This window comes from Tachypleus tridentatus, chromosome 1 (assembly GCF_004210375.1).
Source record: "Tachypleus tridentatus isolate NWPU-2018 chromosome 1, ASM421037v1, whole genome shotgun sequence".
NCBI lineage: Eukaryota > Metazoa > Arthropoda > Merostomata > Xiphosura > Limulidae > Tachypleus > Tachypleus tridentatus.
In genome coordinates, this window is record NC_134825.1 from 122,962,368 (window position 1) to 123,106,546 (window position 144,179).

Below are 144,179 nucleotides of genomic sequence, written 5' to 3' on the forward strand. Positions count from 1 at the left end.
GCCTGTGTCGACTAAGTTTTTGTTTCTTATACAACAAAATATATCCACTTAAAACAGTTAAAACACATTCACAAATACATATGACGACATCGCTTTTAGTTCTGGCAATAATTTCTTTCATCTGTTTACGTGAAACTTAAGTAATTCTCGAATCAGCTGTCGACATTATTCGACTCTTAAGTGTTAAGATGATTAAATGAGTTACGTTTGCATGTACAAGTAAATATAAATTATAAGAAACTGTTTACCTGTACAATACAGTATATTCATCTATATTAAACATGCTACCTGACTTTTTCACGTTACAATGATAAATTTTACGCTGAAAGTTGATTATGATTCACTCAATTTTAATTAAACTTAGGGATTTTCAAAAATTAGAAAAGTGTATAATAATTGTATTTCAACAACACTATATTTACTATATCCATTGCTTTAAAATTTTAAGGGACTAAACATACGATGAAGTGTTTAAAAATGTGATAGGCGTGACCTCTTAACACAAGTATAATTGTAAGTAATTTCGTAAGTTCCTGTCTTTTAATTGGTCTCAAAATCGAAAAACATATATTTCTAAGAAAGATATTTAAAATTCTAGACTAAAAAAACAAAAATGGTTTTCTAATATAACATTAAATGTACAGGTTTCATGGACCCTTAACTTCTCTGCATTAATGACTCTATGGGAGAGTGTTTTTTTTCTATGACTTTAAACAAGAAATACGTAGACAAAACTTGTCATAAGATGAAGGAGTTTGTGCTTTAGCCTTGAATGTATCGCTATAAAACAGCCGTTGAAGTCTGGCGATATACAAAATATTTTGCAATCTGTATACACTGTTCAATAACCTTGTGTACAATTATTAGAATAACATCCATTACAATAACTAAAACAATCTTGCTTATTTAAATTTATGAACCACTTGTCACAATTTGAACAATATTGACTTGATCCAGAATCAAAGTTACTACTGCGTTTTCGGAGGAAAACGTTCTCCAATGAAACAATATGAATTTGGGCCTCTGGATGACACTCTAGTTTGAACATATCTTTAATACTGTAGAGACTTAAACCTGCTCCTTTTTTTACAAATCTTTGGCCAAAAGCGTCAACAAGTATTGTCATTGATTTCTAAAATACCTATATTTAGGGTTTTTCGGAGTGAATCCAAGACAACTATAATAAACGTGACACCGAAACGATTATTTAACATTGCTATGGTGTGAACGTCTTTTAGAATCTCGTGAAGGATGATTATAGCTACTTATTCTTGTCATAAGACATTATGTTAGGCCTAATATATTTTCAAATATTGTGACAAATATAATTATTACCAATCATGCTTCGCCAGCTCGTAAAAGTCACACACACCATAACAATAATATTTAACAAAAGGCCTATACAAATAGTATTCTGATTATTGCTGTGTTTGTTGTAGAAGAGCTGGCCTGGAGGGCTGTGAATCACGTTAAAAGCGTCGTTGGCTGAGATTAGTTTGTTTGTTTAGAATTAAACGGGTTATCTGTGCTCTTCCCATCACAGGTATCGAAACCTGATTTTTAGCGGTGTGAGTTCGCAAACATACCGCTGTGCCATTGGGAGGCCGTCGGCAATGGATATGACGAATATAATGTCGTTGAAATATTTATTTGTTTTTCAATTTCGCGCAAAACTACACGAGGGCTACCTGCGCTAGATCTAAAGATTCAAATATAGTGACCTTTAATTTACAATTGTTAAATAGAAATTGGACAACCAGTTATTGTTTGTTTGTTTTTTAATTTCGCACAAAGCTACACGTGGGCTATTTGCGCTAGCCGTCCCTAATTTAGCAGTGTAAGACTAGAGTGAAGGCAAATAGTCATCACCACCCACCGCCAAATCTTGAGCTACTTTTTTACCATAGAATAGTGGGATTGACTTAACAATATAACGCCCCCACAGCTGAAAGTGCGAGTATATTTGGTGTGAGATATTCGAACCCGCGACCCTCAGAATACGTGTCGAGCGCCCTAACCATCTGGCCATGTTCGGCCCACCAGTTAGTATCATCAGCCACTTATCTAGTCACTCTTTACTGAATAGCAAGAGAGACCGTCATTTTTATAATGTAACCAGAGCTGTAAGTTTGAAGTGTGTTTATTTTGCATACTACACGCACGAACCTTAAACCTTCTGATCACAATCCACCATGCAGCAACTATATTATATATTTACAACGCAAAAATCAGGGGTTCGATTCCCCTATGTGGGCACAGCAGTTAGCCCGATGTGGCTTTGCTATAAGAAAACACACACACCTACACTATATTATATCCTACACATCACGTAAATATTTGTAATAGGTTTGAAGAAATGCATTCACACAAAAATATTGACAAGTAAGAAATAGGCCCGGCATAGCCAGGTGGTTAAGGTTCTCGACTCGTAATTTGAGGGTGCGAATCCCCGTCACACTAAACATGCTCGCCATTTCAACCGTGGGGGCATTATATTGTTACGGTTAATTCCGCTATTTGTTGGTATAAGAGTAGCCTAAGATTTGGAGGGCGGGTGATGACTAACTGCCTTCATTCTAGTCTTACATTGCTAAATTAGAGACGGCTAATGTGTAACTTTGCGCGAAATAAAAAAAAAAAACAGACAAGAAAAAATAACAATAAAATTAAAGTAAGAAGAAATGGAATGATGAAAAATGTAATTAAGTATACAATAGTATATACATACATTTATTTGAATAAAAATTACTTAAGGTTATTTTCAAAAAGCACTTTTGTCTTATGGATAATGAACTTAATATTTTTCTCAACATTAAAATCTTTTGCATTATGCAAGGATGACAACTATTTAATTTCTTCATATAGTAAATAATTTCTATCGTTAGTTTCTGATACGAAAACATTTACTAATATGTTTAACATATTTTTTAATCATCCATTAGATTTATTTGTTATTTCAAGAACCATTATTTATTATCAGTACATCCGCATGAGGCCCGGCATGGCCAAATGGTTAAGGTGCTTGACTCGTAATCCGAGGGTCGTGGGCTAGAATCCCCGCCACACCAAATATACTCGATCTTTAAGCTGTAGGGGCGTTATATTGTGACGGTCAATTCCACTATTCGTTGGTAAAAAAGTAACCCGAAATTTGGCTGTGGGTGGTAATCACTAATTGCCGTTCCTCTTGTGTTACGTTGCTACATGTGGGATGGCTAGAGCAGATAGTCCTCGCGTAGCTTTGCGCGAACTGCAGAAAAACAATCTACATGAAGTTTAAACAAAAATGAATGTGTGAAAAAAAGATTAATTGTTTTTAGAATTGTTCAAAAATAACTTTTCTCATACATTAAGTATTTACTAATAAATACTTCATAACAATGAATCGTCTCATTATTTATACATAACTGCTCTATCTCTCAAGTAATTCCAAAACGAACCTTTGGACAGTATGAGCGAAAGTGTATGGTATCACAGTCACTCTCTCAATGTCGAAGAAAATTAATTTAACATGTTAAAAGTGACCATCTTTAGATAAGTTAAATCACAAGTAACAACATAATCAAGTGTATATGCAATATTCTAAATTTCATAATAGAAAGAACACACCGAGTCACACTAAACATGTTCGCCGTTTCAGCCGTGGGGCGTTATAATGTGAAAGCCAATCCCACTATTCATTGGTAAAAAGTAGCCCAAGAGTTGGCAGTGGGTGGTGATGGCTAGCTGCCTTTCCTCTAGTCTTACACTGCTAAATTATGGACGGCTAGCGCAGATAACCCTCATGTAGCTTTGCGTGAAATTAAAAACAAACCCACACAGTCATCTGATTACTACCATAGGACGAATCTCAAAAACACTATATGGAAAAAGAACAAGTAATGACTTTTGATAGTTTACTTAAAAATACAAAAAAGACAAATTCTGCATATTGAAAAGTGATGCAGATTACGATAAAATAAAATATATTACAAAATAGAAAATAAATAAGAAGAAAAATTTTGTTTGAAACTGTCTGTTCCTCTGAGCTGCACACACACACTATGTAATGTGCAAGCTTTTTTCTGGCATAGGTTTAACTAAAAACAAAATTAACTTTTGTAAAATAGTTCACAAGAAGCATGAGATAAACAAACTAACACTTCCACGACAACTACATCTTGTTCGTAGAACCAGAAAAGATCGACATGGTGGTGTTTGAGAACCAGGAATGAAAAAAGCAATCTTTATCACCTCAACAACAAAAGATTTGAGTTCCTAGCCCGCGGGAAAAAGCGAGTAGTGATTTATTACAGGTTTTTGAATAATGGAAGAAAAACTGGGTTGTAAAATGCAAAGAAAAATACACTTTATTGACAAATTAGACACGACTACAATAAAATAAACACGCACTGCGACAGATAAAAATACGCTAGAAAAATTAATGATCGAAAAACTGGGTTAAAAGTGAACTTATTAAGATACATAGAAGTTGAAAGTAAAATAACTTTATTCTAAACTTAGTTGCAAAATGAAAATAATGAAGCATGTGTGTAACAGGAAACAAAGGGTTAAAAGAAAACTCAGAACTTTACAGGAACTTTGAAAGTACCAGAAATAAAACCTCGTTAGAGCCATCGAACTGTTTCATCTCTCTACATAAAGGTGGTGTTAGCCAATATAATAAATAATACTCTTTACCGAATCCTGTTATAGGGCTAATTATACACTTAAACTAGACCAGATTTATGTGTCTCTGAAATAAAATTCAGTAGAATCTAAAAAGCAGGTGTCCAATGTATAAAATAAAATAACCTATACGACAGTATAACAAAAGTTATAAAAGTTGTTCATAAACTGTTGTATGCAAATGTTTTGTTTGTTTGTTAGTTTGTTTTCACAATCCTCATTATCATTTCTTTAAGGATTTCTATTTAAAGATGTATGAAAGTAGGAGTTTAGGCCGATGTTAATTCTTTCTTAGATGCTTTAAGTTCAATATCAGAATTCGTAGGCTAGGGTGAATTTTGGTAATCTAAAAGTACAGTTAGAATGTCGTTGTTTGCAGTACAAATTAATCAATGTAGTTCTGTAGAATTCGTAAACAGGTAGGTTTGTTTAGATCAAAGAAACGATTTCAGACTATTTTGAATTGCGGTTGTTTTTCTTCATATTCTGCATGATTAATAAAAGAAATATATGCCTGGAAAAAGTGTATTTTTATCACTGTAAAATGTTTAATGTTTCACCAGTTTAGGCATTTTCCAGTTCTACAGTTAGCATATTGTAGCTGTCTACCAGAGCTCTCATCTTTTTTAGCATGAACGGTTATCTATCCAATACAACTCAAGTAAACACAGCCTCTGTTAACTCTTTTACTACCATGTATGTCTCTCTCAAGTGAGTTTGGAATTTTGTATCACTATGAGAAAAATATATCTTTCATACTTCTTAACATTGCCCGTTTCAAAACAAGTTGAATAATGAAATATTAAAATATGAGAACTTTTATTGTTTATCTAATAATAATCCTGCATCAACTAATTGTTGTTTATAAGCGTAGTAAGCAGCGAGTTAAAAAGCAATCCAAATAAATCAATTAAAAATCTTATCCTTGGTTAGTGAGGACGCTGATATTTTGAAACAACACACAATTCATGAAGATGAATTGAATTTAATGTGTCGTCGAGACATCACAAACATGTAAATGATAAACCAACAGATACCTAGCTAAACAGTTAGTGTTCAATATAGCTAATAAACATAATAACACAAATATTTTTTAAATATTTATTAGAAGTGAAATAAATAAAAGAAGTTGTGAAATTACACATTTACTTACAACTGTTAGGCTTATTAATCATTGATGCGCATTACAAGTTTTTTTCACATTTATTCTGTCTCAGTTCTACAATTATTCAAGTTTCATTTTGGTTAGTTTTACTGGTTGTTAAATCCTCATTGCTCAATAAAGGATTACTCCTTTAACTAAATATCAGGTTTTCATCAATCTAAAACACATTTTAAATAAATAGAAAGCGAACAATATAAATGTTTTTGCAATTGCTCATCATGAAAGAAAGAAAAATTTACGATTAAATTGCAACAATATCAAAATAATAGAACATGTGCCACATACAATAACAAGAAAGATAAAGGAAGTCTTCTGCGTTAGCCTTATGGATAACATTCAGTCAATGTAGCATAAATGTAAATAAAACCTTGATATCCCTCTAATAGTTGATTCAAGTTTCTAGTTGGTAAAACTCCAGTCGAAGGGACAGTGCATAAAAATTTCCACTAAAATAACCAAGTATTGAGTCCAAGTTATTAGCAAAAGAGAAATAGTCTTCCGTAAAGACAATAGCAGATTAAGGGACCCAAACGCAAGATGAATACTAATTTGTATGTAGTTAAAATATGATAAAAATAAAAAATAGTCTGTGGACTTACAGCACTATAATCCAGGTTTTTATACTCGTGATGGACGGAGCACGTATAACCTATTGTGTAGCTTTGTGCTTTGCAAGCAAACAAATAAATACGTAAAAATACATGCAAATGATAAACAAAGTAAGCAACTAAAAGGTGATCCCTATAACATCTGCTGCGAAAAAGCTTTTTTTTTTTTTTTTCATAGTTATAGAAGTAGATCAGTATTTTGTTATCACCTTACATTTGGTGTCACATCAAGCTATACTGAAGGATTATGTACTAGATAGTACTTTTACTGTAACTTATTATATAAATAATTGACGTTTACCCTTACCTTAACTATTTATGATTTTGGAACATTTTTTTAATTACCCAAGGAAGTGATTTTAATAATTTTAGTTCATATCCGATACTTTTAGGTTTAATAACCTATTTTCGTAAAAAAATCAATTTCTGAACGTTTCGAATTGTGGCGAAATTGACGCATGGTAACTTCATAGTATTTTTTATGTTATAGAAATATCATATTTAGATGTTATTTCTCAAAATCATTATCTGATTTTATATGTATATATATATACACACACACACACACACACACACACACGTACAGTACACGATTTATGCTGTAAAAATAACATATTGTTCCAACTCTCCTTGTATATGTTCGTGCTTTAATGTTTGTTATGTCATTTGCTATTGATTCCTTAGAATTGTTTGTTGTATAATGCGTTTATATAACGATCGTAAACCCCAAATTTGGTTAGAGGCGTTGTAATGGAATAACACCTAAGTAAAAGCTTTCAAGTATATCTTTAAAATCATATTTATGAATAATGATTTCCTGCAAGTAAACCAGATATACTTACGAAAAGAAAGTGATGTTTTGAAAATAATTTAAGAAATTCAGTTATTTTAAAATTACTTTTGTCATGTATATGGATAAACAGTCTCGTACAAATAGCCACCACTGTTATCCCGTTTGTAAAAACTGTTTTTTGCGAAATCAAATAACTAAGGTTTGTATTGTAGAAAACAATCTTAAAGTTAAATTACTTTATCCTGTATTTTCTCGTTTGTTTTATTGCTTTGTATATATTTCACTATTCATGTCCCAGGTTACTAATTCTACCCGCTTTGACTGCTTATTCTTTAATTGTTGTAGCATTTATTTTCGCACAACTCAAAGATCAATTGTTTAAACATTGTAGTAACATTCACTCTTTACGATCTAAAGTTTTATACGTTTTGTGAGTCCAAGTTATTTTTGTTAGATGTTCTACTTAAGGTATTTGATTCGATAATGTAAAACAAAACAAAATAGGTTTTAAAGACCACTAAGTTAACATTTCGATTTTTGTATTGTCAATAGTTGATGAGAAAATATTTGCTTGTATGTATATAGAGTTAATCAGTTTTACAAGTCATCAAGTCACTACTTGCCACAGTTTTTATTTCATCTTCTGGAATTCACTCCATAACTATCCAATAACACTATGTAACAAATTGTTTTACTTTTTCTTTTTCCTGGGCAGAAAGTGTTATTTCCCCAATTGCTTATGCCTAAAGTAAACGGAAAAGACCTACTTTTCTCTTTAAACTTTGCTTTTGTGACCTGGGAGCGTATAACGAAAACATGATGGGAGACTATATTTGGGGGCTGATACGTGAAACTGATCTACATTACAGTCGAAAATCTCGAGTAACTACTCACTTCTAAACAATTTTGTATAACTTTAGTACAAATACATGTACATCTTGATTCATATGTTTTATTCAGACCTTATGTAAATGAAAAAGTGCAAATTTGTCCGTTTTTACATAGAAAACATGTTAGTTTCTAAATTTCATTATCCAGGTCCCAAAAGCAAAGTTTGAGGGGAATAATGGCCATTTTATTTACTTTTACAACATAAGCAATTAAGAAATAACACATACTATCCAGGAATAAAATTAGTGTTACATAGTGTTATTATTGTTACTTCTCTTACTCCATACTTATCCAACAAGGTTATTGTTGCTTCATTTTTCAAAACACATTCTTACTTTAATCTCTCTGAGAGGATGTTAAATGTGAGGATATTGCTTTTGATTAGATTACAAATAGCAGTGAATTGTACATAATCGCTTATTTCCTATTCCAATACGTAGCTCATTCTCAGATTACTGAAAAATATATTTTATATTTTACTTTCAATGTTTTCGTGTATGTTGTTTCTTTTTTTTTTCATGGAATGGTTCGTATTCTACTTCATTAACTTCTATGACGTTTAGTCTTATATAAAAAAAAAATCCACTTGTGCAAAAAGTTTGATTCGTCAAACTTTTTCAGAAAGAATGTGTGCTGCTTTTAGGTCCTACATTCAGTTACAGTTGGTAGCAAGTTAACACTTGCTGTATTTTCGCAATAAAATACTAGGGTATGTAACATAACGCATACATGTAGCTGTTAAGCGTTTACACGAGATGTTATTTTAACACAAGTACTTGCCATTCTTTACACTTTGTGGAAGTTATTCTTCTTCATTTATATAGGTATGGGAAAACTGTATGATTCGTTTTACTTTTTTTTACGATTCGACACACCCAATAACTCCAAAACACTTGTAGATTAGTAAATGTTTAAAGTTGTTTAAAACGTTGCTTTAAATTAAACAAACAATAAAACTATTTCGTAAAATTACACTTTGAACTTTTACACATCACACCCTTAACTGGATATCACAACACAAGTGCACACATATGCTGGTTTAATGACTTGAATTGATGAAAAGCTTAACTTTACATAAAGCCACTACACTTTTAAGTTATAAAAGCACAATTTACAACACCACTCTGTAAAAAGACATAACATGATAATCACTAAATAATGTTTTGATATGATGCATAGTATAATAGATACCTATAGGACTGCTCGGATTTAAATTATTGGCTAAAACCGACCACGCACAAGATGCAACTCTTACTGAAATGTTTACGTACTTTTATGTTACTCACCATAGAAATACAATTTATTAAGATACAATAAATAATACAGAGTTCGATGTGTATTTGCAGTGAAAGCGACAATTACAAAATCAATTACGTTTTGAGCCTTTACTGGACCATCTTAGCATAAAAGTTGTGCATGTGCCAACGTACATAGTTCTGTCTGTTACACAACCGTAAATTTTATCATTATTCGCAATTTATAAATAAAATAACGTTATGTAAAAATTATACCCTTTGTATTGATGTTTGTTTACGAAGCTACTAAGACTATGTATTATGATATTGTTTCTCAATTTGAACTGCCAACCGGAGGGAAGACAATATCATAGGACGCTAATTCTTGATCTACTCTTTTGCCAACGAAAAGAGTGCGGATGATCGTCACCGTATAATGCCCCTAAGATTGAAAGGACGAGCATATTGAGTTTCGATCCTCCGACCAGGAAGTTAGTTGCTCATCGAGCGCACTAACCACAAGCCGTTTATATTCTCCATTCATGTTTTATATATACGATCATTGTAGATGCTGCAAGAGAACAACTTAATTTCACTTATTAAACTAAGGAAGAAATAACACGTTTCCTTTAGAGAATATAGAAAAATAACTAAATTACAACAATGAAAATCTTTAGAAATATGGCAATACGTCTGTCATCACAAATCAAAAGCAAGGTCAAACGTCGTAATACTTAGATACTGAAGAGCTGTTGATAACTGGATTCACTTGTAACGACACTGCTCTTGCTAGAATAACATAGATCTTCTCGTAATATCACTAGTCATACTAGGTCAAGTCATCTGGACATTCGTAGGGCAAATGAATTAGTAAAAACTAATATTTATCTGACCTTACAAAGAAACAAACCACAGACTTTTAGCAACGGTTTTAGTTACTCTCTGGTAGGATCCATTCATATTAATTAACGAACTAAAAGTCTTAACAGTAACATTCTGAAATTTACAAGATGACTTCCAAAGAAAGCTGCGCGTCAAATCGGAGAACTAGGCCTTACTTGTTCAAATTCGTTAAAGAAAGGTAGCCTCCAACGTACCGAAAATTAGTGTAACTTCACAAAACCAATTACCCGACCTATCACATCGGCCAATGCGAAGATAAACCAAAACGATCTGGAAATGAGGCTAACATTCTAACCAACATAATACAACACCCTTGGAAACATACACGAAAAGATAATGAAAGGATGTTCCGAGTTGAATTAAGACAAAGAAAAGTAAACAATTATCAGTACCACACTGACACAGCTCAAAAGCCAAGTGATTCAGATTCTTTATCGGGAAAACAAGCTGAAACAGCAAAACAAACAGTGAATCATTTACTCCGTATCATCATATAATTATACTGTATCATGTAGTGGCAAAATAATCAATTTGACTTAAACCCCCTAGAAAACGTAAATATCTTGGGTGGAACGGAAACGAATCAAGCTATAAACACAACAAAACTTTACGAGAAAGAGCTCAAAAGATTATTTACCCAACGTTAAGATAAAATAGTCAATACTGAAAATCCTTATGTACATTGTTTGTCCATTCCAACAATCTCACTTATAATTATCAAAAAATAAAAATAAAAGAGAAGTCTTTATAATATTATGAAGGATGGAAATACTAAAAATACCTTATTCATCCAATGAGGAATCTTGCTAAACTAGGAAGGCAGAATGGTGGATAGACTCCTCCACTTCTTTATTCAATACTTCAGACAAAACAGTTGTACACAAATGACTAGATGCTACCATTTACTATCATGTACTGACAAAATCATCAACTTGACCTAAGTCCCATTGAAAACTTGCACACATCTTGGGTGGAAAAGAAATGAATTAAGATATAAACACAACTATTATTGAAATTTCTGAAAACATGATGAAATACTTCAGCAGTTTATGACGTATTATTTCAGTGTAATATCCTATTTTCAGCTGTATTTACTATAATATTTTTCTTATGTCTTTCATTGTTGCAACTATGATAACTAAAAGCCACCCCTTATACCTATATATCTACATGCAGGGGCGTAGCTTTTTTTACACCCGATGGGGGGGGGGGGTGATTTTTCCAACCACTTATGTGGGATGTTCAATTTGCAAATTGGTAATCTTTGATTACATGAACCTGAAAGCTGTAAACATGCAGTCACAGAGTAATCTTGTTGTCACGATACTTGCATGTATACTTAGGCCTACTGACTGATACTTAGGAACAATCGCTTAATTTGTTTTTGTTTTCTGAAATTCGCACAAAGCTACTCGAGGGCTATCTGTGCTAGCCGTGCCTAATTTAGCAGTGTAAGACTAGAGGGAAGGCAGCTAGCCATCACCACCCACCGCCAATTCTTGGGCTACTCTTTTACCAACGAATAGTGGGATTGACCGTCACATTATAACGCCCCCACGGCTGAGAGGGCGAGCATGTTTGGCGCGACGCGGGCGCGAACTCGCGACCCTCGGATTACGAGTCGCACGCCTTAACACGCTTGGCCACGCCGGGCCACAATCGCTTAGATCGAAAAGCTTAGAAGCACGCCTATATTAAAGATGTACATTTTGGCTACTGAAAAAGCCTACATCTAGGCCTAATTATGTAATTCGATTGGTAAGAACAAACATATTTTGTAGGCCTGTGATGCAATAAAACAATTCAACAGACCAAACTGTAGGGGGGATGTATCCTACCCATCCCTCCAGGATCTACGCCCCTGTCTACATGAACAGTCTTCCTTCATGTGTACAACATTTTGTCTTGCATTACAAATAATTTCCAACGTGTTTCATAACTTGCATTTGTGTATTTTTGAAAAGTTTGTTGAAATGCTTTAACTTAAAAGTTTAACTTTTCCCTGATGGCTAATTTCAGTTGTATAAAGGACATAAATCAAAAGCACAATTTACAGAAAAGGGACATAGTTCTCTTACATTTAAACAACTATAGCACATAGCAGTTATTCTCCATTCCATCCACTTTTGAAAACAGTTGTATTACCACAAACAAAACCTTTCTATCCACGTAGTTGCTGATAGTTTATTTAAACTCATCCAATTTCATTGTCAGGAAATACTTCCAAATATTTCTGGTTTCAGCAAACTGTTACATCATAATCTAAGAACATCTGGCAAAATGTTAAGCCCCTAGCCTCCTATTACACAAGTCACTATATTCTTTTTTGAACAGCCCTCATGTGTTTGAATCCTTTATCACAATAGAATATCGATGTTTGTAAGTTATCATTTAATATTTTGGTCTATAATATCTTAATTAATATCTGTTTTCCAAACATTTTCTGAATGCTAAGTTTTTCATAGTGTAAGACTTCAACAATCTGTAAGTGTATTTTATACAACTAAGACAGTCCAAATAAAGTTAATACTGGAATTTGAGAACTTTCTCTTTCCTTATGGAACTAGCTATTAACCCTTAAATGGCAGCCATCATCAATTGATGGTGCTACCTACAGCATTCCTCTTGTTTAAGGGTTAAAAAATATTTAACACTTATCACTATATTCTAGATATAACCAAATATAATTAACATTAAATTTGTTTTTAGTTGCAGTAAATAAAACAGTTTTATTCATGAGCAGTTACTGATACTTACCATATATAGATCTATATACATATATAAAAACAAATGAAGTGGCTAGGCCTAACAGTGGGTTAACATTACTTACACAGATGACTATCAAATTTTAATATATTCTAAAACAAACTTTTGGTTGTCACAGGAGAAGTATTTCAGTAACTGCTAAAGGGATTATCTATGCACCAGAATCTTTAAATAAAGATAGAGATAATAAGAAAAGTAAAAAAAAGTGATGTAATTTCTAACTACAGTAAATGATAACATGTTCCACAAAACTATTTTCAAAAATACTGAGCTATAATATTTAAACTGGAAAAGACTGTTTAATGTAGGCAAACATCATGAACATTTGTGTGTTTGTGTTAAATATTAACCCTATTATGTTTTTCAGATAGAGTAACACAATTCAAAACTTTTACTCATACAGATCAAACTCAAATGTTAATATCTATAGTAGAAACTTTATGTGACTACTATATAATGCTCAATTTGTTTTTCTGAAAGATGTTTTCATGAACTAACTTATGAACAAAATATTTTCTTAGCATTAAAAAAGGTTTCTAATAAAACATACCACACATTAATTTTCTGAAACTAATTTGAATCTAGTTAATTCAAGTATAAACCTATTTAAGCTGTAAATATAACTTGGATCTAACATTGGTCAACAAGACAACAATATGATAATAAAGTGCTTATAATAAGGTATAGTAACTAAATCTATATGTCCTTGTGCAGTATCTACAAACTCAACATATAAAATAATGTGAAACAGTTTTTGTTTCCTTTACATCACAAACTTTTATATGCATTTATTATAAAATGTCCATCCCCATCTGAATAAATGGTATTATTAGAAGGATACTGTTAACAGTAAAGGATGTTATAATTTAGCAACATACTACAATTAAGCATGAAAGTTCATTAAATTATGTAAATTGTATCATAAAAACTACAATGAGGTCAAAGTAACACAAAAAGTTTACAACCTTTCACACATCCGTGATTGAAGCCACAATTATCAGAAATAATTATTTTCATTACACAATAACATACGCAGTTGTTACAGTAGCTTTACAAATAATTATCAGAAATAATTATTTTCATTACACAATAACATACGCAGTTGTTACAGTAGCTTTACAAATACCTGGTGTCACCCAAAGTACACTGAAAGACTTACTAACTTAAAGTACTAATGAAGAATCAAAAACATTTTCTTTTAATTACAGTTGGTATAGACTCCTTTGGTATGTGAGCTTGCAAGTTATTTATGGTTTAAGTCTTATTCATACACAGTAGCATTTTATTATGTCCACAAAATGACAAAACCACAGGAGACTTAATAAAGTGGAACAAACAATCAAAAATCTATAAACACAATTCTTAAGTGGAGATGTTACTTTCACAAGAAAAAAGAGGCAGTTTGAAAGGGTAAAAAGAGTAATAAGCTCAACACTTTTGGCAACGCAGACAAAAGTTTCTGTACAAGATATCTGGAATCTCATCAACAGTCTGTGCTCAACTCACTGACTGTGTGACAATGTGGTGTACTAGAAGTATTACAAGAGCTTCTATAGGCCTCAGGTTGAAGTTTACATACAACTCGTTCACCATCTAGCACTGCCATCACCATGGCATTGTCACTAGGATACTTATTTATCTGCTGAAATAATTCCCCTGATCTTTGGTGAAGATTAGGTAAACTGTGAAGATGTCCGTCAAGATATTCATGGTTAGAAACCTCAGGATGAATTAATCCACTCAGACATGTATTTTTAACTTTCATTCCTGTTACAGTTTTAGGTTTCTCAGAAAATGCCAGATTTTGTGTGTTCTGTAGACATGGAATAGGTTGTTGACTTTGTTTATTAGGCAGAGGTGCATTACAAGGCACACTATTCAACACTTGATTTAAAGAGACAAAAGTATTTTTTTCAGGAAATGCATGAGAAAGTAGTGGGTGCTGATCACATGCAAGGCTAGATGATGACTGGTGGCTACAGTCAGAGTTGTTCCTGGTATGTCCATCAGAGGCTACAGTACAGGAACGATAAGGCTGTGGGTGCCACTTTGTTGGCACACATCCCTTGTGATTCTCCTCATCTATTGCTTCATAGATGTGATCAGGAAAAGGACCTAATTTGCCATTTGTTTCAGATAGATGTTCATTTGATTCCAGACTGACTGGCTGACAAGCTGTATTGTATGCAGTCAATTTCTCACTGCAATAATCAGTCACACATTCAGAATCAATAACTGAGCAGTCAGCCACTGATAAATTTCCTATAATACCATTGTTGTTGTCCAAGTGAAAATTTGTTTCAGTTATGGGTTTAAACTTTTTAGATGAGCTGCGAGTAGATGCATTACTGCTACGGGAAGATCGTCTCTCATGTTCAGATTTTCTGCCTGAAACTGTGGATGCAAGTCCTACATAGAAGATAAGAAACTGTGTAAATGTATCATCCAAATAACAAATTTTGTGCTTTTCATATAATGTTGTTGGAATCTAATGATCAATTAATAAATTTAACTTCTATCAAAATCTATAATGCTTTTCATAGAGACCAAGATGAATTAATAATTTTGTAATTTTAAGACACTGCCCAAGCGATCAGATATTTGTCATTTGGTCACAGCTATCAGATGAAAAACATAAAAATGTATTTAATCTTTATTAACAGTTTGAAGCATACAGTTTGATAAATTTAAGATAATTCTGTACAATATTTATTTTGCTGTTTAAAATTGATTTCTTTGCCTCTAAAATCTATACGCAGGGAAACCTATTGAAAATATACCTATACTAAATTCAAGTAAAACCATTTAATATCACTAAAAATAATATATATTGGTCATTTATTTCCAATCTTAATGTTAATTTGAAATAACACTAAACAAATCTACCTTGACTAGAAAACCTAAGTGAAGAGCTATTTGTTGAAGATCGGTGAACTGGATCTCCATTCCATCCTTGTGATAAGGACTGAAAAATCAAATATTTTTGCATTTTTAATTTCAACACAAACAAATAAGAGGTAGTTGTAGAAACACGATAGCACTTTTGCCAATAAAGTCTTAAATTATATATTTCTCATAAAATGTAAATTTTATTCCATGTCCCTCATCTTTTAAGTAGAGCAAAGAATTTCATGGACAAATAATATGAAAAAAAAATCAAATGAAAGTACTACATATCTATATTTATGATAAAAGATGCAATTAAACTAGAAATGAACACTTAAATGTAACAGATACAAAACATAAGCTGTGTTATCATTGACTTTTTAAAGATAATGAATGGTAGAGACTAAGAAATAGGGTCATAAACCATAAAATCAATCTCAAAGCATCAATGAAAAGAAGAAACCATCATTAATTCTAAAGGAGAGGTTCAAAAACAAACATATACATTTTATACTGTAATGACAGCATATTCTTTCACATACATTAGAAAAAAAAACATTTCTGGCCAAGTTAAAATGAAGTTACGGGTATATAACAAACTAATTTGAACTGTGAATTACATGAACTGCTGTGATAAAAATGTACTATTATTTCAAAGATTTCTCAAACAACTATTTACAGATTTTTTTTTCCTGATTTGCATACCAACACATTTTAAATAGAGGTGTTCTAATTCATTTTCCAAAGATTAGTGATATACTGAAAATAATCAATATGAATACTTTTGTTACATTGAGCATATTCAACATTTATCTTTGTAACCTTGTTTCCTAATCAGAGTTAGCATTATGATGGTTATGAAAACATGGAGATCAAAACTGTGAAGTTACATGCAGAAAAAACTTGTGTTTCTGTGCAAACACACTCTCAAAATATTAGTAAGTGTAACACTTTCCAAGGTTTCAAAGCATACAAATTTTATTAAAATATAAAAACCTCGGGTTGAATCAACCCAAGGTTTATATATTGACTGACTGGAAATTGAAGCTAAAAAGGTTATTTAAATTTTCAATGTTAAAAATTCATTATCTATTATTTTTTTTATTCAGCCAAGGATACAGGAATGTGGTGTTCGATATCTGAGAGAAGTCCATCCTATGACAACATCCAAATGTCAATAATATCACTGTCACAACAGAAAGTGATGGTATGCCCAGAATAGAGATGGAAAGAGCCTATGTGTAACCTTGGTGACCCATGCCACAGAGAGAAAAATCAAAGGAGGAAGATGTACACTCCCATATCTGTGTGAGAGCTTATGTTGATTGGATCACTCAATATCCAAAACTAGCCTACATGGTACCAATATCTGCATAAGGATAGGATAAGGGTACTCAATCGAAGAGATGAACTGCATTGAGAATCTCACTTTGTGTTTATGCCATTAAATCCAGAAGGTGGTACACCTTCTACACTAGCAGAACACTACCACCCTACTCTGAACTGAATGGTTATAGCTATCTATGTGGAAACCATCCAGAAGGATATATCCATGGTCAACCACCCCAGCAACTTGGGAGTGGTAAATGGTAAAAACTCCCATACCCTACTGGAAGGAAGGGTGGAAAAGAGCACTGCAGAGTTTGGAATGACTCCTACACCTGAAACAGTGCAATGGGTGATCATAAAACCTTATTTTCAAAAGCAGGCCATGTAAATTTATTCAATAAAAACATGGTAGGGATGTAAAGCTATCCCCTCCTACTTAAACCAATCTATCCATGGGTGGTGTAGGCCAGAATGAACCTATTTATGAAGCATATATGAAGAGGTTATTAATTCCTTCAAATGATCTTGTGAAATACCAGTCTCAAACTTGACCATGCAGAGCTATGGAAAGAAAATGCAAATCAACACGGCATACAGTGCAGACTTCTGTAGAAAGAATACTTGATTACTGCTGTCCACAGTGTATGATCCAAGGGCCTCTAAAAGAAAATGAATAATTAATAAAGACTTATCTAGTGCTATACCTATATCAAAGTCTGAATTATAGCCACAGGTAGAAAATGCAGAAACTACAATATGATGGAGATAATGGGAGAAGAATGTCTATGAGGTGATCTATATGCCTGAGTGTAGAATCTCCTCCAAAGGCCAACCAAGACAAGAAGCAAGGGAAAAGGTGAGGTGGCAGATTTGATGGGATGTAACAAAGAACAATGTACATTAGAAGGGGACAAAGAGGAATAAGCCAACTGGATTAAGTGAGAAACTCAAATGGTAAAGGTAAAGGGAAAGATATTCTGAGAAAAAGAGGGTTGCCAGGGGATAAATATATGAGAATGAAATCTCCTGAAAGAAGTCATATAGGAAATATAACAATGCAGGGCACTCAGACATAGAAGTCTATCCAGATCAGGATGAAGGTGTAGATGAGAGAGAGAAGGAAGAGAAATGGGTTAAAAAAAAGGAGCTGTCCACATGGATGACCAAGGTCTTGGGAAGAAAAGAATGATCCAGATAAAGGATAAGATATGTGGGATGGTACAGTGTGCAAGTGATGTCTTTAGCAAATATATCTGACAGATACTGCCCATGGGCCAGGAGGAGAAAGAAATATGTCTTAAGGAACAGGTAAAAACCAAGAACATAAGGCCATAGGCTCAAATAAAGACAAGGTAAAGGAATAGAGTACAACATTAATTTCCCAATATGGAAGTAGCAAATGCCTAGACACCCAATGTATCAAGAGAGAATGGATCAAAAGGGTAAGGAGAGAGGGGAAAAACCTTAAAGTAATGAAAAAAATGAAAAGTGTTGGATAGGGTTGCCTATTATGTAGATATCAAGGAGGCCAAAGACCCCGATCTCGAAAAGTTATTAAAAATTCCAATGCCAGCAACCATTGGTCATATTTCATTTTTGCTGATACACAGCAGAGGATAAAGGACAAATAGAACAAGCTAAACCACACAAGAGCCAGGCACGAAGACTGAGGAAGTGAAGTGCAGAATTGGCAACTGTGACTGATGAAGGAAGACAAGGAAAGAGAACAATAACTGGAATAAATGAGAAAACCATGTTTGAGTTAGCCTTTAAAGATGTTTTTGAATTTTACACAAAGCTACACAAGGGCTATCTGCACTAGCCATCCCTAATTTAGCAGTGTAAGACTAGAGGGTTTGGTTTATTTTGAAGTTTTGAGCAAAACTACACAAGGACTATCTGTGCTAGCTGTCCCTAGTATAGCAGTATAAGACTAGAGGGTTTGGTTTGTTTTGAAGTTTTGAGCAAAATTACACAAGGACTATCTGTGCTAGCTGTCCCTAGTTTAGCAGTGTAAGACTAGAGGGAAGCATGTTTGGTGTGATGGGGATTCAAACCTGCAACTCTTATATAATGAGTTAAGTTCCCTAACCTCCTGTCCGTGCTGCAGTGGCCATTAAGGAGCAATTAGAAGGACTTTCACAGAATGGTGTGGATAAGGTACATTACCCAATGAAGTAATTGGATAGGATGATAAACATAAGGAAACTCGTTCAACCAATCCTGACAGAAGGAATTTACAGCCAAAGCTCAAAGATGGAAAACAGGGAACCAAAACAAAGGTAACTGGTGACTAAAGGAGATGACAAATGCATCTATATGAGAGGTACCCCACCAATCACAAAGTAACAGAAAAATAAGGGGATGAAGGAATCATCCCATTAGATAAATACAGTTAGATGATACATAACAAGATTGAAAGCAACCAGTATATGACGTGCCATCAAACAAATGTGATGATCATGGGTCCATATGAGAAGATTAAAAGTGAGAAAACACAGAGATCTGTGCAGCCATTCAGTGATTGATCCACACATCCAAACTGTGAAAGGATGCATCCATGAAGAGATGCAATGCTGGCCATGGAGGAGGAAGTGAGAAACCTGTAATAGTATGAGCCTTGTCTAACTGTATTTGGAGATCATTCATAATATAGGGAGGAAGGGGTGATGGAAGAATCTAAAGGATACCTAAGGGTCTATTGGTCATGAAAGACTCACTTAAGGGACTGCATATGCATTCCCAAAAGTAAAGAAACCTTACAAGCAGAAAATGAAGCAGCAGACAAGTTGTTCTGAATGGCCAGTTTCACAAAACAAAGCCAGAGAGGAGAAGGTTGGGCCTGACTGAGATAGGTGTTGAGAAAAGGACATGAATGAGGCACTGGGTAGGATGAAGGAATGAGTTCTCCACTTTGATAAACAGCTCACCTAAGCAGCTTCAAAAATGAGCTGACAAGTATGACTGGCTGATTTCTGTTGGAAATCAGCAAGAAGCCAGTCATCCATGTGGAAGTAAAAGTGCAACCACAAGTCATGAAAATGTTCCACCCAACAAAAGACATAAGGCACCAAAGCCAGCCCAAAGGATATAGTGCAAAATTAATAAAACTACCTTACAATGGAGAAACCAAAAATGAGGATGAGAACACTCCAAGAAGAGAATATGCATATAAGCATTGAATACATCATTCTTGATTATCCAAAGACCCAGAGATAAAGCCTAATGAAGAGTAAAATAGGATTGCATGATAAATTATGAGGCATGAACATATTATTGAGATGGAATGGGTCAGTGTCCAGTCTCTAGTCCCAATCTTTTTGAAAACCACAAACAGGTGGGAGTAAACCCTAAAACTGTGTAGGGCAGGGTCGACAGCCTGTTGTGTGAGAAGGTCTTGTACCATCTCAGAAAGACACTGGCATGATGAAGGATCCTGGGAGAAGAAAATAAAACAGGAAAGCTGATAAGGGAGAAGGAGTAAGAAATAGGATGTCAAAATTACACAATATACTCTGTGAACCAAAGTACTGGATATGAAAGAGTTCCACCAATGAGTAAAGGCCATCAGATAAGTTTCTCCTGCACCTGAATCTACTGAATAATTAGTGAAACAGTAGTTGTTATATCATATGTCATCACAAAAAACAACAAACACAGGCACTGCAGGAAGAAGAAACAGAAAATGGCTAAGAAGGGAAGGGTTGTGAGACTGAAATCAGTGCCACACTTGACTCCAACTGGGACACATAGGCTACCAGATGATAAAGGGTGGATTGTTATTGGACTGAAGTGACCCTCGACTCTAAAATGAGACTATTCAAAGGTTCTATATATAAAGCTAGGAGACTGGTCTCAACAACAAAGAAACCACTTTTCTAGGGACAGAGCCAAAGATAACACATGGGACAATTTTTAAGTTAGGAAGGAAAGAAGATTGCCATAAAACCCCTCAGGGTTCCTGTAAAGAGCTTTAGACAGACAATGCATCAAGGAAAGGCACTGTAACAGAGCTGCCATGGTAAGGTGAAGATGGGATTACTGAGCACCTGTTACATGAATGGGAGATTTGGGACCTGTCCACCAAACAGGCAGAACCAAACCCAGTAATTGTTGGTCAAGATAAGAACAGGCTGCCCTATGATAAAAAAAAAGAGTGGATTGTTAAATTCCATTATCCAAATGGTAAATGAAATGCTCAGTGTGAATGGAATACAAGAATAAGTGAATAAGGTTAGGAGGCAGAATCATGAAAAACAAAAGAACCTGGGTCAAAAGAAAAAGGAGCAATAGACAAAACATCACTTATCTGAGAAATAAAAACCTGAGAAAGCTGATAAAGGTCAAACAAAATCTTCAGGCAGGGTGTGATTGAAATGCTCAAGAGGAAACAAAGGTTGCCCCTTCTAAGACACAATTTCTCTGCAAATGAATGTTGACAAGTTCCCTGATAGGTCTCTCACACGTGACCTGAAGCATGGCATCAGACAAACAAGACAAACCTGAAGTGGTGTCATTAACTTCAAAAATCATGCTTGAAATTGAACAAATAACCAAATGATTTGGTTGCAAAAAATGTGTAAATAAATGCTTTCAAATTGAAAATAAAAATTTCTTGAAAATTATTGAAAGTTGAATTAAGTTAAACCAATCTGTAGAAGAACTGAAACAAATAAAAAAAAAAGACATCTGAACTCTAGCACTGCCAAATGAAAAGTGATGGTTCAGTAGTAACTCGTAGATGAATTCATACAAGTCACCTGATGCTCTCTTATTGGTGGAGAGATGATGCATGTTGTTCTTCATGAGATATGTGTTTGAATCTTTTATTCCAATGGTGGAGGGGATGAAACTCCAGAAGAAAGAAAACATTCGCAAACAGAGTGCAGCAAAAAATTGGAAAAGCTTATCTCGTGAAAGAGGGGGAAGTATATTAGAATTCAGATATATATTTAAAGGTCATTTGAAATTGCTCAGCATGTCAAGTATTTCTGCAATGTCCCTGTTTTACAATCCTTGATAATTTTCAAGCATTATCAACGTTATCACACACACATTAGTTAATAATCTTTACACAGACAACAACAAAGTTTTCAAGAATAAGAAACTGATATACATTCAAACCTTTCAATAAGGTTTTATGTATTACATGTGGTTAGAAGAAAGTGTGAGCATGGCTATTAATATTTTTCAGTAGAAAAACGAAAGCATAAGTTATATACAATTGTTAATAAAGCAGAAGTACAGGATACAAAGATGTTAGAGATAGCTATTTCACTCTTAAGATACAGTATAAATTACAATTAATACAAAAATATGTAAAAATAAAATAAATAAAGGATCTTAAAGTAAACTTCACTAGAAACATTCTACCCAAAAACAACCTAGTTATACATTAAAATTATATATTATAGGAAATCATCAAATTTTACAATTAACAATGAATTAATTATTAAAACTATGGAAAGGTCATAAAATGAAGACATCCAATATATTAATTCAATGTGCATGGGATAATACTGCAGAAGTAAATTGATACAATTCCAAGCTTACAAAATATATCTTTATTCTTCATGAAAAGTGTCAAGCTTTTATTCACAAAAGCAAGCCTATTATTGTATACAAAATATCAATTGTATTAGTAAAGTTTTGTACTAAAATTTTTTATAAGGTGCTGAAGTTTAAGTCAAACACACAAGTTGGAGTATAAAAACTTTTTTACATTATACAGTTTGCATCTTGCATTTACATAACTTCTATGAACTCATAAATGCACATCTAAATTTTCTTCAAATGTTTCTGTATATTGTATGTGGTAATTTTTCAGCTACAATATAAATTGTTGCAAAACCAGAAATGAAGGAAATATGCAGTGTTGATAACTCTAATACTAAATGCATAATACCATCTTAAATGGCTTACTACACAAAATCAAGACATGCACATTTTGACCCACACCTATGCACACAAGGTTAAGCAAATAATATTTTTAAATAGTGAAATTCTACACATTATATCATATGTTATATCAGAATTGCCTTCACAAACATTTAACAAATTAACAAGATGACAACTGAAATTGTCCTAATTGTCTCAAAGTATAAAGTTGGATGACAGCTAGCATGCATAGGAAAAAAAATTAAATAATAATAAGGTTTGCAGATAAACCCAGTCTAATAAAAATCATATATACAGTTAAAAAATGTGTAAATAGTGAAAAAATAACACATAATATCAGAATGCCTAATTGTTAAGCAGTGTTAATAAATCAAGCAAAATATTTAAAAAGTGCTAAATAAGCTTATTTTAATTTACTTGCAGTTTCTTAGCTCCTCTACCATCAAATAGATCTAACCATACATTAAACTGAATATAATCAAAAGAAATACTGAGAGTATAAACTTACACTCTGTTGGCCTGAAGTATTTGGACCAGACATAGTTCCATTAGAATGTACATAAAAACTTGATCGTCTTTCTGAGTGTTTGGTCCTACGGACACATTCTGGAAGCCATTGGGTTCTATGCAAGAATTTTTTGTACTCTTTCTGGACCTGAAATTAAACACAAGTTATGTGATTATAATTCTCTTAATTCAGATATTCACAGAAAATAAAATATTTATTACCTTTGGCATAGTATGTATAACACAAGACAAAACACTAGTGCCTACTATCGTAAAATATACTTGCAAAACAAGTTTACATTTTCTGTCACAAGACATAATAAACTGATCCATAATTTAAGTACTTCTCCAATATGTATGAGATTATACCTTGCCATGTGAGCCACATCTTTATATTTACCACTAAAATTTCATCCTTCTTGCATTTCTTACCAGTTTCAGTGACCACATTACTAGATGAAATTACTCATTTTCTGTGCATAATTCATTTGGAATCCAAACAGTAATTAGTGGGAGTAATTTGAATACTGATGGTATTTTTTAGTTTTTCTATCACTTATATTAAGGAGACCACCAACAATAGCATGAACTCACAAGAAATTTGGTAAACAAAAAGTTTTAAAAAATGTGTTTAAAATGCCTGTACCAATAGTTTAAGGGTTAATCAAACTGTTTACAAATAATATTTTTATTATTAAATTTATTACTTCATTTTTCATTTTTGCTGAGCAAATTATTTAGAATAATGTGTTCTGTCTCTTGTAATTCTCTCTACATTCATACTTTAGTTGCTTTAAAACAAAGTGAACTTTATTGAGCCATAAAGCAAATATGAGAATTTGAAAAAGATGGTAGTATAGTGGGACACAAATCTCATGGAAACCTAACTTAACCTTTTCTTTTCCATAAAGGGACTTCTTTTTCCATTACTGTAATAATGCTTTGACCACAACATACCAGGTATGAGGCACTTAAATGTCATGTTAGACATTTGGGTTTATACAAGATGATAAAGAGTTAAAGTACTTAAGATATCATTAAGTTCTATTTTCATTATTCAATATGAACGCTTTCATACATTTCTACCAATAATGAAATATAATTTGCTATTTTCCATACCAAAACTTCACTTAAAGCAAAATGCTCAGTTTGGTGAAATTTATGCTGTCCAACATACACATTTTTCAGATATTGTCTGTGACCAAGTACTTATTTTCAGTCTTGTATTATGCATTATATGTGTACCTATTTTTGAACACTTTCAAATTAAGTTATTTTGAAAATATATATAAATCTTATTACATACATTTGTAACCTTTCAAAAAATAGTGTTTTATAGCATCAAACTATACTTGGAATTTCATACATATTTAAAAAAAAAAAAAATGAGTGAAATGAAATTTTTAAAGAACTATACATGAGTTCAACTGGCGTTTAAATACAAGTTCAAAAGGAAGTCAGAAAAATGAAAATCTTTATGATACTAATAAAGAAATTTATTTATTTTACTTTCCCTCCAATATTTTTTGGGTAATAAATTGATTAAGAGTGCAAAACATACTTACTTTTTCATTTCTGACACAATGAAACACAAAGATAAACAACCCTTGGAGACTGTTGAGAATGGTAAATATATATGCCATAATGACAGATTCTTTACTTAAATACAATAATCCAAATGCCCAAGTGAGTCCAAGCAAAAATACCAGCACTAAGGCTCCTCGAATCCAAACCCTAGAACAGAATAATCACCGAAATGTAGTAATATTGTTAAAAGCTTTAATGTATATACATATATTTTTTAATTTTTCTAATCAATGACTTTATGTATACTACATTACTATACTGCAATCTGGTGCAAGTTTAATTAAATGTGTGGGATTATAGCTTAAAGGCTGACTGTAGGAGGTTTTTGTAATAGTAGTCATAGGTAATACAGAAATATTTGGATATGTACGTTTAATGTTCAGAATTTAAAATGAATATAATGTTGGTAAAAACAAAAGTGTGGGACATTAATACATTGCTATTATTGCTATTCAGGACACTTTCTGTGATGCTTAATTATGATAAGAAGTTAGATATATTGTCACTACAGATAAGGAGCATTACAAAGTTAAATTTAGCTAAGCATCACACTTGTATATTTGAGTTAGGTATACATATTAGGGAACAGTGCAAGTACTTATCTGTTATTTAATGGCAGACTAGATTCAGATAATTGATGTTTCCATACTGTCTATTCAAAGTTTAATGTTTAAAGGTTGTTCTTAAGACAAGAATTAACATAATCTTAGAAAGTTGTTTTGTTGTATGTTGACTGTTAATGATAGAACTGCAAGTTCTAAATAATAATGGCTTCCATCCAACTGAGGCCTGGTACTTTCTACAAGCTAGGAAACATTACAATATAACAATATTAACATAGCAAGAAAAACTTAAGAGAATTTGTGAAAGATGACATCACCAATACAATAACAATTCAACTACACTGACAATATACGACTCTTACAGAGTTATGTAACAAAATTTGTCACAACTATCACCTTTAAAACAATTAACTTTAACACTCTTATTATGAAAAACTAAATATTCATTAAATATTAAAATTACTAAATAAAAATTATTAAGCTTAAATAGTCTTGTATATTGAACAAATTAGAATTCAACTTTGTGTAAAAATGTTACAAATAGTTTCTGGATAATTTAAATAAAATATATATTTTTTTTGTATTCTTGTAAAACCTAGTAAGACTGTTTGCCAAAATGAACTAGTAAAGTTATTAAGATGAATGCATACTTATTAAAACAAACATTTAGTATAACAAAGATTACCTTCCTTCAGACTGGAGAATATATTAGCAGACATGAAAAAAAATCAGTTTAAGTTAATACATTTGTTAAAATGTAGACAAAAGAAAAATAGATTCTTGGGTATAAAAAGAAAACAAGTCCTTACATAATCAGAACCTGGTGATGATAACAGTCATCCTCATCACTTCAGTTTGCATGCAACAGAAAAGATAGATGTGTTAAGGGTTAACTTCTATGAGAGACTGTAAATGGGAATGTGAGATAAGAATTTGAAGAAGCAGAGAATGTTATTTACAAATCATTTCAATTATTGTACTTCTGAATTAAAAGGAACAATAATATATTACTTGGATTATGCTTTAAATACATGCAATAAATCAACTAATATCCTACTTCTCTTAGAATTTCACCAGAGGTATGTCCATTAGGTGCAAAGGTTACTGAAATGAATCAATAATATGCCATGCTAAAAGGTCAGGCTCATTATTTAATCACCAAATACAAGAACTGGGCTGTTAAAATATAAACTTTAGCAAATAAGTTAGTTTGATATTAAGTGAATTAATTTATTACAGAAAGATAAGGAATTTTGAGAAAATAATAAGAAATACCTTACAGCCATTAGTAGAAGCCAATGTCACATGAAATTAGTAAGAATGATTACAATGCAAAAAATTAATTCCTGATCAGAAATCACTTTTGTGAAGAATCCATGTCAAGACCAGTACATACAGTAGCCAAAATTGACTAGAACATTCTTTGGAACCAATATAAGGTTTAAAAAAATATTTTTTTGACTATTCAACATAGTAGTTAGATTGTTTAGACTGCTTTCAAATATATTCACTATATCTTTGAATGGTTGATATATTTTTGAACTACTATTTTTAAGTTAGTACAGTTCACTGATTCAAGTTTAAGTACACTCATATGCATGCATATAATGTAACTTAACCTCTAAGATGTATTAAGTTTCCTTCAGTTAATTCAAGTGCAACTTATTTAAAAACACTTTACTTTGAAGTTAACATACAATAAGTTCTAGTTTTACCTACAAAACAAAATTAAAATAGTCTATACACAAATTTATTTTGAAAACCCAGACACTTTCTTTTTCAAAGCACAAATGAATTTATATATAAATTTGTTAAACACTATGCATAGATGTGGATCTATTTACTAAATTAATGATCTTCTGTCAATAGCAAATAAAATAAATATATATTTATTTTTTAGCTATCATAATGTAACCTATAAGACATTAGATACTTCAACTTAACTAACAATTAATGCTTATCACCAGGTATAATTTGTTCATTCTCAACTGTTTACCAAATTAGTTATGGCATATTACAATATTCTAAACTGAAAATTAAATAGAAAGTTCAGGACAAATTAAAAGAAAATAAATACTAATTTTGATAAAAATAATTATGAGACAAGTTTTATATGCAGCTTAAAGAGATGCTAAACAAGTTTTATTTATAATCAACTGTATTCATTAAGTAGTGATAACTTAGGCTATTGTAAGGTGATGGAGTTGATGGAAGTTGACATAGTAAAACGTGCAGAATGAACGTTATATCTCATTATTTTGTCTTGTAGCATGAAGTTAATAATGCAAGATGAAATGCTTTAGGAATGAACAATGTACTAATAAGATTGATGTAAAAATGCATAATGTATACTCTGAAAGATGAAAACAGGATCATACATGTAGCTAGTAATCTGTTAAAATCAAATGGCTAAACATGGACAGAGATTAATAAGAGAAAAACTATAAGAATGTATCAACTCTTTATATTAATTCAGGTGAAAAAAAAAGTAATTTTAATGGTATATGTAACAACTAAATAGTGTTACATGTAGTAGTCTCAGTAAAGTTTTAAATGTATTTATTTATAATGAAATGTATTCATAAAAAAATTACTACCTAATGCTTGTCAGCTTAGCCTGTTCTTTAGCTTTCATAGTTGCAGTCAAATTGGAATGACGACACATTATGAAGATTGCTATTGTGAGGAATACCATATTAGCCTGAAAAATAAATTTTGGTGATTAAAGCTTAAATATCGTTCCTCTAATCAGTTCCATAATTGATTTCACTGTCTGTTTTGTTCTTTCTTATGATGGCAGATAAAAAACATGTTCAATAATAAAAACAACTATAGTGTTAATAAATGTTATTGGGATAATATTTAAGCTCTTTCTAAAAAAACCTAATAAACAGTGAGAAAAATTAAACTTATCTTCTATTCTTAGCTCAGAGGTAGGAAAATAAATTTCTAATGAAAGTTAACTGTTTAACAAGTTTATTTATACTATTTCCTATGATTTTAAAACAAGTTAAATACACTGAGTAAAACCCCACTGATTTAAAATAGGGGCTTTAGTTTGACTTACTTTAATTTACAGTTAATTAAATGATATATAAAAATATTGCCTTTCTAATGTTAAGTTACAAATAATGACAAAAAAAACTTCATTGTACCAAGAGAATTGCTGCAACAGGGCCAACAAAACTGAAGACAAAATAGTTGTCAACCTTCAACCAACAGTAATACTTTGTACCATAGCTGAAAGGGTCAATTATAGCAGATATCATTACAATTACTGCAGGAATGCCATAAGCTGCAACGTAGTACAATTTCACTCTGGACTTTTCTGATTCAAAAACTTCTATCAGCATCACATACAACTGGAATCCTTCAAAAAACATCCATGCAAATGCTGCCAAGAAAAAGTAATGCAAAAGTCCAGCAATAATACCACAGAAAGCTTTAGAATGAGTTTGGTCTATTCCAACAAGAAAAACAGCTTCTGCAATCAAAAGGCAAATACAGAGGTTTTTGTGAATTGTAGTTCGATCACCATTCAAGCTCCTGAAAACATAAAAAGTAATTCAGTTACTACAAGCAAAGTAAAAATAACTATTATTTTCCACTAAAGTTGTTATATTTATTAATATGCTATATTTTATTTTTATATAGCTGTGGAAGCAATCTTTGTATTAAATTAAAGAATAAGATTAATAGTTATTTCACTTCATACATAAAAATTACAATAAGCAGCTTGAATAACAGAATAACAGTAAATTAAAAATTAATAACTACAAAATGTACGAAGAAAGTTATTACCTGAAAACTTGGAAAGTAACAATGGTTAGAAGTAGGCATACAACAGACACAACACAACCAACATAAGTGATTACATGTAATGCCATACTGTGCCCAGCAGGGAGCTACAATAAGAAAAAACAAAGATAAAAACTAAAATGTATCAAAATAGTCTTAATTTTCATTTAAACATTAATTTCAAAATGACCAGTTGTTTGTTGGAAAATATTTTCATATGCTACTCACACAAGTTACATACATTTAGAGTATATATGAAATACTGTAAAACATCACATCTATAACAATATAATTGCACCTTAAACAAATTTTAAAACTGCTTGAAAATAATATCCAATCAACTATTTTAGATTATTTAGACTACAAAATTGATATTACTTTTTAAAAAACTAACAGCATAAGCACAAGTTACCTTATTCTTCTGTACTTACATTATATTTAAGGCAATAATTAGTTAGTAGCAATGAGGTTCTTTTAAATCTGCAGATTAAGACTTTTGATATTTTTCCTTCTTTTTCTTTTATGAAATTTTAAACATGAAGAACAAAATTCAACTTAACATACTTTAACACCTTTGACATCCATAAGAACAGCAAAGTTGGTGAGATGGTTGCAGGCACAAACAGTATGAGTTGTATTAGTATGGTGTACCAAACACCCTTCAGTTGACCATTCTCTGAGGAGAGAAGATAAATTTAAAATGTTAAAATTTTCCTAATCTGAAAATGTATTTCTTATAAAAAAACAACAACAAAAAAACAACTCACCTCCTCAAACAGAAATGCTATTTCCTGCAGTGTATGCATATGAGACTTATATGCCACTAACCTTAAACTAACTCTTACCCACATTCATGTGTTTAAAGTGAACAGTACTGGTGTATGATGGTTTCATTATATTACAATAGCTCTACATCAATAAAAGTGATAAATTTTCAAAGTGGAATAATATCCCCTCTGCACTTGAACACTTGAGGTGAGAAATAAAAAGGTGCACAATAACTGGAAGGAAAAATAGGAATGTGTCCAAAGGTGCTATCAGAAATACAGTTTTGGATTAGGAAAGTATTAACTTTTAAGACAATAGCTCACATCAATACACAGAAATGCTAGAACCTTCCACTGAAATGGAGAAAAAGTCAGAGCAAAAATTAAATCTAGATGAGCTCCCTTCAGAAAATAGGGCCTTCACAAAGGTAGACTCGTAGAAACATCTCTCAAATATGGTACACTCTTTGCCCAAAATGAAGGGAAAGACAAAGGAGCTTGAAGTATTATACAAGGATGAGCAAAATGTGAACACGGCCAGCGAAGTACCTGCTCACAAGTAGTGAGTGAGCTAATGTGTGTAAGCTGGGTAGTTAAAGATAAAATTGTATGACACCCACACCAACTACTACACAGACTCTGACTACAGAAGTAGGACTCCTCAGCTATGTGAGGGGTAATTTGTACTACACTGACAGGGTCACCTTTGCCCTCTTTCTCACTATGTTGTAATAAACCTAGCCAGTGAAGATTCTCTGTGGACCACTAATTCAGGTCCAGGACCTGAATAGTGACAAGGGTCTCCTGTGATCCACTTGAAGAAGAGGGGGAAGAATTCAACTGAGGAGACATGGAGAAGTACTGTAGCCCAATCAGATCATCAGTCAGAAAGATCTTTCACTGGGAACTGTGCAACCCTATTTTTTAAGGCCTCCCAATCATAAAAAAAACACCCTAATTTTGGGAGAAAAAAGTCACAGCCAAAAAACAGATTGGAGCACCAGACTACATAATCATAATTTAATAATACAATCTAAAAAAGCTTATTATCATTATTATTGAAATAATGTGCTCATAAGTGAAACATTCCTTGCCAGGAACATAACCTTGGAAAGAAAGGATACTGCTTCAACTGTGGTGTTTGTAAATGCTGCTTACCTTTGGATTTACATTATCTTTTTCATATTTCACAGATTTCAAATCTGAAAAAAAAAAAAAAAAGATTTTGAATAATAGAGTCAATTAGTTCATTTCTACTAATCAGCACCTTCTGGGACACAATATTTCAAAATTTGGTGTGATACCTAGAAGCACCTGTTTTTCATGATTGGAGCAGGCAAATACTAGCCAAAGAAGTGGACAGTTACTTCCCTGGTTATGGCTTCTTCTGTGATAGTCTATGGTGTTGTTATGCTCTGGATTGGGCTATTGTAGGAATTTGTATGCCATGGGGGTACTTAAAATACTCTTGCAGAACACACCAATCCAGTAGACACTGGTAGAGCTATAGCATATGCAAGTAACACTTAACAGATTTAGGAAAATAAGTATCCCTTTGAAGACAATACCAGCCAACTGGCAGGATCTTGTCCAACAGGAAGGGAGATACATGAAAGAGAAATATAATTACCTATTTTAAAGATGATGGGTCAACTGAAGTATAGTGATCATGGAAGTTTAAATCCTGAAGAAGACAAAACCTTTAAACCAGGTGGTGAAGAAAAATAAGTAATAAATGTGTGTTGAGTTGTCAACATGCCCACCTGAAGAATCTCATCTAAGAGCCAATAGGATAGGGAGACAAAAGAATGAGAAGGACAATAAAATAAATCCAAAGAAATGCAAAATGGTCTGCAAGCATCCATACCATACCCAGGGAAGAATATACTAACAGAAATAATTGACAGACCCATCAATTAAGAACAGAAAGAGAAAATTCCTTGAAAGGAGATGAGTTCCAAGGTAAGAAAGGATGACAGCAAGGATACCAAAAAGGTGATATTCATGATAAGTAACAGCAAACGTCCAAACAGGACACAGAAGTTATTCCATGTTTCAGCAGTCATAGAGGAGAGAGACAGAAGAAAAAGATAGGAGAGAAAGTATGGTTACACTTCAGATCAGCAGAATCGTGAGAAATGAAAGACTGGTCTAGGTATAGGAGTATACATGGTAGAAGAAGGTGTGAGAAGCATAAATACCATAGACATGTGAATGATGGTGATCAAATGTGAAAATAAAAAGTGCTATACAAAAGCAAGAGGCTAATAGCTCAAACAGGACATGCTTGAGAGAGTACAAACACGCATTAAAAACTCACTAAGGCATGCGAGTTAGGTGAGGAGGCTGGTAAAGAAAGAAGAAGTGGAATAGTGGTATTGGAAAAGGAAATATATGTTAGATAATGCTACACAAGAACCAGCAATGTGTGAACAACAAACCATAGTCAAACAGTCAATAAAACAGAGGGCGGCTGGGAGGAGAGGAGTAGAAGACAGACAAGTGATGAAAGACAGCTATACTTACTGGAGACAGGTAGTGAAAGAGTGATGGAATGTTACAAGAAGAAGGCTACATAATTGGAGAGTCTGGCCCACACATGGAAATGGAGGGACAACATCTGTTGATGATAATGGGAGGTGTAAGGTTGAGACAAGAGCAAGACAACATTGGGTGTATGAAAGGGAGGGGGGGTCAGAACACCAAGCAAAAATGCAGAGGAAACCAAAGCAGAGTCAGTTAAAGAAGCCCCACAGTCGGAATCAAGAAGGAGTGTTACATATCAAGGTAAGAACATGAGGAGGAAACAAACAAGTAGATGTGCTTACAGAAAAAGGTAACATTAATTCTAGTTGAGAATTTCGACAGCTATAGCCAAATGATAAGGAACATGGGACCAAAAAAGAGGAAAATTATAGTCAAGAGGGGTGGCAAAAGCATCTGAGAGTGAGCCCATCTAAGAGTAGACCAACTAGAAGACCTGGGGATTGCAAAACCATTGTGGGTGGAATGCAGTACGATGAAGAAAAGAGATGGTCAGCTATAAGGTTAATAGCTTCTGGCACTTGAAAAGGCAATTAGATAAATCCAGTGTTAATGAGCTTAGAAGAGTAGGTACCTGGTTGATGGAGAAAATGACAATGATTAATAGAGTGGATCACGAACAATTCATCCACCAGAAGAGACAGAAAATGAGAAGATGCTCAATGAACAGTGAAAAGTTTGATCATGTTGATTTGAAGTAAATGTTTGTTCTGCAGACAAACACCTGGTGTAATGTAGCCATCTACAGAAGATCCTCAAGCTGTGATGGAAAGATGAGATGTATCCATTTTGAGGGATGGCAATGGAATGCCAAAATTAATATTGGCATGGTCCAGCCTGTATAGCAATTCTTGAAGGAGAGTGGAGGTTCCCAGCTGAGGATTGTGGAATCTAAGAAAAAAACTCCATTCAACCTAAAAGGTTCATTAAAGGAGGCAGCTGTGCTTCCCACAAAGGAATGAGGTGTTCCAGAAAAGCCAGCTTTCAGAAATGTGAAATAACCCCTCACAAAACAGAAAAATGAAAATTACAAATCCTGGTAACCAGATACTCCATAGCTCACAGATAATGAGGAAAAAGGCTGAGATCAGTGAGTGTGATAAATGATTTGAATATCTAGAGAAGACACCCTAAATGAGTAGCCTCCTGCAAAAGAAAGTTAAAAATGAGAACATCTTTCAAGAATCCACAAATAGAAGCCAATCATCCAAAAAAATGAATGATAGTCCTTGACCATAAAAATGGAAAGCAAAGATCCTTACAATACAATTGAATACAAAAGGGGTCAGTGCTATATCAAAGAGAAGCACAAGAAGTTAGCAAACACGAAACTGATAAAAAGAATGTAGAAAATGTCTGGAGAATGGGGCAATAGGGATGTGTAAGAAGGTTCCTGCCACACCAACCCTATCCAACACAAACAGATGAAATAAAAAAACATGGTTGAATGAAGAAGAAAAAGAAATTAAAGGAGGAGCAAAGTGAAGAAAAAGAGAGAGATACTATGGGAGAGAACATGGAAAAAAAATATTTGTTAGCAGAAACTAAGACCAAAAACTGGTGAAGAGGAAGAGAAAAGGGTACATATATGTCTTATGCAATACAATAGCAACCAACACTGAGAGTAATTAATTACATGTTGCATTGTGTGATCATAAGAAAAAAGAAGGGGTCTGAAATCTTAATGGGCAGGATTATACTGATCCAAATAAAAAACAAATCAAACAACAAGATCAAGAAAGAAAAAGAAAAAAAGAAGGAAAATGTTGATAAAAGAAGTTGTGCAACTTCAGTCCAGGTCTAGAGTGAGAAATGGATACCACAAAGACTTCCACATGGATAAATGCAGCCAAACAAAGATCACACACACAAGAAGGGAGGCATACACAGAATTAAGTTACTGTCTTCTGAGAAATACATACACACACTCCCCTTCTGTATTGCACACTTTTGTGAATCACGGTTTTTTTAAGGCTGTATATTTTAATCTTGTTAGTTAAAAGAGACAAGAATTACCATTGTTTACAATTAAATTTATCTATCTGTACCCAGGTATGGTTTAATTCTCAGTTATACATTATACCAAAACACAAATTATTTTTTGATATTGAAACATTACATAACATGTGCTATGTGAAATTTCCAATAACTCAATATTTTTCCAAGTTTTAAAATAAACTTACTATTTAAGCTTTATAATTTGAAATGACTTTAATCCCATTTGAGTAAAGTAGAGATTTGTGAAGTTTATTTAATAATTTATATGCCTACCTCACAATGAGATATTACATAAAAATATCACAACAATGTGTAACAATTTCATTGCTAAAGAGAAAAACAACTTTATACAGATATTTCTCTCTCATTGCTAATTCAAAGAATGCCAATGATTTGGAATTAGCTTTTCAAAAAGTTACTATTATTTAATGCTACATATTCAAATATATTAATTAAACCCTCAATAAAATGAGTAGGAATTTAAGCACACTTATAGTAGCCACTTACTGTATGCACAATGAGTTCTACCTGCTTGATGAAAATCAACAAATCATCAGGTCTTTAGTGCAGAAATCAAACTACACAACTGTTATAACAACCTATAACTATATGACTCCAAATACACTTAATTTGTAAACAGGGTGTACATTATCAATTTAATTTCATCAATAATTTATACGATATTGATGTTAACATTGTGTTTCAAAACATTTGTCTAGACTATGATATTAATCTCTATTTTCCTTCTGAGTACATTTTCATTTTAATATGAAAACAATATGTATATTTTTTCTTTTGGTAAACAAGACTTACTTACAAAATTTTAAGTTGGTTGAGCCTACAGTGCAAAATGCATTTCCCTTGCTTTTAAATAACTTTGTTTGCACTCTATGCAAAATTAAAGTGTTACACAGTCTGACCTGTAGGTAAAGTCCCAGAAGACACATTGTGGATTTGTGACATTTTCTGTTTGGATGTGAACTAATGTCACAATGACAGGCTTAGATAACACTAAGTGGGATTTTCCTAGAGATGCTGCCAAAATTTTGCTGTTGATGATTTGAAACACATTTCTCTTCCAGCTTAGATCATCTTGCCACATAGAGGGAGTAACATTTGGAGGTGCTGGATCAAGGATATCATCCAATCTGTTGTATGTCATGAAGATCACTTTTACCAATCCTAAAAATTAAACCATTGGAATTATACAAAAAAGATAATACTATTATTAAATAAATTAACAAAATACATAAAATATTATGAGACAACAACAGTTTGTGTTATCAATTTTAACTAAAAAGTACAAACAATCTTCAAAAACCCACAAATGCCTTCAAATAAAAATTAAAATATAAAATACTGTGAAACTTTAGGCACAAAGAAAACCAATCCACATCATAAATGTACATTAATATTTTTTCATAGCAATGTCATGCAAATATGCAGGTCAATACTTCCAATAAAATATTCACAAGGTCAATAATAATAATAATGATTACATTAGTGTATATATAAGCTTAAAATTCAAAGTAATATTATATCCAATAATTCTTATTTTGGACTATTGGCTAATCATGAAAATTCTAGAACAACAAGTGTAACAAACAAGGTTGTCAATAAATTTGCCTTGCCAAGGGTTTGAACAAGAAGTTTGGATTAATGCTCAAGAAATGGAACTTAAGTGAATGAGTTCTTACAGAGACTCTTAGAGAAAGTACCGAGAAGTTCAAGGCCATTAAAATAATTTTAGAATATAATAACGAAACTTGCTTAAAATTTATCTACTAAGCATTATTAATTATCTACTTTTTAACTTTAAAACAGCTCCTATAATTATTATAGACATTAATTAACATTATCCAACTCTCAAAATATACTTCCAATTGGTACCTACCTTTTCTCGCATATTAACTATTTATGCATTTTGTTTTGCTCATCACTAGTTTTGAGGCTCCCACCTAAACTAATCTTTTCACATGCTACTACTGCGCTGTAGCAAGCAACAACTCTCTATTGAAAGAATGTGTGACACCCACCTAGCACAGCAGACATCCTCTATGCTGATTGTTCAATCACCATTTCAAGATTAGGCAGGAGAGGATACATTGAAGGTGACATGTGGGAAGTGCGAGACATGGTAATTGTCAACCTGAATTTTTTTTTTTTTCTGTTTTTGAAAATGTTAACTTCCAATGTGATACCTATCTTTGATGATATATTAGCTAGAATCCCACAATGTAAAATTCATCTAAATGAGTTTCTTTTGGGAAGTGCCCAAAGAAAACTCATGAGGTGTTTACACTCTATACCAAGAAAAAATACAGGGGCACACCATGGTATTTTTCATCCAGTTTATGGCAGGAAAAAGATCCCAACCATTTTCACCTTTACACCAAGAAACAGAAGAAAGTTAAAGTAACCTCTACTCAGGCCAGCCTAGGTAGTGTCCATGTGTGCTCAGCCCTGTACACCACAGCATCAGGTCACTCAAGAAACTGACATCCAGGCAGCCAACGTTAGAATAAGGGAAGAAAAATGTGGTTGGTCAATTCCAATCCAAACCCAGGCAGCAATTAGAAATTTTTTCTGGTACCTACCAATCACATGAGTAAAAACCTGGGAACTAAAATCTAGACAAACAGTAAAATGGGGGAAGCTAGTCAGAAAAGTTAACTGCACATGATGAGTCATCTTCAGTTAAAAAAAAAGGCAGCATTGGGAATTTTTCATCCTTCTTTGCTAGGAATAGAGTTCAAAGTATTTACACCAACAGAACACCACTGCTCTACTCTCTACTGAGTGGAATAGGTCAACTCAGGAGGATGCTTTCATAATCCACCACCACCACACTACCTCAGATCTGTTAATGGCAAGGATTCCTGTACTCCACTAGAAAGGAGTGTGGTATGGGGGTGAAAGAATGTTGAGAAGCTCAGAAGAACAGTGCAGTATATGACCAAAAAATCCTGCTTTTAAAAGCAGGTCAGTCCTAGTATATTCAACTAGAACTAAAGAAATGGGCAGCTATCCCAACACTGCTTTATTCATGACAGTCCATAAGTAGATATTGTCTGGATTGGGCCTCGTTTAGCAAATAAAGTGAGAAAACATTTAGTCACCTTGTGGAACATCCCATTTCAACAGTAAGCATTGCAGACCAAAATGGCCACATGGTGTAGATGTAAGTACAAGTATACCCTAGTAGGCACCACCTGTCACTCAGATTCTAAATGTAAAATAAGATTCCTCTAAAGGAAAGAGAGGAAGAAAAGACACTTACCCAATCAGAGTCAGTAAGGTGCATGTAAAATTGTGACAGAAAGAGGTTGATATCCACACAAATATGAAACAACCACATGACTTCCTCTAATGGCAGAAGTTGTCTGAGAGCAAAAGAGAAAGGTCTGGGATTTGGTGAGAGGATACCTGAAAGAGTCGATGTGAAACTACACCCATAGATGTATAGGCTAGATGGATGAGTTACCTCAGCTAACCCAAGAGAATAATTGAATAAATATCTTATGAAGAAGAAGAGTTCTAAGAAATAGAGAGACAAGAGTGTAAATCATGAAAAGAAGTCATATGGATCAAATAACATTAAATTCAATAGATGGGACAGAGAAAACTATCAGAATAAGAATGAGAATAAAGGGAAGAAATGAATAAAAGGGAAATAGGAGTGAGCTCACTATGTCCTTCATGAGCTGCAGATGTTTTGGGAAGTAAAACATGATCATGATAAAGAATATGAGAATGATACATTTGAGACCTAGACTTCCTACAGCCAAAAAGGTATAATAAACTAAGAGGTTAAGGGTTCAAAAAAGGGAGGAAGGGTAAGGAAAAGAAGAACAACATTCAGGTCACAATCAGAAATGACAGCAGGATGTAAAGGAAGAATACAGCAAAAAGAGCAAAAGAGTACAGAAAGAACAGACAAAGAGAAGACATAATGAGAAAAGGAAAACTAGAAAGTTTTAGAGGATGCTGCCCTGTCAACAGCAATGACCAAAAGCAATAAATTTTGTTCAAACAGCCATGTAAAAAAAATATTCTGAAAGATGGGAGACTGGAGGTCAGGAAGAGGAGAAAGCCCATTGCAGTAACTAACTATTGAATATGCATCATTTACATTGATAAACAAGGAGAAAGGAATAATGAATGTAACGAGAGAAAAGGAAAGCCACAAAATCCATAGCCAGAGCTGTGAAATGAAGCACAGGGGGCCACAAAAGTAGAAATTTGATATTGAAATGAGAGGTAAAAAATCTGTCAGAAGAGTAGTTCCCAGTCAGTAATACAACCACCAAAACACTAGATGAATGAGTTGCAAAAGATCTGCAATGAGAGCACCTGGAAAATGACAAGTAATAAAATGTATTTGTGAAAATGGGCCCAGAAATACAGACTGAGCAGAAAGAGACAGTGCAAAAATGTGTGACCCTCTGATGACTGATATAAGAGATAACAATACATCAACATAAACCATCAGCAGAAAATGATGCTAAATTCCAAGAGATTGATATGAAAGGGCAGTTAGTTGTGTGACAACATTAAAGACTCATTTGTAAATGGTCAGATACAAATGAGATGGGGGAAGAAGAACACCTTATGTGGTATTGGCTTTGTCAAGCCACCACAAAAAGTTATTGTATGGGGAAAGAGGAATGTGAATGGTGGAAAACACATGATCCCTAGCAAAGTTCCATTAATAATAGAGGGTCCATTGAAAATGATTCATATGAACATGACCCAAAGGGATAAGGGTTTCCATGGAAGCACAAGTTCCCAAATTAGAGACAAAACTTCCTGAACTCTTCTATAGCTAAGGTTAAGGTGCTGAAAACTAAGCACTTCATGTCTCTCAAATGAAAATGAGAAGGCTAGGACCTGGAGGTATCTAATTTTGAAAACTCCCCCAAATGAATGAAATACTGGATGGGTATGAGATGCAATTTCTACAGTTTCACCAACCAACTCAGATGCACCGATTCTTGAAGGAGGAGAAAACTAGCAGCTATATGGGATGAAGTTAAAAGGCATTATTCATTCATATAGTTGTGAAATAACAGTCCCAGGTTATGAATGTGCCAGGCAAAACCTTGATTACTTGACAAAAAATATACAAGACTTAAGCTAGACCCAAAGGGAGAGAGCAGAATTGAAATATCCAATGAACAAACTGAAGGTAATGTCTGGAAGCTGGAAAAATCTAAATATGAAAGTAAGCATCTGATACATCAATCTTGGTTATCCACGGGCCTGAAGTGAAGGATTATTTTATGGTGAAAAAGACCCCATGGTAAAAGGAGGGAGGTTCACAAAGCAACTGTGTCTCGAAAGATCTGCATCAGGATACTAATCTCCTACTTTCCAGGAATGATGAACAGAGGGTAATAAAAACCTGAAAAAAGGAAGGAAAATCCATTTGATAATGTCCTTTGCTAAGAATTCCAATATTGTTTTGTACAGATGTTGGCAAAAAAAATGGATTCTAAGAAGAAGAGAAAAAGATGGGAACAGGAAATAAAGTCTAAGGGACCAAATGGTGCCAAAGTCTGTAAACTGAGCCTACCATACCCAAGTCTAACGGATAACTACCATAGGTAATAACAGTGCTGAAGTCAATGGTAGGCATAATGGCAGATCAAAGCAGAAAGACATAAAGGGGAAATGGAAATGACAGGAAGTTGGAGGGCAGGATACAGGTACAGTAGATGCTTGCAATAGACAAGAAACTAAGGAAGAAATGGAAGATTGCTGGGCATATAGACTCCATGAGAGATTCCAGAAAACCTGGGGCTCTCCTAAAAACAGACTAATGTGAAGGAAACGAGCCAGACAAAGGTCCCAGAGATAAGAGTGCAAATGCACTTGAGAGAGTAGAACATCCTTGTCTATTAACTATATATGAAGAGATAAAGCAGAAACTCATAAATATGCCAACATGGGAAAGAAATAAGAATGAATATCCACTGATAATCCCTCAAGTGAACAGTGATAATCTTGGAAAGAAGGTGAATAGAAGAGCATTATCATAATAGAATAGGAAGCATAAGACAAAGATGGGAAAATTGAGCTGGGGAAAACAAAGAGAAGATAAAGGATCTGACTCCCAGGCTTGAATAAGTAAATCTAAATTCTGAGAGTCAAGCAAGGGAAATTCAGCCCAATTATAATCCGTGAAAGGAAAAATGAGTCATGTTGCTGTAGCATGAAGGTGGAAGAGAAACTGATGTGCATGGACACAATTATTACAAGAAGGAAACAAAAGAAATAAGTAACAGGATCAGAATGTAGGAGGAAAGGGAAAGAATCATCAGACACAGAAGCAAGAGACAAGTGGTAACAAATCTGAGAAACCATGTCCAAGGACAAAGAAGGTTGAAGCTGATCAACAGTAATAAATTGAGAAGGTAAAACAAAAGTATGTGGAGAAGAAAGGCTGTAAATCATTGTCCTCGTGGATCAGATCCACAGATAAGGGAATATCTGTCTCCTGGTCACAAGATGGATCAGGCTGCACATAGGTCCCCAAAAATAGACTCACAATGGCTGATACCTACTCAACAGACAGAGGTGAGCCTCATGCCACTGTTGTTGTCTGTTCAGCATGAATAAAATCTCATGAATCCATGTAAGACAAAGGTAGTATTAACATGAACTTATGAATTTATAAAGTGGAAAGGAAGAAAAAGCAATCAATCATACCACAAACAAGGCAAAGACAAAACAAAAAAATGTTATCAGAAATTGAAGACTAAGTCTCTGGTAAGAAATATATGTGTCTAAGCATGCAAGTAGAAAACTGAGTTGTAATAATTGATCAATCAGAACAGATGGAGTCAGCTGTACTGAGAGGGTTTGTAGCACTCTTACTGGTGGAGGGTTGTTGCCCTCTCACTTGCATGCTACTGATTTGTACACATGAAAACACCTAAGTTTAGGTGGGAGACTCAAGATTAATGTTGAATGAAAAAACTGCACAAATAGAGGGTGGCACATAGGCAGGAAAACTAATATGTGAAATGAGGTAAGGTATTACATATGTAAAAACGGTTGGTATTGGTTGAGAAAATTTTTTACCTAGAGAAGCGAACAACATTTTGACCTTTGGTCATATCAGGTTCACAAAGAAAGAAAGAGGAAACTGACCTGAAGCTGACCACATATTTGAAAGGGGTTATGTAACTGATTGTTGGAATGCAGAGATGTTTGAATATATAATTTTATATTATTTATTTTATTATTTTTAATATAGATATAAAAGTGTTTCTTTGTATTGGTTTATTTTGGGCTTGAGTTGTTGTATAAATGAGTCTTCTTCAATTTTGCATTTGTTTATGTTTGCTTCTTTATTTAGTATTTGAGTGTTTTCTATGGTTATGTAGTATTTATTTGACTTGCAGTGTTCGAAAACGTGTGAAGATGACTTTTTATGTTCTTTGAATCTGGTTTCCTTTTTCCTACTTGTTTCTCCAATATAGAAGTCGTGGCGGTTATCACATTGTATTTTTTAAATAATGTTGGTGTGATATTTGTCAGTGTAGTTTTTACATAGTATAGACCTCAGTTTTGTGCCTGGTTTTTGAATAAATTTGGTATTAACTGGAATGTCATATTTTGTTACTAGTTTTTGCCAAATGTTGGTTCTTTTTCTGCTGATGTCGGGAATATATGGTATGCAGCAGTATATGGTTTTATGATTTTTTGATTTGCGAGATATATTTAGTTTTGTTGGTTGATTTTGCTTTCTGTCTAGGTGTGTGGGTATAATGTTTTCTACGGTGTGTGGAGGAAACTTATTGTTGTTGACAAAGTATTGTTTTATTTTGTCTAATTCATTGTTAATTTTATCTGGTGAGCATAGTTTTATAGTTGTGTTTATTTGGTTTCTTAGTATGTTGAGTTTTTGTTTTGTTTCATGTGCTGAGTCACAAGGAATGTATAGTCCAATATGGGCGATTTTTCAGTGGATTTCGGTTTTAAATTGTGTATCGGTTCTTGTAATTTTGAGGTTAAGAAATGATATTTGATTGCTTTCTTCCTGTTCACATGTGAAGTTAATGTTGGGATGTATAGAGTTAATGTGATTGAAAAAATTAAGTGTGTGTTCTGTAGATGTAAATCCTGCAACCGTGTCATCTACATATCTGTACCAGTATAGTGGTGGATGTAATGCTGTGTTAATTGCTTGTGTTTCAACTTGTGTCATAAAAATATTGGCTAGAACTGGTGATACTGGGTTGCCCATGCTTATGCCATTTGTTTGTATATAATTGTGGTTGTTGAACATGACGTTTGTTTTCATCACGGTGAATTCTATGAGGGTTGCTAATTGGTTGCTGAGAATGTCTATAGATGGGTTAGGGTATTTGATATAAAGTTATAAGGCTATCTTGCAGGCTTCAGCAGTTGGAATTTCTGTAAAGAGTGATATAACATCAAAACTGGCCATTAAGGCTTTATAATTAATTTGATTAAGATTAGACTTGAACTTGAAAAAAAAAAAGAGTCTTTGATGAATGAGCTGGCTGATGCTACATATGTGGAGAATGCCCATGCTATGTATTTACCAAGATTGTAATTAAACGATTTGTATGTGGACATTATTGGTCATAATGGACAAGCTAGTTTATGAGGTTTGGGGATGCTGTATATTTGTGGTGTGTGCGAGTCGGTTTTGCGTAGGTAGGAATAAAGTGTTTGTGAAATTGTGTTGGCTTTTTTCATTTTTAGTAGTATTTTGTTTAGTTGCATTTCATGTGTCTTTGTTAGATTTGTGTGTATCGGTTTAAATTTGTTAGTGTCTGATAGGATGTTCTTCATTTTTTGGATTATTCATTCGTGTTCATTATGACTATAGCGTTTATTTTATCTGCATTTAGAATTTTTTATGTTTTTGTCTTGTTTTAGGTTTTTAATGGAATTAATGTCTCTTTTTGTAAGATTATTTTTTTAGCTTTCTGTTTTGTGAAATTATGTTGATGGTTTTGTGAGAAAATGCTTTGAAAAAATCGTTTAAGATGTTGTTTTTAGGTGTTTCTGGAAAATATAAATTTTTTATTTTTCCTGGGAAGTATGGCTGTTGGATGTCTATAAAATTGTCTCTAAGTTGTCTTCTTTCTGTTGGTTGTTTTCTTGTTTTTGTTTTCTATGGAAAGTATCACAAGTCTCCTAGCTAGATCTTCTAAACATGTTTTGATTTCTAAGGTTGGAATGTACCTAGGTGCTATTGTGTATTTGAGTCCTTTGTTAAGTAGATGTATCTCGTCTGTGTTTAATTGTCGGTCGGATTTGTTAATTATGATGTTAGTCAATGGTTTGTCATGGTGCCTTATCTGTTGTTTGCATCTTAGTTTTACTAGTTTTTTTGTTGTGGCAGTTCTTTTTGTCTCTGTCATTCCTAGTATTGATTTGGCTTATGTTTTGTTATAAGTCCGTAAATCTCTGATTTGATGCAGCATGCCAGTTGATGGTCTAGGTTCTTTTTTTGCTTTTGTAAGTCATGTAGTTCTTTGTATTTCATGTTCAACATGGCTTTAAGTAGTTTTTTCTGTAAATTTTGGATAATGTTTGTGTATTTATTAACATTTTTTGACAGTTTTACCTTTACAAAATTAGGGGTTAGTTGTTCCTTTCTTCATTGTTGAATGAAATAGATGTCATTTCTTCTACATATATATTTTTCTCTACAAGTGGGTTTCCTCAACATCACTGAGGTAAGGTATTGTATCAGAAGTTGGTATCAATGAGTTCTAATTTTAGTTAGTATACAGACTTTCAAACATCACTTTTTTAACATATTTTAATTTAGTAACTTGATTAAAATGTTTAGGTTTTATTTTAAATCACCAAATCTTTTAAGTTAACAAATTCACTAAACATTCATAATAATTAATAAATCTTCAAACAACTGATAAAGTAATAGTATTATATCAGGTATTACACTCACCAGTTTTAGAGTGCTCTCGTTGTGATTGTGCTGGCAAGTACAAAGAGTCTTTCATGTGTTTCCATGGAGTATCCATGATATCTTCTGGACGAGGGAAGGTGATATCTTTCACTTCATGAATTTCAATCACTTGTACAGAAGCCACTGAAGAAAAAATTTAAAAAGCATTGGATTTTAACTATCCAGTTCACTCGTCAAACCAATCTGTTTTAAAATGTACTGTATATTACTCTCCTTACTTATAGGAACTGATTGGTAATTATGGTATTATATGTACAACCAGTGCATCTAATTAATTTGATAATGAAGTACTTCATCTCTTGTACTACTATACACCTTGTAAAACAATTAAGATAAAGTAAAAAATAATGCATGAAAATACCAATATTTCAAGAGAAATAGTTAAAAAAATTCAACAAAGCATATGGGGTATCACAGTATAAATGTTTGTTCCAAGTTTTCACTTACATCATCTGAAATATTAGTTTATGTTTAGAGCTTAGAAGCAGCTTTATTTATAGGTCAGTAAGTCTAGATAAGACAAGCAAGTCGTATGATGATACATCATATTTTTGAGCATGGGAAAGAAATAAAATATGCAATATTAACAGCAAATGTAATTTTAAAACCTGTTTTCTAGCAGAAGATAACAAAATGTCTTAATATTTTAATATCAGAGGAGGATCATTTATTAAATTCCCAATGAATTTTATTAACCTAAGGACAAAACTGCAATGCTACTCTTAAAGAATTCTTACATAACATATTCATATTATGTGATGCAAATTTATAGAATTCAAAAATGAACACATTTATTCTGCGTTTCAAAATTTCAAAATGTCAGTTTACAACACAAATTAACATTTTCTTACATTACCTCCCTCACACAAAACTATCTCAATCTTTTTTCTGTATCCTAAGTACTGCTAAAAATTTTTGACACAAACCTCAGTTTATACATGCATAAATTTTGAACTACTTTAGAATACGTATGTAACATGCGACCATCTTTAATCAAGAGTACTATTGCACCACCTATATTTACATTTATAATAATCAATATTTTTTATATACCTGAATTAGATATGGCATTTAGTAAAACATTCAACATTGCATGGCTTTCAACATTACAGATGCTTATTTATATATTGAATGTAGTCAACAAGAAAAACATACACAAGTTCTTTTGAGTACGTCGAAAAAGAGCTCCTCCTTTTTGCATATCAGCCAATAAATGTGCATTCTCTTGTAAGCCTAGTAACAGATCAGATGCAACCAATTTCTGCTTATCATGAGGTAATTCTTGCCATGATTCATCCTGCATCTGGTCCAGCAAGTTGTTTCCAACATCGACAACAGACTAAAATTAAGATACTTAAATTGTTAAATGTATATGTTATATTGCTACAAAATACATAATGACAACTTCATATTCATGGTAGTTCTTACTATGTATTTTTAATGACATTTATTTTATGTACAGTAATGGAAAATACAAAATAATTATAACAGGAGAAAGACTTGTTACATAAAAGCCAGAAGCTTAATTACATCTATAGGCTTACAATACTTTAACAATAGTATACAAATATAAAACTACATATAGTAGATTTTGGTGTGCAAGCCCAAATTATTATAGAATTTACTGATGAGAGTATGTCTTTCATTAAATATCCTACAGCACATTACCCAAATTCACATTCCATAGAAGCCTCACGGCCTGCTCTATTTCTGTTGGTCCAAAGTCATTCAGTGGCATTCAGACCTGAACTCTGTGCAGGATAAGGAATGAGTTATAGTGTTTCAACTTCCTGTTTCCTCTACTAGTAGGTTCTCACCAGATTAGTTTTATACTTAGAATCATTATTCTATTGAAATTAAGTGCATTCCCAATGTGATGCCATTGTCTGTTGGGATCTGTTTATACATCTGTACTGTCAACATTTCATCAGTTGTCACCAAGTCTTCAACACTGTTGTAGGAAATGCTACAACATAGTTACATAAATTCACCCTCATATTTCTTTGTAGCTGTTGTACTTTTGTATTGGTACTGTCCCCATTTTCAATATTTTATATGCTTCTTGTGTTTAATACTGAAGAACTCAAATTGAAATCACTAGTAAACAACACTGCTTGTCAGATCTGCTCATCCTACCATTTCATTTTCATCATCAATTTCAGCCTTTTCTTTTGGTTCTCTCCAAAGCAAAGGTTTCTGTACAGCTATAAGCTCATTATGGCTCTACTGTGCCAAATTGTTTCTTACATTCTTTTTTAGTGACTGAGATACCTGTAGTGAAAGAGGTCACTGACTAGATATCTGTCAGACACCTCTTTAACATGTAAGAAGCAATCACATTTTTGAGATCACAGTAACATTTGATCTTTTGTGGTTGACTGAGTTTGTTACTAATGTCATCATTTTTCTAAACCTATGAAGCATCCTGTAAGTAGCAGTTTTGTTTCAATTTGTTACATGGAATAACCTTCACTATCCAAAACAGTAGCTACTACATACTTGTCATAAAACATTTCCTGCTTCAACACAAATACTGGGGAAGCCACACTGATTTTTATGGTCATATAGTGAGTAAGCTAACATAGCACACAATGATTGATTGGACATTAACCTGTCATCACAGAGTACCATATCAACATAGCTGTTCTATTATGCTGTTAGCAAATGTATAGACTATGGGGCGAGTGGCACGTATGGCTTATGATTTGTACTGACTTTGTACTTTCCATAGTTATCTCCACTACTGGAAATCTCCATTACTAAACACTTTAACCTCAAAATTTAAAATTTTCAATTACAGTAAACTACTGCTTATGCTACCAAAATTTGTATTTTAACTTCATTGACTACAGAAATAATGTTGGTCTGTTTGTTGTTTGAAGTACCGTTACAAAATGGTTTCTTTCAACTATATGATGCGAGGATTAGAACATGATCATAATGTTCAGTTATGACCACAGTTTTATGTAACAAAATACAAGAGTAAAACAACTAGACTGAAATATGAAAATTAAGTTACAAATTATTTTACTACTCATCAAGCTAACAACATGAAAATGTGGAGTTATGAATAAAAACAAAATTCTAACAAGTTTTTATAAGTCTGGCTCTTAAAGTCAGCATTTGAAAACTGAACTTTCAACACAATGCAATTTAATGACTTAAGCAAAACATTAACTGTTAGTGATATGTTAATAACAGTATAACTTGATCAGTAATGTAATGAAATACTTATGAACAATTACTCAGAATTATTTATACAAAGTAAGAAAGATGTTTATTTAAAGTTCACAGTGTGGCTGTATGAACACTGAAGTGAAACTGATCTCACATTCCCAAACATCAAAACTTAAAGCTTTCAACTATGCTACAGAATCTATCTTCATGTTTAATAATAGTTTAAATTACAAAGAATCTATGCAGAGATCATGTGAATTTTGTTATTTATTTATTATTAAGCATAAAGCCAATTGTTAAAACCCAACTGTAAGAATTATAACCCCTCAAACTTACCAATTATTAATATGAAAAGGGAAAAGCAAGATTATATGAAATGTACAGTTTTTATAAATATATCAATAATCTGGATTTTTACTAATTACTTCAGATTTAGTGTACAGTAGTAGATGACCTAAGAAAGTCGAAACATTGTTCTCTACTTTATTTTAATAAAACTTTTAATATCCATACCAGCCATCTTGAGATACAATTTTACTTCAAGTGGGGTTTCTCATGATCACCAAACAACATAATTGATTGCAAGATTTTTTCAGTTTTAGATGTTCTATTCTTAGCTTTGAGTGATATGTGGAACAACATTTTAGGCACACAAAGTGTGTTTACTGTAATAGCTTTGTGAGAACAATTCCAATATTGCCTTCAGTATCAAATTAATCACAGGTCAACTTAAGCACATGATATTCTCATACCTGGAAAAAATTAATTAGTCAGGATAATACTTTATTTTGCTTTAGTACAAGCAATGCCTTTGAAAAAAACACTTTTCTAAACCCACACATACAAACTGTCTAATCAATAACCTGCATCAGTTCTACAACCACTTTCTCTCTTTGTGAAGAGTCTGCAACTTGTTCAACAACATCTTCCATCTTATACACAAGCTTGTTGACAATATTAGTGGCTTGAACCATGTCTCCACCATAAAGTTTCTTCACTTTTGTCATCATAGACAATTCTCCTGCAAGGTTAACCACAGAATCCCCTTTCTGAATCTATGACAATGAAAATGTAACACCTTAATGTTTTAAGCTAAACTCCTTTCTTTTCTAAAACATTTATAAAAAAAATTACCCTGAATGATATTTTAAATAATTAAAATATAAAACATGGGCATAAAAAGAAAAGGATAAGAAATATCAAACCTAATTAGCTTAATGATGATGTAAAGAAGAAAATCAGTGATAAATGTCACAAGTGTAAAAAACAATTTCACAGGCTGTTTTACAGAAGTATAGGAAAGTTATGGATTGGAATAAAAAATGAAATTCAAAAAGGTTTTATGAAAAATATCTGATTGACTATTAAAACTAACAACATCTTTTTTTGAAGCATATTAAAAGGTAAAAAAAAACATTAAAATAGGGAATGGGCTCTTAAAGAGTTAAGATTTTGGATGAAGCTTATGAGATGGCTGATGTTTTAAATATTTTCACTTGTTTTTAGAAAATAATATATTAGAAATATTCCTGATCCTGAGTATTCATGCAGTGGGAAATAAGATAACATACTGGGACAACATGGGCCCTATTAGATATTCTCAGCTATTCCAACCTCTAAACTAAATTAAAATACATAAACAAATATTAAATCATTCATATAAGTATCAAGCTTTTTCTTAAGCTCACTTAAATTTACTGCCTCCACAACTTCTAAAAGCAACCCACTCAAAGGCCCGAGCATTCTATAAGAAAAATAAAACAATTAAATAGGGCTTCTACCCTGCCAATACTTATATGTCTATCACATAGTCCTACTATTCTCACTGTTAAACATGAAAACAAGATGATGCATCAACACTTTCAATTCCCTTTACAATTTCCAACACCTCAATCAGGTCCCCCCTAAATCCTCTTATTTCAAGAGAATACAATTTGAGATATTTCAACCATTCCTGTGTAACAACCCCTTCGTCCAAGGCACCATTCGAGTAATCATTTTCTGAACACTTTCTAACAATTCAATGTTTTTCCTAAAGTAAGCAGTCTGAGACTGAAAACAATATTCCAAATGTGACATAACCAGTGACCTACACAATTCAAGTATAACCTCTTTAGACTTGTATTCAATATTTCTGTAGATAGAATTTAATATATTATCGGCCCTACCACTAGCAACAGCACACTGCTTGCATGGCTTAAGAGATTGATAAATCAGAATATAAAGATCTTATTTTTTCTTTCCTAGCACTGTTAAGGTTGTTCCATCAAAAATCATAATTTAAATAATGCTAGTCGGTATGTGTTATCTTGCATTTATTATAGTTAAAACCCATCTGGCATTTATTTGCCCAACTCAATAAATTATCTAAATTCTTTGTCATCAACAGCATCCTCTTTACAGTGAGTAACATCCAAAACCTTAATATCATCTGCAAAGCAAATTACCAACAGTTCTTTCATCTATGTCATTGATATAAATAAAATAGAGCAAAGATCCTAAGACTAAGCCCTGAGATACCCCAGTCATGACATTAATCCAGTTTGATTGAACTCCATTTGTAACAACCCTCTATTTTCTTCCATTTAACTACTGTTTCTATCTAATTTGCTTACTCATCTCTCACACCTATACAGATGATTTTTGTTTTTCCAAAAAACATGTTTTTGCCATGGAATTTATAAGCTAGTTAATCTTACTTCTGCAGTTGGAAAAATTCTACATTTTAATGAAAGTAGTTTGTAAAATAATTAGTATAATATCATAAATGAAAGTCAAAACTGATTCACCAAAAGAAAATTTTGATTTGCTGATCCGTTGTCTTTTTTACATGGATTTTTTATTTACATGTATTATGGGCAGAATATGAAATTAACGTACTTAAATTTTCAAGAATTTGTTAATAAAGTGCTGAACAAAAAATCAGCTAAAAACATCACATTGACAATTGTTGGAGAGTGAATAGCAATTGAATTGTAGAGTTGTTTCATGGGAGAAAGCAAAATGTTGTCATTAATAAGTCCAAATTGGATCTTTTTTACTAGTGGAATGCCTCAGGGATTAGCGCAGGGCTTTTACTTTTTTAACTGTGTGTAAAGACATAATTCATAAAGTAGTACACTTTATTTGTTACATTAAATTATTAGGTATTTCTAACTGTATTGAAGATGTTAAAATATAAGAGAAAAACTCGAATTAAATGGTAAGCTGAACAAATATTTGGTATATAACCCATTAAACTGAAGAAAAGAGTGTGGTAGATAAGTCAATCACACCACTGAGACAGTGCTATGTTGCTAAGAGTGAAGCCAATAAATATTGTGGTATGCTTAAAGATATACTGAATACATGTCACACAACATAATTTCCTGTCTATGTAAATCAATCGTTAGGACTCATTTGTAATACTAAGTACAGGTTGGGTCTCCTTATCTAAGAAAATATATTGACTTATTGAAAAAGATTCAAAAGAAGGGTTACTAGAATGACTTCACAATAGAAGGTTTGTGTAATAAAAGTATATTAAGACACCTCAATTTTTATTTTGTGGAAAAAATACAGATAAGAGGTAATCTTACTGAAGTTAACATGGTTATCTAGGGGATAAAAAAAAATAAAGGCCTCAAATTTCTTTGCGATATAAAGATTTAGGGAAAGAGGAAACAAAGTTAAATTTGGAAAAAGACAGGATAAGCTTCAGTTATGACAGCTCTATTTTCAAAATGTGAAACTATTGTTAACAGTAGTTGAGGCCAGCAGTTTACAAAGTAAATTTAAAGTTTTACCCTTCATAAAAGGTGAGTGTGTAAGGGCAGGTTTTTAAGGACTAATTGTTCCATTTATTGTATACATTACATTAAATGTGTAGTATAGAACATGTAATTTTTACAAAAGTGGCATTGTAATCTATTAAATGCAGTTCTTTATATTTTTATTTTATATATTGGCAGAGAAGAAATATTGTGAATGCTATCATAAATATTTTGACTTATTCCTTGTTTAATGCCATAGTTGAACCCTGTTATGGTTTTTATGGAAGGGGGCAATCATCTAGCTACTTTTAATACGAAAAAAAAATACATATTTAACACACACAAACAAATGTATATTATACAAATACTTTCAAAAGTCATTGGTTAAATATTTTACACAACATGCTACTGACTAAATTTATTGTTATAACTCAACACTGAAAGATAGAATCAGACAGTGAAATGAATGGTCAGGATAGAAAGACAATGACTCATTTTGAAAGAACTGCATCTATGTTGAAACATTTTCTCACCCTTTCTTCTAGATTGTTTATCCATACTGAGTTACAATTACTCAAATCAGGAGAGCTAGTCTGCCAAGACTTTGTTTCTAAGCTACACTCCCATCTTGCTAAACCTGAATAGAATTTGAACACAATAAAATTGTTGAAATATAGATTGTTTCATGTTTAATAATGTAGTCAGCTTATTAATGAGTAATATACAAAACCATTTTTTTTTCCCCATTTGCATCAACTTTTCTTGAATAGTTTCATTATAATAAACTTTAAGTCACTTCTGTATCTCATCCATTACTAGAGGTTTTTTCCTTTAACAAAATATACCCTCATTTTGTAAATTACTTAAAGTTCATAAAATATCTATCCAATTTGTATTTATTTTAGCAGATTTATTTGATTATATCAAGCTAAAAGCAGCCACTAAAAAAAATTGTTTTCGACTAGTTCTGCATTAGTTTCAACTAAATTTCAAGGCTCTACATACCAACTGCTCCTCCAGGACATGGTTGAACTGCAGTTTCTCCAGCTTCAGTCCAATTCCATAACAGCCCACGAGAACTAACCGGTGAACAATGATAAGCAAGTAGTTCTTGTGGAATCTTTGCTTCTGGTGTAAGTTGTGGGGTGAGCGATGTGTTCGAGCCTTTAAAATTCAAACAAAATGCTTTAATGAAAAAAAAATAAAAAATGATACAGCCTAATGTAATAGATATATAACAGAATAATTCCAAAAGATGGCACCACCAGCATGAGTTTTCATATGTTATTGCTTTTTTTCACTTTATTTGCAAAATATAGTAAAAGTGTGTTGTAGAAACTGCCCAGTAAAAATATATAAATTTGCAAACCAATAACTCATAAAAGGTAGGATCGTACCTACTTAATTCTTGAAGAAGTTTAATTCATAAGACATAAGGCGCACAGATATTGATATGATGACCTTTGTGTCGGTTCTTTATTACGTGACTATTCTTAATGGACCTTTTTCACCGCAGACATTCTCTCCGTTTACCAGCATGGGCAAGTGCATTAAGGCGTTCGACTCGTAATCCGAGGGTCGTGGGTTCGAATCCCAGTCGCACAAACATGCTCACCCTTTCAGCCGTGGTAGCGTTATAATGTTACGGTCCATTCCAGTATTCGTTGGTCAAAGAGTAGCCCAAGAGTTGGCGGTGGGTGGTGATGACTAACTGCCTTCACTCTTGTCTTACACTGCTAAATTAGGGACGGCTAGTACAAATAGCCCTCGAGTAGCTTTGTGCGAAATTCAAACCGTTTACCGATTACGTAATTTAGCATTATTACACAGTTTCGTCTAATGGCATGCGCATAAAAACCAGTTACTTTCTAATTGATGAACAAAAGTGTTTAGTCTGTCTTAGTCAATTTAATACATAGCCTGTTTTCTTCTCTCGTTTCATGCGCGATGATAAGGCTTCAGAGAGATAGCTTTATAAGAAACCAAGGAAGTAGCTTGTCACCATTTCTCACAAAGCCGATCTACCCTCCCCCTCTTTTTTAATAATGTCTGCTGTGAGCCTTAGTTTCAACAAATCGTGCAGCTGCGATTTCGACTCCACAGTCACATGTATACGACTATTACGAGATATTACTCATCAACACCCATATTTAAATAGTACAGTAGTTAAACTTAATAATACATTTCTAATATATAATTACGGTAATGAATGTAGAGTTTTTATAATGTCACTTCTCTGTTACAAATAAAAGTCGTTTCACCCTTTGTTGTTTCCTGAACAATGATACTGGAATTCAACACAACTGGATTTCCCCATACATAGGATGCCAGAGTCGTGGTGGATATTGCACTGGCCGTTAAGGTATTACCAGCTGAAGAAATGGTTGATGTACTGGTAGTTGTACACGAAATGTTATTCGGTACCACAACATGCAATGTACGCGTTACGGTTATGGGTGAAAGTGACGGACGCGTGGTTGTGGTTTCTGAAAAAATAAAAAAATATAATATGCACACATAGAATTTTATACACAATTATGTAACTAAAAAGGACAATGAAAAAGAAGAGTTTTAAATGTACATTGAAAAGGCAAAGTTATGTCATTAAATCACGTATTTTAGAAAGTTTAATATAAAAAATCATCAGGAGGAGAAACTAAACAAAACTATATTTAAAAGAATGTACTAAGCCAAATATGTTATAGAAAGAGAAAACTTTTCAAACTATGTAATCAGTTTAGAGAAAAGACGAGAGATGAACAATAAAAATGCATATCGTATTGTTAACATTGATTGTACTAAAGACGAATGAGGAAGTCTTTCATAAAAACAATACACAATAACCGAAAACTATCTATCAGATAATAACTAGCATTATTAAATTTAATACAATCACGTGGCATAGCTCAGTTCTGTCGTATGCTAAACGATTCACACAAATATAATATTGCAGATTTAAATAGTATGTGTACTATTGAATTGCAATTTAAAACAAAGCCTCCCAGTGGCACAGCGGTATATCTGCGGACGTATAACAATATAAAATTGGTTTCGATACCCGTGGCGGGCAGAGCACAGGTAGCCCGTTGTGTAACTTTGTGCTTAATTCCAAAGAATCAAACAAACAATTTAAAACACACAAAAAAAAGAGAGAAAGAAAGGCTAGATAGCTAGTGCAACTGTTAAATATGTGTCTCTGAACAGGTCATACACATAATAGTAAAACACTACTTCATACCTGGAACACATTGGTAATGAGCTTCCAGATACTTGGTGGTCTTCGGACAAGGATCTCCAAACACTGTTGTGGATGCTCGAATTTTGCAGCTTTTCTTCATTCCACAGCTTTAACGAATAAAAGTATCAGTTGTTGTAAAGTGACTGCATTAAGCAATCTATAGTATGATTCTGCGCATGTACATGTTATTAGTTAGGGTGTGTGTGATTTCTTATAGCAAAGCCACATTCTGCTGAGTCCACCGAGGCATTGATTAAGGAGAATATATTCTTATGTTATTGTAATCAGTGTTATGTCTAACTGATAGCGTGAAGATTAAAAATTCCAATTTAAATTAATTTTAAGAACGTAAAAGAATTGTTGGTTAACTTTTGCTTTTAAATAAATTCTTTTTTTAATGTTTCCTTTATCTGCGTTAAGTAATTGTGTAAAATGCTACACGAACATTCTAATACCACATGCAACCTAAATACCTTAAAAATTGTAACAATTCATAATAGTTAAAAGAACAGTTGCACTTACAACACATGGTGTTACAGTTCTGAGTACGTGACTCGCAAAATAAATAATACGCAGAGAATAAGATAATTAGAAGCGTTATATACGTCAAACATGGCGAAAGTTAAATTACGTTACTTGTGAAAAACGAACAATGCGCGTGTTAGGAAAAACGATTTCAATTAAGAACATATAGCTGTGTTATAAAACACATTACAAATGTTTTACGCTTTGCATTTATTATCAAACATCAATAAAATAAAAACTATAAAGAAGTAGAAGTCGTGACAATGAAACATATTACGGTAGGTGAGGGAACTATAAAAATTTAAAATAAAATAGAAAATATGAAAGTAATTAAATTACATAAATATATATTTAAATATTAATATAGCATTTTAATTTCTGACAAATCTTGAAATAAAAGCATCTGTGTAAACAATGATAACATTTTAAACGACATAAACATTAATACATTTTTTTCCAGTTAGAATTTCGAGGTCTTTAAAACATTCCATTTTTCTTTATAATGCTAATGTCTATTATAATTTGTTACCAATATAGAAGAGAGATAGCTAATACTAATAAATTTTAAAGACAACTTACAGTTCAAGAAATTTTCCTCAGTATATATATTATTAGTAATATGATATTCAGTTTCTGTCACATTTTTTTATTATTTTAAGATCCAATTCATTACGTAGTATTCACCTAATGAAAAATCATATCAGTGAGAATATAAATTAATATCCAGATAAAAGAAAAGCCACAGGTGTTTAGATGTACTTTGTTTGTTTTTATATTAAAGTAAAGTTTAAAAACCCTTGTGAATTAAGTTGAAAGGTAATTCAAATCGAGCTTTTGCAACAAGAACCTATATATTCGTAAGGTTAGAAAAATTTTTGTTTCATGTATATTAAACATCTGAAGATTATTTTCTTTACACAAGTGAAAATGTTCAAATTGTGATAAAATTACGATCACCTTTTCAGTTACTTGGAATTTCAACAATCTTTTTATAGCTGTTTCTGGTAATTTTCTTTGTACCAAAGCATATTAAGCAGTTCACTTAAAGTGCTATCAACTTATTAATCCATAAACTTATACAGATTGTACATATCGCAGCTTTCAACCAAGAATATACTGGTAGTAACATTTTTAAAACAGAAACTGAGTTGCAAATACAATTTGTTAGAAAAAGATATTTTCTAAGGTAGGATAAAAACATTAAGCTTTAATGTTAAGTGTATATTTTCGTAACTAAAATAATAAATTACTAACATTAGGATAAGATATGATAATAATAATTCTTATTTCCTTGAAAAACATGCAGGTGTTGACCCACCTGTCTTGCATGACCCTGAAGGACAGTGGCGACATACAGTTTACACTCCATTCTAACGCTCCATGTTCGTTGCAGATACTAATGCTGAATCGGCCATAGTTTGCTCGAATCAAGCGAATCAAGTAACCACTATCGCACGCGATGTGCAGGAAACTCCCTTCACAGGCATATGCAGTTCGATAACGTGGTCTTCCTACAAAAGAAGCGTCACAATTAAACCAGTTGCCTTTAACAATAGGTCATTGTTAAACATAGAAAATACAGCGCACTAAGTATACTTGTCATTGCAATGATTAAATTGATTTCATTATTGATTTAAAATAAGTCATTCAGTGAAATGATGTCACTGAAATAACTTTCAAACTTTTTCTCTATATCTATTTTGCAAACTTTGGGTTTTCAGAATTTATTTGTTAGTATACATTTTAAATTCAAAGGTCCAAGAATACAAAACGATTTTTATTAACTTCCCGTAAGCGTTGCTATTAGATGCTAAAAGGCAGTTTTCATCCCGCTGTGGTTTGGAAAACATACCAAACGTTGTCTAAATAATACAGTTGTTGTTGTTTTTTTCTATGACGGTGTATTGTGTACATCTGTAATTGCCTCAACACTTACTGAGCTATGCTAAATAGTCTTGATTGTAGACGTCACTCACGGCTGTTCATTGTTAAGTACAAAGCCCCTGAAAACTCCACAGGGTATGTGACACAGACAAGAAGCGCGTAGTACGAACGGTTAAAAAGACATATAAAACAGCCCTCGAAAAAATTCCATTGTGTTTTTCAAAATCTGAAACCAACCTATCGACCGAGATCAAAAAACATTCACTGCATCCAGTGAACGACTCACAAAAGGAAACAGAATAAAGTGAAGGAGCCCCTAACTGGCTTAGCTCATCCACTGTTCCATTTCTCTCTTCTCCTTATTTGGCAAAGTTTTATTTGGGCATTTACCGTTGAAATCTTCTATAAGTGACAGATTATTTTTAGTTCTTAACGAACAGCCCATTTTCATTAGTTAAAGCCAATTCTCATGACCCGTAACAATTACGAGTTCGTAATTCATGTTTTTACTTTTAGTATTGGTTATATAAATAAAATAAAAAAAAAATCGCATTTGTGTCAAGAGTTTCTCTTCTCAATACGTAGCGGAAGAAGGCAGGGGCATACAAAAAGACAGTGGATATTTTAGTCTGTGATTAAACCCATTCTGTTCATGCTTTGTGTCACTGTTTTGAATGGTATTGTTAAGCTTTCTGTTTAAATCTTTGGTTATCCCAACAATTGAAATGCACTAGTAAAATGTTTTCATAAATTTGACTTTACGTCATCATTTTATAAAGATATTTAAAAGTTAAGATAAAAAAATACACATACTGAGATGCTTATTGCATATTTGTCAGTTAATGTTTGCATCAGTAGCTTAAATCGTTTCCTTATATCGCTTAAAGGGAAAATACAATCCTTAAAAACACCATTTCTCTTCCTCGGAAGTAACAAGCTACGCTCACGAACAGTAGTAATAGTAAATCAAGGTATTACCTTAAAACATAGTTATTGTAAAATGACTGTTTAGTGTTCCAGGTTCAGCTTTTAATTTACTTGATATGTTTGAAAAACAAATATCTTTTATATTTAAACCTTAATTATGACAAAAAATATAACACAGTTAACGGAAATAGGTGGGATTTATTAAAGTGAATGTAAAGGTTTTTACAATGGATCAGATAAAACGTCATTTAAAATATCGTTTGTAGCAGAACACAAGGAACGTGTAAGAAATGAAAGGACTGAAAATTCAGCACACAACAGAACATGTACAAAAACATATGATAATACGGAGAAAACAGTAATACTGGCTCAAACAAAAGGTATTAGAAGTGAATAATATCCAAGAATCTTTAGAAATAATAATCATTAAAAAGATCATGAATTATGAATTAGAGATTAAAGCTCGAGGAATATCCGTGTAAAGATACGGTGGGACCTCCTACGAGATGAATGCAGAAATGTAAACTGTTTTTACACACATATAATATGATCTAGCTAAGAAGAAATAGCTATAACTTATGTCTTGTAAGTTTACTCCTGATGCTGACGTATTAAACGATGAAACATGCAGACTCCACATTTAAAAAAAAATTAACTGTGTGTCGACTGTAATGTTGTGTGTTATTTATTTATTATTTTAATATTATATACAAGTGCAAATATTTTAATATTCCATCCCTATCTGTTTCAATCTGTTGGAGTTATCAGTAAATGTCTTTAAGGAAGGTATGTTTGTTTGTTTTTGAATTTCGCGCAAATCTACACGAGAGCTATTTGCACTAGCCGTCCCTAATTTAGTATTATAAGACTAGAGGGAAGGCAGCTAGTCATCACTACCCACGGCCAACGTTTGGGTTACTCTTTTACTAAGAAATAGTGAGATTGACCGTACAATTATAACGCCCCATGGCTGAAAGAGCGAGCACATTTGGTGCGGTAGAGATTCGAACCCGCGACATTCAAATTACGAGTCCAGCGCCTTAACCACCTGGTCATGCCATGCTTTAAGGAATGACCTATTGGACTGATCGTTATATATATGAATAGGTTAAACCTCTAATTTTGAATTTTTTCTTTTTTTCTTTTTACAATTGATAAATTCCAGACCAGATAGTCTGTGAGGGTTGTCGTTAGGTGTCTATGTTTCCAGTCTCATTTGGACTGATAAAATAAAAGGGAATTGCAGACAAAAAAATGCGTTTTTTTTTTGTAATGTTTGACCTTTGGTCTACTAAAGTTCGAACGGAAACCTGAATCTAAAACTTGAAGAATGGCAGCTTAATGTACTGGATCAAGACCCTCAAGCTCCAAGATAAGAAACAAAGGAATGGCGCATAATTATAAATCTTGTAGAAGAATTGTATCAGAGCAAATACGTCTTCCTCCACATGGGGGCAGAAATAACTTTATTTCTCTGTTAAAAATAAAAGTATTCTCACTCATTGTTCTTTCCTGAACAATTATACTGAAACTCGATACTTCCGAATTCCTCATACGTAAGTAGCGGAAGTCCTGCTGGATAATGTATTATCTGCCTGCTTTTCAGGCTTTGAAGTGTGTGTGTGTTACTGAATTTTCAAATTATTATGAGTGCTGCAATTAATGGCATGCGTTATTTTATTTTAAAGTATGTCGCACAGATGGAAAGTTTTGTAAACACTAGCTAATTTAGGTTCTGTATTCTATTTTAAAAAAAGTTAAAAGACTGCAAAATAAACTACTCGCTTAATAAGATGTGAAACTTGTTAGAACCTTCAATGCAGAAATAAAATAATAACTTTTTCTCCGTTAGGGTACTGTATAACCTAAGAAAGTTACCCTAACTTACACTGGAAGTTTCGTGATCAAATTCTAGTGGTGATTTTTGTGAGGGATACGAAATGAATTTCGGGAAAAATGAAAAAAAAATGATTGGAAATAAAAGCAATATATCGAAATACACGAACATAAACGGACGTACAAACTATTGAAGGAAGATTTTTTTAATCCTTTTTGATATTATGGAGAATGTTTAGAAGTAAAACATACTTCCAAAATCTTAGTCCTTCTTGTTGAGTTGAATGAAGAGCAATGTTTATTTATTTTTTCTATTAACTTTAAAATACAGATAATAAAATATAACAAATTTGTTTCACTTACCAATTCGTTTATGCTGTAATCGTTAAATAAGCTCAATATTCTAATAAATACTATGTTCATACGAATTAGTTTGTTCTTAATCAGTGATGCAAACTCAAGAGTAGCGAACTGAGAAATTAGCTCAAGAAAGACTTTTAAAAAGTTTACTAATTACAGTTAAGCCTTAAGATAAGGTAAAAAAAAGTGAAATTCTACTGCTTTTATACACTTCTAAAACAACAACACACCACCGATATGCACACAGTATTGATTTGATTCGACCATTTGGTCAGACAATTGCTCTAAAGGTTTTATACTGTCTGATAAGCTCACACTCAGATTCCTAAAGCAATCTCGGAGTTTGAATACAAACAAGGCTTCGCGTTATTTTATGCACAAAAACTGTAGGACTGACAATATTCAGACATTAGCTAATTTAATTGGCGCAACATATTTTCTCGCTCAAAATCACAATAAAACCTATCCTAAAACTTCAAAACAATGAAATGATAGTTCTGAAAAAAATATCTATATGCTCAACGTTACTCTCAACCACCAGTAACTTGCTCTTGTGTATGTATTTCAATTGTGAAGTTAATGCTATTTCATGGTATTATTAGTGTCGTCGACTGAAGATGAGAAATAAGTACAATTCCAGTAGTTTTATAGATTTAATGAAGTTTAGTTAGTAATGTTCGATAAATAATATTTCAAACTTGATTAATCTTGAGTTGTTGTTTTTTTATACATAATCGAAAATTAAATAACAGAATAACCAAAAAAATAATGTAAAACATAATCGTGACATGATATGTTGGGTTATTGTTCTTTCTTAATTACAAGTGATAAAGAAATGTATCGAGATGAATTGTTTATTAACTCACCAAGGAAGAATGTGTTTTAAACCAAGGTGTGAAACTATAAGTGTTTTCTGCCAGCAGATGACATTAAACATTAATGTACGCGAGGAATATCAATATCGAATGAGTAAAACATTACTTGAGACATTTATGGGCTTCTTATTATACGATCACCGTCACACCAAACATGCTCGCCCTCCCAGCCCTGAGGGCGTTATAATGTGATGGTCAATCCCACTATTCGTTAGTAAAAAGAGTAGCCCAAGAGTTGGCTGTGGGTGGTGATGACTAGCTGCCTTCCCTCTAGTCTTACACTCCTAAATTAGGGACGGCTAGCGCACATAGCCCTCGTGTAGCTTTGCGCAAAATTCAAAACAAAGCAAACAAAACCTTATTCTACGACTTAGAAAATTTGTATTTTTATGAAAACATTTTAGTTTAACATGCTGATACTTATTGGGTAACACTGAAAGATTGCCTAATACCTGATAAATAATTTTCTGCAACCTAAGTTAGCCGCAATAATAATTCTTTATATATATCGATGAGTGATTTCTATGCTACAGTTGTTGCACAGATATATTATAATATATCCAAGAGTTGAAATGGCAACCATCATAAAAATTTGAAAATAAAACTGTATTCATATAACAAACACATACAATCCATTAAATGTAACGATTATCAAAATATTTCACGTCTTTAGAACTGACGAAATCTATGATTCACATTCAATGAAGCTATAGTTTCCTACATTTACATAAAGCTGTTTGCCAATTTGCATTAATGTCAACACTACATTTCAAGCCTCTTCGTATCATTTGTGATGGGCATCATTCCAAGTGTCACAAAACTGAATGCGCTAACAGCCGATAAACACCAGAACTGCGCCAAGTACATTTATACAATAATCTGTATTAATTTTAGTGTTCTACTTTCAACCTTGCGTATCTTACATTTATTTCTTTTATATAAATATCCAGTTTTAATAACCGTTCCGAAGCAGTATGAGGCTTACTTGTATATATATAAATTATTTGGGGTTTGTGGGGGATGCAATGTGTTTATAATATAAGCATTCTTATCGTACAGTAATGTTTCGGTCTTGGCCTTAACAGCTGTACATCGCATGACTTGTTTTACAAATAACGAAAACTGTACGTTCAAAGAGCAAAAATTACACAACACGATTTATCTTTGACATGTCAACATGTAGCTGTGAGAATTGGGAAAATAATAAAAAATAAACTACAAACAACTCATATACCAGTCAAATGTAGATACAAGATTTTTATTCTACTCCACCGATCACTTATAGGAAATGTACCGTGGCAACTACACTGTGTCTTCTAAGCAAGTGACAGAGTCTTTTATTTTTTCGTTTAAATTCCCCATACGAACATTAACACTGCTAGAGGGCTTATTATCCAACATCAATACCATGAGATAAAAGAATATTATACAAGGAATATTTTAAATAAAAGCGCCACGTCTTTATACAATAAAGTTTAAATAAAAATTGTATGTTGTTTATTTAACTTTCCATTTATATAAAACGTAGGATTTGCATTACGTTTAGAGAATCTAAAGTACTACAACAGTATAGTCGTGAAACTTTGACAGCAAATCAAACTTGACATTTCCACTTTCTTCCTACCACAGTCAGAGTACTTTCCTATACACTGTATATATAGAAAATTCACAAGCTCAGTCTACAAATACCGAACTTCTCTGCGGTAAGTACATGGTATTAAAGTTAATTTGAAGTAAACAGTTGTTATTAATATTGTTCTATGTCTGTTTGCACAAGATGTGATAATGTGCAAAGCTTCTTAAGCCTCTGAGGCATTGTCGTCCAACTCTATGCATTGATAGATTATTGATTAGTAATTAAGGTATTTGTTTGTTTGTTTGTTTTGAATTTCGCGCAAAGCTATACGAAGGCAATCTGCGCTAGCAGTCCCTAATTTAGCAGTGTAAAACTAAAGAAAAGGCAGCTATTGATCACCACCCACCGCCAACTCTTGGGCTACTCTTTTACAAACGAATAGGGGATTGACCGTCACATTATAATGCTCCCAGGGATGAAAGAGCGAGCATGTTTGGTGTAACGGGAAATAAGATATCCACCGTTTCGTTTGATTGAAGACATACGCATTGTTAATGCGAAGGCACAGAAGTTACTTCATTAGCACTATGAAGGCTATACACCTGTTTACAATGATACCTTTTTCTCCACATGAATATTTTTCTGTTTGACACATATGCCAAATTTAAACGGGTTGCTCTTTCATTTAATCTTATGTGTACGAGTTAGTTCCCGTTAAACACCTGGTAAGACAAGAGAAAAATCAGTGCGTGCTATACTGTTTTGTTTGTGCACTGAAATTGCACAGAAGTTCAATGTTACGATTAACTGTATAAAGAAACACATAATAGCATGCTTGCTCTTATTCAATGACAAAATGTACATATTTAGCAATGTGTGTAAAAGCTTGTTGGTCTAGCTGAAGTATTATAAGATTGTGTACGTGGGAGATAACAAGCTTCGTATCTCTCACGAAGTCTCACAATTCTGATATCTTGGATAAAACTGTATTTGCAGACACTCAGGAGAGATACTAAGTAGCTTTCTCAAAGTGGCATGAAACTAAATACCTTCCATTTTAGAAAGATGGCTTGGTGAAAAATTAGCATTTAAAGAAAAAACCAAGAAATATCGTGACAATCAGAGTTTACTACTACTCAAGGTTGTTGTTGCTGATATTAAAAAATATATATATTTTTTAGAGTTTTATTCTAAATTATCCTGTAAAGTAACCAAGCTAGGGATTCAACATTTGAAAACAAATGTTTTAAAGCAGTTGTTTCGATTACGGCCAACCTTGTAACGCGATTAAAATAATCTTTCAAACGAAATAGTGATTAATTTTCACAACTCTGCGTCGTATATGACACACGTATTTGAGCTACATTCATGTGACTTTAATACGCTTATCTCGATAGTTGCATTTCGTTTGATTTGTGTTCTTGTTTACAGGTATGTTTATTTATGGAAGGGTCAGGTTTTCGTAATTTTGTTTTATAATTTATTAGTCAAATTTTGCGCAAAACTAATCGAGGAATACATGTGCTAGCCGACCCTAATTTTTGATGTGATAGAATACAGGAAAACAGGTAGTTACTTTACCAACGAATAGTGAGATTGTCCGTCCCTTTACATCGACCTCCACACTCTTAATCCCGATTGAAAGCACCTTAACCACAAGGTCACAATAATTTCGGTTTATGTCATGTTATATTGACACTATTTATTGTTGCCTGAATTGTTTTTTATTATTCGGTAAAAAATAATGAAAAGTAGTTTATATTCCTTTATTACAAATTCTATATACTTATTTGGTGTCACGAACTACCACCAGGCTTAAATTCACAAGTAACACTAAACAGTTATTTAGTATTCGCAGCACTCCTATTATCTAGTTCTTCGTAGAGACACAGATTCAATATTGAAAAAATTGCATATTTGTTTTTTGTTTGTTTGTTTTCAATTTTGCGCAAAGCTGCACGAGCGCTATCTGCGTTAGTTGTTCGTAATTTAGTAATGAAAGATTTGAGGGAAGGCAGATAGTTGTCACCACCCGCTGTGAACTTTTAGGCTACTCTTTTACCAACAAATAGTTGGATTGAACGTAACATTATAACTACCCCACGGCTGAAAGGGCTAGCACGTTTGGTGGGACAAGGATATGAACCCACGACACATGCCGGGCCTAAATTGTTGTCGTTCTACAACACGACTGAAGTTTCTTCAAGTTAAGCACAAAGCTACACGATGGGCTATCTGTGCTCCTCTCATCGCGGGTATCAAAACACGATTTCCAGCGTTGTAAGTCTGTAGAAATGTCGCTATGCCACTGGGTGGCGGAGCTAAGAGATAGTGCTCAAACATTTACCATAACAGACTCACAAAAATCTTTTAAATATCTAACGTTATTTCCTTTTATATCTTTCAAATCATTACCAACAACTTAACTAAAGTTCTAGTTACTAATCCACTCCTAACAAGTTATGTGACTTAAAAATCTCCTTTAATAAAAAAAAACACAAAAAACAGAAATAAAACACCTAAGTTAAAAATACATCTTTTAATATTTTATTCTACTATGCTATTCAATTCTTCTGTACGTCTTTTCGTACAATTAGGACAGGGGTGTATAGTGATATAGTATATAAATTTTCTAGTCTGAACACTTTATCAACCATGATATATACTTGTATTCACGTTTCCATTAAATAGTTTTCTATTCACGTTTGTATTAAGTAGTTTAGTTTTTCTAACTGGTTTCGTGACTGTCTTATCTGAAGGTTTGATTCATGGTCTACCTCACCTTGAGATTCATTGCTGTACTAGAACAAAAGCATCATATTCTGCTATACGTACACAAATGTTTTCGTTAGACGTCAGCAAACCTTAATCAATTTAGTAGATGGAAATGTACCGTGCATCGCTTCTTTAAGTGCAAATATGATAGAAATCACCTGAATGTTTCTAAGAATTTGCTTAAATAAGAAAAGTGCCGTCTGTTGTACATTACGTACACTATAAAACATGTCTACAAAGAGAAATTACCTTTAAAAAAATCAACGTAATTACATTTCAAAGAATGCCAACGAGAATGGAGAAAAATGCATTTATATAACTACAAACATGAATAACTGGACAGTGCAAATCCAGGAGAAACAAAATGGAACTCGTGTTATATTTAGAAAAACTGACATCATTTCTTCAACTCTTCATCTAAAAAAGATAGAAACAACAAAATTATATGCAGATAATTTCTGCATAATAAATATGTCTTCCCAATATGTATTATTACTTATATTATTTCTCCCAGGGTTGCCAGTAAAATCGAATACCAAATAACATAAGAAACTTTGAATTGCTATTCTTCTATATAAATATTAACAGTAAAATGGTAATGAGAACAACAGTGTGCCATTATAAATAAACGAATATACAATTTACATAAGACTGAATTTGTTTGTTTGTGTGGTTGGTTGGTTTCTTTAGATGAAACCCAAAGCTACACAACGGGTATTGAAACCTGTTTCAGCGTTGTAAGTCCGAAGAATCGCTGTGATGATATAATATCGTAATGTTTTTGAATGAAGTAAGAGTGATGTCCATTGGAGGTCCATATCTTGTTTTATCCCTTCTATGGGGGCCATAGACATGTGTTGTTGTACAATGGTTTTTTTAAGTTTTCTTCTTTTCAAATCAGAATATCTTCTCGCAATTCTTACGTTTTTAAATTTAAGACGCTTTTATTTTTTTCCTATCATGTTTTATATCTCTGATGTATCCATATTACAATTTTTGATGTGTCTTTGGTGTTCAGGTACTCAGATATAAGAAGGTTACGATTTAGGTTCCTCTATTATAATGGTTTGAGCTTTACATTTATTGTCATAAATCATATTTTTGTCGACTGAAGTTGTCACAAACACGGCAAGAATGTTTTTAAGAGTTTAATGATGTTACAAAACAATAGAATTTAGTTTTCCATACTATTTGATGCAGACGGTATTGTAATAATTCTATTATTTAGAAGGTTAAGTATTGTTGACAACAGAGATGATTCAGTCCTCGATGAATCTGAAATTGTTAAATTAAAATTAATTAAAGAATATGAAGAGAATAAAATGGAAAAAAGATTAACAGCACTACAGCAAATTCCCAGTCCATCCTTGAGAGAAAAAAATAAATATTCAGCCATTATTTCCTCAATTGAAAATAGTGAATTTGTTTGTTTGAGGTTAAGCCCATAGCTAAACAATGGCTTGTCTGTGCTCTGCCCACTACGGGTATCGAAACCCGGTTTTTTTAGCAGCGTGAGTCAGCAGACATGCCGCTGTGCCAGTGGGGGAACGTCAAACAGTCGAAGAAATATTTTTGTCCATAGTAAGAAACATGTTTCACAACCTTTTACAGTAAATAATTTACACTAAATTTCAGTATTCAGTTCAAAAGACACATTAATATATTTTATGTTTCATTTTTCTTTTTGTAAACTTACATTATTAATAATATCACAGCATAGTCCAGGATTTAGTGTGCGGGGCAATGAATCTCTGGTTCCATTCCGGTTGTTACCAAGAAAGAAAGAAAGAACGCACTTTGTTCTTTGCAAACATGCATGAGTACGTTATAAGAGTAACCATTAAATTCCGCCACTTGGTTTGACAAGAGTAACCCAACGGTTGGCAGTCAATGATGTTGACTAGTTGCCTTCTCTCTAGTGTAACACTTTAAAATTAGATACGGCTACCAGATCTAGCTCTCGATAATTGCACGAAATTAAACAAATAGCTTTGTAGAATGTATTATTATTAATTATGCCTGGTACCTAATTTATAGTGTATTGTGTCTATCACAATCTTTTCAGGAACGAAGTAGAGAAGGATTCTTATTCTCTACTTTCTAAGTGTCACATAAGTAACGATTTTAGTGAGCTTTTGCTTTTAAGGTTAACGATAATATTATAGAAGTAATGTCATCTTGATAGCAGGCAGTTTATGTTCGCCTGACCACTGCATAAAGAAACAGGAACCAGGTGGAATGATCAGTTGTTCTTGATGAAATACACGTTGAAGACGCTGGTTTTAAAAGAGGATGCTGTGGTTTTTGTTGTTCGTAATTAAGCCCAAAGATACACAATGGGCTCTCTTTGTGTTTTGTCCACCACGGGTATCGAAAGCCGGTTTATGGTGTTGTAAGTCCGCAGACATACCGTTACGCCACTGGAGGGCACAGGATACTGAAAATCACGTTCTGTCAAATTAACACTGACAATAAGTCACAAATTCATACAAGTTCATTCAGATTTCTGTAGCAAACTTTCATAACAAAATATTGAAAACATATTGTGCAGTTTCTGATTTAATTGAATACTCTATTCTATGAAAGTTCATTTTTCACGCTTTAATGTAAATGTTTTTGGTTTAATGAACTAAATTAATTTGTATGGTACTTTAATCAAATTGATGTAATCGGTTTTTTTTTCTTCTTTGGGATGACGGGTTTCTATTGGGTTCTGGAGATTAACCATTAAATAATCTTAACTTATCGTTATTATAGATCAATAAGAAGCAGACAATGAGTAGTGATACGAGGCTGGTATGTACAAAAAGGTAAGCTTCAGCCATCAAAGCTAGTGTTAGAAGACTAGTAAGTGAGGGATGTTCTTTACCAACTCTAAGATCCTTTGTCCTATAACTTTTGATTCAAATGCTATTTCTCTTATAAAATAACATTTTATCTTTTTGAAACTTTCGTACTTTCTATGTAAGGCGTAATTTCTGATAATAATGAAAATAAATTTAACGATCTGAAAGACCATTTTGCACATTTTCACGAATTCTTTCCACCATCAAAATAGTTAAATATGATATTCTACAAATAAGTATATTAGTTTCTTCCAACGCCCTCGAAAATAAAGCTTATTGGCATAATAATAAATTCCAAATGATTTAAAATGTGTTTTTATTCTACTTTTTCTTGAATATTTATAGAAGAATATCCCTTTATTGAATGTGAGTACTAAATATATACAGTGTTTTTCTACGTTTGTTGATATTTTGATTTGTATGAACAACAGTGTAATGTTTGATTACAACATAAAAATAATTATTAAATTCTTTCTACTTACATAAAACAGGATTTTGGAAAATAAAATAAAGAAATATCGATCCGAATATTTTACTTTCGTCACTTTTAAGCTTCTGTTTGATCAGTGAATGTCACACACACACACACATATAAATATGTAAAAACTAATATTTTTTTTGAAAATGATTTGTAAGGTGTAGCTCTGTGTAAATTGGTTAAGAGCAGAAAAGACTGGACTTTTTAAGCAAAAATGATGGCCCGGCATGGCCAAGTGGGTTAAGACTTTCGACGCGTAATCTGAGGGTCGCGGGTTCGAATCCCCGTCGCACCAAACATGGTCGTTCTTTCAGCCGTGGGGGCGTTATAATGTGACGGTCAATCCCGCTATTCGTTGGTAAAAGAGTAGCCCAAGAATTGGCGGTGGGCGGTGATGACTAGCTGCCTTCCCTTTAGTCTTACACTGCTAAATTAGGGACGACTAGAGTAGTTAGCCATCGTGTAGCTATGCGCGAAATTCCAAAACAAACAACAATGATCATATTGAATGTAAATTATCTTCATGTTAAAAGTTAATACATATCAAAATATAGAAAAAAACGCCATAGTCAAAGATACCTACAAGATTGATCGGCTATATTCCGACTAAAGCATTGTACCTGTGATAAAATCGTGATTTAGTAGCTGTCGAGTGAAGTTCGAATGCCTGAGATACCATGAACTTTCTCCAGCACTTTAATTTGTGGGTGTGTTATAAGAATGACAGTCAATCCCTTTGTATGATTAGCTGGGAATGTGGTCACATGCCTCAGTAAATTTTCAATGATATACATTACTGATATCTTATTACTTCATGCATAGTATTTTATAATTTTATCCCTTTTAACCTTTTCATTTATGTATAAACATTATCAGCCATGTATATTGTAAACGTTTAATATGTTCAGCTGCTAAGGTAAATAATTTCTCCTTTTACTACATAAACGGTCAACACCCTTGATCACTTGTAATTTCTGCCTTTACAGATCTATCCGTATGAAGTTGTGTCAGCTATTGCACATATTATTAGGTATATGATGAATGTTACTAAACCCAAAAACAGAACTTTCTGAAAGCAAATATCGATAAGTTTGTTCAAATATTAAGATGTATGTTTATATATGTAGTTGCATACGAATACGTGTGAGTTAAGACAAACGTATGACAAATATATGCACATGACATACAGCCACAACCTGTTTTCGTTTCACATTTTTGGTATTCTCTCGATAATAATTTGAATCCTTTCTTGTACTGTCAGTAATAGGTCACCATTTGCTAATAATAGTCGCCTGCAATAAGACAATCCTACATACGTCCGAGGCCTATTTTGGTTCAGCGATTAAAACTTTCTTTAAAAAAAAGCCAATTCAAGTTAGAGAAAGAAAGATTAGGTCCAGTCATGATTGTTTAAGACCCTGCAGCATAGTTCCACGCCACAAGGTTTCCAAGTTCCTGAAAACACCTCGAGTAGTTAAGTAAAGGTTTGTTCATACGAGTTCAACCACCGACGATTTCACACTGGGATGCCCACGACTTCTCCCCGAAATAAATGCTTTGGTGCAATAATTACAAAATACACGAACGCATCTTAGAAAATAACGGTTGACTTCTACAAATTGAAAGCAATATTCTTTAACGAGGCTTTACACACAACCAACTAAAATTATCTTGAAACAACAGTATGAACAAAGGTGTTTTTTATGACCAATGCTTAGGGCCTAGGCAATTACTTCCTGTACTACATTAGAGACTTAAATATTAATTAATCAACCTAGAATGCATGTACTACATAATTTTATGAAGTAAAGTACGACAAAATTTTTTTTTTTATGTGACTTGTAAACTTTTAACGAAATGATTGGATGAAACAAGAAACAAACAAAAATATGCATACATGACGTAATTGCAAATTTAGTTTCAAACAAATAAAAAAGGTTCGAAGGAGGCCTATTTATGAAATTACTGTTTCTGTTAACGTGCTCCTATAATTGAAGTTATAAGATAATATAACAAATAAATGGTGTTTACATATTTGGTCATGTGTCAGTCTGAACGTGCTTTGCTCGGTATGGCTAACAATGAGGAGTAAATCGTTTCGTAACACGAGACACGGGCCATTGCTCTCTTTCTCTCTCTTCACGTATGGCAAGTTGAATAGCCTTCGGGTTCCTGTCCTTTGTTAGGCACTCAACCATTCTTGTTGTTTTAATGGTACTTTGTATTCTAAGGAACAAGCCATACTGAACACAACCCGTGACGTCATAGCCGTGTCCCACATTGTTTGTCTATGTGACGATATACATGCAGTAAGAATTCAGATTATAAAATACATACATAGATAAAGAATTAAAGATGTTTATTCAGATATATTATAAACGTGTAAACAGAACAGTGTATATTTTACCTATTCATTACTTGTTTGTTTTTCTTCAAACAATAAGTAAATGCTGACGTATGTCTTCAAATAATACATCAATAACTTTTCTATGAACTTCGTTTAATATTAGATCTACAAAAGATAATCACGCTAAATAAATAAATGTATATTGTGCATTCGGTGGTTACCTGAAGTTTATATTTAAACCTTTAATAAGGTACATATTTTCTAAATCTGTGCTAAAACCTGATTGAGAGGCGTCACTAGGCATTGGCACACGATTCTATTTGACAGTGCCCCGAATTCCTTGAATAGAAAACTATGATTGATATCACACTGATACGCTGAAAATTCCTGCACCTATTGGTCTGAAACATGAACCTTTTAAGCACCCAGTAACGTCTCTGATCTTGTAGCAAGTATGACTAACAAAACGTGTTTCGTTTTCACACAGTTATATGCGTAGCTTTTCAACAACAATCATTAACAGAAAAAGAAACACAGACGATAATCATCCTAATATATGTAAATCTTTCTACTAACCACTGTTGTCCGGTAGGTAAATAGTAAGTATAGAGACTCACAACGCTAAAATATGAGGTAAACAGCCCGTTACGCAACTTTAGGTTAAGAAATAACAAAAAGCGCGGACCATGAAACATTTTTAACACATATTTTTGTTTTACGCACTTATGAATTATTCAAAATACAAGATTTTCCTTAATAACATTCAAAAACTCGATAAGTGCTTTCGGACTCAAAGTATTAATGAATAACGATTAACATGTCTCGGTAACAGTGGTGATAAAGTTCGAGTATTTCATATCGACGGCTTCGAGAGTGTGGTGACACTTAGAAACTGTGTCATATAGCTGGTTTGGACTATTGAGTGTGGTGACACTTAGAAACTGTGTCATATAGCTGGTTTGGACTATTGAGTGTGGTGACACTTAGAAACTGTGTCATATAGCTGGTTTGGACTATTGAGTGTGGTGTCACTTAGAAACTGTGTCATATAGCTGGTTTGGACTATTGAGTGTGGTGTCACTTAGAAACTGTGTCATATAGCTGGTTTGGACTATTGTAGAGCAGCTTTCTAAATCTTGCCCTTATGTTCACCATGTAGGTCTTTAATAAAATATTTTCAGGCAGACTCTAAGTGATAAACTGCTAAGATTATAAATGTTTATTGTGGAATTAGCTTGAAATCATAACTTTCACTAAATTAAGCCTAAATTTAATGTGGCGTTCAGAGCTAAGTAATCTTTATAGCGTTGTTCAATTAGCCCAGTCAACAAGCAACAAGTTTACATATCACATTTTAACAGTGTATCTTAAATATCTGCCAGATACTTTCTATATACTGATAAAATGCATAAATGAGAAAAACCTTTTACTATTACACTATTATTTCGAGTATAATCATTTATAAAATTGTTTTCAATTAACAAATGATTAAAAAATATTTAAAGTTACGACTGTTGTATGTCGCCAATAACGCATTAAAATATATTACAACGTTATGCACGTATATAAATATGGTAGTTACAAAATGATAAAAATCTTATAACTTAAACGCTTTCCAAAGGTTTGGGTTGTTTTGAATTTCGCGCAAAGCTACACGATGGCTACCTGCGCTAGCCGTTCCTAATTTAGGAATGTAAGACGAGAGGGAAGGCAGCTTGTCATCACCACCAACTCTTAAGCTACTCTTTTACCAACGTATAGGAAAATTGACCATCACATTATAACGCCCCCACGGCTGAAAAGGCAAGCATGTTTGGTGTGACGGGGCTTCGAACCTGCGACCCTCCAATTACCAGTCGAGTGCCTTAACCGCCTGGCCATGCTGGGCCTATATCAGTATGGCAGTTACAAAGCGTTCGGGTTATAAGGTTTTTACCGTTTTGTATCATGACTTTTGGAATCTACGTATTTTTTCTAACACCATGAATATGGCAGTTACACACTTTAAGAAGTCATTTCGCGCATAAAAACGCGTGGTTGATCTAAAGTGAATTTTTATTTAAAAAATAGTTATAAGCCTGTAAATAATTATTAACGACCTTCATGAAAGCAACCGTCGACAAAAGATATTAGTTTACCGTATACAAAGCAAATCGTTTTCACTTGTGTGTAATGAAAAGAATTAATTTACTCTTTTACTGTTTTACTATTTTGCATAAAGTCACTTTGTTTTCCTGAACTACGTACAGGTGTTTTAAATCTCTACATATATTATCAAACAACAAAACATATTTAAGCTCCAAATTTTGTTATTATTATGCATAACAATATTTTTCATTCTTACGAGTACGCAAACTCACGCGCTCACACGCACACACGTATGATTGTGAGCAACGTTTTTCTTCAGATGAAACTATAGGTGTCGATTGTGCTGGTGAAAAAACGCCGTCTGAATCGACCAACCTATAATAACAGCTGGACAAGCACATATCACGTGATCCAAAATTACAGTTTCTTTGTAGCAGTTCAGTTAACATTATAGGTTCTTTTTCGTTTTCATAAGGACAATGGATCTATTTTATAATTTTTTTCATCCATAATTCGTGGAAATGAACGATAAAAAGAAGTGGATGCATTCAAATGAGTTTTGTAACTATTAATTATTTAATAAAAAGAAGTTGATAAGATCATGTCTGTGTATAGGCACTTTTTGTTTGTTTGTTTGTTGTTAGGCTCAAATCTAACAAAGGCTATCTATGCTGTCCCCACAAAGGGTATCGAAACCTGGATTTTATAGTTATAAATCTTTAGACTTAACTTTAAACCACTGGTGGTTGTGTATAAACATGTTGACAAGTTCGATTATTGGAAAGCCAGTTTATTTGCCTGGTATTTCAGATTTTCTCGCAAAGCTACACGAGGAATATCTACCTGAGTTTACTCTAGTTTTGAAATAAGTCTATTTAAAATATTTTTGTGTCAGCAATACCAAGCTTTGGGCGCGCGTATACCAGATTCAATTTTATTACTCATCAAGATCTCTATTAACCTACCCTCAAGTTAGGCGGAATTAGAGTAAGTTAATCTATGAGACCTTTGTCGTGGTCAAATACATCGGTAGAAAGTTTTGACCTCTTGGATCCAAAACTTTAATTCGATCTGAAATTGGTCAAGAAATAACCAGGTTATGAAATAAAAGTTTGTACTTGAAATAAACAACAACAAAAAATCAGAACTGCTCTCTGAGCCGCTATGCCGCAGTTATAAAAACAAAAAACTTCAATAGTAAGTTTCAAAATCACTCTTTTCTTGTTTTTGACAAACAAAATTCGTCGTCATAGGCGTCAACGTATATTATTATTTATATTAATTGGAACCGTTGATTTCCAGTACGCATTCAGAGGAATGGTGACAGTTTCTTTGACATGCAAAAGGAACAGGAAATAATCAAGGAAAGATAATAAAAGAATGGACACATAAAACGTTCCTCCGACCGTAAGATGAAGAGATTATCGACCTACTAATAGAGCTAGGAATCGAAGGAATCCGTGTAGCACACTTTAGAGTTGTGAAGACCATCGATCTCATATAGCGAGTGTCTGTTACTTGAAAAACAAAACAAGAAAATAACGTATGCAGTCAATTGCTGATCGAAGATACACTTGAGAGTTTCTGTTTGCTCGAGTTTCTGTTGACGGTTTCAGTATAAATATCACACACGTGAGGAATATTGTTACTTGAGGGGCGATTTGAGAACAGACATTAGCAATGACTCGTAAGAGCTGACAAACCACTGTATGTCAAAGGTTAATTACCTCCAAACGACATGTATTCTTCTGCCTGAATAATCGTTTTCGAATATCATTTCTGTGTGTTCCATTTACTAATTCGTACCACAAACTAAACCAACACTATTTTACAGTAACAATACATTAATCGATAAAGATGGTGCTGGATTAGTCTGAGAACATCTAACTTTGAATGTTAAAACTACGACGATACCTTTAACATATTTTCATCTTTATCTATAATATTACTATTTTTTTTCTCCACATACACACGGTACAAAACTGGACGGGTCATTTGAAGCATTTTGTATAATGATATGATTTCATAATATCCACATTACTCCAGTGAATCAATGATAAGTCTGAGAGCTGATCAGTTACTTAAGCCATCTAATTAATGTGTTATTGCTAGACGTACGGGAAATAGGATTTTAGATAGCATATACAAAAATAATAAATTTAAGTTGAGAAAGGTTTTAATAGCCTTGTGTAAGATATTTGTTAGGCCAACATTTGGAGTATTGAATTCAGTATTAAGCTCCATACCTTATAAAGGACACTGTATTGTTGGACAGGGTTCAGGGGAAGGTAAATAGGTTGTTATGAGCAAAACAGTTAAGATATCTGAAATTACTCTCTCTTGAAAAAAAAAAAAAAAAGGCATACATGGTTATGGCGCTCTACTCACAAACTGAGAGCCATAGATTCAAATCTCCGTCACACCTAACACGCTCGCCCTTTCAGCTGTGGAGGCGTTATAATGTCATGATCAATCCAAATATTTGTTGGTGAAAGAGTAGCTTAAGAGTTGGCGGTCGGTACTGATGATTAGCTGCCTTCCCATTAGTCTTACACTGCTAAATTAGGGACGGCTAGCGTAGATAGCTCTCGTGTAACTTTGCGCGTAATTCAAACCAAACAAATTCTTAAACAAAAAAAAAAATCAGGGAGGGTCTGATTCAGTTGTTGGTGATGCATCATTCTCTTCCGTTTTTAACGGTGAAAACTGTAAGATTATCGGATACAGCTATATATTTTGGTAGGGTAGGAGTCGCCTTTAGCGAAGACAGCTTTATTTTTCTAGCTGGGTGATCGTATTTCGGTTCTGTTTGTTTTGATTTTCGTGCAAAGCTACTCGAAGGCTATCTGCTCTAGCCGTCACTAATTTAGCAGTGATAGATTAGAGGGGAGGCAGCTAGTCATCACTGCCCAACGTTGGCACTTGAGCTACTCTTTTACCAATCAAAAGCAAGATTGAGTTTCATATTATAAAATCCCCACGGCTGAAAGGGTGAGTATGTTTAGTGCGATGGAGATTCGAACTCACGACCTAACCATCCAGGTATGCCAAACCCTCGACCTTTGAGTAGGTTGTCTTCAGATATGGTAGATACAGTTGACTTAAGGATATTTAAGGGAAATCTTTATAAACGTTTGAAATAATAAGGGCTGGTTTAAGTGTTTTGTTTTAATTCTAGCGTTTATTATAGTTGGATGGATGTCCTAAGTGGATAAACAGGCTCTTGTTGTCCTTAAATCATGCGCAGGATTCTATACTCGCGGTGATTACAGCAAAAAATATCTAACTATATAACTATGTACTTAAACAAACAATAAAATCCATACTCAAGTTTTCTAATTTTCTGTAAGCTACAAAAATAAATACAACTTAGTTAACCTATCAAATACTATTTGTAAACCATAACTGAAAGACTGAGATCGGTTAATGAGGAATAAGCTAGCAATCTAGAAACAAAAAAGGAAAGCATATAAAAGTAACTTTTTTGTCACTATAACAAAAGATCTGAAGAAAATTATTTGTCTGTATCTCAGCTTCATAATTATAGCTCTCGATACGTCTCTTTGAGACCTGGTAAATGTTTAGTCTAGAACTTCAACGTCGCCTATTGTCATAACAATAATGTTGTCAGAAGACATGATAAGATTATTTAACTTCTTTCTAAACCTTTTAATATGATGAATTACATCAGAAAGCCAAAGAATTTTGCCATTAAGATATATAGATAGTTATTTATTTATTTTTCTGAATACCAATGGAACGGAAGAGTGAACTTTCATTTATGTCTCACAAATTATCTCAAACGTATAATGCGTATAATGATAGTACACTAAGATATAGCTTACATTCTCAGCACCGTCAATATCAAACCTCATATTCTAATAAGTACATCATGTATAAGTAAAACTGGAACCTTATTGTCATATCTTGAAAAAACTAATTTAATATTTAGAATAAGACAAATTATTAAATCATATCACACCATGTAGCACTTCTTGCTGTTTAATATTCTCGAATGAATTAACATAAAACAAATTTTATTTAGCTCAAAAACTAGATTTAAGAATCAGTTTTTTATTTCTCCAGTTTCTACATTTATTAATACAATGTCCTTAAAGTAATTTCTATCCAAAGTATAGTCTTGAGCAATTCGAAGATATATCATATGTTTTAAATATGTATGTATATATATATGATAATTTGACTTTAAACAGCTTTATAACAAATTTGTTTTGTATAATATTAGTTTTGTTCCACTTTAACTTTGTCCTTCGTTCAATCACAAGATTCTAAAATTGTTCATTACTGATAGTTGTCACAAATTTTGAGCAATATTGATTTTGTTTAGAGCTTTATATCACTTTGTAAGGTTTTAAACTTTAGATGATAAATAAACAAGTATAATAATGTAACAATATATTCTCTCTCATCTAGAAGTCTTTCACAAGTATAAAGAAAGAGAATAAAAGCGTTATTTATTTTAAGCATTTTACTCTATATATTGTTAAAACGAATACATTGAGAAATCTTATTTCCATTGATATTTGTAATAAGTTTATTAAACCGATTATTTTTGAACCAATGGACTAATTTTAGAAGCACAGAAATGAGGAAAAGTTTTGATACACTCAAGTTATTGTTCAACAACACGCTAAGTTATGGTTTTGCAGCAGAAAACTGGCAAAGTATTGTAAATAATTAGGCTCATTGATTTTACAATGTGTTGTTACCTATTGGCGTTCAATACCACAACTTTATAGTTTCTGTACAGTACCAAGTAAACAGTTTCAGTCAAACATTAGTCACTCATTGTCCAACAATATTTGATACAGAACGAAAAAATGCCCTGAAAACTGATTAATTCGAGATAAAGCATACACCTGAAACAATACTTTACATAAAAGAGCCTGACAGTCATCGTACTTGCATATTACATTGTGCAATGTTTATATTTCTGTTAAAAAAATACGTATTCTAGTTATCTTATTTATTTAATATATTTTTGTTAAGCAAAATTAAACGAATTGTTTTATCTTAGTATCTCCTTAGTCTTTTAATTTTTAATTTTGTGGAGTTATTCACTTTAATTTCAGCCTTTTTGTCAGGTAGAGACTTTACACCTATTTTCGTGGACGTGGGTGTCACGCAATTTACGATTCTTGGTGTATTTCCTAACTTTATTTAATGCGAGTGTTAACATTAAGTTTGAGATTTTTTTTTTCTCTGGATTTTGTCCAAACCTCACAAGAAATATTTGCGCTTAACCATTCCTCATTTTGAACTAGATGAAAGGCAGCAAGCTGGTCAACAGTACCCACTACTAACTTTTGGGTTAGATTTATCTGACACCATTGTGAGATATGACCTTTACTTGGTTTCTCTGGCAAAAGGAAACGAATCATAAACTCTTGGATTTACAGTCCAAGCGAATTAACCAGCTGGTCACGCTTAACCCCATCACTAAATTCAATATGGTGACAATGAATAACAACACTATTTTTCTGTCAGAAGGCTATAATTTTGTTTAACCATTCAATGCTATGCTGAATTAAAGACTGGCATTAAAGTTTCTTCCTGTTGATAATACAGAGAAAACACACTTTCAGTAGGGATTTCAAGAGTTTTAAATATGGAGAACTCACTTCCAAGTTTATGGTACTAAAGCTCTTTGGATATGTACAATTTCTGTTTTAAATTCTGGTGAATATTTAACAAAAGATGTTGTGTGCATGTTGCCAGATAAAATAAGTTATCAAAATTTTCTAGATTAGCATCAGATAGCTTGAATGGCAAAGCAACTGTGAGAGATAAAAGTATCATCATGGGCCATGCAAAACTTTGACTTAAAGCTATTTCACTTTGTACCAGGGGCTTGAAAACACTTCTCACACTCACCTTTTTCTTAAATACACTTAATCAAACTGTATTTTAGGTTTTTAGTAGTGCTTTTATTAACAGAGATGTTGATTCTAGATTTTGTATTCTATTGAATCGCCGGATTCTCATTTAGGCTTAGCAGGGTAGCTATAAAAGTTAAGTCCTCTACTTAGACTTTAAAGCTAGCCAAAGTAACAATCGGAAAGTCCATATCTAGTATTAACTATTTCACACACTGAAATACCTTGATTAAGCACTTGGAGAAGCAATTAATAATGACTCCTTGTTTCTATGTTCCAGTGATTAAACTGTGGTGAACGTTTTTACCTGACATTTTAATTGTTGTGACACTGGTGAAATTGTACGAGTTCACGTTGTATTACTGGTTTTAAAAAGAAACCATTTATTGCAAACATTACCCAGTTTCATAAACTTAAACGGCTCTACGTTTTGTGTAGTCAGTTTTAAAGGTTTAAATTTACAGTACAAACATACTTTTGAATAATTATTACAATTACCTAAAGGTGCGCACTTAAAATGAAATATTTACTTTCGTAAATTTAATACCACTTACTCTAGTTACTCTTCTTCCCGTATTTTTCTAATTTTATTCTACAAACACTCTAAGTAAAAAAAAAAAAATAACCATCTCATAATTATTTCAGAAAACATTTACAAATTTTTAGTGCCTGAAAAAAGTTACTGGTGCACATAAATATGGACGCGTTTCTTTTGTTTTGTTTTTTGCTGTTTTTCTTTCAATCAAGTTTTATGTTTTTTAAATGTGTATACATAGGTATCAGCAAATAAGGTTAATAGCTAATGGTCTGAGAATATAGCAGTAATATCGTAGAATAACCAGCAATATAAGAATAAAAACGAAGTGTCGCTTATGTTGTTATCACAGCACTTATCTGTTTTATCTTTCATGAAGCCTGTCGGACGAACAGAATCCAATTATCTCCAGTAAGGGAAATGGCAATAATTAGGACTAAGGAAACCGGTTTGGTGTTTGGTAGGAATGCTGAGCATATTCTTATTTCAAAGCCAACTACACGTTACTTAGCAACAGTGTTTGTGGCATCCGATTGAAAATACCGGCTTCTAGCGATTTCTATCTATTGACCCCCCCCCCCCCCCTTCCTTCCTTTTGCCTCCAAGAGACGCACTGTGTTGTAGGTTGATCACTAGCTCAACCAACATGTTCCTTTAAAAAAATCAAGAATTCGCTTGTTAAAAGAACTGGGGTCGTTTACAAAATATTGTAATATACTGTTGTTCGTGTAATTCTAAATTCATGTGAAACAGTATAAACGGATGATATAAAAATCTAAAAGTATAATACAGTTTATAAAAATTAACAGTCAAGTAAGCATAATTAGGCGTGAATATTCGTTTAAGTTATAACAAATCAACTAGCTAGCTAGTCTGGTAATGGTTTCCGAAAGGAACACTACTGTGAAAGTTATCAATCAGTCCATCATATTCGAAATATTTTAAAGTTCAGTAAATAGCTTTACTAGAGAAATATATTTCATTTAAATATCTTTACTATATAATGGTGATACAGATTCCACTACAAATACTGAATTCTACACTCAATATACCTTAAAATTGCTTTTTAGTGAATTGCATTACCCTCACGTGTCATACACTGAGTAGCGTATGAAAAAACACACACACACAAATAAAAATCATAACCTAGCAATACAAAGAAACGTAGAGTATAATCTAAACGTGTCAAATTACCATTGAGTTATCACATACAGATTGTCACTATCTTACGATGCTCACAAAAACTTTAAATTCATGGCGATTTTTATCTTCACATTTCCAATACTGATAATCACCACGGAAATGCTTAGGTAATTTTAAGATCGTAAGCCAACGACAACTTTCTTTTCGTGAATAACTCATTAACAGAACAGTGCATTAAAAAATTACAAACCAAGAACTAACTACTCAAATAGTCGTATACGTAAGTCGTTTAACTAAGCGAGTTAAAACCGTTTCTATTCGTAAGATACACATACCTTCGTAATACGAAAGGACGCATTAATTTTACTCAGTGTTTTTTATATACTAATTACTCGAAGAGAATGAATCTTCTTCCTACATAATTAACAGGTAAGTAAACAGAAATAAATTTATATAATTATTTCCAAAGTCACAGAACTGAAATGTTAGACGGATTTGAGTGGACAGGATTTGTGGTACATGTTTTTTTTATGCTGGGTTCTAGAGTCAATTCAGTGCTCTGCAAATCATAAATAACTATGCGTAAAGATAGAATATCAAATATAACACATGTAAAGAATGGCTCTTTAAGACGTTAGGATTCATCAGCACAAAGAGAAACTTTGTTCACTGAGGAAAAGGTTTATTGGCATAGCTTATATGTGTGACAAAGAAACAATATCATGCGAGCCACTGATAATATAGCCACACGACCTGAAAGCTTATTAAAATATACGATAAATACAGCATCTATTATGCAAAACAAGAGACGAATCATGTTATAACTGTTTCAGATTAAACGCCGAAATCCTACGAAATACTGGAAAACAAACAGGTGTAAGAACTGTAATAAAAAAAGTTAACTACATTTAACTGTTGTTTTACAACTATTCTACTTTGCTTGTACTTTTTCCGTACATCCTAATTAATGTTTGTTTTTCGTATCCGGTTGTGAATATCTAAATATATAAGTCACGTCAGAACTGGGCGTGTCAGTCCTGAATCTTGGTTACGACTTTAAACTATAAACTTAAATATGAACGGAAACAGGTTGTATGTAATTCCTATTCACATAAACATGCTTGACAGATTTATACTTTCACTTAGAAGATTTATTTTATGGATATTTCTTCAACGCATTTCGTTTTTTCAAGACATATCCGTTTAGCGAATAAATAAAAGTTGTCTAAAAATTAACTTAATTAACAGCAAAATAATAAAATTAATAGCTTACATATAGGCACCGTAACATTTTACATGAAAATAGGATTGGTTAACGTTTTTAACTAATTATACTTGTCATAGGACATTAGTATTAGACCTATTATATTTTTAAACCCTTAATTTATTATATTCCAGCCGGCCCGAAGAGCTCTGGACTGAGCGAAACGCGTCGTTGATAATGGATATAACAAATATAGTGCAGTTGGTATACTATTATTATACAATCTTCTAATTATTCAAAACCATAAAGGTGGAGTGCTTAAAAATATGCCCCCCGCTAGTACAGCAGTATGTTTCCGGATTTACAACGCTAAAATCAGGGGTTCGATTCCCCTCGGTGGGCTGAGCAGATAGCCCGATGTGGCTTTGCTATAAGAAAAACACACAAAACAAACTTAAAAATATAATAGCCCAAATACCAATGCATTATAATCAGTATAATTAATTATAATGTTGCTTCACCAGCTTATAAAAAGCGTTCACACAGTAACGACGTTTAAAATGTTATTGTTATTTTACTTGTCAATATATTTATTTAGACTGCAAAAGATATTCTGAATGCAATTCAAAATATTTAAACTTTTATCATTATGCAATGATTCTCAATGTTCAAGAACACTAAGATTTAAAATTCTTATGTTCTTTGAATGCAAATAACAATAATTTTATAATCATAAAAGTTTAAATAGCCCTTTTGAAATCCGTTTAACGTACTATCTTTTAAAGTCTAAATAAATATATTGATCTGAAGTTTTAAGAATAACTATGTTTCTCATTAGTAATGACAAATGTAGGTGTTGTTTTTTTTTCGAAGTTTTATTAGAATATTAACCTGGTGGTGAGAAAGTTTGTTTGTTTTAGAATTTCGCGCACTCTACTTAAGGGCTATCTACACAATGTTTACCCTAACTTTGGACTTACAGACTCAAGAAAAAACAACTATTCAACACCATCCACAGCCAACTTTTGTCAAATCGAACAATAATATTTGATCGTCAACATATAGCGCCCCCATAGTCACAAAGTATGGATAAGGTTTTATGGTAAGGGGTTGTGAATGAGAAATGCTCACCATGCTCACTACAGGACCAAGCCTGGTCCAAGGATAGATGAAGAATATTAGACGCCAGAAAAAAAAAAGAGTTGATATAGGTACGGCCCTCAGTTGAACAACAAGGAACAGTATCGATGGAAAGATACGAAAATCCAAACTAACAAGGTGTCATTGTAACAACTGCCCCAATATAAACGCAATTTTTCAGAACAGTTATAGGTGATGCACTTAAAAAAAGTGCATCATAGCCTGACAAGAAAGGGAAGTATCCTTTCGCCTAAGAAAGAAATACGTTTTGATTTGATGACTGCGACTTTGATTCTGTACAGTTATCTGTAATTTATGTTGATAAAATATTCGGTATGGGGAAAAATATTTGTTCATTTTTGTTAGACTGATTTGTGTCTAAATAAATCACACAACAGGGGTATGCCGCTTTACAATTTAAATATTCAAACAGTATCATAAAATTAGCCTTTTGGGATCTCGAATTGGTCAACCAAGACTAATAAGAAAATGAATTTCAATATAATGCATGCTTGTTCCTTGCTCTCCCTTCCCAGTGGTCAAGCAGTAAGTTTTTTTTTTTTTTTTGTAATTCCGTGCAAAGCTATATGACAGCTGCCTGCGCTAGCCGTCCCTAATTTAGCAGTATGAAACTACAGGGAAAACGGCTAGTCATCACCACCCACCGCCAACTCTTGGGGCTACTCTTTTACTAACGAATAGTGGGATTGACTGTTACATTATAACGCCCCCACGGCTGTAAGGACGAACATGTTTGGTGTGATGGGAATTTGAACTCGCGACCCTCATATTCTGAGTAAAGTGATCTAACCACCTGGCCATGCCGGGCCAGTAGTAAATCTGCGGGCTTTTAACGCTAAAAGCCGTTTCGATACCAATGGTGGGCACAACACATAGAGCCCATTGTGTTACTTCTTTATTAAATACAAACAAGCAAAACTGTTCTTTGATCATGAATTTTAACTTGTGTAATCAACACGATACTTGTGCATTGTTTTAAACTATAAAAAATATCGTTAATGTAACGGGTAGACACTGATCACACGTGAGAAAAAACACTGAAACCATAGTATAAATAGATTTGGACAACATCCAATTCTAGTTTATTTACTGTAAGTGGAATCAGCGGTATGAAATTTAGGCTGTAGAAGAAATAAAATAAAAATAAAAGTTTTGCAGCATAGAAACCCGAAAAATTTAATGTTTTTGTATAGTAGAGAACCTTTTTTTCCACTGGGTTGAATGAAATATGAAATCATTAGTTTTTTTCGAAAATTCGCGCAAACCTACAAAGTTTTTCTTTGCTTGTCGTCCCTAATTTTGAGCTGACTAGACTGTTAGGAAATCAAATAGTCAACAGCAGCCATCGCTACATTTGGGATTTTTTAATCGAATGATCAGATTTGACCGTCATCTTATAATGACCGAGGGCTCAAAATTGCGGAGCACGATTTTAAGTCAACGGAAACCGAATATTCGATCCTTAGTTTTACAATGCGGCATATTAATATTAAGTTATGCCCGTCCACAATGTGAATGAAGATGTGTCATACGAATTCTTACTGAAAGTCATGCCCAACATGGCTAGGTGGTTAAGGCGCTCGACTCGTAATCTGAGGGTCGCGGATTTGAATCCTTGTCACAACAAGTATCCTCGCCCTTTCAGCCATGGGTACGTTATAAAGTTACGATGTATCCGCTATTCGTTGGTGAAATAGTACTTCAAGAATTGCGGGTGGGCGATGATGACATGATGCCTTCTCTCTAGTCTTACTTTAGTCTAAATTAGGGACGGTTAGGACATATAGTCCTGGTGTAACTTTGCGTGAAATTCAAAAACGAACAACAATACTGAAAGTCTAAAACAACAGTGTGTTCCGATTCCTCTCAAAGATTCAAAAATTCAAAAAGACAAACTTACCCACATAATTTTTCATAGTACAGTAAGTAAAGAGGACCTAATCTATTTTAGGGCGTATTACTTAGTAACTGAAAAACGTTATCCTTGTAAAACAGATTATTAACAATAATAGAATGACCTTGAAGATTTTCCAGTAGCGAATTTCGCATCAAAACTTGATATCTCACAGAAATTAAAGGGTGATAAAATATCAACAGTACATTTTAAAAATAGAATATTACCATATCATAGAACATACTTTATATTCATAACTAGTTTCGTGAGGATCCAAATCGAAGCAAAGAAAGGACGAATGTATATTAGAAACAGATTTAAACTGTATTAAGGAAATTTGTCATAACGTATGCCCAACTTCTACATATGATTTTTAAACTATGAAAGTCAAAAGGTGAATTAAATCCCATTACATCCTTATGTATTTGTGGAGTTGGAAATAAAAATTGGAAAATACTTTTATGTTTAAAATGTTAATCGCATCGTCGATAGCAAATATAATAAAGTAATTCTAAAATAGAAACACTTATAACTACTCAAATGAGTGGTGTTGAGCGAAAGTATATATACAGAGAAAAGTGAAACCCCAAATCACAATTTTACAAACCAATTGAGGAACTGCATAATGTTTTGAATGTACTAATAGGTATAAAATTGTTAGACCAATAACTTTAACAGAAATCGATTGTAGCTTTGATTTATTCTACATGAGTAATACAAAAGTCAGGTAAAATTTTAACACCGATTTCGAAAAATTCTCCAATACATGAATATTTGATATAGGTAACATGATATCCCGATCAGGAAATACTGCTTGTCAAATTGGTTTGTTTTGAATATTGCGCAAAGCTACACGAGAGCTATCTGCGTTCGTCGTTCCTAATTTAGCTGTGTAAGAGTAGAGGGAAAGCAATTAGTCATCACCACCCACCGCTAACTCTTGGGCTACTCCTTTACCAACAAATAGTGGGATTAACCGTAATATTATAACGCCCCCACGGCTGAAATGGCGAGCATGTTTGGTGTGAGGGGGATTCGAACCCGCGACCCTCCAATTACCTTAACCACTTGACCATGCCGGACCGCTTATCAACCTGATCGTATCGGATATGCACTTGACTCGATCTGTCATTCAATCACAATAAAAACATAGTTCCAGACCTAGTATTTAAAATTCCTAATAACCGGATGCAATTTTATCATAAAATGATATTTCACCTTTTATTTTCCCCAAGTGTTGTTTTCTTGGAAATAATTATCATACAAAGGCTGTTTACGTAGATCTTACACGACCAATAAACATTACGAAAAAAATAAGATCGTTAATTGTTGTAACAAGCCATATTATTTACTGTAGAGAAATACCAAAGTCATTCCATTCCCAAGGAAACAGCAACTTACTAAAAAGAAGAAACATTTGAATAGGTGACTGTTCTCTAGTTTACTACACTTAACAAACAAAAAGTAGAGGTTAGTGATTAGCCAGTCGTAACAGACTTTGGTACTGACAAAACAGGATTAGTAACATTCGTCAAAACTGTAACAAAAAGAAGAAGGAGAAAGAAACGAAATAATTGCCTAACATTTGTTTCTATATGATTTTCTATTTGCAGTTCATCTTATGGTGATTGTCACAGTTTTCTTTTCAACCGCAGAAACTTCAACACAGAGGTGACTAATTATTGTTTCACATGTATGCTAGTCCACCTCAACTTTAAATGAGTTTGTATTTTTGTTTATCGATATAATAACTGTTATACACTTCACTCAAATAGGCCCTGGCAAAGGCACGTACATGCACGTCTTTCACAACGATTTGGAATTTCTACAATAGGTATACAATATACACCTATTCAAACCTAGGTTCACTAAGGTCAAACGTAATTTAAAATAGACATTTAAATATTCTGTTAAGCTACGCTAATAGAAAAAAAAAATGTATTCGGTTATATTTTCCAATATTACTTATTTTGCGAATACACACCCTAAAAAAAAAAGCAAACTACGAAACAATTCTTTATCGTTCATAAAACGGATATTTAATGAGCGTAGCCCAAAACCAGACAATTAAAAATTACAAATAAGAAAATGGAAGTATCGTTTTCATGAACACACGTCACAGATAGGCAGCAAATTTGGAAAATATTCGAAATTTAAATGTTAAACATTCGTAAATCACACTTTGCAAAATTCAGCATCAGATTAGGCTGTTAAATTGGAGTTTTAACATTAAAAAGAGTAGGATTTGAATACCATGTCAAAGGGATTGATAGCATCTGAGGTGATGCACTTTCACATGGTATGTAACTTTATGATCATGAGGTTATTTGTATTGATTGTGATATATTGTTATAATCTGTTACGACTTTGAAGATGTATAATTCTTTCACAATGTATTATATTTAACGTATTGGTATCTGTGTATATATACATATAACATCTTACGCCAATTTTTAATTCTCTACGGTAGGAGGTGTACCGGTTTACTATTGTATATTTATTTCAATATTAATATTTGCTTTAGTTAATTATACATTTAGAAATGTGTGTGCCTTGTACTACACTTATTGCGAAATTCTTCCCTTCTCACTAAATTTGGAGCAGTTTCTTGAGCGTAAGAATCGAAAATGTTTTTCTGTATGTAAAATATCAGTGACTATCAGTATTGTTGCCAACTAAACTTTAGAGAACCTCGCCCTACAGTTTATAAACTGACGCCCCAAGAGACAGTTTAATATTTTTCGTTTTCTACAGTTAGTATACTATAAACATCGGAAGCTATAATTGTAATTAACTTTTATAATATGGAAACTATATATTTCGAACATTGTAAACCGTTTAACTTCAGATAATTAACTTCGGACGTTAGTATTTCTATAAACAAACATTAAATATTTCAGTTAGTGAAAAACTTGTGTGCGCTCAAATAAGCAGTTAGCTCAATATTGTTTGTAAGTTTGCAAAAGTTTTGTATATAAATCATTATTTATGATAACCGTTATTATATATTGTAATCTTGTTTGCATATTAAAATACATTTGTGTTAAAAAAAACAAGAACTGAGTGTATCAATCTTGATAGCACACATAATAAACTTGATACATTTTTACATTTAATTAACTTTTAAACTGATATTACACTTTAACTTAATTTCAGGTTATTTGAAGTTGTAATAACATAATAAAACTGATATTCAGCCGGAATAAATTATATATAATGCGTAACAATACTTATCAGTTTCATTTCACACACACCTCTCACGGTCCCCTTGCACCTTCGTCATTAAACTCGTCATAGGCAGAGAGTAATCGAACTATTCTATTTAGATAGATCCATTTTAGCTTTTATAACGCTTCCTATATCTAGAGATCAAGCGTTAGATTGTATTTTAAAAACACAAACCAGTGTTTATTTCATAAATTTAATTATTAACGTTGGTTTAAGGGAAAATAACTTTTTAAGTCTCGTATCACATGTACACATATTTGAGTTTTATTTCAATCTAAAATATTTATTCTTTTTGCAAATCGTTTCGATAGCTTGATAAGTATGTAACATTATTACTTAGGGTAACTTGAAGTAAAGGAGGCTCCATTAACACAGGAAGTTACGTTATAACGCTCCAAGCACTTCTACCTCTAAACCATTCCTGGAGAAATACTTCTGGTATAATTTCTTTTACCATACTCTAAATGGCACAAACATGATTTCAGAGTGATATGCTTGCTTAAGTGATTAAAAATCGAATTACATCATTACTTTATTTTGACACGTTTCACAGTCGCAGTTTGCAAGTACAATGCAATCAAGTAGTCAAACTAATGCCACACACAAATCCAAAAAGCTTCCATAACTAAACACGATATAAATAAGAGGGAATCATCAACAGCCGCGGCACTTAAAATTCTTTTATGCAGGATTAGAGAAAATTGATCTGTGAAACCTTGAGTGTAGTCAAATATATCAGTCTAAAGGGTTTGACTTCTTGAATCTATAACTGTAATTAGATCTCAAATCGGTCAAGACTGAGTTATGTGCTGAAAGTTTGTACGTGGTAAAAAAAAAGAAGAGTCATTCTAGGAGCTGATATGCCGCGGCTGAAAATGTAAAAACGACAAGCAGCTGAACATCGAAAACAGATATAGCTTCATCAACATTTGTTTTCTTAACTGGCTTGTGTTTCAGTAAATAATCAAATAGACGTATACAGTCAGTGCTGGAATTATTAATCAAAGACGGTTTATCGTTTAGAGGGAACCGTCAACGCTGCTAGTTGAATGTAAAAGAAGGAAACGTGGCTTATCTTCTGTCTGCAGCAGGCAACACAGAAAAAGTGTTCGGAATTCATGAAAAGAAACCGTAAATCAAACTGCTTAAAAGAAGGTTTTCATTTCAATAAAGTTTTTTTTCTTTGAAAACGAAAAAAAATATATCATTTTTGATTTTTTTGAGGGTATTAAGTTGTATTTCAAAATGAAAAATATTTACGAACTGTATGAAATTTGAACTAAAATCCAAATTCATTTCACTAGGTATATTTCCAATTCGTTTACACCTCGTACGAATGTTGAATATGTTATTAATTTAGGCAACATTATCAGGTTGAAAATAGTATAAATAAGATGTTCGTTTATAGAATATGACTGAAACTTTGGCAACTTAAACATAAACTTTTTAAAAGTGAACTACAATTTTAATTAATTAACGGTTCGCGCAGTTAGATAAATTTCTAGATATATTCTTTGTGCAATGAAAACGTAAACTAAATTTTCGAATAGATGCTCTTACAATATGAACTTTTTTATTTTACAATTTTAATTGTATGTAAAAAATGTCTAAGAAATAAATTTTTAACAATTTTGAAAGTTTTGTTATATCACTATAAATATATTCTATCTCATTGACAATTTTTGTGTATGACAGTTACAGATAGTGCATCGCATTTGCTGAATGTTTAGGCAGAGGCGGGTTATGACGCAATCTTTTTTTGTATGTTTTACTCTGCTCACAAATAAAGTTGCATGACAAAAGAACGTCTTATATATGAGCCTTAGCCGAGGCAAAAACTACAAATGTGGATTTTTGTGGTTTGGTATCTTAAGCATGCTGAACTGGGAAGGCCAGCAACTATAGTTACGACTACAAAAACCTCTGAAACGGGCTCTATGTCTGATAGCAGCAATTAACCAGAAGCTGTGACAAATATACCAAGTATTATACTGCAGAAAAAAAATAAACACCTGATGATTTTCAAAGGAGTAGAAAATAAAACGAAAGTTCGTAGAATATTGGAAAAAAAAAAGAAAAGAAGGTGGGGATAAGCTTCATGTACTACAGTAATTGTTGTGGTCGGATTAGTTCAGAAAATATTATCCCAAGTCAAGAAATATCTTTAAATGCATTTGATCAACGTTTTAAAGCAAGTATTCATGTAGAAGCTGTTAAATATCACAAAAATAACGAAACTATCGAGTGGGAAAATGCTCTGTCATATTGAAACTAATGGCAAATATGAAGAAGAAAAATGATTAATTAAGCTAATGGAAAAATGTTTTAGCGACTTATAAACTAACAAAGATTAATCAACTTTGGACATTTTCATCTGACTTAGAGGTAACTGAAAAAAAACAAACAACAGGAGATTAAAGAACGTTGCAGTTGTAAAGCTACTGATGAGTCGGAAGTTGTTTTTACAATAGTTATAGTGAAGATACTAGGAAATAATTGACACGTGACCTGCAAAATATAATGTTTTTCCTATTCTTGTTTCTGGTATGACAGGTTACATAACAAATAGAATTGAAGTCGCTTTTTAGTGTGTATGTGTGTTTTTTATAGCAAAGCCACATCGGACTATCTGCTTTGTTCACCGAGGGGAATCGTCGAACCCCCTGAATTTAGCGTTGTAAATCAGTAGACTTAGCGCTGTACCAGTGGGTGACAGTTGTTTATTGTGCAAGATATGTTGATATAACGCTTTCAAGCCTGTTAAAAATTGTCTTTAAAATACTTATAAAAAGAAGAAAAAAGTTCATATTCACGATTCTGTATGATATGGAATCTGCATGTAAGACTACAGGATATGGCATCCATGTGTAAAAACTTCAAAATTAAAATTGTCGGAGCTGCGAATTTCGTCTATTACTTGTTTTATTTTGAATTTCGCGCAAAGCTACACGAGGGCTATCTGCGCTAGCCGTCCCTAATGTAGCAGCGAAAGACAAGAGGGAAGGCAGCTAATCATCACTCACCGCCAACTCTTCGGCTACTCTTTTACCAACAAATAGTGGGATTGACCGTAACATTATTATGCCCCTATCTCTGAAAGGAAGAGCATGTTTGGTATGACGGGAATTCGAACCCGCGACCCTCATATTACGAGTCGAGCGCCTTAACCACGTAGCCATGCAAGTTAATAGTGTGTATAGACACGCATACACACATATATATATAATGCCCCCCCCGCTAGTACAGCGGCAAGTTTACGGATTTACAAGGCTAAAATAAGGGGTTCGATTACCCTCGATGGGCTCAGCAAATTGCCCGATGTATATACACACATATATATATATATATATATATATATATATATATGTATTTGTATGTGGTCTGAAGTTGACAATAAAATAAGTGACATGTTTATCTATTCAATTCCTATAAATTGCTAACTTACATCTAATATATTAGGTATATATACACATTTAACGAAGTGTAAAAGTCCTTGGAAAAACTATGAGCACGTTTATCTCCGTTTAATCTAAATGCAAATCCCCTGGCGTACTATTTTTTTAACGAGCTAAGACACTGGTATAAGGTATTGCTGTCGAATGTCAATTCCTCCGATGTAGCCACCGCTTGAAACACAGACAGCACTAACTAAAGCTTTGTATTAGTGACCTTTTGTAGTTTGTAGCCATTTCTCTAAGTCGTCTTTTCTTATCCATCAAGGTACATGACATCGGTCAGCTGGAAACCTGACGGTCTGTCTCTTTATTCAGTTTGGCAAAATCTTCACCCCCAACGTGTCCGCTAAACATTCCTGTAGTTGATAGCTTAAACCACAAAGCACGTAAAAGCTTATCACTATAAAGGACTTCCAGAAGGCCAAAATAATTTTTGACTATTACTATACACTGATACATGTTTCAGTAATCGATTTTTTTCGCCACAGAAACGTTCTAAAAAAGCCCGTTCATTTATCTTAAAGATACGTGACCCGAGAACATAAAATTAACCAAAGGTCATTATATCGGTTGAATGCAGAACCTGCCAGATTCGCAAATCATCTAATAAAATTTGTTACAGGCTCAATAATTATTTGGATATTAGGTTTCTTAAAATCGGTTTAAAGGGGAGCTGTTTCTTGAATTTTATGAAATATACAACAATTTAAGGCTTCAATGAGAAGCGTCATTTCAAAAAAAGCTTCAGAGAGGCTAAGAATGTTGAATGACCTCAAGTGGATTCTTTCAGTTCAGGTAAAGGCCTTACCTGTAGTGTAACTTGCGTACATATATTAATTCGACATGATCTACAAAAATTGCCACTTAGAGGTCTTTCCCAAACTTGGAGGTATCACTATTAGCTTAACATCACCTCTTTACAGTTAAATATCTCTCTCCAATAAGAGTCAATAAAAGAGGCTCCAGAAAACAGTTCGCAATTCAATGTGCTTAATATTCTAAATATGCAAAAGCATAAAATATTGCACAAGAGGCTTTTACGTAATGGCTATCAAAAATACAATGCAATAAATCTAGTTACAATTTAACTTTCACCATCTGAGCATTCTCTGAAAGGATTAAAATACATTTTTTACCACATCAAAGATCTAGCGTTCTTGTAAAAAAAAAGTTAACCGAAATTCTCATCGATTGTACAATGTCACTTCCACTGACCACAAAAAAACAACCTGAAAGTTTAAAAACGAGTCTGTCAGGTCCAATACAAATGGTTGGCTGAACATCGCCTACAGTATTATTGTTGTAAATGCTAAAAAAAATGAGCGTTTTTTTATACACGTTGCGTTCGTCAATGTTTTAAATCATGTTTCATAGTAATGGTGAAGAAAAAGAGAGAAAATACAGGTGGTTGAGAAAACCGTGGACAGCTACGGGCTATTAAGGGAAAAATAAGTTGGTAAACCGCGACGTGCCTTAAGGCGTTTGTGAATTTTACACTGATTCTCAGTTTGGTTGGAGTTTCAGAAATTTCACTACCTTGCTAATAACCAGAAACCATTTAAGTGCGACTTCATCCAAGTAACACCATGGAAAAATAAACATTAAAGGAAGAATATTAAAATCCTGGAAAGGACTCCATTCTCAGGAGTCAAGACGCGCTGTTTAGCGTATCGATAGAATATTGTTTTAAGCAGAAGTTACATGAGTTTTTGGAAAAAAAATGACAAACAAACCGTAAAATAAATTGGAAACGTCTTTGTTACACAGATATACAGATTTCATACTGTGAATAAATATCAGTGCTCAAGAAGAGTTTACATTTCGAATGATTTGAAGAAACGTAATATTGAAGCTCAATCTATCTGCACCTTAACAGGTTCCTGTTGCTGTTAGTAAGTCTTTTGACAGGAGTAACAAAAACAGCGTATCAGTTCGTACAGCTAATTGTTATGACAGCAATATATAACAAAGGTTGCATAACAGAAAAGTACGAGGAATATTATGCGAATTCGTAAAAAGGTCTCCATTTATTATCTGTGACTTTACCACACCATCATCTGGTAGGCCTTCCAAGTTTTGATATTCATATAAATACTAAAAAAATAACATTTTAACGTCTTTTATGTACTTTTATAGCAAACTAACAGTTTTGAAACTACTTACATCTTACAGGAAAATTCAAAAAGGTTGTAAATCGCTTAGTAAAAATATTGAACATTCTCTCCTCTCATGTAGTGGAGCAGTGGTGAGTTTTTTGTTAAGTACAAAGCCACACAGTGGGCTATCTGTGTTGGGCTCACCACTTGTATCGAGGCTAGGTTTCTAGAGGAATGAGCCCTTAAACTTGTTGCTGAGTCACTGGGGGCATCAGCACTATGTTTATATATTTAGAATGCTAAAATACATGGTTCGATTTTCTGAAGTGTTGTTTAGTGTTTGTTGTTGTTATTACTGCTAAGAAACATTAAACATGGAGAGTAAAACGCACAGTTTCGTTACTTTCCGTAAATCTGGCGACTCACTTCATTCGCTGTTACTGCTGTTAGAGACAGATACTGTGAGTAGCAGTTATATTTCCTTTGATATATGCTGGACCCCCAGTGGTACAGTGGTATGTCTGCGGACTTAAAACGCTGGAAACAGGATTTCGAGATTGTGGTCAGAGTACAGATGGCCAATTGGGTACTTTTGTGTTTAATTTCTTAATATTTGGGACCGGCATAGCGGGGTGGTTAAGGCATTCGACTCGTAGTCCGGAGTCGCGAGTTCGAATCTCCGTCACACCAAACATGCACCCCCTTTCAGCCATGGGGATGTTATAATGTGATCCCACTCTTCGTTGATAAAAGAGTTGCCCTAGAGTTGGCGGTGGAAGGTGATAACTAGCTGTCTTCCCTCTAGCTTTACACTCGTAGATAGCTCTCGCGTAACTTTGCGCGAACTTCAAAACAAATCATCCAAATATTTGATGGATCGTATGTAGATAATACAACTTTGTTATATCTTCTTAACCAATTTCTGCGAGAAGGTTTATTGATGAAGGAAAAAATCATCTTATTCCTGTAATCTTCTTGGGTTGTTTCTATTGGATTTTATTTCATATTACTTCTTATTTTCGGTTAATACAATAGTTCCCCACACTTATTTTTCAAATATAAAATACTATTCATTATGAGACTGTCCGTACCTCTGCATAACGCATAAACATTTGTAATCTTAAAGAACACAATTGCAGCTCAAAGTGTGTTATTCTTACTAACAAAGACTTGGTGATTTATGGAATTTGTTATTGTCAATTTTCTTTATTAAAGCGATCCTTACCTACATAAAAGTTTCGGTGAGGAAAGAAAAGCGGCGCACTTCTTAAAAAAAAACATTAACAATTGCTCCGTGCAAATCTTGGAAGAAAATCAAACGAAACAAGTTGATCCCGTTTCTTTGTAAAAATTAATTCATATGATCTACTGCTTTGATAGCAATCTTCTTTAAACTACTCAGTTTACAGGACAAAATAACTGAAAAGCTAGTAACTACAAGGCTATAATTGTAATATGATATTCTCCTTGGCTTACCAGCAGCGAAAGTTTTCTTGATTTTCAATAGTCACGTTCCGGATGTACTACATTCGCTGTAATAATACTTAAATGAATAATGGAACTTTGTTACCTTATATATTTAAGGTACAGAAGTTTATAGAAGTGTTAACAAAAACAGACTTATTAACACCGAAAAACAGGTGTGTCATTTCTCATAACAAGTTACTAAAACATTAGTTTTTTGAGCTAACAATTTCAGCAACACAAATGAGATACATTTCTATAGCTTCAAAATCATTTTCATTCAGTGAGTATATCGGTTTGTTGATAAGTAATAAAACACATCAAACAACAAAAACATACAGAAATTCGCTAATTGCTTCAATGGTATCATAACTATTAATTATTTGAGATATTAAACAAAACGTAAAAAGAAATATATTAAGTTTCCAAAAAACATAGTACGTATTAAATTGCAGAATATCATGATTGAGAAGTCAGTTCAGGTTTTACACATATTCATGAAAGAGGTATAGATCATTTTAGATTAGTCATTCCTTCGCATTATTATTTATTTGACACATTAACTTTATTTAGATTTTAATTTGTCGAAAACTTCATGTATTGTGTCGATATGCAACTTAGTCATATATAATCTTTGGGGTTCATTCCTATCGAAAACGGGTGGGTTAAGGCGTTCGACTCGTAAACTGAGGTCGCGGGTTCGAATTCCGGTCGCACCAAACATGCCCGCCCTTTAAGCCGTTGGGGCGTTATAATGTGACAGTCAATCCCACTATTCGTTAGTAAAAGGGTAGCCCAAGAGTTGGCGGTGGGTAGTGATTACTAGCTGCCTTCCCTCTAGTCTTACACTGCTAAATTAGGGACGGCTAGCGAAGATAGCCCTCGTGTAGCTTTGCGCGAAATTCAAAAACAAACAAATCTGTTGAAAACGTTTGCAACTCTTTGACGTTCAAATTAGATTTAACAAATCCAATATTCTTTCCATATAAGTAGAAAGGAACACAACTGGAAAGGTATTTCCTTACAATAGAAACTAATCTATTGTTTACAACGAAAAACTAAAGTATCAAGAAACGTTAGCTTTCACCAATCCAGATTTAACTAATTACTTCATTAAAAAGTTTTCTAGATTTGCTACAAAACTTATTCACTATTTAGTTAATTATATAAGTTGTAACAGCATTACACATATTTAAAATTTGGCACAGTTTCCATACTAAATTTTAAATTATTTGATTGTAATATTGTATTTATTATTCTGGTTGCGAATGATCAGTTTGAGTGTGTTTAAGTTTTCCTACTGTGTTGAACATTTAAACATACAAACGTATGATACAGCAATTATTCAAACCTAACTACTATAGAGTGATGGCTTTAGGCAACCAAAAGATTCGTTGTGAGTGAAGAATTTTAACTACAATAATATTTTCTGGAAAAACTTACTTTCTTGTTGTTGTTGTAATTTCGCACAAAGTTACTCAAGGACTATCTATGCTATCCATTCCTAATTTAGAAGCGATAGACTAGAAGGAAAACAGCTAGTCAACACCACCTACTGCCAACTTTTGAGCTACGCTTTCACTAACAAAAAGCGGATTGAATATTACATTATAACGCTTTATTTTAGTAAGCATGTTCGGTGATGGGATTCGAATTCGCGACCTGCAGATTTCGAATCAAGTATTCTAACCAAAAGATTTCTTGAACAAGTGAATATTATTGTTTTAAATGTTTTGAGATGTTGTGATCCCGCAAAAAAAAAAAAAACTGTTCAAAGAACTTATACATGTACACAAAGAACCCTTTAAAAACCGGGCTGGATGTAATCTGTTGTTCCCAATATCTGAATCCAAGGAGTTATGATTTGCAATAACGCGTTCCACAACTTAAGGCTGTAAGTGCACAACAACAGTTGTAGTTAGATCCCACTATTCGATTCGATAAGAGTTAGTCCATGAGCTAGTGCGTGTGTGTTTTAAGTGAGGTTGACTAGCTCCACCTCCTCCCTTGGTGAGTTAATGTAAGTCTGAGATTTTATAATATTAAAAATCTGGTTCAATCTTTGCAATGTGCACAGCACATGTGTAGTTTAGGGGAAATGCTAAAATAAAACTTATAAATTAAATCTCGTAAAGTTTTCTATTCAACCCCGATCTAGTGATTTTCGTAATATTCAAAGTTAAATTATGCCTTTTAATTTCTAAAGGTACACAAAGATAGAAAAAAACTTAAAGATATAAAAACGTTGCTCAAGGTTCTCAAGCGTGGCAGCTTTCCAATAAGCCTTGTAGAAAACCCATCCAGCATTCTTTTCAACTTTTTTATGATCATGACCCAATTTTGAACGGGCTGATTTGAAGAAGTATAGAATCATTTTAATAACGCTGAAATTAGATATATTTCCTGAACTATTTCAATCATTTTGAAAACAATATTTGAATCATGCACCCGAGTTAACTGCTATACTATTGAGGTTTACATTGCTTCCTTTCAACTTTGAACTAGGATGTGGGTTTATCTTCGTAGATGATATATTTTGTACTAATACCAACATATATATGTAAGAAAATGTCACAAAAAACTGTTTTTAATGTAGCTTAGAAACAGCTGACGTCACCACATATGCACAACATACCATTTACCTCCACTACATCTGGATAGTCTGCACACACGTGCTCACGAGATGGTGTAAAGCGTTCAGGATGTTGACGTCATTGTTGTGAAACCAGAAGCAAGCAGTTCAGTTTTCATATAGAAGGTGTCGATTGAATTGATTTTATACGAGAAATAGTACAGTCGAAATGTAATGGTTTAAAGTAGATTTAGAAAAATCAAATTATTATGTTAATTTTATCATCAGTTTGTGAAACAAGATAAGCCCGGTAAGTGTCAATGAATCAACGCACTACTGTCAACGCCTTATTCATAAATATGGGGTTGAATTTAATATTCAATTAGATTTATAAATCATCGCTGATAAAAAAAAAATGATCGAAAATATTATGAATAAGTCGACAAAAATATTTTATGAATCGTGGCTTACTTCCTATATGTGAACTATAATTACGACTCCTAACGGCAACTATTATATATACAAAAGTATATATATGTTAGTAAAACACTAAATTATATCCATTATTTAAATTTACACAAAGCATAATTATAAAGAATATTTTTTTCTAATATACACAAAGCTATAATTCAGCATTGAGTTTTTTTTATATATTACATATGTATGTATATATATATATATATACTCAAGTTACCAATTTTGCTCATAACCTAATTATTGAAATTATATTTCGTATTATGTTTCAAGAACGAAGACCCGTTTAGTAAATCATGTGTATGACTTGTGTTCACTGTCTAGTAACACTAACCCTATTTGTCTGTGTAGACGACTTACCAGATATTTAAATATCAATTTCATCATTACTGAAAGCAAACAGTGTGGGTATTATAAAGGAAAGTAGAATACAAAATGTGTGATGATTTACTGTTTCAGGATATGATGACTCCTTCCTACTGTTTCTGTTTGTTAACAAGACCTATACCATCTGTTTTAAAACGGTTTAATACTTAGCCTATGTCCATTTTTTAATATATAAAAGTGATAAAGAACTCACACAGACGATGTATCTTGACTTCAAATGTAAATATTTTTCTTTTAAACCTGTGTAAGAAGAAATACTGTACACATTTCTGAAGGGCAATATAATTTTTTTTTGAAAAGTAATATTACTCATAGGGTTTGGTATGAGAATGACATACTTTTATAAAAATAAAATAATAGAAATAGGTGTTTCTGTTTTTATGAAATATCGCTTAGAAATGGATTTGTATCAATAACTATCATCCCTTGGCTGGCTTAGTTTTACTCACTTATGTAAAATATTAAATCTAGGTCTTTTATTAGTGGTAATAAAATTTGTCAGTTTCTTAAAGGGATTCATATTATCGTTCTTACCGGTATGGTATTACTAGCAGTAACATAACACAACCATATTTGAAAGATGCAGTTTCCATTTAGGTTTTTTTTTTAAGTTTTACTCTTTTTTTGCTAAATCATGATAAACAAGATGTAAGCAAATAACAAATATCTATCAATAAGTTTTATTAATACGTTACTAATATTAATAGTGTATACATCTTTTTCGTCTTTCAGAAAACTGACGGAAGGTAGATGAATTTTTTTTTTTTTTTTGAATACACATCACTGTTAACCTAAAGATGAACTACGATGGTCGAGACGTTGTTCTCTGCTTTATTAATAAAAGTGTTAATACCAATACCAGCCGTCCTGAAATACGTTTTCACTTCAAGGGGGTTTCTCGTCCTCACGAATTCCTTTGCATTTCTTATAAAGTTCGAAATAAAGCTGTAGGCCTGGCATGGCTAGATGGTTAAGGCACTCGGTTTGTAATTCGAACATGGTTTCCCTTTCAGCAGTGGGAACGTTATAATATGATGATCAATCCCACTATTAGTTGGTAAAAGAGTAGCCCAAAAGTTGGCATCGTGTGGTGATGACTAACTGCCTTCTATCTAGTGTTACACTGCTAAATTAGGGACGGCAAGCGCAGATAGCCCTTGTGTAGCTTTGCGCGAAATTCAAACACAAACAAACAAAGCTGTTCCAGTCTGCTGTACTAAAAATACAGATCTATAAATATTAAAAACTCCATAATCATCATACGTACTACAAAGTGTGTCTATCAAATCACTTGAGGAAATGAAAGTTGTTTTTTTTCATTCAAACGGAACTTGTGGCGTGTGGTGCGCTAGGATAGGAGCAAGCAAGTCACGAGGCAGCTACAATTTAATTAACTAATAAATCAAAATTGAGGAACAGGATCTACTGTCTCTAAAGGATTGTTAGTCATACTGTAATTTCCAAGGCAAGGCCTGTGTATTTAGAGTTATTACATAAGAAACATCCCACTAGTTTTGTAGACGTGACAAGGCATTGTAATTGTAATGTCCGTCTTGGTGCTACGTACATAGTAACCAGTGTTTACAAGCAGAATGTAAGCAAGAAGAAGAAAAAAAGACACTTAAGTTTCACGTATCCGTAAAAGAATACACATATAATTTAAATTACCATAACGTGTAAAAGATCGATCTGGAAGCGAATAGGAGTTTTTATATAATTATATGCGATCTTGGAAAATACTCTTACTATACACACCACTAGTAAGCAAGTGAACTGCTAAATGTAAATACACTTGTCTTCGTTCAATCAACAAAAAGTGAAACACCTTCACCTAACAGACAGCTTTCCTTCAAAATGCAAATATTCTTTTACTAACAGCATATCAAGTATTAGGTGTGGTTCGTTCCATTTATGGAAAAGAAACAGGTGGCCTTAAACAATAGTGTGGATAATAAAAGTTATATTAACTTTATATTATATCCATCAATGTTACTTATCTAAAAATGTTTCTGAAATTTATATAAAAATAAGATAAATTAACTGTATACTTACCTCCTCTTCTGGCACCAGATGACGCTAATAAACTTAACAGCAGAAGCAGTACTGCTTTCGTTCCACATCCTTGGTAATCAAACATCGTTGTCTGAAACAAGTTGTAATAGTAAAATCAGCAAATAGTCAGTTATTCGATTTAAAAATAAAAAGAGATTTAAATATTTCTGAAATAAAAAACATAACAGCTGCTTATTCGAAAAAAAATTTGTTTTTGTTTTATTGCGCTATTGTGGGAAATAACACGATTTTTTCATGTCTTTATTAACTGAATTATTTTTTGATATTTTTTAGTTTATTGCAAACTTGAAAACAATGTTTTCAAAGAAAAATTAACTTTTGCCTTTTTTGCATATTTACTTCATAATTATGTACAGTTCCAAATATGCAGCTAATTGCTTTTGTTCTATAAGAAAAATGAAATAAGATCATAGTATCTGACATAATCTGAATATATAAACCCCTCATTCTGTTCAAGCGCAAATGATTCTGACATTGATGCATATATTTACTGTTTAATGGCAAAATACATGATATAACTTTATTAAATTGATTATGTACGTTTTGCATACACCAATCTAAAAAACAAACTAGATGCTTTGCTAGGGACTGAATCCGCAAATTTTACACGTGTGAGTTGGTCTTTGTGACGCACATTCTTTCGTGTTTTCAAAATATATGTAACTTTGCTGGTACCTTAAATATTTGTAATGAAATCTGCTTTAATTTTTCTAATGTTCTATCGACTGAAATGCGAAAATTATACAATTTTTGTACAACCGCTTTAATATTGTTCAATGTAGGTATTCTCGTTAAATTATTAAATACAATTTTGTTAATTAAAGGCCTTAATTAATTAAAGGGTATTTGTTGTATATACCTTGATTCTAAAGAAAAATTAATCCTCAAAAAACGTATATTGCCGTAATACACATACCTAAAACTTGCCAACACGTGTATTACCTAAAACTTACCATACACAAAGGTAAAACAAGTTAAAACAAAAGTGTTACAGGAGTTTGCGGTTACCGCTTAACCAAAGAGTCTCAAGTGTTATCTATCACAGGGGCTGGCCTATTGTGGCTTTGCGGAGAGCGTGCCAAGACTGTGAATATCAGAATTCATGGTTCGCAGCTCGTTATTGCCAAAGCAAACTCTATACGTTTAGACCGTGGTTATACTATAAAAGTAAAATACAGTCCCACTGTTTGTTTAAGCAAGGGTAACTTCTAACTTGTCGGTTGGTGCCAATGACTCGCTCTCGTTAGCCTCTAAGTTCAAAATTAAGGATGTCTAATTCCAGATAGTCCTTGGGTAGCTTTATAAACACAATTATACTGACAAACAGGTAGCCTAACATTAACAGCGAGAAGTTACGAAGTACAAGGTAAACTAATGCATTAAAAAATAAAAACGATAATCTATAAAACTGAACTGACAAAAATGTGAGAAAAAATATTTTAAGTTAATAAAAGTTTTTTTCTAAACAGGAAAACAGAAACCAGGAATAAATTATATCTACCTTATGGTAAATGTAATTAATAATTTGACTAAATACTTATTGCTGCTATGGAATATATAGTGGATATCACTTTCGTTCTCTTCGACTTTCATTACAGTGAGCAGTTCAAGTCCTATATTAACATATTATAAAACTTTAAAAGGACATTTACAGTTTATGTATTATGACCTAGTTAACATTTTGTCCGTTTTCTCCTACTGTGTATAATAAACAACGATAAAAATGTTTATTATTTTAACAGCAATGCACACATAATACATGAAACATTAGTTGAATCAATGGAAAATAAAACTTAAAAAACGTCACAACCACTCTAGAATTAGAAATTTCAAAACTCGTTTTAAGCATCAGTTTTCAAGTGTTTTCCAAAAGCTTAAAAATAGTGTGTCATTCACGGCAACCTTTCTCAGTGCATTAATAACTATTTATCGGTCACTTCTTAGAGGAAGTTCAAACTTGTGACCTCGTTAAAAGACAGTAGAAGAAATGACCTTTGATTCGGTTACATGTGAGACAGGAAACAGTGACCGCACGAATCCGAAGAATTCCGTTAGGCTCGCGGTTTATATTTCTTCACCAAATAATTGTCAACAAGGTCAGCGTCTCCTGTACAAAGTTCGCGATTGAATAAACTGTTATCTTATTCAGAGTTGCTACTCTAAAGTAACTCTACAGACAAAATGACGCCACAGGTGGAGGGGTGGTCTTCAACTCATATTAAAATCTGGATCTCCTACCTCTATAACGACTTTCTACTACAGTTCTCTCATTAAGGTTTACATAAGGAATTGTAACAACCTCCAAGGTCTCAATCTCCTAGTGTCAAAAGGACGTGAAATATACTATTTGTTTTTCTTCTAAGCGTCACCCCATGTAAATAAATACATTACATTTATGCGTCTCTGTAACTTACTATCCAGCACAATACAATTTTAACATAATATATTTTGTGAATATGTTACTGCTGTACATGATGCATATGTAATACGACTATTATGTAGGATTATATATATCAAAATACGGTGGCAAAGTAAATTACTTCTTTGGGTAGTAAACTGATAAAACATCACAACGCTGTGAAACTATTTATAAGCGACTTATTCTGCAATGCTCGGGCTGGGCGTGCTCTGTTAAGTTAGCGTAAAATACATGGATTCAAAGGCACATGGTTTGTGCCCTGTTGCTGCTAAAAAAATCGTTTTTTTTGGGGGCAATGTGCACGTTATAAGTGTGACAGTCAAATCCCGCTATTCGATTAGTTAACCATGAGTTGAAAGTGTTCATTACATCTGCCTTCTCTCCAGTCTTTCAATTCAAAGTTAGGGACATATAGCACAGATGGCTCTGGTGTATATCGGAGTTAGGCTAAATAAACTTAAATAAATAAATCACCAATTTTATTAGTTATTCATGTGCATATAAATTACGATTCAACAAATTGTCGGATGTTGTAAATTAACTGGCCTAACAGGTTTTGTTGTTGAACGTCAATGGTAACATTTGGCAAGACTGTTTACTGAAAATCCATACTTGACGGTCCGGCATAGCCAGGTGGTTAACGCACTCGGCTCGTAATCCGGGGGTCGCGGGTTCGAATCCCGGTCGCACCAAACATGCTCGCCCTTTCAGCCGTGGGGGCGTTATAATGTGACAGTCAATTCCACTTTTCGTTGGTAAAAAAGTAGCCCAAGAGTTGGCGATTGGTGGTGATGACTAGTTGCCTTCCCTTTAGTCTTACACTGCTAAATTTGGGACGGCTAGCACAGATAGACCTCGTGTAGCTTTGCGCGAAATTCAAAATAAACCAAACCCATACTTGACCAGTCGAAAATGAGGTGTTTGAAATATCTATAGTCATACAGTGAAATACGCAAACTACCTATAGTGTGATGTTAATCCCACTTGTCCTAGTAGAAATAAATAAGTCTAATCAAAAACACTTAAGATGCTTTTGTTTAGGAATGACTTTTTGTCATTTCACATCAACAAACAACAGTAATATACTGAATGATACTCACTCGACAGTAACCAACAGTAGCTTTAGGATCGCAATCTATATTAGAAAGAGACCTTTACTTTACTGAACTAACTATTCTCTAAAACAGTATTAATAACTAAAAACTGTCACTTTTTTTCATAAGTGAAGCTACTGAAACAATGTTAATCCTAAATCTCACGTGAATGTTTGCGTATGAATGCGCAAAAATGTTCCTTACATTTGAGCGGTTTTTCTGAATAACTTTGCACATGTGGCTTATACTTATACCAAATGGGACTTCATGTACAAAATTTGGAAAAAACCATAAATAAAAAACTATCAAATAAAATTTCCGTATTTAGAGTGCGATGATAAAAAGGAAGGAAATCAAACCTGAAGATGTTATATCTCAAGTATTTCTTAATAAATTGCCTTGAAATTCGGTATGTGAAGTTAAGATTCCAGTAGTGCACGTTAACTGAAACTATGTAATAGTTTGGATTACCACATTCCGATATACTATCACTCCTGTTAGTAACACAGTATGTTCTGCAGATTTGTTTTTTGTTTTTTTTCTGGCAGCAAGATACAGTACTGTGTGTCTTGGTATACCAGCCATACTGTGAGGTTAATCCCACTTATCCTCGCGATATACATAAACCAGCGATACTGCACTGTTAATCACGCTTTTGTTCGTAAAAATAAATAAACGTTACATATCGTACACGACGTGACTATAAATAATTGATCACGCGCATGATTCTCAACATACTAACCTAAACAACTTTTCAAAGGTCAAACCTGCAACAGAACGCTTGATAATATTTTTAAACTCCACATTATGAATCATGTTGAAACTTAGTTGAATGGACAGCAAATGCCTGTTGTAGAAACACAAGTTTAGAGGACGACGTACATTTAAGTACCGTATTTTTCGGTGTACAAGACGCACCCCTATATTCAAGGTTATCTTCAGGGAAAAGTATTTTTCACAGTTATTATTTATTTATTTGTTCAGCATCAGCATATTTTATTATTCTTTAGAATACTTCACAAGTAGTGTCCATAAAATAAAATATGGTTGTTTCATACATTTACATCAAAAGATTGTTCATTTATTATGAAAACTTTCAAAATCTTCTTTTGCATCACTGAATTCACTGAAAACAAGTTCTGAAAGTTCACTCTCACTTGTCTTCAAAGTATATCATCTTTGGTGCCAGTAAGACAATTAATTGTTCGCGTGAGTTGCCCGTGTAGAGTTGTGTGCTCAAAATTACTATCAATTTTCAAACTTATACGTATTTTATTGTGTTCTTTATGGATATGACTCTAGTATTGTTAGTGCCATGTCTAATTTAAGTTAAAGAAAGGTTCCCCTACACTATTCTACAGTCGTTTTTCATAATAACTCATTTTCCTCAGCCTATGAAAGAAAGAAAACAAACCTAGGGAAGCGTAAAGGCTGATCTTGTTAGTTTCTAGTCCTTGCTTTACAAGGTACGGTAGGCCTAGAGAGGCATAAAATTTTTTACCTTCGGTGCATAGGACGCAGGGAGGTTTTGAAACCCCTTTATTGGAAAAATGTGCGTCTTATATACCGAAAAACACGGTAAGTTTCATCACTAATACTTTGCCTAAACAATTTATCAAGTAATGAATGATGTTACTCTGCCAAATTCATAAGCTTGTACATATCAAACTCTTATCTCTTTATACAATATTTTTCTACATTTTAAGGTTACATTAAGTATACATAAACATGGAATTAACAAAACTACTCTGTATTTTTTTATTTTTTTATCACTACCTACGACTTATTGTTTGAACTGTATATTAAACAAAAGGTAAAATAAAAATATACTATTTTGATCTTAGTTTTAAAATTAGTTATTTGTAATTAATTTGTGTATTTCAAAAGATAAGTAAACTATGCTTTATAGTTTAAAATTTAAGAGTGGCGGCCTTAAATAATGTTGCGATCTTTTAGGAACAAAGTTATTTTTAAAGAAAAATCGTTTACATCACGAATCAAGTGTTAATGATAGAAATGCTGACATGGATCACATTATAATTACAAATGTAAAAAACATTATCATAAACCAGGCCCGGCATGGCTAGCTGGTTAAGGCACTCGACTCATAATCTAAGGGCATTGTGTTCGAATCCCATCACACCAAACATACTTATCCTTCCTACCGTGGGGTCGTTATAATGTTATGCTCAATCCTCCTATTCGTTGGTAAAAGAGTAGCCCAAGAGTTGGCGGTGGGAGGTAATGACTAGCTGCCTTCCCTCTGGTCTTACACTGCTAAATTAGGGACGGCTAGCGCAGATAGCTCTCGTGTAGCTTTGCGCGAAGTTCCAAAAAAAAAAAACCAAAACAAATTCGAATCTACGACTCTCATACTCTAACCACCTGACCATGGCAGCACAAACTAGAAGAGGAAAAATAAATTTTGTTTGGATTTAAACTAGTGCGTTGTGGATTTGAAACTCTTTAAAAATAAATTTTAAGTAATATCTGAATTATGCGTGTTATTACAAAACTTAAGACAACTGTTTTGTGAAAATTTTGAAATATACCAGACATTCTTCAATTATCCCTAAAGGGAAGCAAACAGATAACAGTTAATTAACACGTATTAAATGTTCCAGTTATAACTAGAGAAATGATATATTAAATGCAAAAAGTGTTAATTATTTATTTCAGTATTTTCTCCTATTCGGAAGGTTTCGTGTAAATAAGCCTAGACATGAGAGTTGTTCTTTGATTAACAATGCTACTGTGCAAGAAATTAAAAAAAAAAAAGTGATTTGAAGTTAATCTTTTGTTATCGCGCCAAATTCACAAAAAAAAATAAATAAAAATCTATATTTTAAAGAGATTTAAAATTTGTATAAGTTCCACATAAAGTACGACACTTACACCCTCACTAAAATACCTGTCAACTTCCTGAGAAGTTCACGGTAGTTGGTTACAATAATAGTAACAGACAGGCTTTCGTGTTGTTCTGCATGGAATCATGTGCTCACGTGTCTCATCAAGGCCTCTCTGTGTGACAATAACACAACTAAAATTTAAGACACAACCTTCGATCAATTATAGAACGGAATATCTTACAAGATAATCTATCACATGTATGTGACTGGCTGTGAAGGTTTACTGTCTCAACTGATTTGTTTTTGTTTTTATATACATCACAATGTATATATTTAAACCATTTTGGAAGGTTATTATACATTGTAATAAGTTTACCGGAAGAAAGTAATCTGAGAGTCGCGGGTTCGAATCCCCATTACACCAAACTTGATCGCCATTTCAGCATTGGGGACGTTATAATGTGACGGGCAATCCCACTATTCGTTGGTAAAAGAGTTGGCGATGAGTAATGATAACTAGCTGCCTTCTCTCTAGTCCTACACTGCTAAATTAGGGACGGCTAGCGCAGATAGCCTTCGTGTAGCTTTGAGCTAAATTTAAAAACCAAACCTATTTAGGTATTAGTTATATGTACGTTGCTAAGATACTACATTCTTCACGTATTAAATAAAACATTTTATGTACCTTGTCAAATTTCAGTCTTTGTTGCAAGTAATATTAGTAGATTCTTGAAAGTGGAGTAAGGTGGATATTTATATGATTTGCGATGAAACAACATATATTTTGCCTATGTATGTAATAACCTAGCCCTTAAGTTCTATAATGATATGCATTTTCACTTAATTTTTTATGTTCATTTTAAAATTCAGATTTATGAAACACCTACCTACCAATATTATTATAGTAAACCATTATAATAGCTACACATAAAAGTCATGTAGGAAAAAGTGCTGAAAAAGCATAACAAACCTTCCAAAAAGCTTAGTACACATTGAATTTCTCAAAGAATGCAAAACTTTTGACTATGTCCAAGAGTTGGTGGTGGGTGGCGATAACTAGGTTTCTTGAGCTGCTAAATTAGGGACGGCTAGCGTAGATAGCCACCGAGTACCTTTGCGCGAAATTCAAAACAAACCAAACAAAAGCGGAAGGAAAGATGAAAGCCCCATTTCAAAATAATTATAGACCTTTAGGAACTTACAACATCACTAATTCTGACATGGTGTCGTACTTAAGTTATAAGGCATATAAAATGCAAAATAAAAATGACATGACCTTTCACACTATTTTTTTACATTTCTCTTCAAAATACGAAACGAATTATTATCATTAAATTTTAATTAAGTGTGATTTCTTAGCCAAACAGTAAACACACTTTTCAGAAAAAGTACACAACAAATATACATTTTCAATATACTGAAACTAGACATAAAAAAACACACAAAATATATTTAGGTGTGAATAATTTTGAAAATTTTTGGAATATTTTGGTAATGATGGCAGGCAAGTCTTATCCAGATTCTAAAACTAATGTCTTAACTATAAGGTACGAACAAGTCCATTGATTACGAAACAACAATAACCATTAAAAATTATATCAGTCATTTTTCTGAAAGAGGAATAACAATACAATAAGGTATGTTACGTATCCTATAATATAATGTATGAGATAAGTAATAATAATATTTAAAATAATTATGATATACATGGACTCTTGCAGACTATCAAAATGTTAGGAAATTCAAGTTTTCTAAAAATCATTAAGACAAATTGAGGTATTTTATCTCCAACAATGTGATGTTCTGGGATCATAAATTCCCAGGCGCATATCTCCTTAAGATGATATGCAGTTTAGGGATGTTTTTATATGTGTAATGACACAAATGGCATAATCAATTTCAAATAGAAATAGATATCGCTGATTAGCGTTGACTACAAATATTATAAATCAGAAATTTCTAATTTGAATATCGGTTCACAGTGTCCATAACTTTACCATTGGACTGAAGCTGGCTACTTTCTATACCGTTTTACCTCTTCAGACACACAGGTAGATAGATACGTGTACACAGAATTTCATCATACTCCTTTAAACGGAAGTTGGTTATTACAAGGTATTGTCAACACTGAAATACTGTTTTTTTCTGGGTGTAAATCAATGATCCAAAAAAGGGGGAGGGGTTAAGAATGAAATTCGAGATCTTTTCACTTATTGTTATGTATATTTCATGACTAACCACTCTTGTCTTGGCACTGTTTTGTATGTTAGAGGGTTACGCCCTTCTTGGAAAGAGTGCTACATTAAAAGAAATTCACTTAGTTGTATTGTAATTCATAATAGCCTTAAAGTAACTAGCATATCAAACCTTTATTTGTAATCATTTTAAAGTAAACATACCCAGTGATGAATTCAATTTCAGCAAAGAAACCACTGAGAAGCTCAAGTTTTATTCAAAAATATTTATCTGTTTTACAAGAAGCTTTAAAAAAAATCAAAAGAGTTCACTGTGCTTTTTAACATTATAAATCAGCATATCCAAGCTTATCAATTAATGAAGTTATTATAACCATCATTTGTTTTGTACGTTGTTGATTAATCTTTGTAATATCCTGCGCACGTGCACATTGTATCCAAATCATTAATTCCAGTTTGTCACAGTTGGAAAAGGTAAAGAACTGAAAGACATACCAGTTTGTGAGAGCAGCAGTTTCATTTTACATAATAATTTGGTTTCGAAACAACTTTATCATGCACAAACTTTCCAAAAATATGTCATCCTCAGTGTTTTCTTTATACGTCTTGAAACAGCCTACGTCATGTGTGACAGATTTACTATTGTTTATTTATTTTGATATCGATGTTTGTGTAAGTTAAATTTATATTTAGAAATGCATGTCACTTATATTGTTGAATGTGAATTGCGAAATTCCCGCCTATTTCCTAAATTTGTAGAAGATTCTCGGGTGTAAGGATCAATAATATATGTTTTATAAAAGCGCTAGCATATTGTTGAGCCAACTAAAGTTTGGAGAACCTCACCTTAACGTTTATAATCTGACGCATTGAGAGACAGTTTATATTGTAGGTTTGCTACAGTTGATATACTATAAACATCGGAAGCTATAACTGTGATAAGCACTTATCAATCTGAAAACTACAGAATGTTTATGAATTTCGAACATTACAAATCATCTAACTTCAGCAGACTAACATTGGAAGATAGCACGTTAGTCACACGTGAGGTTTTCACCGCTGAGCTAGCTAGCTTCCCGTTAAATGAATTGTACATATATCAAGTGAAAAATAATACGCTCGTCGTGAGCCCTCGATAAGGTATCAAGGAAGTTCCGATCCGACAGAAGATTCACGTCTGTTTGCAAGTTTGTAAAACGTTTGTATATGAAAAATTATTTGTAATAACTGTGATTATAATTTGTATTATTATTTGTATATTAAAATATATTTGTATTATGAAAACTGTGTTTATCAATCTTGTTGGCAAATATCATATATTTGATACATATCGACATATAATTAACTTTTAAATTTAAATTACAATTTTAATTCAGTTACAGGCTATTTAAAGTCGTAATATGTCACACGATAAATTGCAGGCTCATCCGAAATAATTATAATAGTTAACACGTGATGAAATATTCCCAAAAATATCATTCTCAATACACCTTTACTAATTTTTTTTTCTCTCGGCAAGTTGTTTCTAAGATAAAGTAATGTGGCATATGGAAATTTCTTTATAATATCTTATATATGTCTTAGCATGTAGAATCTCAAGGCGTTTCATTTATTCTTTTCTAGCACAATGAGTACATTACACAAAAGTAACACATCAAAAAATACATGGAACATCAACTGTTTGATGACTTCACACAGAACTATCCAACGTTAAAATATCCGAAACCAGTACAGTATTGACACTTTATGTGGTACTAAACAATAACAAAGTATCAAACACCAGTACAAAATTGACTTTACATGAAACTATCTCATGGCAAAGTATCTGAACCCTCTACATTGCTGACATTATACGGAATTATCTCACGGCAGGATAACAGAAACCAGTACATTACTGACACTTTACCCGAGACTCTTCTGTGGCAAAGTATCCAAAACCTGTACTTTGATGGCTTCATCTTGACAAAATATTAGGCACTACTAAATGGCCTTTAGTAATACGATAAGTGCCTTAGCAAATATAATTTACAAAGTGGTCAGTCCATCGTTGTTCCAATTTTTGTACGCAACACCTGCAAATGGTAAACTTATATACGTGGTATCACATACAAAGATTAATGTTATTTTTGTGAAGCAGACAGCTGCACATATATTCGACGATTGTGAATATGACTGACTACACAAAATGTGGCTGTCTCTAGCGTAATATTAATATACACATTCTAGTACACTATCAGGCCACAAAGGAAAAGGAATTACTCCTTTTAACACCTCAAAAATAAGAAAGTAAAATAATTTGCGAAGGTTAATCTTAGCGTTATTATGTATAATTACACGTGAATATATTTATTTCCGAAAAAAAACAACCAACTTTTCATTCAAACTCTTACCAAAAGGCACACGAAGCTTTATAACTTTAGGCAATGGACAAATTTATTCTGAAATATAAAGCACTTTAATATTCCAATTACACTAGAAATATGAAACTGACTCACACGATAATTCAAAGATAAGACCCCCCCTCTTTTCCAAGAGATAAAGTACACATATATACCTTCAACTGCCCTAAAGCTTTCTTATGATATACTCGATAAGAATCCCACAGTCAGTATTAAACTACTTCACAAGTTTTTAAAAAGACAATTTTAACTTCTGGTATACATATTCTTTACGCAAATAAAACAGGCAAGAGATATTTGACTTTAATGTATTCAGAAATGCTTGTTCTGGTAAAAACTGTCTTGCCTTCTTTTCCTTAAACTTAATTTGTCCTTCTTTTTTAAAGGAGAATGACTTACATTTAAGCAAACTAAATCAAACAATAAATCCATGGTGATCATGTAAGAAATTGTTCACAATGTTATGCTAAAATATACATTTGCCGCTACTTAAATTCTGATAAGATTTCATCACGAAACCAGATTATGTATTATGTATTAATTTACACAAAGTGTAACAGAACTAGAGATTATTTATGAAACTTCTAAATCAATAAGATAAACTTGTACTTAAAAACTACGATATGGATTCACAGTTGATACTCTAGAACTAGTAGTAATGAGCTGAAGCGGGCATTAAGAATATATTTTACCTCAGTCACATATTTTATATCTACTTTTGGTTAGAATATACTGATATAGAACTTTTGAATTTGATTAGTTTCTTACCTGTTACTTGGATTCGTTTTTGTTTTTTCGGTCGCAAGGTAGATTTGAAAAATTAAACCTGGTTTACTAATACTATAGTAATATTAACTGGTACCGCTTAAACCGAACTATTACGAACATCTGAACAAAATCTCTCAGGGTGATAAGCACATCATTTCTACTTTGATTTTAGAATGGTACCAACGCTAGTTTATATGCAGAAAATATAACCCTGCTTTACAGTAACATGGCCTTCTTGCGTGTTTTCCGCTAAGTGCTAGTCTAGATTAGAAAGCTCGTAACGCAGCACAAGATAATGCACGAAAGATGTTTGTCTCTGTTTACTTGAGGAAAAGTAGAAAGTGCAACAGCTATGAATAATTCTAATCTGTGTACGCAGTCAGTAGTCTAAACATGGCCTCAAGCAGAAGTCATTAGACAGAACACAACTGCGAGAAACACCACCAACTATCTCCTTCACCAACTACTCAACATATACACACGCTGAAGCTGATCTGAGCGCTCGCTTTTCCTCACGTGAAGCCGCTTTCTCATTGGATGCAGGTGTGATTCGAATGATTTTAGCGTCCTCAAGCGGTAGGCAGTTCAAATTCGTGTACAAAGTAGGGTAAGCGCCAGCTTCGAACGGTTTCGGCAACTGCATGAATATGTCAGGGGGTGGGAAAATATATACCGTGGTAGAGCAAGGAAACAAATGAGCCGCCAACCAGGTTCACATGGCTAGTCATGGATAGAACAATGCTGTAGACCATAATAGAATAGTTAGGTGGTCGGAAGAGGCCCAACTACCTACCACACGTCGAAGGCTGAATAAATAATGTTCAATTATTAATAAAGCTGACTTGGCAAAATCTCTTAGATCTATTATCCATTTTAAAAAAAGTTATTAATGTCGAACCCACAGTATACGTTGTATTTGACATTGTTATTGAATATATACGCCGTAAATAACTCCAACGAAGTTTTATGCATGCACAAAATACGTCTGTTGATATGCAAATATTTTTATTATAAGTTGTTCCGGTAACAATTAAGTCGTTTTATTATTATACTTGTTTCAACGGCGAAGACAGTAAAACGCTAGAAGAATTTTCAATTCTCACCATACGTTAATTTATACGCGAAAATAGTTTATTTTGCTGGTCTGTTTTCCAGTTGTCTTTCAACGCTAAAATGTGAGGTTCAATTCCTCACAGTGGACAGAGCTCCAATAACCTCCTGTGTGGCTATGGGCTGAAACAAATCATAAATAGTGCTGCAGTCGTAATCACTGTCTAGTGAAAGTGGAAAGGCATGAAAACGCCCACAACAGAACTGAACTGTCATTACACATTATAATCTGGGGACAAAATAAGTTTAGCTTTTTCCAATGATTACAGATTTTTTCTGCTGATTTCAAAATATAAAGAATTACAATAATATAAAACAGAAGTATATACGATTCTCTAAATCTTACCGACTTGTGTATAAATAACTGTTGGTCCAGCAGATAGCTCTCAAACAGATTTGCGCGAAATTCAAAACAAACAAACTAAATAACTTATATTGACAGTTATCTAATTAATAATATCTTTATTTTCCTTTTTATATCTGTCTATATATATATATGGTTATAATATATGTATATAGATTAGTTTTAATTTACGTATGATATTATTTTATCAAAAATCGACACAATCGAAACATCGCATCTTATAAATAAATTAACTCTATTTATTTTACTTTATTATTATTATGACAGCGTATAACTCAACAAGACGGACAGTTATCAAACAATGAGAAAAATATTGTATTACAGTAAATATTTACTTGACATATTTCAGTGTTAAGAAACTTCAAATGTATTAAAAATGAACGCATCACAGGCCGTTTGATTTTGGTTGAGGATAAAACAACGTTTGTTTTTCTTATTGCAAAGTCACATCAAGCTATCTGCTGCGCCCACCGAGGGGAATCGAACCCCTGATTTTAGCGTTGTAAAGCCGTAGACTTACCGCTGTACTAGCGGGGGGCGGATAAAACAATAAAGGCACAAAATACACTTAGGTGAGAAATGAAGAACTATTTGTTTATCTTTGAATTTCTCGCAAAGCTATACGAAGACTATTGCGTTAGCTCTGACTAATTTAGTAGTTTAAGAGAGAGGGAAAGCAGATAGTCATCATCACCCACTGCCAACTCTTGGGATTGAAAGTAACATTATAACCCCTACATTGGAAAGGCTGATCATGTTTGGTGTGATAGAGATTCGATCCCGCTAATCTAAAATTGCGAGTCAAGTGCCCTAACCGTCTGGCCATACCGGGCCCATGCAGAAAGAAAATAACTATAATAGATTGTGCAAAGTACGGACCAGAAAATACAATAACACGCACAAAGAAGCTTGCTGAATAGACACAGACATTGGAAGGAAAAGATAGATAATTGAAGAGAAAACAAACTAATGATAACAGAAGAAAAGTGTACAAAGAGTGAGGTAAAGGTAAAACCAATGGAACACAAAACTAACTGAAACGTTTTATACTCAGAACAAACGACTTTTGTTCCTGAAATGTAAATTTTAAAACATAACGACAGTCTACGAATTTCCTACGAGTAAATACAATCACCCTGGAGGCTTATTAATTAGCGTTGCTTACTTTTTCAACTTTCTTTTAAGATGATTTTCTGTTTTTATCGTGTTAAATAAAACATTTTTACCCAACTAACCAATTACGGGAGAAGTAACAAAGCTTGGATGTCTAATGTGGATAATAATTAGTGCTAGTATTGAAAATATCAGTTGAATAAATTATTAACGAGAAATATGGTTCGTACAGTGACACATCTCTCACTGAAAGCTAATGCCACAGTACATAGCTTTCTCTCTTTGCAAAATTAATAAATTAATGAACATGCAAGCATATTCATTTGCATTAAGAAATATTTTTAGTCCTTCTATGAATATAATTAGGAAGGTATGTATAACGTATTTTCCAAAAAAAGAACGGGAGTTATGTCGAACCTAGAGTTAACATGCATAAAGTACGATGTTTAATTATTATGTATATTGAAATCCAAGTTTCTTAAACGAATTTAAGTTGAACATAGCTCTAATAAAATTATTATTATTATTCTAGTTTAATTCCAAAGCAGTGGCCTGTTGGTAACCAATGTCAGATTTAAGATTGTGTGGGCCCAGGGATTAATACATTTTGTGGGCCTTACATCCCACATTTTACATAAAATAAGATTATCAATGGGCCCCCATTAAGACCATGGCTGGGGGTTGAGCTTCCTCTAGCCCCTACTTAAATACGCCTCTGATGTTAACCAAATCATCAAAACCGTGTGCAGTATTCGCGCTAACATTTTATTTAAAACTTTAATAGCGTTAATAGAAAGTATTTTTGTCAGATGAACCATAGTTCTAATGCACTAATAAGTTTTCTGATTCCCTTACATTAGGATTTTCTGTGAGTTTCACGTCAAGAAAGTTCAGTTTACTTCAGAATCGTGAGAATAAAAAAAAAATAATTATTTCAATGAAGCTAATATTTTAATTAGTTGGAAATAATCTTAATTTTCGTCATCATTGATGATAATTGGATTGAAATAGGCATTTTTAGGTCTGTGAACTTCACCTCTCACATTGACTTCATTTGTCTAGAAACATATGTACTGTATTATTTTAGGAGTATCTATAATAATTAATTTCTGATTGTACAGAGAGCATGTATTAGACACCTTCTGCAAGTCTTTTGTAGAAAGTTCTTTGAGGACAAATTTACACCAGTTACAGTTTACTACCTAATTTCTTCCTTGCAGAATTAAATAGTGAGTCAGAAATATACATATTGCGTTTGGACCAAAAACATAGAAACAAATGTAACAATAACTAAACATGCAGTCAATGTGTACTTATTTCCTTGAGATAACTTTTCCAAAAGCATTACCACATCTTACATGTTAAATGAACAATATATATTTAGATTTCAAATCCGAAAGTCGTTAATTTCAAAGAGAGGGTTAATATTAAATTACATTTTCTTTCTTCAACATTTATTTACGAAATTCTGAATACAGAAGTTTGTCGAACAAAAACATTGTACTTGTTACAAAATTATTTACAATTAAAAGTTAATCACATTATATATGAACGACGTTCCATGTCCTATGTTGCCTTTGGAACAGATTCCTCCACTGTCGACCGTGTTCGGTCTTGATGGCCACGATTACACACAATTCACCGACACTACAATTTCCATGATAATAAGCTTTTGTGAGAAACGACGGTGTAAGTCATAGACTACAAATATTGGAAGACATTTTACGTATCATCATTTATAGGTGTGCGTCGACTTTAAAAACCACGTTTTAACAAACCGCAAAAACAAAAGTTCATGGGAGGAATTTCGATGTATTTTGTCAAATACGACTGTCGTGATTCCAGTTTTACTGGCATAAAATTATACATTAACTTCGAGATCTTGAGCTTGTGAACTTTGTAAATTTTACGTCCTATTTATTGTGTTGTTGGTGGTATATTAGGTGATATGACAACTTCTAGTGATGTATGTTTTTGTAACATAGACTTCATTTTGGGGATGATGACATTGTTTGGATTGGCTTGGCAATGATACAGATCTCTTTAGCCATAGATGTATTTTGAAATCTGCCTTGAACCAACTATATAAGTGCTAACCATTCTGGCCCGGCATGGCCAGGTGGGTTAAGGCGTCCGACTCGTAATCTGAGGGTGGCGGATTCGAATCCCCGTCGCACCAAACATGCTCGCCCTTTCACTCATGGGGGCGTTAAAATGTTACAGTCCATCCCACTATTCGTTGTAAAAGAGTAGCCCAAGAGTTGGCGGTGGGGAGTGATGACTGGCTGACACACAAATACTGTCAATAATGCATTTTACATGAATTTTTTTAATCGTAAGATTCACATGATTATATCTGAAAAGCTCGGGCTACTTGTAAAAATGTATAGATTCTATATTAAACTTCTAATTATGAAACTTGTCGCTATAGGACTTTGGTTTAGTTGTATATTGTACTGAAGAAAATCCTTTATGGTATTTAAATTCTCATTTTTTATTGAAAAGGAAACATTAATATTGATAAAATGTAACTGGCTTTTTTTATCTAGGTGAAGAATATAAGTAGCTGTGTTGAACAATCGTAAATTATATATAGATATATGATTATTATTCACTTGTGTTTTGAGATTACCTTAGTGGCACTTAATTAATTTCACAGCATAGTTATGTTGACAGGTTGTATTTACAGGCATCTTTTAATGGCTTCTGTTTAGCAAAACGTGATTGTTCAGCATCTTAATTACTTCAGGTTCAGTGATATATATTGGAAAGTCATTATTGTAAGAAACTCTTATAAATACACTAGTAGAAACATTGCTCGAAACATTTGCATATATAAATTTATTTAGCACTTTATAAGGCATCATAACATTTATTTATAACTTTGGCCACCTCAGGACTAAATAAACATTTTAATGAGGTTACTTCTACAATTGTTCCTGTTCATCAACTATACTAGGCTAAACAAACTAGGTCAAATTAAATGTTGACCTAGAGCTTGAAAAAAGCTGAATTATCATGAACAAAGTATTAATAAAACGAAAAAATAATACAGTCTTCTTAAGGCAAAATTACAACACACTGATATTTGATTTTTGAACAGTTCCGAAATGTTTGTTTGATATGTCACACTTTGTAAGTCAGAAGTGTCTCCACCGTAGCTCAAGCAGTTGAAAATCATTATCCATCAAAATGAAATCAAACCCAAAGATACCAGTGAGACGCCTAACAAATTGTTACTATGTTTAGTCTTGGATTTCTTATGGTCATTGTTCTTTGTGAAGACAGCTTGGAGATCACTGTGCCTACTGCGTGTTAGCTGAAAATGACAGATACTTAAGCAGTTCTATGTTGATATTGAGAGACTTCTGTTACAATGGATGCACTTGTCTGTTCTGATTACGATTTGGAGTCTAAATGTTGTGCGCTTTACAGGCAAGTTTATAGTATTCATTGTGAAGTCTTTCAGTGGTATTATTGGCGTTACTTTAACACACGTTCTTACCGTGTAGTTTTCCACTGCCTATATTGAACACTGAAGTATTGTACGAATAAAATGTTCAACGTTTTTTTCCTCATCTCAGTTCCACAGAAAAGATCAGAAACCAATTTTGTATTTATCTAGTCCAGCAAACATACCAGTGAAGATGGATGTTGGATGAAGAAATTCTCTTTAGAACTCCATCCAGAAACTGAAACTCAACATACAGAAACGCTTTATAACTGTTCTAGTTATTTCAAATGAATATAAAACGCTCTAATAACTATATTTGTTTATATCTTAGAGCATAAAGTTGTTGCAGAAACTCGTGAAATGAGAAGATAGATAATATTAGAGATTTTCTACGTTTCTCTACTGATGAATCTCCTTGTACGAATAAAATAGTATAGCGATTAACAGGCAATATTCCTTTCACAACCTGAGGGGAATGAATATCAAAGAGGGGAAATCTAATTTTTCAAGAGCGTTTTTATTCGTTCTCGATTTTCCTTTGATGGTCCTTTTGTGTTGAGTATATCTTTTGGAGTTTAAGAAGTAAAGTCTTCTATAAACCTCTTTGAAGAAGAAATGGTGACTTACTTATCGTTAACTCTACGTAAGTGCAAGACAAAATCTAACTCACAATGTTTCACCCATGTTTGTTTAATCTGAAGTTAACCTTTTTTGTTCTGTTTTTCAATATAAAAACGAGTGACGTGTAAGAATAAAACAATACGTTGAAATAGCTAAAATTGTACTTCACAACGTCTTGACAAATGTTAATTGTACAAGCGGTAGGTGATATACCTTAACACTTTATTGCCACGTTTAACCATTTATATACTCTTTTATTGTTTTAAGATATTTTATCAAATCTTGGTGGGACAAATCTTTATTAGTTCAGCTGCTAAGTACGATTTCATGATGGACATGATATACAACTAATACATCATAACGAGAAACCCACTTCAAGTAAAAGTGTATTCTAAAGATGGTTGGTATGATTATTAAAACTTTAATTAAAATAAAGTAGATAACAACGTTTCGACCTTCTTAGATCATCTCCGGGTTAATTTAATTAAAGTTTTAATACCCATACCAGTCATTTTTAGAATACATCAAAATTCGTGTTAGTTTTAAGGGAAATATCCAGGAATTAATGTTCTTCACTTTTAAGTTTAACGTCAACAATGTGACTTAGGAATAAAATAATCTAGCTTTCATAGTATTTGACATAGGTGTGGCAAATTCCTGCCCCTCCCCTGAAAAAACTTAGCGTATACTTTCAAGCCTAAAAAATTAAGTAAAGGGGTGTATAAATATATAGAATTCGAATATTTTGCTACCTATGTGGTTTATAGTTTCATTGAAAAGTGTTATAAAGAGCTGATTAATTTCCTTCAGGATAAAGGAAGACTTGTTGTGTCTTCTAAAGAGGGAAAACGAATGGCTGGTTGCTTTGCAAGCCTTCTACCACAACCTAATGTGTAAACAAATCCTATATAAAATTTACACCATTTTCTTTACCAATAAAACAAAATTCGGAAAAACTGGAAAGATTTCAAGTCATTGCAACCGTGGATAACTCTTCTTCTATTGGTTTCTCAGTAAAAGTATTTCAGCCTGAAAAATGCTTGTGAGAAAGTTACATCGCATGACACGAGATTAACTTTTGCTGAATTTGAACCTTTCTTACAAAATTTTGTGTGTTGTAATTAAGCAGAAAGCCACACAGTGAGCTATCCCTGATTTTTCCACCACATGTATCGAAACATTGTTTCTAGCCTTGTAAATCCGCAGGCATACCACTGAGCCACTGAGGAGCTATTACTAAAATACTCGATATAATTATGTTACGAATATATTACGAATATTACGAATTATTCGAGAAATCACACATCACTTTCGAGCGTTTGCGCTTAAATGGAAAACCTTTGTCGGACGTTTCTCGTGGACACTTATATTATTCTTTACTTTTTTGTCGGACGTTTCTCGTGGAAACTTATATTATTCTTTACTTTTTTGTCGGACGTTTCTCGTGGACACATATTATTCTCTACTTTATATAATTAGTGTTGTGACACTTTATTTTATTTTATTTTTACATTTTACGCCCAATTATTAAAACTAAACTTACGTTCATAAGTAAATTAATCGGTCGCTTTAAAATGTATTGAACAATTAAACAAGGTATTTTATTTGCAATTTATTACAACTAGTTTATATTTGGCATTAAAGTATGTTTATTTGTCTGTAGTTAAGCACAAAGCTACACAAAGAGTTATCTGTTTTCTGTCCACAATAAATATCGAAACCTGGCTTCTAGCGTTGTAAGTCCGCAGACATACCACTGGGCCTTCGGGGAGAGGGTGCACTTAAAGTTAAAATTATCCCTCTTGTGTAGTAAATTAAAGCTTATCCCAGTATTTCAACCAGTGTTGCTGGAAGCTTTAGAATTTAATCAGCAAAGGATAAGAGTTTTCTTAATACAATATGATCATTATGTATATGCATATTTCAATTCATAACATAATGATTGTCTTACATATCAAAAACAAACAAACAATCGAAGCAATACTACAATCAATTGAAGTGCACATAAATCAAAAAGTACTCTTACATTATTTAGGTTCAAGTACACTTTTGTTGATGTTTGTGACTGCATACTTGCAATATTTAAATATTATTGTTAATGAGTATTATATTCATATCAAGATTTGCATGCATTGTCTACGCTTGCGAGTGAACACTTACAATATCATAACTTCGTAATTTTTTGACTCACGAACCATCAGCTGACAAATACTGATTTACTAGAGCCGAAAATCTTTAACAGACTCTCTCTGTGAGTTATCTCTCATATGAAACTCAATTAGTTTATTATTTAAATACATATCCCATTAGTTTCATCACAATTACTTGCGAAAACTAAATTGACTCTTAGTTAATTTGGACAAAATGAAGAATATAAAACCAGTTTGGGTTCGAATTTGCATAGTACCCTTGGCGTTTCAATATGCACAAATACACAAAGACCAAAATATTTTCATTTCAAGAACTTTTGTAAACTCGATAACAAGCACATGACCATCTATTATGAAGCTGAAACAATAAAAAAGTGTAACCTCAGTGATATTTATCGAAAAAAATACAAACTTGCTTAAGAAAGGAGCAGGAACAAGTTGTGAAATTCTGTTGACATCAGAGATATCATGTGATGCTGTTGAAATTTTCAAATATGATTTATGAAACAAAACATTTTTAAATAGCTAACCATATTCATATTATAAACTATATATTCGACTTAGTCACAAGGAAATAACTGTAAGTAATATAACATACAGATTAATGTAAATCATATCTAGAACTCATCAACAATTAATGAAGAGTAAACAAACTATGAACACTTAGCTTTTAATATGTTATTGTTTATTGAACATAAGATATATTTATTTACTCTCGAAAATAAAATAACTTACAGATAAAAAGTCTGTAACACATGTTACGAAAAGCTGCACCAGTGGAATGCAAACACTAGATTTATGTTTCATTGCTGGCTAACACAGTCGTGAAAGAAGGACCGTGTTTGAGACTTCTGTCGACTGCCATAAATAGTTCGACATATAGTACGGTTGCGCCCCCTATGACTTAACGGTAAACTTAAGAATTTATACTGCTAAAATTCAAAGTTTGATTCACGAGATAGGTACAACAAATGCTATTTTCCACTAAAACAAAATAAAAGAAGAACATTAGGGTCACAGTAAGAAATCCATTTGTAGAAACAAGGATCTTGTTTCAGTGTTGTTAATATGTCTTGCATAATCACAAGTATGTTTTTAAACACGTTTATTATTTTGTAATCCCTTAATTACAATTTCTTTTCTCTTGTTTACTTCCGTCGAATATCTCGAGAAATCTGTTTATGAAGAGAAATGTTTGGACATATAAGTAACTACAATTACATGTTGAAATATACTTCTAATACACTCTTTTAGCTTCTTATGTCTGAATAAAAACTACAGTCGATAAACACACTGAACAAATGTCATTACTACACTTTAATCTTAAAGTGTATTTACTTTCAGTTATTATTATTTCATGCGCAACTGTAATTACTTACAAAACTAGGATGTAGATATATTTAAATATTAATAGTTTATCGTTTTTTTAGAGCAAAATAAATTATTGACTAGTGTAATGCATATTTTCTTGCATACACTCTAACAATATAAAGGTAGAAAAGTGTAGTAGTAAATATTTATAGTAAGTTGTATAATAAATTATCCAAAATACCTAGTGCGTAAAATATTCAAAGCATTAGGATATTCTGCCCACAATAGTTTTAAAATGGTGCAGAATTTTTCAGAAACCTGAAAAAAAATCACGTTAATAAATGGTTTTAAACTTTTTACATGACAAATGGTTTTGGTGATACAGTTTTTGACCTTGATAACTATGTCTCATTTTTATCCACTTGCGATACAGTTGATATATATGTATATATATCACTTATCACGTGAATGGAAAAGTATTAAATCTTTAGCATTTTCTACACAGTATCCTCCGACATGTATTTAATGGTGCATAGAGAATGATGATTTTCTCAGTTAAATGACCTAAGTTAATGGTTCGTTAAAGGTTTTCGAATGAAGGAATATAAAGTTGACATGGATCTTTGTGCACGAGGATAAAATAGTATTTGGTGATATTGTAAGATAAGATCAGCTGATCAATAGTTATTACAATTTCTGAAACAAGGCTAATTAGTTTTGAAAACGATTGTAATATACATTTCGTATTTTGTACATGATAAGTCTGGATCATATAGAAAAAGACAAACACCATTTTTGCTATGTTATTAAATGTTATTTGCGAGACTTTCTAAAAGAAAGAAAGAAAGAAAGAAACAAACAGAAATGCTTTCCATCATATCCAACATCATAAGTTATATTTCTGTATCTTATTAAACAGTGTTTTCCGATAATTTTAATTTTATTAACCTCCAATGCTAAAACTTCTGAGAAAATGTTTTATTTCACAACTGACAAACTATTTTTTATTTTTTATTTTATTAATGCAATTCAGCTTATGGTGAAAAAAATTATCATTAAATCGTTGACTTTTAATGAGTGGTAATTTTCTTATTTTATTATTGGAATTTAATAGGACTTATACTTTTTGCTATTAAAACTGAAAGGATGGATGACTTAGTGACAATAATAATTTGCGAGACATTCAAAGGAAGAATACAACAGATTTTATGTCGGTTTCTGAGAAGTATAATTATTATACATATAATAATTATATTTTTAGTAAGTAATTTAATGTATGAAGATTAAAAGACTCATTACTACTAGTATTTAATCTATATAAAAGCCATTCTGTGTCACGACACATCACAAAACAGTTAATTTCTGGAAAGAGGAGAAGGAGCCATAAAAGCCAAAATTCATTTATTCAAATAGAATAGTTCAATTACTGCCTGTCCATTACGATTTTAGTGACAGTGGGTGCAAATGAATCATGAAACCTTTTAAGTGTAGTGAGTATTTGTATGATAAGCCTAAAGTAAAGACGCAATGTGGGATCACCTAACCTAGCCTCGGTGGGCTGAGCATTTAGCCCTTTGTGGCTTTGCTATAAGAAAAACACAAACACACACCTAACCTAGAGCCAAGTGCATGAAATGTATCACGAAAGTAAAAATATTTTAAACTTAAATCATTTCTAAATCAAGCTATTTCCTATATATTACAAGTTGTTAATCTAACTGATTTTTACCACTATTAATACATTTCCATTTATACACCTTATTCCATTTGTTACTTTGCCGAGCACATTTTCACGCTTCATTTTTGGTAACGATCAACAATGTATTTATTTATTCAATGTAGCACTATATTGACTATATTGGTAAGGTGTTTTGGGAGTTTGAATTGCAACCTGAGGGTCATGGGTTCAGTTCCGCGTCACATCAAAGGTGCTTGTCCTTTCGGACGTGAGAACGTTATAATGTGATGGTTAATTCAACTATTCGTTGGTAAAAAAGGTAGCCCATAAGTTGGCGGAGAACGATGATGAATATCTACCTTCCTACTAGTCTTTTATTGCTAAGTTATGGATAGTTCTCTTGTAGCTTTGCTCGAAATTGAAAACAAATAAATGAACTATACTAACTACTAGCTGAAATACCTGTCTTCTGGCCAGAAATTAGGTAAATTTATGATTAATGAAAGGTTGGTTGCCTTAAGAAAAGGAGGTTGCTTCTCTTATATGTAATTGTGAGAAACAAAACACGCAGAAAAGCCCTTAAACAGTATAAAATACTAAACGTGACAGTTTCCCTTTGCATATATTGCCGCATGGACCCAATGAATGACCGTACAAAATAAGGCGAATATCTATCTATTGGGTTCAAGGCTGTGACAAAAAAAAAACAACGAAAAGAGCGCCCATATAAACCCTAAAACACAAAATGCAAAGTTGAAAATTTGTATGTATCTCCCCACTGACCCAATAAATCTCTGTACCAAATTTGGTCAAGCTCTATTTAAATTCAGACGAAGTAATTACACGGACATTCAATAGACTCTACTATTATATATGTAGATAGATATAGATGTACGAAAGAAAAATAAAATAAAACATATAGTGGATGTAACTGGTTTTAATAATAAAACCTTTTTATGAAATTCAAATGTAATTTCATCTTCACATCAGGTATTCTTCAATTTACCGATAACCGAGATAACATGTGAGTTGATATGGAGCAGAGAATCAAAATAACTGAAACGGCTTTTTTTGTCTTTGATATGAAAAAAAAATTGTAAAGGTTTTTGAAAAGAAAGATTGTGAGTGGTGATTTGTGAAAATGACATATTAACTCTAACAACATTTAGTTTGGTACATAACATGTATGTTAAGCCTTTTACTTGATTCCTTGTTCAACATTGTTTTCAACTTTTTTGTATATTTCTTTGCAGTTGACCAAATTAATGCATGCGCAAAAGAAACGCGACGTACACAAGACTAAGTAAGGGCTTATGTGAAACATATTCTTAAATACAAAATATGTACAATATTATTATTATTCAAATAAAGGAATTGTAAAACTTTACTTGGCTAGTACTACCTTTATCATAAACAGTAACTAAGTAAAGATAGACAGCTGTGGCCCCATGATGATTCCATTCAAAGACCACAGAAGGTACACCTTCAAGAAATCAAGCTAAACAAGGTCATATGAACTGAGAAACAGTCTAATTAATCAGAGACGACTGACTACTTTATAGTGCAGGATAGAAGCAGTCAATTATAAACTTTAAAAACAACTAAAGTCAGGAAATATAAGTAAATTTTGAAATAGCATAACCAAATTGTAAGCGTGCAGGTTATTGAATTGTTTTCAATTGTTTTCTATTGTTTAGTTCAGCTCGTTTCCTAACTAATTTCAAATACACATATTGATTCTACAAGAAATCCAAAAACACAAAGAAATAATTCAGACCCTTATACACTAAAGATACAACACTCTAAACATACAGCATTTTAAATAGTTGGATGCAAATAATCAGTAATATAGCAAATTAAACAAACAGTTTAATAAATCATTACAAAAATATTTTTTATATAATTTATAAATATGTCGTACTAAGAAAATACGATTTGAAAATGAATTGAATTAGAAATATAAAATATGTAAAACGATAATTTCCTTTAAAAATACAGATATCAAACCAAGATAATGTATTTCGTAATTTTAAACAGAAAGGAAGAAATTATCTAAGTGAGATAAATTGGAAAAAAGGCATAGTTATTATAGAATTTGATTTACATTAACAAAAATTAACAGACGTAAAACGAAGAGACTGGTTTACTGAATGGAAATAATTACATAGTAATAAATGAAAAAAGCAGTTAAACCTACTTGAAACTATCAATTTAAAAGTAACTGAAAATATATTTATAAAGCAAAATAAAAATACTCGCGAAAATGACACTGATGAAAACATACAAAAACTATTGTAACTTGCGTCATTTGTCACTGCCAAAGTCAAAAATGAAAGTGAATGCAGTGAAAATTACCCAAGAAAGAAAACGAAGGTTTTACAAAGGCTGTCTGAGCTTAGATGTGAAATTGAAGTGAAATTCTAGTAAAATTTAAAGATACAACCAATAGCTACAAAATAAAACTCAAACGCATAAATAAAATTATTTACCTTGTTTATATAATGAAGTTGCATTTTCGCTTAGTAAGGATATGAGAGAGAAGGCCCTTGAATGTTGCCATTGAGTTTCTGACATCCTTGAAGAACATGAAGTAGTACAACAAGCAGCTATCTATGTCTAGCTTGGCTCTGTTTAGTTCCTCCTAAACAATTGTCAGCTCTTTTGTTAATTGGCTGGAGTTACGTTTTGTTGATGCTTATTAGCTAGTCTTTTCACTGACCACATCTAGAACTAAGTAAGCTTTTTTTCATCGTAATACTTAATAACCAAAGTCCTCGGTTGGCTGCTTTGGTGAAACTGTCATCAGCTTTAACTTTAAACTGAATAGAACCATGGTGCTTCAGAAGTAAGTAGCTACAACCATATAGACAAGTGCCATTTGCAGAGGGTCTTTTCCACTGTTTGGCTTTGATATTTTCGCGCTTAGAGGCTGATAGCTTTGGTCATACATTGGAAAATTATGGTACAGGTCACCCATTTATTGCAGAATATGTTGTACAATCTAAAGTAATATATCATCTTTCGAAGAGACATGCATTAACTTTTTGTGACTTGGTTCATAATATTGATATTGTCACAGTTGTTGCATAAGTAAGGGTGTCACAGCCTTTGTTAGTTATTGTCTTACTTCTGCTATTGAAACTGACAATGGTAACACCATATGCGTCTGGTAATGAGGTTAAGCACCGAAGAATTCGTTTTCTCTTCATCGGCAATTCTGACTTCAAATTTTAAAACTTATAAGCTTTAGCAACTTACATACTAGTGCTTAGATAATCCAGTTGTTCAGGCTTAAGTTGAGAATATCTTTCTACACAGATAAAAAGCAGAAATATTCTTTATAAAGTAACTATAATTTTAGCTCATCAAAAACAGTCACAGAGTTCTATCCATAGTCTAAGTTTTCACCATCAGATTTTGGAATAAAGTCAGTAACATTCTCAGCTTCATCCAATATCTTGTCTTGTTATTCATCTCTTTTTGGTCCAGATAAGATGTAAATAGAACCTCAGTAACATAATTTCATCTTGTCCTTGTGTTAAATATGCACACTGTACCATACGATTGCAATGCTTACAGAAATAAGAATGACTGAATTGCTGGCATACCATAGCTTTACTCAATGTATTCTAATGAGCTGAATTTTCTTAATGTCTTAAAATGTTATTCATACCATTTAGCATTGTGCAAATCTGCCATGACTCCTCACAAATATTTCAAGTACCTCTATGGTCACTCGGTCTTTTCTACTAATGGTTGGTCATATATAATGTTAACAAAGAGGATTATTTCTTAACATAAGGAAATCTGGTGAAGAGTTTATTGTCCTACTTAATTTGCTTAAGACTAACAAACTTAGTAAGTATAAACTTGACCATTTATGCTAGATGCCATAATTCCATGCTCTGTCACTTAGCAGATCTATTAGATGTATAAATTTATCAATTACAATGATTTCCCAGCCTGCCACAACTATACCAAGTATGCTGTCTTTTGCACATACAGTAGATGATTCACTCGTACAGTTAGATTCTCTGCAATATCTTGTTTCCAAGCTTTAAACTCTGCTTGATAGATTATTATTTTGTCTATTGATTAAAACTAGTGTTGGAGTTCTTCTAACGTATGCTAACTGCAATTAAGTGTCTGTGGTAGTGAACATAAAATAATTTAAGTCGAGTCGTGAATTTCGTGTTGCCACGGTGTTCAATCGTGTGAGAAACATATTCAAAGCCTCCTTAGAATTCCCAAAGAGAAGTGTCAAACTAACTTGTTATATTTGGCTAACCTACTAGGAAACATTACTAGAAAATTTTTATTTCAATTTTGTTCGGTTACAAAATTCGGGCTTTCCAGTTTTCCCCAGTACCTGTATCAGATTGAGCTTTGTATGTTCACTGACAGCATTCATAATTATACCTTATTGTTTCAGCAGTACAAAATGCACTGAAAGTTGGTGGCTGCACTAAGCTTCTTCAAACTGTTGAGTGTCTGTAAAGGCTTGGTCAGTCAAGCAACGTCTTAGTTACCTAAAAGGTACTGAATGTACGACTTCATTACAAATGACTGTTTTGTGAAAGTATTCGATTAGTGCCCATTTTCAACACAGTTGTTCTAGTAAAATGGAATGTATTATATGATCAGTTTGATAAATATATTAATTTATAGTGAGCTTCACATATTTACAATGATTGTTACTATTTTCACAGAGAAATACAAAGCGTTTTTATTTAATATCAACAATATTATATAAAGGCATTTAAATAATGTGTGAAATCAGTTATGACGTTTCTGAATTTCCTTGTTTGTTTTTTGGTTGTTTTTTTTCTCTTATAGCAAAGCCACATCGGGCTATCTGCTCAGCCCACCGAGGAAAATCGAACCCCTAATTTTAGCGTTGTAAATCCGGAGACATACCGCTGTACTAGCGGGGTCATTCTTGAATTTCCACTGAATGTTAACTTCCTGTTTATGGGGAAAGATAATTACGTTTGGAGTGAAAAACAAATAAAAATACTTTAAAATTAAACTATCTGCAAATTGTTTAGTTTTTAATTAAGTTTTAAGAACAAAGCAAGTTTTCACGATTGAGGACAGAATCAAGATATTCCAACGCGTTCATGTTTGTTCTCTATGTGGAGGAGTGTACGTGTTACTATCGAAAGAACCCGGCTTCTCTCGGGTTAGTAGGTTGATATATTGTGGATAACTTTGTCAGTGTGTGTGTTTTGAACTTATTTTAGCATAAAAGAACAGTGAATAAATATTTTAAACATTTGTTTATTTTTCAGAAACATAAAAAGTTGTAAAGAAAGTAAATTAAAAATTATTTATTATCAAGGAACTTTGTCACTGGATACAATACTTCATATTTATAGTTGATATCACAGATTCCTATCTCGTTTGATCAGAATCTATTACAATTTTTACCGTCTGATTAATGTTTTTCCGTTAAGATTTTAGTGACGAGGCTGTATGTGTAGTGAATGCTGGTATGAACTAAAGAAAGTAATAAAGAAGTCAAAAGTAAAGACAATGTGAAATAACCTAGCCTAGAGACAATATCATAAAATTTATCATGAAATTAAAAATATTGATCCAATTTTAAACCTATATAATAAAAACAAACCTTTTAAATCATCAGAGGCTCTAAATTAAGCAATCAACAATATTTTTTAAAATTTTGTTTATTATAAATTTCATTTTATACATTTACTACATAGACTAACAACACTATTAGCATACACTTTTATTGCTAAGAAACATGATATACAACCCGTTGTTGGAATGCATTGATATCAAAACGCACTGGTTTTCTATATATTAGAAATTGTTATATATGAAACCACTTCTTTTCTATGTGGTTTATTGCTATCTTGCCTTATTAAAAAGATAAGCATGAACGCACGCACGACGATAAGATAAGTAATAATATACAGGTGCGAACTCTTAGGGTCCACTTAGTGTGAGTGCAAAATTTTAGGTTTCTTGATTCTTTTCTCTTGAATCTATGGCGGTCACACACACTGTTACGCCCTCTTATTATTATAGATAAATCACTCATTGTCTTAAGCAGCATTTTAAAAGACCAACTGAAACCTAGTTCCTGTAATTGATGAAGTATATTAACAAAGGATATGATGGAATTGCAGATGAGAAATATTTCTAGTATAATGGACAGTTCCAATAATGAACAAGATTTAAAAATTAAGAAAACTTTGCGCTCTTTGAAACTCAAACCCAATGTCAATGCTACAATGGTACTAAAGTACGTTTCTTTAGGAAATAGCCTACAAGTCTATGCAGTTATGACGTCCGAAGATACCTGTACTATGACAAGTTAAAAGTAGCCTTGCTGGAATACTATGAACTTACCGAAAATAGTTTTAGTCAAAAGTTCAAAGAATCATACACTGGGGAAACTTCATTTCAGTTTGTGGCTGGCTTATGGTGATATTTCACAAAATAGAAAGACAAGGCCAAGTGTGAAAATAGTTTTGAGGGACTGGCAGATCTACTAATGTATTAGTAGTTCATGATCACGTACTCAACTGATATGTCATTATTCTTAAAGGAAAGAGCCCCAAAAGACATGGATAAGATGATAAAACTGGCAGAACCAAATGTGAAAGCTCTTGTAGAGAATATAATTAGTAAGTCTAAGAATAACCAGTTAAAATCGAAATCAATGGTAGCTGACTAGAATCAGGAGTCCACCAGAAGTAACAGGAGGTAATAAACAAACAGGAGAAAAGGTGTCATATTTGTTATAAAATAGGGCATATTGCAAAGGGGTGCATTAAGGTCTGGCATCAAGAAGCAACAGCATAAATTTCAACACATACCAGATGGAGCTATCTACAAATATGGTGCTGACAATAAGCAAGAAAAGAGTGACTATCACCATGGATGCTGCTGCCACAAGAAAGAAAATAGAGACGACCCGTTAGATTCATCAAAAGAAAGAAGTGCTATTTTTATGATTAATCAGTGCATGACTAATGGTCAGCTCATATTAGCAAATGGAACAACAGTGCCAATAGTGATTGAATCATTTGACAAATATCAAAAGGTAACAACAAATCACAACATGCCATGAAGGCTGTGTCAGGAACAAGAAAGTAAATATCTTACTTGGCACTAAGTGTAGTAGTACAGCAGTAAGAAACAGCCTAGTATCTGATGACTAGATAACAGTCAAGGTATGCCTCTATGTACTAGTTGATGAGACAGTGAGAACTTTTCCCATTGCAAAAATAAAAGTGGATATTTCCTACCGTAGGAAGGTTTTGAAGCCATGCGAATAAAGGCACCAGTGTAAAATTTGGTGATTGGAAACATATCGGGTAGTAAATGTTTGGAGGAACTCAGCAGAAAGAAGACTGACGAATCATCTTGAGTCACCATAAGAGCTCAAGGAAGAAAAAAAAGAGAGCAAAACATCAAGTCAGTTCAGGTGTATAAAAATAACATTCTGAATACAAAGCTATAGGAGCTGAAGCAGACATTTAAAAAAGACCTGTCACTGCAAGCACTTTGGGATAGTGCCTTAGAGAAGGTCAGGGACAAAACAAAGGGGAAGGAGACTTACAAAATAGAAAACCAGAAGTGAATATTAAACAAGATATGTTAAACTAGTATTACTAAGGAAGCAATTCATCAAAGGCAGTCAGAAGCATTTTTTTTTGCGTCAAGTAGGTCAATGCTACACAGAAGATCTAAGTTGTTCTACTCACAACCAACAACAGCAGAATGTGACATAAAGTGAAAGACAAAAATCTACCATGCCTATTTGTTGAAGAGATGTTTAAAGAAAGAAGAAGACCTAGCGTATGCAACTATTGAGGCAAGTATGGAAACTGAAAGTGTGACTGCCATATTCTGCAGGACTTGAAGACAATGACTTTGATGGAGATAAAACATACAAAGACCTCAACTTAAATCAGAATTTAACTGGCAAGTACAAGACAGACCCAGAGTACACAGATGTCATAGGATCCTGTCAAGATGAAGCCCTAACAGAGGCCGTATAAAAAGCTAGACCAACAAGGGAACTGCAAATCTTGATGCAAACTATGTGAGGAAACTAAGTGTAAAAAAGACTGTTTAGTATAAGAGGTATTATTTAGTTTGTTTAGCAATTTATTATTTAATTATTATTTAGTTTTCAAAACAAGAGTGCTCAAAATTAATTATTTTAAAAGCGACAAGTATGACAGATTTCTTTAGGTAAGTCGGTACAATCGTACGTTGTGTGTTGTTCAATTGTTGTGAACTGATGTCACGTTACTACTCGAACCTTCTGTGTTCTCTTGTTGCCTTAAATGAGTAGATTTGCATCATAGCATTTCGCAGTTTGTAGAAAGCTCTAGACCTTATATATATAAGCAACCAAGTGAACGGAAGTTAAGTTAGTAAAAGTAAAGTTAGCGTCATTGTTAGTTTAGGCGTAAGGGGCGATATCTATAGAGAATTGCACGGTTTAACAAAGAAATAGTAGAATATGTTTTATTGTAAAATGGTGTTCTAAATTTTGTTTGGGTTGTTTTTGAATTTCGCACAAACCCACACGAGGGCTATCTGAGCGAGCCGTTCCTAATTTAGCAGTGTAAGACCAGAGGGAAGGCAGCTAGTTACCATCACTCACCGCCAACTTTTGGTCTACTCTTTTACCAACGAATAGTGGGATTGACCGTCATATTATAACGCCTCTACGACTAAAAGAGCGAACATGTTGGGTGTAAGGGGGATTCGAACCCGAAACCCTCAAATTTAGTTTGATTTTGAATATCGCGAAAAGCTACACAAGTTGTTCAAATTTATCACCAACAAGTCACAGACACCTGCGGCTGAAGAATTTTTGCCTACTTGTATTAAAACTCTGACAGTCGTGTTTGGCGAGTGCATGTACGAATGTCTATGGTGTCTATTCTAAGTTCTTGTTTGATAATCCACACATGGAACAACAACAAATGATCTATATTTTTTTCAGTTAATAAAAGTTAGTTTAAAAGAGTAAGAGCAATAAAAATAATCACACAAGTTAAAGTGTAAACATGAATCCGCTTTCTTCATTAATCAATACAAACCTGCATTAAAAAAAGAATAATAAAACATTGTGGACGATAAAAACAAACGATCTAACTCAATAAATTCTGCTCATTATTAGCGGTTGCACACTACACACTATCATTTATTAAAATAAAATATGTCATTTTTTGTTTAAATTGTTTATTTCTGGAAAGAAAAAGAATGAAAGTTAACACTAAACATCGATTTCTCTAGCCTAACCCATTTTATTAAGTTCAAACATGAGCAAATACGTTTATACATTTTTGTAGCATTACAAAACAAAATTACCAATAGAATAAGCTAAGCACTATGTTAAGGCATAACTATTTAAGATGAGTGTGTGTTTTTCTTATATCAAAGTCACACAGTGCTATTTGATGTGTCCACAAAGGGGAAACGAACCTCTGATTTTAGAGTTATATATCTATAGACTTACCGCTGTTCCAGCGCGGGACCTAATGAAAGTAAGTTTGGATGATACCATTATCTATCAAGAATACATGAAATCTTTGCTTCATGTTTCTAGGTATCGATTTGTTTGTTTGTTTTAAGTTAAGCACGAAACTACACAATGGGCTATGTAAGCTCTGCACATCATGGGTATCGAAACCCGGTTTCTAATAGTGCAAGTCCGTAGACGTCTCTCGATAGGACAGCGTTAATTCTTGATTTACAACGTTAAGATTAGGGATTTTATTCCCCTCGGCGGACACAACAGATAACCCCATGTGGATTTGCTATAAGAAAAATACATACACACGAAATACAAGTCCGTAGACATACCGCTGTGGCAGTGGGGGCAGATATCAATTTACTGCCTTACAGATTAGAAAAATGTTTTATTTTATGTTTATCTTTGTTACGATTTATGTTTTAAAATATGATTTATTTTGTTGTTTGTTGCACACTTTCATTCTAGGTTATATAATATGGTTTCGAACAGTTTATAATTTGAAACATTTCAAAAAAAGCTTAATACGATTATACATAAATATGCACGTTTTAAAACAAATCATTAAAATTTCCATATATCAGCTTCGCTATTAATATATAATGCATGCTCGAATGTCCCTGTTGTACATCATTACCCAATTTATTAAGAAAATAATTGGTTTAGATGTTCCAAATGTTTAGGTTTAATTATCAGTTTGTCTTTATTACATAGCAATATTTGTCCTTTCTTTAATATAGAAAAGGTAGTGATTGTAATGTTTCCCCAAAAGAGCTAATTGGCTTTATGAAAAACGAACTTCAAGTGCATTTTAGCATAAAAAAAAGCATGTGGTTTTACTTTTACCATTTGTAATAAAAGAAAGTTTAACTGTATGTCAGGAGAAAACAGACAGGCTTTAATAATTAAACATTTTAAATCTTTGTTTGATAATTATTTTTCCATCTATTTTTTTTATCTTAAAGAAGTGGCTTATTGACTCAAGTTGTGTTTACATGGTACCGACTCCTACATTTCCCAGCATGACGGATTTACTATTACGCATTTATTTTAATATCGATTTTGGTTCCAGTTAAATACATAGTTGGAATCGCATGTAATTTATACTGTTAAATATGCATTGCAAAATTCCTGCCTATTCACTAAACTTGTAGAAAATTCTTGAGTGTAAGAATTAGCAATGTTCTATTGGTGTACGTAAATACTAGCGATTGCCAGTGTTGTTGACAACTGAAATTTCGAGAATTTCTCCAAAGATTATTAAAGATAACCATCGTAAAACACGTAGCAACAGTTTATATCGTTGGTTTTCTACAGTTGGTACGTTATAAACATCCGTAGTTATAACTGCGATTAAAACGTATTAACCGGGAAACTGCAGATATTTGATCAAGAACTTTTATATAATACTAACATCACAAATCGTTCAAGTTTAGCAGATTTACTTCAGACGTTGGTATTTCTACGAAGACATTATATAACTTCACCTGTGAAAAACTCAGGTATGAAGAAGCTACCTAGCTAGCTCCGCATTAAGAGAAGTGTACTATATCAACTCAGAATTAATTCGCTCATCGTGAACCATTGATAAAATATTCAGTTTTAGACCATATATAAGACTCAATATTGTTTGTAAGTTTGTAAGACTTTCGTATATAAATCACTATTTATAATAACCATTTGTAATAATCGTTATTATAAATTGTATCATTCTTTGTGTGTTAAAATATATTTGTATTGAGAAGGAAAATTGTATCAATTTTGTTGGCAAATCTCATAAATTTGATACGTTCCTACATTTAATTAACTTCTGAATGCAAATTAAAATTTAATTTATTGTCAGGCTATTTGAAATTGTAATACGTAACAAAAGATATATCTAATCATATAAAATTAAATATTTCAAGAACTCAAAAAGTTATAATAACAACAGTAAGAAAAACAAACGAATAAAAGAATAAAGAAAGCAAATGTGATGAATCGATAGCTTGCGGAAAATTTATTCTCCGATTTCTCTTGTATCTTTTTATTTCTAATCATCCAAAAAGAAGGAATGTCAACTTTCTAATCACAGTCTTGCATTGTAATTTACTTAATTTTTATTCTAAGTTCATAAATGCTACAAAGTATAATTTACGACCCTTTTTCTATCGCATAAGAACCTTAAAACGTATATTTAAGAGATTATTTCATAAACAACTTTATGTTTGTACAACTCTGAAATAAACGTATTGAACTTCTGTAGCTCCAAACTACTTTCACTTTTATCATAGAAAGCTATTAGGATCTCTTCTTATAAAAGGATGCAATGTTTATGCAAATATTTTTCCCCTTTTACTGACAGTAATTAACATCACTTTTGTTCAGAGAGTAGACTGATCGTTTATAGACTTGAAACAAAATCACCAGTAGCAGAGGTCTGCACTTTGACAACAAGTGTGGCACACAAGGTGAGAAAGAATAAGATATCGTGCTGTTGCGTATTTTACATGTGATGTGACATTTATTGATAATACCTTTAGAAGGATAATATTTTGTTTGTTTTGTTTTTTTGGAATTTCGCACAAAGCTACTCGAGGGCTATCTGTGCTAGCCGTCCCTAATTTAGCAGTGTAAGACTAGAGGGAAGGCAGCTAGTCATCACCACCCACCGCCAACTCTTGGGCTACTCTTTTACCAATGAAAAGTGGGATTGACCGTCAAATTATACGCCCCCACGGCTGGGAGGGCGAGCATGTTTAGCGCGACGCGGGCGCGAACCCGCGACCCTCGGATTACGAGTCGCACGCCTTACGCGCTTGGCCATGACGGGCCGAGAGAAGGATAATAAACGTAATAAAAGTTTTGTTTTTCATAATACCATTAGAAGTATAATAAACAAAACAAATACTTTGTTTTTGGTAATACCATTAAAAGGATAATAATCGAAATAAAAACTTTATTTTTTTTCGTATCGATGATGAACGTTCTAATTTTAATTTTACCCACAGAATAGAAAAAAAATTATTGTAGGAAAAATCGCATAAAATCCATTTTCATATTTGATTTTTTGTTATCTTATGAAATATACGGTAGGTGTGTACACATTTTAAATGAATAAACCACAAAACTTTAGATAAAAAATGTCGTTTAAATTTAAAGATATATATATTTCAAGATTTCTTTGTACACATACCAGGATATTAGTTGTCAAGAAAGGTCATTACTGTGCCGACGAAATGTTATAGTTTTGGCAATAACAACAACGAGAAAATAACACTCATAATTTCAAAACCAAAGGGTTTTCCTTGGTAAAGATGTATTACTTGACACTACCTTTCCAACTAAAATTGTATTCCTTGGTATATAGTGAATAGTGAATAAATATAAGTAACGAGACAAGAAAAACCTATGAAAACTAAAGATCGAAGTGCTTAGTTGTTGTTTTTTTTGCATCTTAAAAACTCGAAACATTTAGTTGTAAAACATGGATTTTGTTTAGGTTTCCTTACATTATATTTTATTATTAATTGTGACGAGATATATTTTAAATTGTGGCGTATATGATAAAGCTGTACATCTATTGAATAAAAACATCAGTTTTCTCGAGAAGTAATTCTAGGTTTGATTGCACGCATATCGCACACTGTGTAGATTTGCTCTAAAGCAACAAGAACAATAACATGCAAGAAAGAAATTTCGCTATATCGTACAGAAAATGTTATTTTTATAGAAAACAAAATGACTATATGAATAGAGTGCACATTTCTAAAGGAAAGAAGGATTAATAAATATCAAAAATAAATGTTAGAAAAGCCGGATTTTTCAGTACAGACAGGTGTTTAATGTTTTTTAAACGTCTTCAACACCAGAGAGCAGCAGCTGTTACTCAGTAGTTCGATAAGATTTTGTTTCTGTTTGTTTTGAATTTTGTGCAAAGCTACATGAGGGCTATCTGCGCTAACCGTGCCTAATTTAGCAGTGTAAGACTAGAAGGAAGGGAGAAAATCACCACTATCCACCTACTACTGGGCTACTCTTTCGCCAACGAATTTTGGGATTGATCGTTACATTATAACGTCTCCACGGTTGAAAAGGCGAGCATGTTTGGTGTGATGAGGATTCGAACCCGCGACCCTCGGATTATGAGTCAAGTATTTTAACCCTTTGGTCATGCCGGGTCTCGATAATGTACATCTAAAAAAACAAAACAAGGAAAACTAAAGCGTTTTACAATATATGTATCACCCTAATACGTTTTGAGCAGAAAACACAACACTCATAGAAAGTATAATTATTTGATATAGAAATTATTTCTAGAAATATGTTTTATATAGTCTTTATAATCATCATCATGAGAGAAGGTGTCTTGATTTATTTTGTAGTGATTTATATACGTTTTCTGATCCAAATGAATTAACGCTATTTTAGAAGCTCTCGTACTGAAAAGTCGTTATGAAGTGTGAAGACAGTTTGTTTTTTAAAGCGCCGTTTATAAGGTAACGAAAAAAAACAATATTATATGGTTCTATTTATATATATATATAGCATTTTGTGTCAAAATGTGCAGAATCCAATGTTTGAAAACATTTTAAGTTTTATATTAATGTATTGATGTTTTGGGAAATTACATACGGATAAGATTTTCGATCACATTTTAATGTCAGTAAATTTGTCTTTCTGTTGACAACTAAATTTTTTCAGAATATACAAAAAAAAAATAACGCAGGACTGCGAAGGAGATGGAGTTGATAAATTAATTATTATTTTCTTCTTATTTACTGTTAGGCTATTTCGCAGAAGCAGGTTTCTTCAGAAATATTATCTGAATCGCATGAGAAAATAAAAGAGGCCTAATGAGAACAAAGAAAGTCTAAAAAGTATGTGCACTCTTCTTCCTAACGAGAAAAAGGCTGCCTTGAATGAAACTTTAATAATGAGCATTAGTTCTTGTTTTCTTAGTAATAAGCTATACAATGGGCTGTCCGCACTCTATCCACCAATGGAAAACCGAAATGCTGATTTTGCCTTTGTAAATCCGTAAACTTATTGCTGATCCTACAGAGAACATGAAAAAAAAGTAAAACGTCAAAAGTATAGTATCTATCTGTAAAAATGCATATTTCAAACGAATCTGTATTCAGATATTGTTACAATTTTAGTAAAATTAGAAAGCCTGTTTGGCATATATATTTGAGCACAAAACGGGTTTTCACTATTCCAGAAGGATCTGATATATGGGTTTATATTTTTCGGCGTCATATATCGATTTTCATTTTTTTTCTTTATAAAAATATTTTTAAGGTTTACTACTTAAGATGATGCAAATGTATGAGTTAGCTCGTAGTTGACTTTCACAATTGCATTATCACAATTTACTAAACAAATCGTAAAATTTCTCTCTTTAGGCAAAAGTAATTTGAAAATTTGTTTAAAGTTCCTGTCCTATAAAAGCAGCGATAGAAACTCTTCAGCAGCTGTTTTTATCTGAGCAACATATCAAAATAAGATCAAATGGGTTACTATATGACATACCTTTATTATAAAAAATATGCTTCGCTACATGTAGTGGTAGTATCACATGCAAGCGTCTTATGTCTAAAGCTTCTAGTTAATTAGTTAGCTTCAATTACAAGTTTTATATTGAATTTTTATTCTTTATTTCCATATCACTATTGCAACAGGTCTAGAAAGGACCTACTAAGTGGAACTAAATTTAAAATTTTGTTATTCATGAATGCTCTTCGAAAATTCCCGTGTTAGCAATGCCGTAAAATAAATTACCAAAAATAAAAATAAAAATTGTTTGAAGACATTTTTCATTACTTATGTACCGCATCATAATATACAAGAACGTTTGATGGTATTATCACTGACTCATCTGGTCGGTTATAGTTTCTTTGTGTATATTTTCACATTAGGTTTTAGAGTAAGTTCTAGTGGCTCCTTACCCTTTCCCGATATTTCTTATAAATCTATAAATCAAGTTTCGATTCACAAAGCTCATAGTGTAGAGATGTGCTTAATAACAAACAAACAAGTGTTAGTTTTGGAGAGTTCTAGCGTGTAAAAACACACTTTTCATTTTTTGATTTATGGTGAGGTTGTACCTTTGTCAACGATAAATACAAACATAAGAAATGCAATTGAATATTGAACTTTAAGATTGTTTATCAATGACGGAAACACGTGCTAATTACTATAAAATTATACTTTCAGTATTATCTTTAGATATACATGACTGAAACGTATGTTGAGATAGATGGCACTGTAGCTTTAATATATTCAATTTTAAACAATTTTTTTTAATGTGTTCTTGCACTTATTGCTGCTCCTTGGTTCATTTCTTATGCACTGGTTTCTATCAAAACAGTTGATTTAGGTTTACTATTAACTCACAATAAGAACTTAAGAATATTTCTGTTCTGATGTCTGTTGGTATTAGAACTTTCAATGGTACCAACCATAATACTTCATGTAAAATGTAACGATGCTTTTTATACTGCCCTGGATTTCCGTGTTTCTTAGTTGTTTATTGTAATTTTCATGGTGTGGGTGCCTTTTCTAATCTGGCAAAATTTTAATATAATTAATTAGACTTATCATAAGATGTTAGTATTAGGCCGATTACACTTTTATCACTGCATTTCTTACTCAGTCTCTTCAAGAAAAGAAGACTCTATAACAGAACTTCAACAACACAATGTTAACTACATCCATTGCTGCTGACGCGTTTCGCTTAATAAAAAAATCTTATCAGGTCAGCTGGAGCACAATAAACACAGTAGTGGTCGAAACACTATTTATGAGTCGTATGATTCTTTGGCCAGGCATGGCCAGGTGGTTAAGGCACTCGACTCGCAATCTGAGGGTTTCGGGTTCGAATCTCTGTCACACTAGATATTCTCACCCTTTTAGCATTGAGGACCTTATAATATGACAGTCAATCCCACTATTCATTGTAAAAGAATAGTGCAAGAGATGGTGATTGGTGGTGATGACTACCTACCTTCCCTCTATTAGGGATGACTAGTGCAGATAGCCCTCACGTAGCTTTGCGCGAAATTCAAACCAAACCACACGATTCTTTAAAATCGTAAAGTTTTTATATGTACGTGTGTGAAGGATTGTTTACAATAGGTTGATGATAAATTTCAACAATAAACAAACAACACGCTGTACACATGTTTAAAAACAATATGTTAAAACAAGTAAAACGTATTTGTCAAATGTCATTACCGCAAAATTATGCTTTCAATATCATTTTTATATAAACATAGCTGTAATGTACGTTGAAATAGAAGGGACTGTACCTTTAATTTCTTATTGATTACCAGAGGATTGTTTGTTTGTTCTCCCTTATAGCAAGGCCACATTGGACTATCTGCTCAGCCCACCAAGGGGAATTGAACCCCTGACTTTAGCATTATAAATCCGTAGACATACCGCTGTACTAGCGGGGGCTCGCCAGAGGATATGAGCAATGCCTATAAAGTGAAACGTCGAAAACATAATACCTATCTGTAAAAATGCATATTTCAAATGAATTTGTGTTCAGATGTTATTGTAATTTCAGTAATATCAGAAAGTCTGTTGATTTTCATTTCCTTATTTATGGTAAGGTTACATCCTTGTCAACGATAAATAGAAACACAAGAAATGTTCTTTGATTATCGAATCTTAATACTATTTATCGGTAACTGAAACACGGATTTTTGCTTTTGTTAATCCGTAAAATGACTGCTGATCCGCCAGAGGATATGTTTACATATTAAGTTTTGGAGTAGATTTCAGTTGTGCCCTTTCGGTCAGCGATAACTCTGAGGGCTTAAAAATATAGAAATCACTCCAAATTTGCTGGCGATAAATTTCAAGAATAAATAACCAGCATATAGAAAACTTCTTTTAGAATAAATAATGTATTAACACAAGTAAAAAGCATTTGTCTAATGTTCGTTACCACAAAATTACTTTTTCAATATGATCCACTGAGTATTGTAGTTGTTTCCAGAGCTTTAAATAATAGTCTTTTTTTGATCAAAGTCCACAAACATCCGTTGGTTTGGAACACAGCTGACAAAATGGAATTATTTTCCTCTGCTCTGTTGTTACAATACAATCGACGATAATTTCTTTTTAGAAATTACTATACGTTACTATGGTTGAACTTAGAAACTCGCAGTCTAAATCAAGACATTCGGTTGTGTGTCGTGCGGACTAAAAAACCTGTAGGAATCAGTGTGTCATTAACAGGAGTGATAGTTTAGCAATACTCTACTTCGTGTAGCTCGGGGACTGGTAATCTACTCTACTACTTATTAACAGTGGATGTGCACTACTGGACTCACTTCACAAACCAAGTTTGAAGGCAATCCATTAAGAAATAGATAAGATAAAAATCTTCAATTTTGATTGAATTTTTCCCTTTTTTTTCTTTCTTTTTTCGGATTAAAAGTAAGGAAACTTTGTTTGATAAGAAAAACATACTTTACTTTCGTGGATTTCTTAAAAATGTACTACATTGGTAGATTTTTTACAACATACAATTCACCAGCCATCGTGTTCTAAGTTGAACAAATAACGCGGTTTGGCTAACTAATAGATGAATATCTCTTTTAAAGTTCTTATCAATTATATAAGTGTGGCCACCTTTGTGTTTGGCCGCACTTTTTTTGACACCTAAGGTGTGTTTTTTTATCAGATCTATTTATCTAAATTTGTCTTACTTTACTTTCACTTATTTCAACTAACTTTGTCGCTTGTATATATATGTACATATATATTGGCCACCTGGGACTTTGACAATACTCACTTAGAGCAACGAAAGTGAGTCAGAATGTTCGAGTAACAAGACATCAATTCACTACAGCTGAACTACACAACAAATGATTCGTAAACAGTAACGTGGCATATTTACTATAACTATCTCTTCTAAAAATAACTTTTTTAACGTTTGCATTATATGTACTAAATAATACTCTTGTAATAAACGTAAAATGAACAATATTGTTAATCAACAAAATGAATACAAAATGTAATGTAAAATAGATGATAGGCTTAATACTAATGTATCATGAGAAATAAATATTTAATGTTTTATCTTATATAATAATTTATTTTTAGTTGATTTAAATTTTTACTTGGATATTCAAAAACAGTAGTTCTGAATGCAGCCTGGTTGTTAGCGTAGTAGAATATGTTTATACAAATCTGTGGTTCGCGTCTCGTTGCAGTAAAAAGTCGCATTATTGGATTAAAATTTCTTAATCATTGGCAGTGATTTCTGCTGATTAGTTGTCCTTACTTTAGTCTTTCAATTTAAAATTAGAGATGAGTTTTTAATATTGCTTTTTACATCAAATATTCTTTCTAAGTATTGTGGCAGCATATATATTTTAATGTTTATTCTTTGCTGAATTCCCAGCAAAACTACTCAGAAACTAGTCTTTCCTAATTTGCAAGTGATAGACTAGAAGAAGGGTAGGTAGTCAATATCACCTACTGCCAACTCATTTTCTTTCACCTGAAGTGGAATTGACCGAACATTATATCGGCCGAAAGGACGGGCCTGTTCAGTAACAGGATTCGAATTCGCTAGCCACAAAATGCGTGTCGGCCATCTTAATCATCAGGCCTTTTCTACTTATACGTGTTCAACTACATGTTATTAAAAATCCTCACTTCAAGAACTGTTGGTCTGTGGTATTTTGTACAGTCAATTGTAAGTAGCAGAATGTCGGCCTTTGAGAAATTTTTATATGTGCTGAATTTTTGTGACATAAACGTTAACTTTTGTGACATATTTTGGTTTACGTTGTTAATATTATGGGCAAAATTTTCTGGATATTGGTTCAACCAATCTTCAGTTAAAGTAAAATACCAAACTATTTAATTTACCCCAATTTTCTGGATTTTATAAGATAATATAAGTCAAAAGGTTGTAATGTCAGAATAGCAAATAACTAGTTGTAACAAACAGTCTAAAAACACCGATTCGTGACAT

The 144,179-nt window shown here is 32.8% G+C and overlaps 1 protein-coding gene across 3 annotated transcripts; it reads right to left on the reverse strand.

Annotated features, from left to right (window-relative positions):
• Window positions 1-9,147: 9,147 nt before the first annotated feature.
• Window positions 9,148-113,425, reverse strand: LOC143222583 (latrophilin Cirl-like). Of its 3 annotated transcripts, XM_076449277.1 has the most exons (20): window positions 112,874-113,419; window positions 101,129-101,219; window positions 56,893-57,085; window positions 55,050-55,156; window positions 54,073-54,297; window positions 52,817-52,975; window positions 52,345-52,448; window positions 48,923-49,114; window positions 46,038-46,221; window positions 44,862-45,005; window positions 35,827-36,088; window positions 30,162-30,273; window positions 29,601-29,704; window positions 28,955-29,345; window positions 28,397-28,500; window positions 26,609-26,647; window positions 25,215-25,383; window positions 23,651-23,797; window positions 15,916-15,994; window positions 9,148-15,438 (listed from the first exon to the last, which is right to left on the reverse strand). In XM_076449277.1, the coding sequence occupies exons 2-20, from the start codon at window positions 101,211-101,213 to the stop codon at window positions 14,513-14,515; spliced, it is 3,726 nt and encodes a 1,241-aa protein (XP_076305392.1). In that variant the 5' UTR covers window positions 101,214-101,219; window positions 112,874-113,419; the 3' UTR covers window positions 9,148-14,512. The 3 variants fall into 3 exon arrangements, with proteins under 3 accessions (XP_076305392.1, XP_076305402.1, XP_076305400.1); XM_076449287.1 differs by lacking the exon at window positions 56,893-57,085 and having other exon boundaries at window positions 112,874-113,425; XM_076449285.1 differs by lacking the exon at window positions 26,609-26,647 and having other exon boundaries at window positions 112,874-113,416.
• Window positions 113,426-144,179: the final 30,754 nt, after the last annotated feature.

Bases quoted from the DNA above. Each gene is read 5' to 3' on its own strand.
- LOC143222583 (XM_076449277.1), bottom strand. From the start codon at position 101,213: ATGTTTGATTACCAAGGATGTGGAACGAAAGCAGTACTGCTTCTGCTG. The intron at 52,449-52,816 runs GTATGTAGAGCC...AATTCTATTCAG, and splicing joins ATGTCCTGGAGGAGCAGTTG to GTTTAGCAAGATGGGAGTGT. The intron at 15,995-23,650 runs GTAAGTTTATAC...TTGATTTTTCAG, and splicing joins ATACTTCAGGCCAACAGAGT to TCCTTATCACAAGGATGGAA.